Source organism: Gobius niger (genome assembly GCF_951799975.1).
Source record: "Gobius niger genome assembly, chromosome: 13".
NCBI lineage: Eukaryota > Metazoa > Chordata > Actinopteri > Gobiiformes > Gobiidae > Gobius > Gobius niger.
This window is the reverse complement of record NC_136864.1, coordinates 5,132,958-5,277,136: the sequence shown is the minus strand read 5'-3', so window position 1 is coordinate 5,277,136 and position 144,179 is coordinate 5,132,958. Positions and strand designations below refer to the sequence as shown.

The 144,179-nt window shown below is 41.1% G+C and overlaps 8 protein-coding genes across 8 annotated transcripts; 7 read left to right on the top strand and 1 right to left on the bottom strand.

Annotated features, from left to right (window-relative positions):
• Nucleotides 1-25,405: 25,405 nt before the first annotated feature.
• LOC306973107 (CD209 antigen-like protein A) lies at nt 25,406-26,416 on the top strand (the record flags this gene model as incomplete). The annotated part of the gene is made up of 3 exons (XM_079569928.1): nt 25,406-25,755; nt 26,178-26,266; nt 26,342-26,416. The coding sequence occupies exons 1-3, from the start codon at nt 25,515-25,517 to the stop codon at nt 26,414-26,416; spliced, it is 405 nt and encodes a 134-aa protein (XP_079426054.1). The 5' UTR covers nt 25,406-25,514.
• A 2,748-nt stretch (nt 26,417-29,164) lies between these two features.
• Nucleotides 29,165-43,783, top strand: LOC306973059 (uncharacterized protein). The gene is made up of 2 exons (XM_079569869.1): nt 29,165-29,598; nt 43,020-43,783. Exons 1-2 carry the CDS (start codon nt 29,193-29,195, stop codon nt 43,604-43,606), a joined length of 993 nt encoding a protein of 330 aa, XP_079425995.1. The 5' UTR covers nt 29,165-29,192; the 3' UTR covers nt 43,607-43,783.
• A 14,159-nt stretch (nt 43,784-57,942) lies between these two features.
• LOC306972616 (uncharacterized protein) lies at nt 57,943-60,881 on the top strand. The gene is made up of 2 exons (XM_079569281.1): nt 57,943-58,356; nt 60,303-60,881. The coding sequence occupies exons 1-2, from the start codon at nt 58,026-58,028 to the stop codon at nt 60,878-60,880; spliced, it is 909 nt and encodes a 302-aa protein (XP_079425407.1). The 5' UTR covers nt 57,943-58,025; the 3' UTR covers nt 60,881.
• A 3,709-nt stretch (nt 60,882-64,590) lies between these two features.
• LOC306973068 (uncharacterized protein) lies at nt 64,591-67,441 on the top strand. Its single transcript, XM_079569880.1, has 2 exons — nt 64,591-64,960; nt 66,654-67,441. Exons 1-2 carry the CDS (start codon nt 64,627-64,629, stop codon nt 67,217-67,219), a joined length of 900 nt encoding a protein of 299 aa, XP_079426006.1. The 5' UTR covers nt 64,591-64,626; the 3' UTR covers nt 67,220-67,441.
• A 2,710-nt stretch (nt 67,442-70,151) lies between these two features.
• Nucleotides 70,152-73,169, top strand: LOC306973063 (uncharacterized protein). Its single transcript, XM_079569875.1, has 2 exons — nt 70,152-70,536; nt 72,484-73,169. The coding sequence occupies exons 1-2, from the start codon at nt 70,224-70,226 to the stop codon at nt 73,086-73,088; spliced, it is 918 nt and encodes a 305-aa protein (XP_079426001.1). The 5' UTR covers nt 70,152-70,223; the 3' UTR covers nt 73,089-73,169.
• Nucleotides 73,170-75,627: 2,458 nt separating this feature from the next.
• LOC306972978 (uncharacterized protein) lies at nt 75,628-93,107 on the top strand. The gene is made up of 4 exons (XM_079569752.1): nt 75,628-76,092; nt 85,208-85,693; nt 88,243-88,875; nt 92,497-93,107. The coding sequence occupies exons 1-4, from the start codon at nt 75,855-75,857 to the stop codon at nt 93,030-93,032; spliced, it is 1,893 nt and encodes a 630-aa protein (XP_079425878.1). The 5' UTR covers nt 75,628-75,854; the 3' UTR covers nt 93,033-93,107.
• Nucleotides 93,108-99,598: 6,491 nt separating this feature from the next.
• LOC306973190 (uncharacterized protein) lies at nt 99,599-105,232 on the top strand. Its single transcript, XM_079570047.1, has 4 exons — nt 99,599-99,952; nt 102,147-102,211; nt 102,348-102,444; nt 104,171-105,232. Exons 1-4 carry the CDS (start codon nt 99,745-99,747, stop codon nt 105,100-105,102), a joined length of 1,302 nt encoding a protein of 433 aa, XP_079426173.1. The 5' UTR covers nt 99,599-99,744; the 3' UTR covers nt 105,103-105,232.
• Nucleotides 105,233-113,846: 8,614 nt separating this feature from the next.
• Nucleotides 113,847-128,446, bottom strand: LOC306972769 (purine nucleoside phosphorylase-like; the record flags this gene model as incomplete). Its single annotated transcript, XM_079569475.1, has 6 exons — nt 128,310-128,446; nt 125,987-126,156; nt 123,398-123,501; nt 121,372-121,547; nt 116,090-116,280; nt 113,847-114,067 (listed from the first exon to the last, which is right to left on the bottom strand). The coding sequence occupies exons 1-6, from the start codon at nt 128,327-128,329 to the stop codon at nt 113,847-113,849; spliced, it is 882 nt and encodes a 293-aa protein (XP_079425601.1). The 5' UTR covers nt 128,330-128,446.
• Nucleotides 128,447-144,179: the final 15,733 nt, after the last annotated feature.

Here is a 144,179-nt window from a genome sequence, read left to right as displayed (position 1 = left end):
TTATTTTTGAGTAATCTGTAAAAACTCTGATGGCGGCCATTTTAGGGATAGGTTTGCATGAGTCCTCCTAGGAACGCCCCCACCTCCTGGAGACGCCTCCGAGCTTTCGTCACCAGCCGAGTGACCAACCACTGCTCCTCAGCAGAACCCCCTCCCCACTGATGCCACAGACAGCGTGTGGAGGGGGCGTGTCGGAAAGGGTCAGAGGTTCTTAAAGAGACAGAGGCCTATTTCAAGACAGTTCAAGGCAGTTATTCTAATTTACTGCAGTTACAGACCAACAGAAGGTTTGGTCATCATTGTAGTGTGCTATAGACGGGTGCTATGTGATTTTACACCCTGGTTTTTAACACACCTCACAAAATAGGGCAAACAATCAGAAATAACTAATAAAATAATCACAACCAATATTATGGCAAGGCAAAAGCAACTCAATGCACCATTGCAGTGGAAATGGGAATGAACATGATATTTTTGAGAATATGTACAGAAACATATAATGTGATAATAATAATAAGGCTGTTGATGATATTGTGAGGATAATAACAACGACAAAAACAATAATTGCTCGTATTATCATTGTTATAATGGTGGTGATGATGATAATAGTATCATAATAATGCGTAGTGTTGATTATGACAAATGTAACACTGAAATAATAAGTAAACAAATAAAATGGTAACCGGTGTGTATAAGTGTATTAATTGGTGTTATGTGAATGGGAAAGAAAAACAAATATTAGTAACTACATACATTTCTATTTTCGTTCTATGTCTTCTATACTTGTAAGTTGTCAGATTTTCATCTTGTTAAATGTAAAAACTTTTCATTATCAATGCTGCTAATCGTAAGGTTAATGCTGACATTTGTACTAATATAACTGTACTTAGGGCTGTGTGTTTGCCTCTGTATGGAAAAGGGAAAATATGAACTTGTCATTCTCTAATTACTGTTACGTTAACAGGCAGAGCTGTGCACGTCTCTGGGTAAGACAGTGTTTTGTTCCTGGATAATCTGAAACTGTATGAACATGAGATGCTGCTATTATTATGACCCTATTGGGGATCGTCTGTAGCGACACACATGCGTTTCAGTCATGTATATTTTCCGCGCTATGGAGCCTTTTTCGAAACATATATATAGTACTTTGTATACTCACTTGCATTATTCTGAAATGTATGAGTGTGAATCACCTTTGAATACGGGGTAGGCACTTTTGTGTTGACGTGACTGTGTAATGATGTGATGATGTAAATTAAGAATGTAATTTGCTCAGATGAAAAACTTCTACTTTTCTGTCCCGCACTTTGTATAATCTCATCTGAATTCTCTTAATTGCCACTTTGCATAGGGAAATACTGCTGTGTCTCGACAGTATGTATCTATAGCGCTCATCAGAAGACTGAGGACAAGCTGCAGACGTCAGGTATCCACACAACTTCTCTTTTTTTGTGCGTCGCATCTGAACTGGACAATTTAGCAGGTCTGCGTGCTGAAAATGGGCCGTGCTCTCCTTCTCCTGCTTTTTCTGGGTAAGATATTTTGATATCTGTGGTGTAACAATGTGAATCATACAAGTGCATTAAATTAGATTCAGTTTGTTAGTGACCAAGCAGTGAGGCCATGAGTCAAAGGCATTAAATCTGCAAAAAGGTATTAAAATCAGTAAGAAAAAAATTAAAAGGAAAATGTGAAAAGACGACAACAGCTGACATAGAACAACAGCGGGATTACAGATGTGTAGGTGCATAAAGTGATATAACGTGACAGCAGCTGATCTAAGTGTGGACACACCAGTGCAATAGAGCAGTTTACATCCATGAGTCTGCAACTAAGCTATTGGGTCTTGTTCTTGTTCATGAGTCTGATGGTGGAGGGGAAAAAACTGTTCAAGTGGTGGGATCTATGAGTCTGGATGGACCGTAGCCTCCTGCCTGAGGAGAACGGAGTGAATAGTCCGTGTCCAGGGTGAGAAGGGTCAGCTGTGATCCGACCCACACGCCTCTGTGGCTTAGAAAGAAGGGGTCGACTGAGGCGTGGTGCGCTGTGGCTGATTGCAATGAGCGCATGTTGCTTCTTCCCCTTTTCTCTGCTCATCTTTACATTAACCTGGCACATTTTCAGGCTCTCACAGGACATACGACAAACTTGATTCCATTGTGAGTTCAACATTGGCCGCGTCCTGAGTACAGAGCTGAGCAGAGAGCTGACTCTGGTATTGAAGACCACAGCGCGGGGCAGAAATGTGATCAAAGCACCAGCATGTGCGCCCCCACATTCCCGATCACCCCTAAGGGCACCATTTGCAATGGGTGTCTGTCCAGCCCCAAATCAACCTACTTACTGCGCCAGGTATGAAGCTGAAGATTATACGGAGCACACCTTGTCAGTGCGAACGTTATTTAGGCTGGGCCTTTAGGCTTAAACTTTTAAAATACAGCATGGTTGAAAACCTAGCCTCGCGTTGTCACATGGGTGTGGATGTTGTGGAGACGGTCGTAGGAGAGTCTGCAGGTTTAACAAAGCAGCCAGCTTTTATACCACAGAGAGCGGTTTACAACAAAGCATTCTTACCAGGACACTAAAATAGATGTCTTTAAACAGATGTCGTAAATACAACTGTAACAACAATTGAACAACTGCAATCTAACTTTATTGCATGGTCAGCAGGAAGGCCATCTTAGGTCAACAGGAGGTCACAGGAGAACGCAGAGAAACAACTGTTATCTCACTTTAAGCTAAGAACATATTATATTATTTAGAAAACTGAAAACAAGAAGACACATGGGTCACAGCATTTTTTTTTTTTAGAAAGAAATAAACTCTTTGGAGCCAGGCTTTAAAGCAGTGTTTGGGAGGTGCAAAGACTCCAATGGAGTCGTCCCTGGCCATCAGGGTGTGGCATTGCAGCAATGACTGCTCAGGTAACATGTTCTAAATGCTAGTACTGTCTGTGCATGATAGTGTTTTTAAATTTCCAGAGCAGGTCTCCGGTCTGAACTACCCTCTCCGAGAATACTACTACATTGACATCGGCACACCGTGGTACGACGCTCGAGAATACTGCAGAGAAAACTATGACGACCTGGCCATCTTCGACGACACGGAGGACTTTCAGCTCCTGTCCAAACCCACAGGCTTCAGCAGCGTCTACGCCTGGATCGGCCTGCAGGATGAACCCGCGCACTGGAAACCAAACATGGGAAACAGCACCAACTCCTGGGTTTGGTCGGCCACGGGGAAACCAAGTCGAACCGGATACCAGAACTTCAACACTCCAAGTAACCCGGATAACTACGCTGCAAAAGAATTGTGTGTCGTAATGAGTGCTGATGGAAAATGGCGAGATATTATGTGTTCGGATGAAATGCCCTTTGTCTGCTTCACTGGTGAGTAAAAGTAGCTGATATGAGATTAGACAATTATGACAATCCCAGACAACATACCTAGATTATTGTCCCCATAGGACTGTTTGTTCTCTGCATTGACCCATCCTTCATGTTGCCGGGGTTAAATCTGTTGCAATGGGCAACTTCAGTGCGTGTGCACCCGGGAACTTATCCCCAGATGAGTTTATGAGTTTGTTAGTACTGCCCTTTCTGTGTGGAGCCTCTTCTCACCGTGTCTGCGTGGCCTCCTCTTTCGCTATAAACATCGAACCATCACTCACAAAGGCCACGTCCCTGGAAATTCTTGCTTTGAGGCGCGAGAGGATAGAAAGGATATAACACAAACTACTGAGATTGTCAAACTCACTTTCCAATGTTTCAGGCAATGGATCCGAAGTCTCCTACACGAGCGTCTCCAGCGCCAAGTCATGGCCTGATGCCGTCGCGTACTGTCGGGCTCACCACACAGACCTGGCGATGATCGAGGACGAAGCTACAAACACCCAAGTCTTTAACATGAAACTGGCAGGAGAAAGCATATGGATTGGACTGAGCAGGAAGCCATGGCACTGGGTCGATGGATCCCCACTCACCTTTAACAGCTGGCAGGGAGGAGCCCCAAACAACAATGGCCTCCAGTACTGTGTGGCAGAGGACAACGATCACAAGTGGATGGCGGCGAGATGTTTCAACCCAAACCCTTTCATCTGCCACGAAGGTAAATGGTCACGTTTATGATCTAATTTTGAGCTGCGCCTGTCAACGGATTCCATTTGAGATCTTTTGTTGGGTTTGTTTTTTCACAGTCACGTGAGTGAGGGGAAAAATGGGGCTTATCAATCATGATCCTGCAGGTAAATCGTTCCCTGATCAGCGGCCATGCAAGGATAGTCCACTTCAATCCACGACAACTGAAGAGAGAATCAAGTTTTATTTAAAGATTTAAAACAAACACTGCTTTTCGGCATCTCGGAAAGACATTTAAAATGGATCTTGAAGTCTTACTAACTCTGGCCACAAGATACTGTCCCGTGACCCCGACTCAATCACCCCAGTTTTTCCCTCACTTCCAGATGGTCGGATGATCGATACCACAGTGTTCATATACAGATATCAAATGGCTACTTTTTAAGTATCGATACCGGGTAAACCGCATCAATGCTGATTTGGATATTATGTAAAAAGAAGGTGCATCAGAAATTATAAACATTAAAGGACAATTTAGGTTTATTTTTCTGTGGAAAACGCTCCACAGCAGCAGAGGATTGACCTGACCCGTCCATATCATTCCAGTCTACGTTCTGTTTGTCATTAAAGTATTCATTTAAAACTTTGTTTAATGTGTTTAATTTCACATTGACATTGACAGAGGAGCGCTCTGTGCAAATCTTCAACTTCTCACCTGGTGCAGGACAGGGGCTGGACAGACAAACAGGGCAAACAGGGGTCCATCTCCAGTCTATTCCTTCTACAGATCGTACCAAACCAAAATATTTTCCACGACTGTGGGTGTGGGCGGGTGTGAGAGGCGCGTGAGCCTGCACTCATCGATAGATTTTCTCTCGGGACATGCGTTTCATGGGTTTCGGATCAAATTCCTTGAAGAGCAAGTCTTCTTTTATTCATTTGCTGAAACACATTTTCCTTTTTTAAACAGTGAAGTTGCTGGTCAACAGGGCCAAAGTGAGCTTTCTCAGCAGCGTAAACCTGGCTGATCCGGACGTCCAAACCCAGATCCTGCAGCAGGTAAAGTCCTCCTGCCCTTCACAATAAAAGTGTTTTTCTGTGACAGACTGATTATCATTCCTTTCTTATTTTGTAGCTGGAGGCAGAGCTCAGAGCTCGCGGGTTCGTCTCCAAACTGAGCTTCAGCATCAAACCCCAGACGCTGAAATAAGGAATCAGCAAATCATCATCAAACAGGCCTCTCATCGAGAAATGAGACGACTATACTTTTGTATATCGTGCTGCAATGACTAGTTTATTAAATAGCCAAGTTTTGTTGCTTTGTTTCCTGTAGGTAGAGCCATAACTATTGGTGTACAGCGCGAGTGAATTATTAATGTAAAGAAAAAACTAGCCACAGTTTTCCAGAAACAAGAAACGGTGCAGAGCGTCAGTCCCAGGACAAAATGGTGTCATGGAAAAGTTAAACTCATTGTTTAAACTCCTGAACAGACTCCGGCTTGTTAATCTGTTTTTTATTCAAATACTTATTAGAAACACATAATTCAACTTTATATGTTTTTTTTTTCTAAATTTTTAACGAATTTTTCCACACCCACTGTTAACCATAAAATCACTTAAACTTAAGTTTAATTTTGACTTTAAAGACTAAATCAGACTAAGACGAGACAAAGCTGTAAAGTAGTCACAGTCTAGAGCATAGGTGTCAAACTCTGGCCCGCAATGTAATTATATTTTGCCCGCGAGGCTATACCAAATGACTACTCGAGCTGGCCCAGCGGTATTATACAGCGCATTCATTCATCGCTAATACTACAAATCCCATAATGCCTTGCAGTTGTTTTAGCGCATCAATCAGGACAGGTCCCAGAAACGCCCTCTCCTCTGTGACAGTAGTTATAGCGATCTCAAGCTACAACTGTCACTGTGGAACCCCTTCCCAAAAATGGCGAAAAGAAAGGCAGACAACAGAGCTTTCTGGACAGGTGGGAGACAGAATATCTGTTTACATATGTAAAAGACAACCTCAGCTCAAAGCCTGAGCCCAGACATTGATGAACTATCATCCAAGAAGAGATGCCAGGTGTCTGGCTTGGGCACATCAGATTAGATCAGTGTGTAGCAAACTGAGCAATAATTAACATTTTCTGCACTTTTTCTTGCTACTCCAAGACATGGGCTTGAATGGTTGATTGTTTTATTATTGTTATTGTTATTTTTTTTAATATTATTATTTATTATTATTTAAATTTTATTTAATAAATGAATGTCATTTATGTTTTTTTTAAATTTGAAATTTGATTTTGCATATCTGGACTATTAAGTTATATTTTGTATAGTAATAAGTGTTGCTTGTTCCATATTCAATGTTAAAGCAAATCTTGTTTGGGTCCATATTAAACGGTTCATTTGTTCAATGCTGGCCTGCGACTTTGTTCAAGTTTTACATTTTGGCCCACTGTGTATTTGAGTTTGACACCCCTGGTCTAGAGGGAAGTGCTGTTGTATCCTAGCACAGAGGCTTTTGGTGTGTTTTGTAACACTTAATGCGATTAAAGAGTTGTAATTGTACCACCAGTGAAACATGTACCAGTTTCAAACCAATGTTCAACTCTAATAAAATCTATTGTGTGAATATAGATGACTTGCTCAGGTGTGTGCTTTATAGGCCTGTGTCCAGTCTAAATCCCTTCAGGATTTGATTCAGAAACTCTGTAAAGCTAGATATGGCTTCACACTGATTGTAAAATGATGTTTCCATAGAAATTAAGAATTCAAAATGAAATAGTCTAACTTTTGATCAGTGAGAAGTCCTGAAGGTGGTGCAGTGCAGGCTGTATCTTGTTGTTATATGTATTTTTGTGTTCATGTTTGTGAAACTGAATGAAAAGGCGCAAGTAACTTCATAACTTCAAATGCACTTCTTACTAGCAGCCAACACAGGTTTTAATCAGACTTAATTATGACAAAGACATGTTTTTTACTTTAAGTTACTTAAATTATTGATAAATATGTATTTCCCTATTATTTTCAGATATTTTTATTAAAAATAGATCACTTTGGACATCTGTCCAAGGCACATATTTAGACAGTTCCATAAACAGTAACAGAGAGCAGGTAAACAATGGAGAGGAAGAGCTGTACTGCGTCCGAAACGAGCAGATTGGTAAGAGCTCTTACGCCAAACCGGATGTGCGTCAGCGTCCGCCATGACAAGATGCTTCCGAATTGGGCTGCCAGTACTGGAGGCCAGAGTTGTTTGGGGCTCCTCCCTGCCAGCTGTTAAAGGTGAGTGGGGATCCATCGACCCAGTGCCAGGCCTTCCTGCTCAGTCCAATCCATGTGTTTTTTCCAGCGGGTCTTGCGTTCATGACTTTGGTGTTTGTAGCTTCGTCCTCGATCATCACCAGGTCTGTGTGTTGTGCCCAACAGTACGTGACGGCCAGTGATGTACCTGAACGCGTTCATTGAACGAAAGTTCATGAACGCGTTCATATTTTGGGCGAACGTGAACTGAACGCACAGTGTTACTGCCTGATGAACGACACCATGAACGCGTTCATTCTGGTGTCCGTGAACGGCATTTCCCGTTCGTTTTACGTTCGTTCAATATGGTGCCAGATTTCTTATATCTGTGATTTAAGACTGCGGATCAGTGAATATAGTTATAAAACCCCGCCGCGCCGTCAGAGTTGACCGCGCTCGCTCCGCTCTGCCCCCGCGCCAATGGCCCGACTGTGTCCAGTTCTGTGGCGCTGAACTCTGCTGTTTATGGCTCTGGCACAGGCCCTGGCACACCGGTAAGCTGCGGGTCCGCACGGTGCCCGCAGCAGCCACAGTGTGAGGTTGCGAAGCGAGTTTCCGTTGTGTAACGTCTGTGGCTCCAAACTCCTCTGCTCCGCGGTGCCACTCATTTACATAAAGACACAATGTGGAGTTTTTAAACTACAAATTAGCTCCTAAAACAATCTTATTTACATGCAAGATTGCACATGCAGTTCAATTGAATATTTCTAGCTTCATTTTCCACTAAGAATTTACCAAATAAACATAAAAAAAATGAAAAAAAAAAAAATATGATTAGCAAAGATATCCAAAATCCACTCTGAAAACAGTGACAGGCTGACATGAAAGAGTTTGCATAACACTAAGTGAGGAGGCCATAATATTTTTGACTCGTGGCTGAAGTCAACTTTCTCCAGCTCTACCAAGGTTGGCAAAAATACATCTCAAAATACTTCAGATTGTTGCTTTAAGATATGGAATTTAAAAATATTTCCCTGAGAGGAGAAATATACTTCTCACCTTTTTCACCCCTGATCTGTTTTCATGCCTGAACAATTAGCTCACAGCAAAAAAAATAACTACTGTATGAACTAGTTCATTTTTGGAACAATGAACGAACTATTAACTATAAACAATTATGAATTAGTTCATTTTGAAATTTGTGAACTGAACTTTGAACTAGTTCAGGTTGAAAATGAACTTTCCCAACACTGGTGACGGCATCAGACCATGACTTGGAGCTGGTGACGTACATGATGTAGGAGACTTCTGATCCAATTTCTGAAACAATGGAAAGTGAGCGTGTTTACACGTTGGAGTATCCCATATGGTCTTATGTCTTCTTCTCATGCAGCCAGACTGCGCCTTGCTGACGCTCTCGCCTCAAAGCAAGAAACCCCTGGGACGGTGACCTTTTTGAGTGATGTTTGGATGTTTTTAGCGATGGTTGAAGCCCCGCAGATGAGATGCTGCTATTATTATGACCCCATTGGGGATCGTCTGCAGCTACACACATGGGTTTCAGTCACGTATATTTTCCGTGCTATGGAGCCTTTTTCTATTGAAATATATTTATAGTACTTTGTATATTCACTTGCATTATTCTGAAATGTATGAGAGTGAATCACTTTGAATACGGAGTAGGCACTTTTGAGTTGACGCGACTGTGTAATGATGTGATGATGTAAATTAAGAATGTCCTGCACTTTGTACAATCTGATCTGAATTCTCTTAATTTCCACTTTGCATAGGGAAATACTGCTGTGTCTCGACAGTATATATATCTATAGTGCTCATCAGAAGACTGAGGACAAGCTGCAGACGTCAGGTATCCACACAACTTCTCTTTTTGTGTGTCGCTTCTACACTGGACAATGTGATATTGTTGTCAGTGCCTCACTGGAACATATTGTAATGTTTTAGCAGGTCTGCGTGCTGAAAATGGGCCGCGCTCTCCTTCTCCTGCTTTTTCTGGGTAAGATATTTTGATATTTGTGGTGTAACAATGTGAATCATACAAGTGCATTATAATAGATCGACTGATTCAGTTTGTTTGGGATCAAGCAGTGAGGCCACGAGTCAAAGGCATTAAATCTGCAAACAATATTTTATTGGCCACAAATATGAATTGATAAAAGAGGTCGAATTAAAGCTGGATTATTTATTTATGTATTTATTTATGCGTGGCTTAGAAAGAAGGGGTTGACTGAGGCGTGGTGAGCTGCAGCTGACTGCAATGACCTCATGTTGCTTCTTCTCCTTTTCTCTGCTCATCTTTACATTAAAGGGATATTTCAGGATTTTTGACATAGGGCGTCAATTCCTAGTTATCCAGAGTGTCGCACAGAGCACCTGAGGCAAATCACTTGTAACACCAGACTAACCATAGAAATGTCTGTGTCGATAGAGTAATTTTAACCATTTTGCATTTAAAATACCTTATATTTGAGCAGCATCAACTTCGTGGTTGTATAATCTACACAGCGGCGGAGTGATCTGCTAGAAAATAGTCCCTCAAAATGCGATCATTCATGTCATGCAAGGTCAGTTATATTCCAAAAATGATTCTATCGACACAGACATTTATATGGTTAGTCTGGCGTTATAAGTGATTTTCCTCAGGTGCTCTGTGGAGCGGGTCACACTGTTTTTAATGCAGGCTAGCTGATACCATAGAAATGCACTAGCCTAGCGCCACAAAACTTTTCAAACATAAGAACTGCATGAATTACAAAAAAAAATATCTCCAGGTACCAGCAACACTCTGGATAACTAGGAAATGACGCCCTATGTCAAAAATCCTGAAATATCCCTTTTAAACTCGCACATTTTCAAGCTCTCACAGGACATATGCATCTACAGTAATGTTGAACTCACAGCGGAATAAAGTCATAAGATTGGGCCTTTAGGCTTAAACTTTTTAAATCTACGCATGATACCAAGGCCAGTGTTGTCACATGGGTCACAGCATTTTTTCAAAGAAATAAACTCTTTGGAGCCAGGCTTTAAAGCAGTGTTTGATGGTGTTTTTATATTTCCAGAGCAGGTCTTCGGTCTGATCTACCCTCCCAGAGAATACTACTACATTGACATCGGCAAGTCGTGGTCCGACGCTCGAGAATACTGCAGAGAAAACTACGACGACCTGGCCATCTTCGACGACGCGGAGGACTTTCAGCTCCTGTCCAAACCCACAGGCTTCAGCAGCGACTACGCCTGGATCGGCCTGCAGGATGAACCCGCTCACTGGAGACTAAACATGGGAAACAGCACCAACTCCTGGGTTTGGTCGGCCACGGGGAAACCGAGTCGAACCGGATACCAGAACTTCAACACTCCAGATGAGCCAAATAACCTCGATGCAAAAGAACTGTGTGTCATAATGAATTCTGAAGGAAAATGGCGAGACATTATGTGCTCTGAAGGAAAACCCTTTATCTGCTTCACTGGTGAGTAAATGTTGCTGATATAAAATGATAATAGATAGATAATATGATAATATGACAATCCCAGACAATTTATGTAGATTATTGTCCCCATTGAGCTGTTTGTTCTCTGCATTGACCCATCCTTCAATGTTGCGGGAGTTAATCCGTCAGGGGCAATGGGCAACTTCAGTGCCTGTGTAAAGGGAACTCATGTCCAGATTATGAGTTTGCTGGAGGTTAATGGGGAAACCAGAGCCCTTGGTCAGCAATTAGTTAGTGCTGTCCTTTCAGTGTGGAGTTTGCCTCTTCTCACCATGTCTGCGTGGCATGAGTTCGAGACAAGATGCAACAAAAAGACTAATTACTAATTACTTATTGTCGAACTCACTTTCCTTTGTTTCAGGCATTGGATCAGGAGTCTCCTACACGTACGTCTCCAGCGCCAAGTCATGGCCTGATGCCGTCGCGTACTGTCGGGCTCACCACACAGACCTGGCGATGATCGAGGACGAAGCTACAAACACCCAAGTCTTTAACGTGAAACTGGCAGGAAAAAGCAGTTGGATTGGACTGAGCAGGAAGCCGTGGCACTGGGTCGATGGATCCCCACTCACCTTTAACAGCTGGCAGGGAGGAGCCCCAAACAACTATGGCCTCCAGTACTGTGTGGCAGAGGACAACGATCACAAGTGGATGGCGGCGAGATGTTTCAACCCAAACCCTTTCATCTGCCACAAAGGTAAATGATCGCGTTGATGATCTAGTTTTGAGCCGCTCCTTTCAGCCATTCCATTTCAGATCTTTTATGGCTTTGTTTTACACAGTTGTATGAGTGAGCGGAAAAATGGGGCGTAGTCGACGTACAGTCAGTCAGGGACACGTGATGGTGAATCATGATCCTGCAGATAAATATCCTATCGTTCCCTGATCAGCGGCCATGCAAGGATAGTCCACTTCAATCCACAACAACTGAAGAGAGAAATGAGCTTTATTTAAATATGTAAAACAAAGACATTGCTTGTCGGCACCATTATCATCACGGAGACATTTAAAATGGATCTTGAAGTCTTACTAACTCTGGCCACAAGATACTGTCCCGTGACCCCGACTCAATCACCCCAGTTTTTCCGTCACTTCCAGATGGTCGGATGATCGATACCACAGTGTTCATATCAGATATCAAATGGCTACTTTTTAAGTATCGATACCGGGTAAAACGCATCGATGCTGATTTGGATATTATGTAAAAAGAAGGTGCATCAGAAATTATAAACATAAAAGGACAATTTAGGTTTATTTTTCTGCGGAAAACGCTCCACAGCAGCAGAGGATTGACCTGACCCGTCCATATCATTCCAGTCTACGTTCTGTTTGTCATTAAAGTATTAATTTAAAACTTTGTTTAATGTGTTTAATGTCACATTGACATTGACAGAGGAGCGCTCTGTGCAAATCTTCAACTTCTCACCTGGTGCAGGACAGGGGCTGGACAGACAAACAGGGCAAACAGGGGTCCATCTCCAGTCTATTCCTTCTACAGATCGTACCAAACCAAAATATTTTCCACGACTGTGGGTGTGGGCGGGTGTGAGAGGCGCGTGAGCCTGCACTCATCGATAGATTTTCTCTCGGGACATGCGTTTCATGGGTTTCGGATCAAATTCCTTGAAGAGCAAGTCTTCTTTTATTCATTTGCTGAAACACATTTTCCTTTTTTAAACAGTGAAGTTGCTGGTCAACAGGGCCAAAGTGAGCTTTCTCAGCAGCGTAAACCTGGCTGATCCGGACGTCCAAACCCAGATCCTGCAGCAGGTAAAGTCCTCCTGCCCTTCACAATAAAAGTGTTTTTCTGTGACAGACTGATTAAGATTTCCGTCTTATTTTGTAGCTGGAGGCAGAGCTCAGAGCTCGCGGGTTCGTCTCCAAACTGAGCTTCAGCATCAAACCCCAGACGCTGAAACAAGGAATCAGCAAATCATCATCAAACAGGCCTCTCATCGAGAAATGAGACGACTATACTTTTGTATATCGTGCTGCAATGACTAGTTTATTAAATAGCCAAGTTTTGTTGCTTTGTTTCCTGTAGGTAGAGCCATAACTATTGGTGTACAGCGCGAGTGAATTATTAATGTAAAGAAAAAACTAGCCACAGTTTTCCAGAAACAAGAAACGGTGCAGAGCGTCAGTCCCAGGACAAAATGGTGTCATGGAAAAGTTAAACTCATTGTTTAAACTCCTGAACAGACTCCGGCTTGTTAATCTGTTTTTTATTCAAATACTTATTAGAAACACATAATTCAACTTTATATGTTTTTTTTTTCTAAATTTTTAATGAATTTTTCCACACCCACTGTTAACCATGAAATCACTTAAACTTAAGTTTAATTTTGACTTTAAAGACTAAATCAGACTAAGACGAGACAAAGCTGTAAAGTAGTCACAGTCTAGAGCATGGGTGTCAAACTCTGGCCCGCAATGTAATTATATTTTGCCCGCGAGGCTATACCAAATGACTACTCGAGCTGGCCCAGCGGTATTATACAGCGCATTCATTCATCGCTAATACTACAAATCCCATAATGCCTTGCAGTTGTTTTAGCGCATCAATCAGGACAGGTCCCAGAAACGCCCTCTCCTCTGTGACAGTAGTTATAGCGATCTCAAGCTACAACTGTCACTGTGGAACCCCTTCCCAAAAATGGCGAAAAGAAAGGCAGACAACAGAGCTTTCTGGACAGGTGGGAGACAGAATATCTGTTTACATATGTAAAAGACAACCTCAGCTCAAAGCCTGAGCCCAGACATTGATGAACTATCATCCAAGAAGAGATACCAGGTGTCTGGCTTGGGCACATCAGATTAGATCAGTGTGTAGCCAACTGAGCAATAATTAACATTTTCTGCACTTTTTCTTGCTACTCCAAGACATGGGCTTGAATGGTTGATTGTTTTATTATTGTTATTGTTATTTTTTTTAATATTATTATTTATTATTATTTAAATTTTATTTAATAAATGAATGTCATTTATGTTTTTTTTAAATTTGAAATTAGATTTTGCATATCTGGACTATTAAGTTATATTTTGTATAGTAATAAGTGTTGCTTGTTCCATATTCAATGTTAAAGCAAATCTTGTTTGGGTCCATATTAAACGGTTCATTTGTTCAATGCTGGCCTGCGACTTTGTTCAAGTTTTACATTTTGGCCCACTGTGTATTTGAGTTTGACACCCCTGGTCTAGAGGGAAGTGCTGTTGTATCCTAGCACAGAGGCTTTTGGTGTGTTTTGTAACACTTAATGCGATTAAAGAGTTGTAATTGTACCACCAGTGAAACATGTACCAGTTTCAAACCAATGTTCAACTCTAATAAAATCTATTGTGTGAATATAGATGACTTGCTCAGGTGTGTGCTTTATAGGCCTGTGTCCAGTCTAAATCCCTTCAGGATTTGATTCAGAAACTCTGTAAAGCTAGATATGGCTTCACACTGATTGTAAAATGATGTTTCCATAGAAATTAAGAATTCAAAATGAAATAGTCTAACTTTTGATCAGTGAGAAGTCCTGAAGGTGGTGCAGTGCAGGCTGTATCTTGTTGTTATATGTATTTTTGTGTTCATGTTTGTGAAACTGAATGAAAAGGCGCAAGTAACTTCATAACTTCAAATGCACTTCTTACTAGCAGCCAACACAGGTTTTAATCAGACTTAATTATGACAAAGACATGTTTTTTACTTTAAGTTACTTAAATTATTGATAAATATGTATTTCCCTATTATTTTCAGATATTTTTATTAAAAATAGATCACTTTGGACATCTGTCCAAGGCACATATTTAGACAGTTCCATAAACAGTAACAGAGAGCAGGTAAACAATGGAGAGGAAGAGCTGTACTGCGTCCGAAACGAGCAGATTGGTAAGAGCTCTTACGCCAAACCGGATGTGCGTCAGCGTCCGCCATGACAAGATGCTTCCGAATTGGGCTGCCAGTACTGGAGGCCAGAGTTGTTTGGGGCTCCTCCCTGCCAGCTGTTAAAGGTGAGTGGGGATCCATCGACCCAGTGCCAGGCCTTCCTGCTCAGTCCAATCCATGTGTTTTTTCCAGCGGGTCTTGCGTTCATGACTTTGGTGTTTGTAGCTTCGTCCTCGATCATCACCAGGTCTGTGTGTTGTGCCCAACAGTACGTGACGGCCAGTGATGTACCTGAACGCGTTCATTGAACGAAAGTTCATGAACGCGTTCATATTTTGGGCGAACGTGAACTGAACGCACAGTGTTACTGCCTGATGAACGACACCATGAACGCGTTCATTCTGGTGTCCGTGAACGGCATTTCCCGTTCGTTTTACGTTCGTTCAATATGGTGCCAGATTTCTTATATCTGTGATTTAAGACTGCGGATCAGTGAATATAGTTATAAAACCCCGCCGCGCCGTCAGAGTTGACCGCGCTCGCTCCGCTCTGCCCCCGCGCCAATGGCCCGACTGTGTCCAGTTCTGTGGCGCTGAACTCTGCTGTTTATGGCTCTGGCACAGGCCCTGGCACACCGGTAAGCTGCGGGTCCGCACGGTGCCCGCAGCAGCCACAGTGTGAGGTTGCGAAGCGAGTTTCCGTTGTGTAACGTCTGTGGCTCCAAACTCCTCTGCTCCGCGGTGCCACTCATTTACATAAAGACACAATGTGGAGTTTTTAAACTACAAATTAGCTCCTAAAACAATCTTATTTACATGCAAGATTGCACATGCAGTTCAATTGAATATTTCTAGCTTCATTTTCCACTAAGAATTTACCAAATAAACATAAAAAAAATGAAAAAAAAAAAAATATGATTAGCAAAGATATCCAAAATCCACTCTGAAAACAGTGACAGGCTGACATGAAAGAGTTTGCATAACACTAAGTGAGGAGGCCATAATATTTTTGACTCGTGGCTGAAGTCAACTTTCTCCAGCTCTACCAAGGTTGGCAAAAATACATCTCAAAATACTTCAGATTGTTGCTTTAAGATATGGAATTTAAAAATATTTCCCTGAGAGGGGAAATATACTTCTCACCTTTTTCACCCCTGATCTGTTTTCATGCCTGAACAATTAGCTCACAGCAAAAAAATAACTACTGTATGAACTAGTTCATTTTTGGAACAATGAACGAACTATTAACTATAAACAATTATGAATTAGTTCATTTTGAAATTTGTGAACTGAACTTTGAACTAGTTCAGGTTGAAAATGAACTTTCCCAACACTGGTGACGGCATCAGACCATGACTTGGAGCTGGTGACGTACATGATGTAGGAGACTTCTGATCCAATTTCTGAAACAATGGAAAGTGAGCGTGTTTACACGTTGGAGTATCCCATATGGTCTTATGTCTTCTTCTCATGCAGCCAGACTGCGCCTTGCTGACGCTCTCGCCTCAAAGCAAGAAACCCCTGGGACGGTGACCTTTTTGAGTGATGTTTGGATGTTTTTAGCGATAGTTGAAGCCCCGCAGATGAGATGCTGCTATTATTATGACCCCATTGGGGATCGTCTGCAGCTACACACATGGGTTTCAGTCACGTATATTTTCCGTGCTATGGAGCCTTTTTCTATTGAAATATATTTATAGTACTTTGTATATTCACTTGCATTATTCTGAAATGTATGAGAGTGAATCACTTTGAATACGGAGTAGGCACTTTTGAGTTGACGCGACTGTGTAATGATGTGATGATGTAAATTAAGAATGTCCTGCACTTTGTACAATCTGATCTGAATTCTCTTAATTTCCACTTTGCATAGGGAAATACTGCTGTGTCTCGACAGTATATATATCTATAGTGCTCATCAGAAGACTGAGGACAAGCTGCAGACGTCAGGTATCCACACAACTTCTCTTTTTGTGTGTCGCTTCTACACTGGACAATGTGGTATTGTTGTCAGTGCCTCACTGGAACATATTGTAATGTTTTAGCAGGTCTGCGTGCTGAAAATGGGCCGCGCTCTCCTTCTCCTGCTTTTTCTGGGTAAGATATTTTGATATTTGTGGTGTAACAATGTGAATCATACAAGTGCATTATAATAGATCGACTGATTCAGTTTGTTTGGGATCAAGCAGTGAGGCCACGAGTCAAAGGCATTAAATCTGCAAACAATATTTTATTGGCCACAAATATGAATTGATAAAAGAGGTCGAATTAAAGCTGGATTATTTATTTATGTATTTATTTATGCGTGGCTTAGAAAGAAGGGGTTGACTGAGGCGTGGTGAGCTGCAGCTGACTGCAATGACCTCATGTTGCTTCTTCTCCTTTTCTCTGCTCATCTTTACATTAAAGGGATATTTCAGGATTTTTGACATAGGGCGTCATTTCCTAGTTATCCAGAGTGTCGCACAGAGCACCTGAGGCAAATCACTTGTAACACCAGACTAACCATAGAAATGTCTGTGTCGATAGAGTAATTTTAACCATTTTGCATTTAAAATACCTTATATTTGAGCAGCATCAACTTCGTGGTTGTATAAGCTACACAGCGGCGGAGTGATCTGCTAGAAAATAGTCCCTCAAAATGCGATCATTCATGTCATGCAAGGTCAGTTATATTCCAAAAATGATTCTATCGACACAGACATTTATATGGTTAGTCTGGCGTTATAAGTGATTTTCCTCAGGTGCTCTGTGGAGCGGGTCACACTGTTTTTAATGCAGGCTAGCTGATACCATAGAAATGCACTATCATAGCGCCACAAAACTTTTCAAACATAAGAACTGCATGAATTACAAAAAAAAATATCTCCAGGTACCAGCAACACTCTGGATAACTAGGAAATGACGCCCTATGTCAAAAATCCTGAAATATCCCTTTTAAACTCGCACATTTTCAAGCTCTCACAGGACATATGCATCTACAGTAATGTTGAACTCACAGTGGAATAAAGTCATAAGATTGGGCCTTTAGGCTTAAACTTTTTAAATCTACACATGATACCAAGGCCAGTGTTGTCACATGGGTCGCAGCATTTTTTCAAAGAAATAAACTCTTTGGAGCCAGGCTTTAAAGCAGTGTTTGATGGTGTTTTTATATTTCCAGAGCAGGTCTCCGGTCTGATCTACCCTCCCAGAGAATACTACTACATTGACATCGGCAAGTCGTGGTCCGACGCTCGAGAATACTGCAGAGAAAATTACGACGACTTGGCCATCTTCGACGACGCGGAGGACTTTCAGCTCCTGTCCAAACCCACAGGCTTCAGCAGCGACTGCGCCTGGATCGGCCTGCAGGATGAACCCGCGCACTGGAAACCAAACATGGGAAACAGCACCAACTCCTGGGTTTGGTCGGCCACGGGGAAACCGAGTCGAACCGGATACCAGAACTTCAACACTCCAGATGAGCCAAATAACCTCGATGCAAAAGAACTGTGTGTCATAATGAATTCTGAAGGAAAATGGCGAGACATTATGTGCTCTGAAGGAAAACCCTTTGTCTGCTTCACTGGTGAGTAAAAGTTGCTGATATAAAATGATAATATGATAATATGACAATCCCAGACAATTTATGTAGATTATTGTCCCCATTAAGCTGTTTGTTCTCTGCATTGACCCATCCTTCAATGTTGCTGGAGTTAATCCGTCAGGGGCAATGGGCAACTTCAGTGCCTGTGTAAAGGGAACTCATGTCCAGATTATGAGTTTGCTGGAGGTTAATGGGAAAACCAGAGCCCTTGGTCAGCAGTTAGTTAGTGCTGTCCTTTCAGTGTGGAGTTTGCCTCTTCTCACCATGTCTGCGTGGCATGAGTGCATCTTGTCTCGACAAGATGCAACAAAAAGACTAATTACTTACTACTTATTGTCGAACTCACTTTCCTTTGTTTAAGGCATTGGATCAGAAGTCTCCTACACGTACGTCTCCAGCGCCAAGTCATGGCCTGATGCCGTCGCGTACTGTCGGGCTCACCACACAGACCTGGTGATGATCGAGGACGAAGCTACAAACACCCAAGTCATGAACGTAAAACCCTCTGGAGAAAGCATATGGATTGGACTGAGCAGGACGGCCTGGCACTGGGTCGATGGATCCCCACTCACCTTTAACAGCTGGCAGGGAGGAGCCCCAAACTACAATGGCGTCCGGTTTTGTGTGGCAGAGGACAACGATCACAAGTGGATGGCGGCTGGATGTCAAAACATAAACCCTTTCATCTGCCACAAAGGTAAATGTTCACGTTTATGATCCAATTTTGAGCCGCTTCTGTCAACGGATTCCATTTGAGATCTTTTATAGGGTTTGTTTTTTCACATGAGTGAGGGGAAAAATGGGGCTTATCAATCATGATCCTGCAGATAAATCGTTCCCTGATCCGCGGCCATGCAAGGATAGTCCACTTCAATCCACGAAAACTGAAGAGAGGATTAAGTTTTATTTGAATATTTAAAACAAACACTGCTTTTCGGCATCTCGGAAAGACATTTAAAATGGATCTTGAAGTCTTACTAACTCTGGCCACAAGATACTGTCCCGTGACCCCGACTCAATCACCCCAGTTTTTCCGTCACTTCCAGATGGTCGGATGATCGATACCACAGTGTTCATATCAGATATCAAATGGCTACTTTTTAAGTATCGATACCGGGTAAACCTCATCAATGCTGATTTGGATATTATGTAAAAAGAAGGTGCATCAGAAAATATAAACATAAAAGGACAATTTAGGTTTATTTTTCTGCGGAAAACGCTCCACAGCAGCAGAGGATTGACCTGACCCGTCCATATCATTCCAGTCTACGTTCTGTTTGTCATTAAAGTATTAATTTAAAACTTTGTTTAATGTGTTTAATGTCACATTGACATTGACAGAGGAGCGCTCTGTGCAAATCTTCAACTTCTCACCTGGTGCAGGACAGGGGCTGGACAGACAAACAGGGCAAACAGGGGTCCATCTCCAGTCTATTCCTTCTACAGATCGTACCAAACCAAAATATTTTCCACGACTGTGGGTGTGGGCGGGTGTGAGAGGCGCGTGAGCCTGCACTCATCGATAGATTTTCTCTCGGGACATGCGTTTCATGGGTTTCGGATCAAATTCCTTGAAGAGCAAGTCTTCTTTTATTCATTTGCTGAAACACATTTTCCTTTTTTAAACAGTGAAGTTGCTGGTCAACAGGGCCAAAGTGAGCTTTCTCAGCAGCGTAAACCTGGCTGATCCGGACGTCCAAACCCAGATCCTGCAGCAGGTAAAGTCCTCCTGCCCTTCACAATAAAAGTGTTTTTCTGTGACAGACTGATTATCATTCCTTTCTTATTTTGTAGCTGGAGGCAGAGCTCAGAGCTCGCGGGTTTGTCTCCAAACTGAGCTTCAGCATCAAACCCCAGACGCTGAAACAAGGAATCAGCAAATCATCATCAAACAGGCCTCTCATCGAGAAATGAGATGACTATACTTTTGTATATCGTGCTGCAATGACTAGTTTATTAAATAGCCAAGTTTTGTTGCTTTGTTTCCTGTAGGTAGAGCCATAACTATTGGTGTACAGCGCGAGTGAATTATTAATGTAAAGAAAAAACTAGCCACAGTTTTCCAGAAACAAGCAACGGTGCAGAGCGTCAGTCCCAGGACAAAATGGTGTCATGGAAAAGTTAAACTCATTGTTTAAACTCCTGAACAGACTCCGGCTTGTTAATCTGTTTTTTATTCAAAGTTCAGTTCATACTTATTAGAAACACATAATTCAACTTTATATGTTTTTTTTTTCTAAATTTTTAATGAATTTTTCCACACCCACTGTTAACCATGAAATCACTTAAACTTAAGTTTAATTTTGACTTTAAAGACTAAATCAGACTAAGACGAGACAAAGCTGTAAAGTAGTCACAGTCTAGAGCATGGGTGTCAAACTCTGGCCCGCAATGTAATTATATTTTGCCCGCGAGGCTATACCAAATGACTACTCGAGCTGGCCCACCGGTATTATACAGCGCATTCATTCATCGCTAATACTACAAATCCCATAATGCCTTGCAGTTGTTTTAGCGCATCAATCAGGACAGGTCCCAGAAACGCCCTCTCCTCTGTGACAGTAGTTATAGCGATCTCAAGCTACAACTGTCACTGTGGAACCCCTTCCCAAAAATGGCGAAAAGAAAGGCAGACAACAGAGCTTTCTGGACAGGTGGGAGACAGAATATCTGTTTACATATGTAAAAGACAACCTCAGCTCAAAGCCTGAGCCCAGACATTGATGAACTATCATCCAAGAAGAGATGCCAGGTGTCTGGCTTGGGCACATCAGATTAGATCAGTGTGTAGCAAACTGAGCAATAATTAACATTTTCTGCACTTTTTCTTGCTACTCCAAGACATGGGCTTGAATGGTTGATTGATTTATTATTGTTATTTTTTTTTTTTATATATATTATTATTTATTATTATTTACATTTTATTTATTAAATGAATGTCATTTATGTTTTTTTTAAATTTGAAATTAGATTTTGCATATCTGGACTATTAAGTTATATTTTGTATAGTAATAAGTGTTGCTTGTTCCATATTCAATGTTAAAGCAAATCTTGTTTGGGTCCATATTAAACGGTTCATTTGTTCAATGCTGGCCTGCGACTTTGTTCAAGTTTTACATTTTGGCCCACTGTGTATTTGAGTTTGACACCCCTGGTCTAGAGGGAAGTGCTGTTGTATCCTAGCACAGAGGCTTTTGGTGTGTTTTGTAACACTTAATGCGATTAAAGAGTTGTAATTGTACCACCAGTGAAACATGTACCAGTTTCAAACCAATGTTCAACTCTAATAAAATCTATTGTGTGAATATAGATGACTTGCTCAGGTGTGTGCTTTATAGGCCTGTATCCAGTCTAAATCCCTTCAGGATTTGATTCAGAAACTCTGTAAATCTAGAGATGGCTTCACACTGATTGTAAAATGATGTTTCCATAGAAATTAAGAATTCAAAATGAAATAGTCTAACTTTTGATCAGTGAGAAGTCCTGAAGGTGGTGCAGTGCAGGCTGTATCTTGTTGTTATATGTATTTTTGTGTTCATGTTTGTGAAACTGAATGAAAAGGCGCAAGTAACTTCATAACTTCAAATGCACTTCTTGCTAGCAGCCAACACAGGTTTTAATCAGACTTAATTATGACAAAGACATGTTTTTTACTTTAAGTTACATAAATTATTGATAAATATGTATTTCCCTATTATTTTCGGATATTTTTATTACAAATAGATCACTTTGGACATCTGTCCAAGGCACATATTCAGACAGTTCCATAGAGAGTGACAGAGAGCAGGTAAACAATGGAGAGGACGAGCTGTACTGCATCCGAAACGAGCAGATTGGTAAGAGCTCTTACGCCAAACCGGATGTGCGTCTGCGTCCGCCATGACAAGATGCTTCCGAGTTGGGCTGTCAGTTAGGAAGTAGTTAGGAAAAGGAGCCTCGATGCTAACTAGCATAGCCACTTTAGCATAGGGACCTCTGATGCTAACTAACCAGTGATTAGGAGCTATGTGCCATCCCACAAGCCACTGCGCCAAACCCCCCACCCCCTCGGCCCCATCCTGGAGTGATTCATGCGCAACCACTGTTGATTGACAGGAGCACATTTAATAATAAAAATAATAATAATTAAAAATTAAGATTCTGCACAAGCCAAACTTTAGAAAAGTGACAAAATCCATGTTGTCGTCCCAACAGCTCAGTCACATGTCAGTGTTAAAGAGGAAACTCAATAAATGGATTAAATGCTTTTGTTTTCATTTCGTAGAAACTTAAGCCACATGGATCATTTGCTACTGTAGCTTTACTACAGCTGTTGAAATAAAAAAAACACTAAATGTATGGCTCATTTGGATTTATTTTTCTCCTTAAATGTCTTTGTTTGGACACTATGTTGTTGTTGGACACTGTGCAGTAGGGGGCGACATGCACTTTTGTTTGGCCTCAGTCCACCAATAACTTTAAAGAAAAAGAAAAACAGCTGTTGGGGATGTCACTTCCCTTTCCCCTGGGTAAGGACAGTCGAATTGGACAAATGCTGAGAGATCTAACAGTCGACCCCATGAAAGGTTAAGGATTAGTTGCTTGTGTTAGTGCTTAGAGGCTATGATTTGATGGTTTCAGACACAGTCGGAGTAGCTTCCAAAGGGGAGGCTTGAACCAGAAACCTGTTATTGTTTACTTCCGCAATTTTCGCCGGATGTTTTGGTGAATGGTCGGCGACAGCTGATGCATACAGGCCTCTAACCCTTATGGACATTGTTTTTGCTGATTATTTAATTTTTTTAATTTAAATAAAATGTTTATCAAATATGAAAATGTAAAATGCCTACCACGGAGCGAGATAGGGGAAGCCACGCAGATACGGTGAGAACAGGGAAACTCCATACAGATTCAATCAGATACAATTCATCAATGGGGCTGTGTGTTTTGGTCTGAAGTAATGGATTCATTGAACAAGCCAAAACAATTACCTGAGTTAACACTCTTATTAAACATCATTATATCAGATCAAATCTTTGCCGGATCCTCCTAAATATTTCCTGGATCCTTTACCCTGAAAAACTGAAAGGTGGGGAATGCAAATGCAAATTAAGCACTGCGCATATGTATGGGAAGGGAAAATATGAACTTGTCATTCTCTAATTACTGTTACGTTAACAGGCAGATGCACGCTCTGGCTGTGCACGTCTCTGGGTAAAACAGTGTTTTGTTCCTGGATAATCTGAAACTGTATGAACATGAGATGCTGCTATTATTATGACGCCATTGGGGATCGTCTGCAGCTACACACATGCGTTTCAGTCATGTATATTTTCAGTGCTATGGAGCCTTTTTCTATCGAAATATATATATAGTACTTTGGATATTCACTTATATACATCCATCCATCCATTTTCTTCCGCTTTATCCGGGGCCGGGTCGCGGGGGCAGCAGTCTCAGCAGAGATGCCCAGACTTCCCGATCCACACACACCTCCTCCAGCTGTTCTGGGGGGACCCCGAGGCGACACCAGGCCAGCTCGGAGACATAGTCCCACCACCGTGTCCTGGGTCTTCCACGAGGCCTTGTCCCACTAGGACATGCCTGGAACACCTCCCGCGGGAGGCGACCAGGAGGCATCCGGAACAGATGCCCGAGCCACCTCAGCTGGCTCCTTTTGACGTGAAGGAGCAGTGACTCTACTCCGAGCTCCTCCCGGGTAACTGAGCTCCTCACCCGATCTCGAAGGGTGCGCCCAGCCACCCTGCGGAGGAAACTCATTTCGGCCGCTTGCTTTTCTGTCCTGCACTTTGTATAATCTGATCTGAATTCTCTTAATTTCCACTTTGCATAGGGAAATACTGCCGTGCTTCAACAGTGTTTATCTAGAGCGCTCATCAGAATACTGAGGACAAACTGCAGACGTCAGGTATCCACAAAACTTCTCCCTTTTTGTGTCACTTCTAAACTGGACAATGTGATATTGTTGTCAGTGCCTCACTGGAACATATTGTAATATTTTAGCAGGTCTGCGTGCTGAAAATGGGCCGTGCTCTCCTTCTCCTGCTTTTTCTGGGTAAGATATTTTGATATTTGTGGTGTAACAATGTGAATCATACAAGTGCATTAAATTAGATTCAGTTTGTTAGTGACCAAGCAGTGAAGCCATGAGTCAAAGGCATTAAATCTGCAAAAAATATTTTATTGGCCACTAATATGAATTGATAAAAGAGGTCGAACTAAAGCTGGATTATTTATTTATGTATTTATTTATGCGTGGTTTAGAAAGAAGGGGTCGACTGAGGCGTTTTTACAAAAAATAAACTCTTTGGAGCCAGGCTTTAAAGCAGTGTTTGATGTTGTTTTAAATTTCCAGAGCAGGTCTCCGGTCTGATCTACCCTCTCCGAGAATACTACTACATTGACATCGGCACGCCGTGGTACGACGCTCGAGAATACTGCAGAGAAAACTACGACGACCTGGCCATCTTCGACGACGCGGAGGACTTTCAGCTCCTGTCCAAACCCGCAGGCTTCAGCAGCAACTACGCCTGGATTGGCCTGCAGGACGAACCCGCGCACTGGAGACCAAACATGGGAAACAGCACCAACTCCTGGGTTTGGTCGGCCACGGGGAAACCGAGTCAAACCGGATACCAGAACTTCAAAACTCCAGATGAGCCAAATAACTACGCTGCAAAAGAACTGTGTGTCATAATGAGTTATGATGGAAAATGGCGAGATATTATGTGTTCGGATGGAATGCCCTTTGTCTGCTTCACTGGTGAGTAAAAGTTGCTGATATAAAATGATAGTAGACAATATGACAATCCCAGACAATTTACGTAGATTATTGTCCCCATTAAGCTGTTTGTTCTCTGCATTGACCCATCCTTCAATGTTGCTGGAGTTAATCCGTCAGGGGCAATGGGCAACTTCAGTGCCTGTGTAAAGGGAACTCATGTCCAGATTATGAGTTTGCTGGAGGTTCATGGGGAAACCAGAGCCCTTGGTCAGCAGTTAGTTAGTGCTGTCCTTTCAGTGTGGAGTTTGCCTCTTCTCACCATGTCTGCGTGGCACGAGTTCGAGACAAGATGCAACAAAAAGTAACTACTGAGATTGTCGAACTCACTTTCCTTTGTTTCAGGCAATGGATCAGAAGTCTCCTACACGAATGTCTCCAGCGCCAAGTCATGGCCTGATGCCGTCGCGTACTGTCGGGCTCACCACACAGACCTGGCGATGATCGAGGACGAAGCAACAAACACCCAAGTCTTTAACATGAAACTGGCAGGAAAAAGCAGTTGGATTGGACTGAACAGGAAGCCGTGGCACTGGGTCGATGGATCCCCACTCACCTTTAACAGCTGGCAGGGAGGAGCCCCAAACAACTATGGCCTCCAGTACTGTGTGGCAGAGGACAACGATCACAAGTGGATGGCGGCTGGATGTTTCAACCCAAACCCTTTCATCTGCCACGAAGGTAAATGATCGCGTTGATGATCTAGCTTTGAGCCGCTCCTTTCAGTCATTCCATTTCGGATCTTTTATGGCTTTGTTTTACACAGTTGTATGAGTGAGCGGAAAAATGGGGCTTAGTCGACGTACAGTCAGTCAGGGACACGTGATGGTGAATCATGATCCTGCAGATAAACATCTTATCGTTCCCTGATCAGCGGCCATGCAAGGATAGTCCACTTCAATCCACGACAACTGAAGAGAGAAATGAGCTTTATTTAAATATTTAAAACAAAGACATTGCTTGTCGGCACCAGTATCATCACGGAAAGACTTTTAAAACAGAAGTCTGACTTACTTGGGCCTCAAAATGCTATCTCGTGCCCCCAACTTAATCAGCCCAGTTTATTCTTTTATCAATTTGCTGTTCTACATTTTTTTTAACAGTGAACTTGCTGGTCAACAAAGTCGAAGTGAACTTTCTCAGCAGCGCAAACCTGGCTGATCCGGACATCCAAACCCAGATCCTGCAGCAGGTAAACTCATCCTGCCCTTCACAATAAAGGTTTTTTCTGTGACAGACTGATTAAGATTTCCGTCTTATTTTGTAGCTGGAGGCAGAGCTCAGAGGTCGCGGGTTCGTCTCCAAACTGAGCTTCAGCATCAAACCCCAGACGCAGAAATAAGGAATCAGCAAATCATCATCAAACAGGCTTCTCATCGAGGGAGACTTTTACTTTTGTATATTGCGCTGCAGTGATTAGTTCATTAAATAGCCAAGTGTTGTTGCTTTGTTTGGTATACAGTGCGAGTGAATAGGCCCTATGCAAACAAATGACACGTGACTTCCGAGTGGATCCTCTGCGTTTGCGTATCCTGTCTCCATTATTTCCCTATGAGGAAATAATGGAGACAGGATAATTTAAAAAAAAGCTCAAAATTACATGGCAGACGCGTGCATAGCCTATTATTAATGTAAAGGAAAAAAAATCCACAGTTTTCCAGATACAAGAAACGGTGCAGAGCATCATTTCCAGGACAAAAACGGCATCATCTAAAACTCTAAAACTCATTGTTTAAACGACCTGAACAAACTCCGGCTTGTAAATATACTTATGCTCTACTTTTATTCAAATACTTATTAGAGACACATTACAAGATAACAGATTAAAATGTATAATATATATATATATATATTTGTATGAATTTGCAACACCTACTGTTACCTGTGAAATCACTTTTATTTACACTTAAAGGGGCTGGAAGCAAGTTCGCCATTTTATACTCACTACTGCCACCTCAGGCCATACGTGTAACTGCACCTTCTATATTAAGCTCGTGCATGATGGCAATTGGCTTGTTGCACCGTATGGCTATGCTAGTTCCTCTGACCTGAAGGTGTGAGCGCCAGTACTTCCTGTCTATATTCTTTTCCTGGAATAATAATATAAATAAAAAAATATACATAAAAAGGCACTATTTCAAATTGTGTAATGCATTAACCCCTTAACTCCCACCTGAACCGAGCACATTTTCTCCAGTTTGGCTTTACCCCAATCCAAAAGCTTCTGGAAAAAAGGTGTGAAAAAGCAACAAATCTGAGACGAAAACAATGACGGAAATGTGACAGAAAAGTGACGAAAAATTGATGAAAAAGAGGCAAAAATGTGACAAAAATGCGATAAAACATTGACGAAAAAAAGGACAAAAATGTGATACAAATTTGACCAAAAAACTTACAAAAACATTTACAGAAAAGGACAACATTTTGACAAAAAAAATTACAAAAATGTGATAAAAAATGGACAAAAAAATGACAAAAATGTGACTAAAAAAAGACAAAAATGTGATAAAAAATTGACGAAAAATAAAAAAAATGTGACAAAAAAATGACAAATTTACAAAAATGAGTTGAATATCCAACAAAAAAATGATGGGAAAAAAAATCTGAGGACGTGAGGAAAAAGATCCTCTCGGTTCAGGCGGGAGTTAAGAGGTTAAATTAGCCTTTAGCTTCAAGACAAACTCTCTGATCCTCACAAACATAAACGTCTCCTCTATAGAAATATTTCTACCAGGAACTCACTGGTCTGAGCTGATCTTAATGGACCCTCTAGTCATCCCATTAAGTATTACCCTCAGAGGGATTACGGAAAGGATTTATTAAGGTAAACAAGTTACGTAGTACTGCTTTAACAAACTAAATAAGATTAAGAAGAGATGAAGCCATTTTTATTGTTGAGATTTTGACTGGACATCAACAAAAGAGTAGAATTAAGTGTAATTATACAAATTATGTGCATATTTCTCACATTTTTTAATGTTAAACTATTTAGTGTGAGATGCACTTAATGTTACTTTTAATGTTAAGGTTTAATGGATTCAAAACAATCCACTGGTCAAAGATATTTAAGTGTCCATTTACAGACGGGACAGGTTCGCGATCATTGCAGAAAATTGCTCCAAATGAGCAGATTTACATATTTATACCTATTTGGTTGAAGAGGATATTGGGAAGAAAGTCAAAGTCATTGTTTGCAGAAGCTTGACCTCCACAAAATTAATTAAAAGTTGTATTTAACAATTTAACAAGTCTAGAGGGAAGCGCTGCTGTGCTGCATAGAGGCTTTTGGTGTGTTTTGTAAGACTTATTGCGATTTGTAATTGTGCCACCAGTGGAACATGTACCAGTGTCGAACCAGAGTTCAACTCTAATAAAATGTGTAGATGTGTAGATGACTTAAGGTGTGTGCTTAGGCCGTCTCGGCCCATGTCTCGTCTAAATCCTTTCATTTGTTTAAGTTTCCAATGTTCTTTGAACAGACTCAGACCCATGGCCAGGACAGGAGACACGTGGCTGTCGTTATACACCTGACACCAGAGACGCTGTAAAGTCTCGGATGTGTGACTTGTTTTGCAAGTAATTTCCAGGACTCATGACTCGATCATCAAACTGAGGACTCGGACTTGACTGTTATAGTTCTCAAATGTTTGGCATGACTAACCTCTGAATATAAGTCTTTATAAAGCTGTTTTACTGTAAATATAAATAAAATGCAATCGGAGTTCATAAGAGAATCCCGGCAGTGAACAAGTAAAGAAATAGGGGTTAAAGGTCTGAACCCTTGACCCTCCCGGAACCCTTTCAGAGCTTTTGATTTGTATTTTTTGTGCTCATTTGGTCATTTCTAAGGGCGGCCCATAATTAGATGTTCATTGGTATATTAAGTTTGCATTGGAATGCCGGAACTTTCAGGCACCCCACAACCTTCCTAAAAGCTTATCCAGCAGAGGGTGCACTATCACGGTGGATTCGCTTCACGGTATTTCTGTCTCGGCTCCGGGTCTGCAGCTTTCCCCTACTACTCCATTTTAGTTGCAAGGTTGCAGTGCGTTTTCACGTCAGCAGGTGGCAGCATCACGTAATGGTGTCGCTCTCGCCAGCGTTTATGACAGAAGCAGATGTTACCGGAAGTACACTTTTTTTGTTGTTTCTACCAAATTTATGGTGAACACAAGTCGCTCCTTTACCTCGGTGTCCACAGGATTATTAAACCCGAGAGCGGCATGTCTTTCCCGGGGTCGTTCCCCTCGCAGCTCGCCGCCATCATGGAGGCTCTGCTGAAGGCGGTCGTGGCCGAAGTGACCGCTTTGGTGGAGGACGGAGCCGTGGAGCTGAGGCTGGAGCTCCGGGACAGAGACCGACAGATCCTGGACAAGGAGCGGGAGATAGAGGAGAGGGACCGGGTGATAGAGGAGCTGCGAGCCGCTGTGGAGGAGCTCATGGCCCGGGAGGAGGCGGCCGTGAGCGCCGCAGAGGAGGAGGGGGAGGACAGACTCGGGGAGCGGGCCGACAGCGATCAGGGAGGTGAGAGATGTTTTTAATATTTTCATCCAAAAAAAAAAAAAAAAAAAAAAGAAAAGAAAAAAACGATTACAAGCACCACGTTGCCTTCGCCTTCTCATAATTTATTGATGACTGAATCCTAAACTAGACTTTTACCCTCAAACTGTTGCTGCGTGTACTTGCAGAACTTAAAGCCACACCGTGTAACATTTCACCAAATAAACAGGAGAAAAATACAAGTATTTATTTTATTAGTTATTTGTATTGTTGATAAATGCCTCAAAAAATGACCCCCTCAAAAATCCTTCTTCTTCTTCTTCTTCTTCTTCTTCTTCTTCTTCTTCTTCTTCTTCTTCTTCTTCTTCTTCTTCTTCTTCTTCTAGTGCATTTCTATGGTATCAGCTAGCCTGCATTAAAAACAGTCTGACCCGGTCCACAGAGCACCAGAGGCAAATCACTTATAACACCAGACTAACCATATAAATGTCTGTGTCGATAGAGTAATTTTTGGAATATAACTGACCTTGCATCACTTGAATGATCACATTTTGAGGGACTATTTTCTAGCAGATCACTCCGCCGCTGTGTAGCTTATACAACCACGACGCTGATGCTGCTCAAATATAAGGTATTCTAATGCAAAATGGTTAAAATTATTCTATCGACACAGACATTTATATGGTTAGTCTGGTGTTATAAGTGATTTGCCTCAGGTGCACTGTGGAGCGGGTCAGACTGTTTTTAATGCAGGCTAGCTGATACCATAGAAATGCGCTAGCCTTGCATTAGCCTAGTGCCACGAAACTCTTCAAATATATGAATTACCAAAAAAATATCTCCAGGTACCAGCGACACTCTGGATAACTAGGAAATGAGGCCCTATGTCAAAAATCCTGAAATATCCCTTTAATATAAGATGTTGGGAACATATTTCATGAATATGCCAATCGCGTATCGCCTTTGCACTGTATGTGTAGTTTGACATTATCTCACCTAACAGGAAATGTTAGATTTATAGATTTAAAAATAAACAAATTATGTCAGTTTCTTCATAGTGGAAACAAGATGGCTGCCGTAACTGAGCTGGCTGATAGCAGTGGGGGGGTCCGCCCCCTTCACTCTGAAATGAGTACGTGCTAGTGGCAGGCCGTGGTATTGCAGCCAGCAGCCCAAAAAGCCCTTTTTGTCATAGACACTCATGTAAAAGGAGCAGCCTGTAAAATGGTCCACAGGGCATCTGGAGTTTCAGACTGAGGCAAATATATTTCTTTAAAATTACTATTTTTAGGACATGGACTTTTTTTCTTCGTAAAAAAATTGTAAAGCATCAAAAATACATTTTTAAAAGTGTTCTAATGACGTGACGTCACCAGGGCCGTAGACGTGCGCGAGCGTGTGCGTGATGACTCATGAACGAGCGGAGTGCTCCCTCGTGTGATTTAGCGGCTTAAGTCTGAGCAAAACAAATGAACGGACTGGACTAAAAACAAGGATAAACGCGAAATAACGAACATCTCAAGTAAGTTTAGCCAAAAACTAAATACGAAATGTATGATGAATATAGCATGTGTTTATAGCATTGGATTATGGTTAATAAGAAACAACTAGTCTACATGTTATTAAACTCATTTCTGAAAATTAAATAATGGCACTAATAACCTGTAACTGTTTTATTAATTAAAAAAATACTAGCAGCATTTAATGTCAATTCAATTCAATTCATCTTTTTTTATTTGAGCATCTGAGCTCCACAAAGTTCTTCATAGGAACAGAGTTCAGCACAGTAATTCAGCAAAAGAGAGATACATGCATAGGTGAATAGCCAAATAGATAAATAGCCAAATAGATAAATAAATAACGTGGATATGATGCTCAAAAGGAGTAGGCAGAAGCTTCAGCTTGTTAGAGCCTACCCCCTTTCGTACTTAAGAAATAGATACATTCATTTACTATGCACAAAGAAGATATGACATAAAGTCATTTTATCATATTCCAGTGACTTTACCATCATCAATATTTATGTTACAACATTCTGCTGGTTCAAAGACAGGGAAAGAAAACTCAATAATTACAAATACCCATCACTGCCAAAAACAACGAGTCACCAATCTTAAGTTGAACATTTGTTCCTTGTTGTTTTTTGTTTTTAGTTAAGTACTTTTAGTGGACACAATATTATTGATTATATTAATTACGACCACATTATATGATTGATTAATAAATGTAATTTATTTGATATTTTATGCTATTATATCATTATTGGTTAATTTATTATCCTATTATTTTATTATTATTGTTGCTATTAATTCATAATCAGTCACTTCATTGTCACCATCTACAGCAGACTATGTGACAGTGAGCCCTATTCTGTGAGGTGCATTAAAAAGCAGAGTGTGGGTCAGCTGGGAGGGGGCAATGACCCCCAGTCAACCGGCCCAACCCTGCTGCCCTGAGTAGTGACTTTACAAGTGAACGTTAGTAATCTGTGCTGTATGATGCTTCACATAACGAGTTTAATGAGCCCATTGGGAGGAGGGGGGGCCCTTCTCTCCAACAGGTCCATGTCTCGCCTGCCCTGATCCTTTGTATAGTTGAGAAGCAGTGATGGTGACAACAAGCAGACACAATATTGAGTTACTTGAGGTTTGTCTTTGTTATACTTGGTTTAGTTATGACACATCAGAAAAAGTATTGGTGATAAACGATCGAAGTAGATGTAACAGCGATCTGCATTTGTACTTATAGCCAAATATAGCCATATATATCTATATAGCTTTGACTTCAGATTCACATATCTGATACAAAACAGAGATATGTGAGTAATACAAAACAAACAGTTATATACACTATGTACCTACATATACATCAGTGGATACAATCTCTCTTTTTTTTTTTTTTTCCTTTTCCTTTTTACTTTTTTTTACTTTTTTTTTATTTATTTTTTTTATTTTCCTCCTCTGCAAAACTAGTTTGTCAGTTACAGTACTACAACATAGATAGTTTACTGCAGTTGTTTCCATTTCCACACTCAAGGACATTCCTCCGTCCTGTACGCAGACAGTATGAGTTGTTTATACTTTGATTTGAATTGATAAACGGATGAGCATTGCTTGAGTTGGACTCCCAGTTTATTCCAGAGCCGGACACCAGACACAGACACACACATTCGTTTCCTCGTGGAACTAATAGTTGGTACTTTAAGTTGACAACATCCCCTCAAATTGTAACACTCATCTCTTTTTGTGAACAGTTTTTGAATATTTTGTGGTAATAAGTCCCGGTTGGCTTTATACACTAATTGTGCTGTATAAAAATCAACTAGATCCATGAGTTTGAGCATGTTACTTTGTAAGAACAATTTATTTGTGTGTTCGAGGTAACCAACTTTGTGAATAGTTCTGATTGCTCGTTTTTGGAGTATTACAAGGGGATGGAGTGAACTTTTGTAATTATTACCCCAAACCTCAATTCCATAAGTTAAATATGACAGTATAAGACTTGAATACAATATATACAGAGCCTTATGATTTAAAACATACTTAGCTTTGTTTATTATCGCAATATTTTTTGATATCTTTCTCTGTATGTGTCCAATGTGTGATCTCCAGCTCAGTTTGTTGTCTATAGTGATTCCCAAAAATTTGATTTCTGTTACTTTTTCTATTTTAGTACCATTTATAGTTATCCATAATTCAGGATTTTCCTTGTAATTGCCAAACATGATCATTTTTGTTTTGTTCAGGTTGAGTGATAATTTGTTTAGATCCAGCCATGTTTTAAGCTTAGCTAGTTCCTGATTTACATCTTGTATTAGTCTATTATAGTTATCGTTTGAATAAAATATGTTGGTATCATCAGCAAATAACACCATTTTTAATAACTCTGACACTTTAAATATATCGTTGATATATAAATTGAATAGCAAAGGTGCCAGAATAGACCCTTGAGGCAGTCCACAAACAATGCCCATACATTTTGATTCAGTGTCCCCCATCTTAACAAATTGTTGCCTCTCGTCTAAATAGCTTTTAATCCAGTTCCCAGCAACTCCCCGAATACCATATTTTTCTAATTTTTGTACCAAGATAGAATGATTGATAGTATCAAATGCTTTCTTAAGATCTATAAAGATTCCAACAGCATGTTTTTTGTTGTCTAAAGCACTGGTGATTTCTTCCACAGCATCAATAACGGCCATAGTGGTCGATCTTTTGGGTCTAAATCCGTATTGCCCTTCGTAAATTAGCTTGTGCTTCGTGATAAATTTATCCAACCTGCTGTTGAACATTTTCTCCAATATTTTTGAGAACTGCGGCAGAAGAGAGACTGGTCTGTAGTTTGTAAATATGTGTTTACTTCCGTTTTTAAATAGAGGTAACACTTTGGCTATTTTCATTTTATCTGGAAAAGTTCCAGTTTGGAATGAGACATTACATATGTGAGTAAAGGGTTTCAGAATATTGTCAATAATTCTTTTTATTAATCTCATATTTATGTCCAAACAGTCCATCGATGACTTATTTTTACATTTATTCACAATAGATTTGATTTCAGTCTCACTCACGTCTGAGAGGAAGATGGTTTGCGGGTTCCTTTCTATAACTGAATCCACCATTATGTTATTATTACATGCTGGGATTTGGGCCGCTAATTCGGGTCCCACATTTATAAAAAAATCGTTGAATTTATTGACAATATTCTTCATATCATAGTTTTCAGTATGGTCATCTATAAAGTAGTCCGGATATGAGTTAACTGTACAATTGTCTCTTAAAGGGTATCTAACCCCCCCTTCCAGAGGCTCAGCCTGAGAGTGTCAGATTTGAAAATCTCAACAGAAAAGGGGCGTTGCCTGGAGGACTAAGGGGCACGCGGGAGGGGTGAGGGGTGGGAGGGGTTTCGGGGTCTGATTGACAGGCCTGAGTCATTTGACTAATGATGCACTCGCAACGCTCCTCGTAAACAAAGTTCGAGCACAGCGAGCTAACTTATTTAGCAACATGGTGAGACAGCTCTACAGCTCTCTTTACACAGGACAGGCATCGTGGCAGACAGTGGCCTTGTACCCGAGACTGCTCTGAGGCGCGGGGTTATTTTATTAGTGATTCCGCTGTCATTTACAAAGCTAACGGCTTAGCATTGAGCTAGATCGATGTTAGCATCGCAGCTAAGGGACCAAACGTAACTGTCCTGGCTGCTTTCAGAATCTACCGATCTATTTTAGATGTAGACTTTCACTGTGGTCTGCATAAGCATTGCAGATGTATCTCAGTGTCACAAGCAGAGAATGTGTGAGGTATAGAGACTTGATTATATGTATTACAAAGCTTTATTTTATTTCTCTCACAGCAAAGTGCACAAAACATGTCACATAAAAAAAAAAATATTGTGCAAGAACACTGTCCTAGAAATAGTTTTCGGTTGGTCATTGAAGATAAAGCAGATAAATCATCCATGTTTATCTAAAGGCTTAACTAAGGGTCTGTAACATTAGGCTCTTGGGTCCACAAAGTCATTTCTATTATTACTACATTTAGTGAATTACAGGTTTAACCAATGTTACACACGCACTGAACTACCACTAAATGATGAGTAAAGGCTATAATAAAGTCTTTACATGTATGCTTATTTAGTTGAAATAGTAAAAATGATAGATCTTATTTTTTTAGTAAGTTTTCTTACTTAATTTTGTACTTCCTGGCTTTTACAACATTGCAATTACCCAATGCAATTTTTCTTTTGTTAATCTTACTACGACAATATCAATCAATCAATAATGATATATTTCCTTTGAGGATCAAGCTGCATGTGGTACCTAGATGTGTGCAATAAACAAATTGAACAAATACAATTTAAATTAATACTTGCCATACAATATCGAACTTGACTGTTTAATACTTAATTTATGGAATCAGAACTAGAACACACTGAACTGAATTTTTAAATGTGGCTCGATCATCCATCAAACTTTGATACGCCTTTTAGATTGATATAATTACAGTTTTGAGGGGAAAAGGCATTAAAAACATAGCAGTAAAGCTGAATTCTTGCATCCACAGTTGAGCTACAGGATGGCTTAAATTAACCAAGTAGCAGTAGCTCATGTACAGTATGCTGCATGCATGCATACATGCAGGTCTTCTCAATGCACGGGAGACAAAGTTGATTCTTATGGCTATACAGTTGTTGGGTTGCAGGTTAGTGTTCTAAAGGCCTATAATGTTATATAGAGGTACAATTATTTCATTTTTGAGGAAATGTTTGGTCTTGTATAAGAAAGATAATGGACCCAGTGACTGAAATTAGTGATCATTTTTGTAATTCATACATTTATTTTTTTGGCTGCAACTTGTGAAAGTGTAATGCAGTTAATATGAAAAACTGGCTCCTGCCTCCCCACTGGGGAGTGTGACATCACATTATAGAACCTGCAATCCAGCAATACCAACTAAAATAATTACACATGCACCATTAAGTTTTCAGCTTCTAGAGACAAAGTGGTGCTGGTTCTACCTCACCAAACCATCCTGTGAAATATCTGACAGAAACAGCTAAAGGCTTCATTTTGTTCTTGGATTGCTGATCAGTGTCTACAATTAAATCTTGCATGGAACATTGATTTCATCTACTATGTTGTCCAGTGGCATGTCAGCTTATAGAATTCTTCATATTGCAATGTTTACTCCCATCGTTCTATATGTGGTTGGCGACTGTCCTTGTCCAATGTGCCTCCATTTCCAGAAACATTCTTTCTTTGCCCGATAGAGAGGTCGTCTGAAAATGTGAATTGAAATGTTATAAAAAAAAAAAAACACACACTAAGACATGAATTACTTTAAAAGGGAAGTCTGTCATCAATATACTGATCAAATGCATCACCGTGTGATCCGATACATACAGTGGACATGAAGAATGGTTTGCATGCATTTTCTCCACCTCTTTCTCCACCTCTGACTCTGCATGGACAAGAAAAGTCTGTTACAACTCAGCATACATTTTTGCGTGCAAGATGTGTTAGCATCATTCTAATTTACATTTAAAATATAGTCCTCAATAAGGCAAAAAACTGTTTTCAATGAGAAGAAATATAAACCACTTGGGGAAATAGTAATATAAACAAAATGATAGGTGTCAACAAATGCATTTATTGGTCAACACTAAAAACGATTCTCCCACTTACTGGTGTAAAATACAATACTCCTATGCTACATTTGTTAGAATTTTAATGCGAGTTGAGCAATATTGTGATGTGTTCACCTACAGGTACTTATGACAGTTCAAATGAGTGGCCAGTCCTGTCTTGCACACACCTCAAGCTGGAAAATCCAGAAAACCACTCATACACGGGCTTTTTTCATCCACTGGACTTTGGTTCATGGTTAGCCACTGCTCTCAGGCAACACAGTCTGCATTCTGAAAAGATTTTGTTCCATACTGCCAGGCCAGTCTGAAAATATAATAATGCATATTCCACAGTCAATCCATAATCATCTGAGAATTCTAATGGTAACTGGTGCATTATTTCCCTGTAATCGCACAGTTCGTCTGAAAATCATCTTCTATATCACTCCACTGCAGCAATTTCCACAGTAATGATTAAAAATTAAGCTACTATTGTTGTGGAAGTCGCTTTAGATAAATCATCTGAAAAAACTGACTCTGCGTTGTGCAGTAAACCTGTGTAATACACAGCTTCTTGTTGTTTAATCCTTACTTATTCTACATTTGCTAAACTAGCACTATAGTCTAGCATTATAAACTAGCCATGTAATCTACGTAATATATTTGCCACACAAAATAATCAAGCCAAAACTTAACATGCTCACCTTATGTCCTCTTGAAAAATCTGGACCTGTGCCTGCTCACAGCCTCCTGCTTGTCTGGCCTCTCATACTGGGCACAGAGTGGTTCAGGCACAGGTACTTTGTCTGTGTGCTCCTGGTATGGGAGAGGATCCTCAACCACACTTTCAAACAGCAGGGCCATTAGTTGGTCAATGTAGACTGTAAACAAAGCACAAAACATTTGTCTTTGTAAAAGCATTGGTTGTGTTGTTTTTAATGTGACATACCTGAGGTAGCTCTGGTCTTCAAGGCTCGCACGGTGTAGTCGCCACGTTTGTACTTTGGGTACACTATCGCATACCGCAGTACACCTTCAAGTGTTGTAGCATGTGACCTTGTAGCATTTTCATTGTAGTGCAGGGCAGCAATTTGCAACCTACAACATTTTTAGGTACAGATTCACACAACATTTTTTTTTTTTAAATGTATGTATGTATTACCTTGCTAACATTCCTCTGAAGGAGAAGCCTGCACTTTTGGGGGAGAACCTAATTATCAGGCTGTGGAAGGCCTCAAGGGTTGACGTGTGGTACACCGGGCTGATTTTCTCCACATCCTTCACAAAGCGTGGAGCCAACACAATGTCACTGAGCCTCTCACATGCTGCTGTGCCTACAGAGTTAATTACCATGACATAATTGTAAAGCAATTTTTGTTTCGAATGACAATGCCAACCTTACATTTTTGAAATGTACATAAAATACAATGAGTAAAGGGCCAGTATTACTGATAACAAATGCAAAACTTACTTGGTTTGAGCCACACTCTTGACCCTTCCCCAACCAGAGGCCCGTGTAGGCACCGAGGGAACAGGGCATTGTCGTGCGTGTGCACATTCTGCATGTGGTTGGCCACAGACGTCCACTTAGCGACAGCCTCTTGTCCCGAGGAGGAAGTCGAAGCTGCCCAATAGAGGTGATTTACCACGCTTTTTCTCCACTGGCCAGCGTCCTGGGTGCTCTTTCTCTTTGCGAGCTCATCAATTTTTTCCCCAATTCCTAGAGTTTAAAATACATATTTACTAAATGCAGAATAACCATAATATTACACAGCATTCCCCAAATGCATACCCTTTCCCATGTGCCATGGGTCAAAGTAGTGCCTGATTTCCTTCTTTTCCTCCCTTAAAAACTTCTGAACGCCGGTGTGTCGGTCCGTCACAATGGCCTCCACATTGACACCCCTCTCTTCCAGCATGGTCAGACTCCGCACAAAGCCCTCCTTCTCCATGCGCACGCTGTTTCCAACCTCATTGCTCTAATAAGACAAAAAATAAATTAGGTGCTGAAATGCACAGAGTGATCCCAAATTACATATTGAAACATTCCTTGAATTCCATTACCTGGACTAGCTGGATGTCAATGACTTTGTTATTACTGAGATTCATCATCGTGTAACTGCCATATTTGGCCGAATGTCCTACACGAATGCAAGTTGTACGTTAGCTTACTTTTAATTAATACTTCTGATAAATGTTAATGAAATGTATTTACCAGGTGAATCTGCCTGCATGTCCCCACCCAGTGACACAGAGCCGCTTTCAAGAGCCTCCCTGATGAGGTCCTCCTGCTCCAGCTTCCACTGCCAGTTGACCGTAGGGATGAGGAGCTTTGCCTGATGCCTATAGAAGCACTGCTCTGACAGTCCCTGAATATTGAAAGCCCTCAAGAACTATAAAAGGAAAAAATAGGTTATCAACTGATAATAGATGGAAACAAAATCCAAACAAAATAATTTGTGCTGTACCTTTGAAATCTGACTAAACGATGAGCCGGTGAACAGCACAGCAGCACAGAGCTGTAGGTTTCCAGCTGGGATGTTGTTCACCATGGGCTGACTGGACCACTGACTGGAGAACTCACAGCGAGGACACTGTTGAGTGACCCGAAGCAGTGTGCCGATTGTGATGTGTCCACAGCACAGCGACCAGTGCAGACAGGACATCGCCTGAACAGCTCCAGCAGTTGGTCCTCGTGAACAATATATTTTTTGTCCTTGTGTGGAGGGACTTCAGCAGGAATGCTATATAAAATAAAGGATATTTCATCCCTCAAAAAACCAGGACGCTGTATATATTTTTTCTATTAAAAAGCTAGAATTCCTTTTTACCTTGAACAGTTCACAGTGCTGGCGCTGTCATCAATGTGGAAGCTGGGGTCAGACGCTGACACCTCACACCTTCTCCTTTTTAAAGGTGTAGAGGCTGCTCTGGGACTGTCAGGAAGAGGGATTTCCATCAGGTCCTCAGTACCACAACCGACGCTTGTGTAAGCGGTCCGGGCTTGAGTAGCTGTACAAAACACAAACAAAATAAACAAACACGTTAAAAATGGCTGTAATTATCATTTACACAAAACAGTGTTTTTAGAAATAAAATGACTGTATAAACAATAAAAAGAGATATCACCTTTGCTTCGCCTGCTCGGCTTCACATTGGCCTGGACACTTGCATGCCTTACAATGACTGGATCAGTCTGGCAGCCAAATTCTCTGGTCACTGGCTGAAAACGTAAAAATACATATTATTTTTTAAAATGTACACTACAGAAGAAGGGTAATGTGTTACATTTCCTTAGTGCATTTAATTGTTGTCTAATGCAGATTAGTGAACGTAAGCCAACATATGGATCCCAGCACCTGAGCACCCAATAACCATACGGTCCACCTGGAGTGGTCAGCCCTCTCGCCCCTCACTGACCACGATCACATATCACACGAGCGCGCGCGGAGCCACGGGCACCTGCCCGGTCAGTTTAGCCACACATTAGATGATAGCTATCCGTTAGCTTTATAGGTTAGCTTGTAGATGCTCTCACGTTTTGCGCAGCTGTTGTCAAATATGAAAGCTACTGTCATCGCGAAAATGTAGACTAGTTTGGTGCTCAGTCTCAAGCACAATTACGCGCGGTCTCAGCGTAACTTTGTTGTGCAGACTGATGCATTAGCCACTCCCGCTAGCTACAAAAGGCTATAAAAGTTCACATGTCATAATATACAGCGGTGTAACTGTCAGCTCACCGTCTCATGCGGTTCATAGCTCTCTGTTTGAGCGGGGTTAGAGAGTTGCCAGGCAGCTGATGGATGCAGACTGCTGTTTCTCTGCCCAAGTCAAGTGAACGAGTGCGGGGCGCACCGCTTGGAGCACACGCAGCCACAAGCCTCACCCAGTGCATAGTTTATTTACACGCCAGATCCCGCATTGTTTGAGACACTACTACAATCTATTTCAACGTGCACTATCGAAATTCTACTTACATGACATTAGTAGCAGTTTTAGGTTGTTGTTATTCTCACTCACCTCAGATTGGCGCCTGAAATCGTCCTGCTGGCGGGGCAGCAGTGTCGGTGGGCTCAGTCGTGGAAGAGCAAGGGTGGGGACTGCCTCATTCTTCAAACGAAGAACCTTACTGTAGCCCAGCTCAAACTCCAAGGAGTTGGCGAAGGAATCGCAAGTAAAATGTTGGTTGCAAACTCCAGCACGAGGCGGGAGTTCGCAGTTTTCCCCCAGGCCAATTGCGCGCAGCCACTGGCGCCTAATTTCTAAGTCCTGAGGAAAGTAATGTAAACCTACAGAACTATAACAACCTACAACACTACACTTTCTCCCCATCCTAACAAACAAGACTACAACACTACACCTAATATTACACAATACAGAACACTAAATACAGCTAACCTAGCTAATTCTTATGCTAAATGCTACTAATCTCTCACTAAGACTAAACTACAACTAAATCTAATAACTATCTAAACTACGACAAGCTAATAAATCTAACTAAAAGCTATGCTAATAAATCTAACTAAAAGCTATGCTAATAAATCTAACTAAAAGCTACGCTAATAAATCGCAAACCTGAAAATCGATATAAAGACACTCGCTCTTCCAAACTCCAACTCGCTACGGGGGCGTGGGCGGAGTGGGCTGCTTTTATACTCCACAGAAGAGAGGCCGCTGACGTCGGCGCCCTCCTGCTGACGTAAGCGCCCCGCTCAGAGCTAATCACGAAGGAAACCAACAGTAAAGCATGTAATGCACTCGATAAGGTGCAGATGGCGCCACACAGACGGTTTTGGACACAAAGACAGGATTTCAACAAATATGCACTAAATTGTTAAAATAGTGACAGATACATGTAGACAACACTATAAGATACCCATTTATACAACTTAGCTAGACAAAAAAGTTGATTTTGGGGTTAGTTGTTCTTTAACAATTTATTCAGTAAACTCCAGATTCCTTTAATATTACTTTTGTTTTCATTTAATTTGTTTTCGTAGTATAATTTTTTGCTGTTTCGTACAATGGTTGTCAGTTTGTTCTTGTATATTTTGTACCGTTCTTCAGATTCTTTTGTTCTTTGCCTCATAAATTTTCTATATAAATTATTTTTCTTTTTACATGCATTAAGTATTCCTTGTGTTAGCCATGGACACTTAGATGTTTTTTTCTCTCTTGTATATTGACGCGCAGGGCAGTGTTTGTTATATAATGAACAAAATGTACTTATGTACTTACACCATTATTTGTGTAAGTAGAATGAAACACAAAACAATGCATGATTTCTGCATCTGTCCTGGATCCAGTACAGTACAGTACAGTACAGATAAAAGCTATGTAAAAAACAATTTATCACATTTTACCAATGAAAATGTAATATAAAACACTTTTGCAGTGCTCATTCTTTGTATTTCAGCCAAACAATTCTTGTTGTGATGTTATACTAGCAAATACAGTGAAGTAACAACTCGATTTTTATCAATTCTATCACAATATCAAGACTTCCAGCACTTACGAAACTTCCCAGAAAAGTGACCGAGCGGAAGTTCATGAGCGCGGCTACGTATGTGCGAAGGGCCGCTAAGCGCCCGGTTGTTCAAAGAGCGGGCTAAACTAGCTTTTTAAGCCCCGCACTGACAAACTAACCCCCAAAGTCATCGTAGCATGGCAGCTTATTCGCCTGAAATGGCCTTAAAAAAACATTTTGTGTTTAAAGAACGATGATATTAAGAGATTTGACTTTTTGCGTAATGGCGTCCGCTCCGCTCTGAAGCTTCGTCGGCAGCCGTGCGCGCTCACGCTGCTTTCACCCACTTGGGCCGTAGGGAGCATAGATACAGGTGACGCGTCATACGGGTACTTTGGGCCGCAATGGCGGACGAAACTGGTTTCATGCGCCACTGAGCACCCCTATGTAAAGAGATAGGAGCTGGGACAGCATGCCTTATCCAGTTTATAATAGATCCATGGCTGATAGTCAGTATACCAGATTTTCTGAAATAATGTACACTGTATCTACACTATATCAACCTCATGAAGTGTGCAACATTCCATCTTCATCGGTTAATGCATAAATACATTACATTAAATTTAATCTGTGAATCGCGCTGAAATGGCTCATTTCCATCCATGTACTGTTGTCACATAAAATGAAATATCTTCAACATGAAATTTGATTTTCTCATGAAATTTGCACTGTTTGTGTAGTTTATAATTCAGAATCATGACATCCCTAATTGTGACCATTTGTTCTTTTTGGATTCACCCTCAGCACGTGCCTAAAAAAACCTGTATGTGCTACACATTTTTTGTCTTTTCAGATGATGAGGAAGGCACTCATTCCATCATCAAGCGTGAGCCGTCAGAAGATGAACCTCCTGAGCTACTGTGGCCTCCGCCTCTGCTCCCGGCTCCTTTGTCAGCTCCTGCGGCCACAAGTTCTGCCACAGCTACGACTTCAGCCGCCGGCGAGTACGAGGACGGGACGGACTCAAAAGACCAAACCACACAGAGTTTCCACGTGTACAATTCTCAGGCGACGTCACCAAACGGGGCGGAGGAGTTTTCACGTTTCGAGCCCGCGGAGCTGAACCTGGAGACTCTTCTCAACATGAAGCAGGAGCAGTTCTACTCCGCGGAGCAGCCCGGGTTTTCAATGGCGTCTCACGCGCCTCCGGACGGCGACCGCAACGGCTTCAACTGGACAAAGAAGCTGAATTACGGGGCGTACAGGTGCGATCAGTGCGGCAAGACTTTTACAGGGAAGAAGCGGCTCATGACCCACCAGACTGTTCACACCGGAGTGAAGCCGTACAGCTGCGAGAGATGCGGCACGAGGTTTTCCAGGACAGACAGCCTCGCGAGACATCGGAGGAAAGCGGACGCCTGTTGTCCAGGGAAGAGTTGAAGAGACGGCTGCTGTTGGTTCTCAAACTGTGGTACTTTGGCTTCTTCAGGTGGTCCGCGGCTTTCAGACTTTATTCATCTAATGTGAGATCATTTCATTGATGGTTTAGTGAGACATTTCTTGTACATGTTTTTATCTGGTTTGGACATGGTTTTAGAAAACTGACATCGATTTGAATACACAGTCTAAAAAGATCCAAACACCATTTGACTAATTTACAGGTCCTATACCTTTACCAGAACAACTTGCCTGTTAGTTCTTGAGCGAAAAAATAAAGAAGCTTTATAATTACGATGGATTTACCTATCCGATATTCAGTATCGTATCGGTATCCAGGCATTTTGAGAGTATTGGATCAGATTTAATGACTAGATCGGATCAGATGTTGATACAGACGGCATTGCGTCATAGAAGGGGGCGGGCTTCTCCCAGGGGGAAAATAGAATCTTCTGGGAAACAGTTTTTCACTCTTTTTAGCCATTTTCTGGTGAAATACTAACTTATTTATCACATATAAATATACTCTAGTCTAAATCAGGTCCATATGGATGTTTACTCGCAGCAGATTGTGCTGTAGAAGTGAAAAAACGGCAGTCGTAGCTAGTGCTAGCATGCGTTAGCATTAGCACAATGCTAACATTTAGCATCAAGTTAGCATTCTCCGGTATTTATGTATTTATGGGCTGTTGAACCAACTTGCTCCTCCCCATGTCTTTGTATCTTTATTTAGTAGAAACTATATTCATAATTCAGCATTTGTTAAAGTAATTTTTGAGCAATTAGAGAAAGTTTAGATTTTTCTCAAAATTGTTTTCCCCCTTAACTGTTTTCAAACATGACCATATGTGGGCAATTCCAGAGATGCCGTCTGTATCTATCTATATGCGTCTTGAACACTCAACGAGTACAATCAGCAGCCGCTAAAAACATAATAATGGCAGAGAAAAGTTAACAATGCCCTCTTCTGGAGGAGTTTGGCTTCCGCCTTTCCCCAACATTCAGAGTACCTCTGGGGGACAGCCACGTGACTAAAATAAGTCCGGGATGACATCACACAGCCTCTAGCTAAACACTTTACAATCTGCTTTTTGGAAACTCAGACTTTTAATCTGTTGAACATGAGATCGATAATAACAGTTAATAGGAAGAACTGTCTCCTGCCCCGCAATGGTTCCCAGCAATATATCATCAAATATCAGTCTTTCAGCTATTTCTAAATGATTATTTCCTTTTCCTTCAGTGCTCCAAAAATTCCTTTCAAAATCCCCTTAGGTCTGTATGAGCGCATGTTCATATAAAACTGGTCCTCGAGTTTTGGTCTTAAAATAAAAATAAATAAATCGCCCTCTACCATACAAACTTGCCTACCCCGTTTACGTCCCAACAGTTTTACTAGACTGATCATTTTGGCACTCAAATTGCACCCACTATGAAACTTAAAGGGATATTTCAGGATTTTTGACATGGGGCCTCATTTCCTAGTTTGCTGCGTTAGTGTTACTGATTTCTGGAGATAAAAAACAGTCTGACCCGCTCCACAGTGCACCTGAGGCAAATCACTTATAACACTAGACTAACCATATAAATGTGTCGATAAAATAATTTGGACCATGTTGCCAGTGTTGGGAAAGTTCATTTTTCAAAGTTCAGTTCACAAATTTCAAAATGAACTAGTTCATTCATAGTTCATAATTGTTTATAGTTCGTTCAAAGTTCCAAAAATGAACTAGTTCATAGTTTTTGTTTTTTTTTGTTTTGTTTTTTGCTGCAAGCTATTATTCAGGCATGAAAACGGATCAGGGGTGAAAAAGGCGAGAAGTATATTTTCCCTCTCGGGATTAAAGCAACAATCTGAAGTATTTTGAGATGCATTTTTGCCAACCTTGGTAGAGCTGGAGAAAGTTGACTTCAACCATGAGTCAAAAATATTATGGCCTCCTCACTTAGTGTTATGCAGCTCTTTCATGTCAGCCTGTCACTGTTTTATGAGTGGATTTTGGATATCTTTGCTAATCCTATTTTATATTTTATTATTTTTAAGTTTAATTGGTAAATTCTTAGTGGAAAATGAAGCTACAAATATTCAATTGCATTTGTGTTAATTTGGTATATAAATCATGTGAATAAGATTGTTTTAGCAGATAATTTGTAGTTAAAAAAAACTCTGCATTGTGGCTTTATGCAAATGAGTGGCACCGCGGAGCAGAGGAGTTTGGAGCCACAGACGTTATACAAGGGAAACTCGCTTCATAACCTCACACTGTGGCTGCTGCGGACCCGCAGGTTACCGGTGTGCCAGGGCCTGTGCCAGGGCCATACAGAGCCGGTTCTTCCTATACACAGACTACCCAAGGTGCGTAGGGCCCCCGCGGCTGCAAGGGCCCCGCATCTCAGTCAAACTACGGTGTTGTTTCACTGATTAATCAACGCGTTGTTACGGGACAGGCGCTCACTCACTCTCCGCCTACTTTGCCGCATATAACACCAAAACGGAGCAGTCTGCTGAAGTGAATGAGCAGGAGAGACCGACCGCCTTCCCCCTGTCACTCCCAACACGCGAGAGCTTCTCCGCTCGCGTCCCGCTCGGCTGTCTGTCTCCCGGTTCTCGCTTCGCCTCATGTGCGGCTCCTCCGCTGCTGCATCCCGTCCCCGTGTCCGGGCGCAGCTCTCATGTTTTCTCTGCGCGGACTCGGGGCATCGGCCACACACTCATTTAAACCCTCTTCTTGTTGTGTCAAGCGGAGAATCAGGACAGTAGTTTGATGGATAGACGAGTGTAAAGCCGTGTCCGTGGCCTTTTTTTCTCAAAGAGGAGTTGAATCCACACGGTTCTCACGAGCACAGTAACTTACAGTAACTCTGGTTCTCTGAATGTGCACCGTCTATAACGAGTTGGGCGACTCACAGGCTAATTCTCAGTGGTCAGACTGAAATAACTGTCAGGTGCAGGTTTCAGTTAGTTTTAAATCAGTGGTTCCCAAACTGTGGGCCAGGGCCAGAAGTGAGAGAATGGGCCATTTTCCATTTTAAAAAATGGGGGAAATAGACTAGTAGTCGTCCTAAATCCCTGTTGGACAATGGCTTAGTGGTTAGTGGTTCTGATTGATTGAATTGCGGTCATTATTTTCCACTTCTGCCCTGCTTTACTGTACAGTGGAACCTGTTTTTGACCGTAAATTGGTCCGCCCTTTGCCGAATAACCATGGGATGCATACTGTAGGGCCCCCATGTGGATTTTTGCTTAGGGCCCCAGAAGGGCCAGCACCGGCTCTGGTGTAATCTGCTAGAAAATAGTCCCTCAAAATGCCAAAAATGATCTATTGACACAGACATTTATATGGTTAGTTTGGTGTTATAAGTGATTTGCCTCAGGTGCTCTGTGGAGCGGGTCAGACTGTTTTCAATGCAGGCTAGCTGATACCATAGAAATGCGCTAGCCTAGCGCCACGTAACTCTTCAAATATAAGAACTGCATGAATTACAAAAAAAATATCTCCAGAAATCAGTAACACTAATGCAGCAAACTAGAAAATGAGGCCCTATGTCAATAATCCTGAAATATCCCTTTAAGAACTGCTTGACTAGAAGGGTGTGGCCAGGTATTTTGTGTACTTCTAAAAAAGGGCTGAATAATTTATATTTCTGTTCTTCAGACGTACTGTATCGAACTGGGGTGCTTGAATTTTCCCCTTTTGAAGTTTGATGCAGGTGGGTATGAAGTGTTAACTCGTTTCTAGCTCTCACAATCCCTCCCACACATGAAAAAGAAATTAACTTGGCTCTGAGACAATAATTTGGGCACCCCAGCTCGAGCTACAGCTTCTATCAATCATTTTTATCTTTTAAAAGCTTTAAACGCTGATCATTTTCTCATAAATGTATGTGTAATGAGCTGAGATGTGTCTTTTTAATGTAATGTAATGCTGTGGAGTGGGGAGCGACGTCGAAGTGTTTGCCCAAGGACACAGCGGAAGTATGTAAAGACGGAGTGAGTCATTTTTAACTCAAGTGTGTGTTTTTCTTCCACAGATTTGAAGTATTTGTATCTCACATTATTACAGTGTACTATAAAAATGTGGAAATGTCGTCGTTTTCTATACAGAACATCTGACGCTGCCTTCATGAGCTGCTGGAAACTAGAGTTTAACATGGACTCAACTTAAGCACATAAACAGCGCTGTGTTTCTTGTGAAAGTCTGTATGAGTAAATTGGACTGAATTCTGCCGTCTGATGGCATTTCAATTTTCACTTTGTTATAATTGGAGAAGATTTTATGTTACAAATGATAATAAAAGTGACATGCTTTAAGTATGGGGAATGTTTTGAAAGTCTTTTTTTGTTTACTTTTACCCGTCATTGTCTGATAAAGGTGCGAGCAGATTTCTAACAAAGCGGTGGCCATTTTGGTCCCCGATATCTATGATTTTCCCCTGATCATTATAAGGGCGGGGCAGGAAATGTCCTGTTTAGGGACTTGCTGTGGAGGGGTTTTAACACTTACAATCAATAGAAATAAGTGAAGTCAATCTTTGCTGAAATTTCATTAAGAAATGTTGAATATTTAATAAGTTATGGTCATTTCTGTTCTTCGGTCACACAGATCTCCATTCGTTTCAACTGAATGGGAGGGACAAAAGATAGATGCTGAGTTTGAACCGCTGTAACTTTATTGATACTGAACATATACACATGTTTTATTGTATATTAAAGGGGGTTTCAACCTCTTTACACTTTTGCTATCTATTTGCCTTTTTATTGCGTTTGAAAATTTTGTCCACAAAACTAATCAATGTAATGTTATTTCTTATTCAAAGGAATCCTAGATAAGCATTGATATTTGTAACGCCAATTTGTCTTCATTCAGGTCCAATGCTTTGAATTTCAAGTCTTTCTAGGCAGAGTCTCGTGCAGAGGACTTTTACTGATGTTACAGTTTGTTTGGTTCGTGCAGGTCACATGTCTCTGCAGCACAGTTATGTGAATCTGCAGCCTCATACACTTCCTTCAGTATTTAGGCTCCATCATTTAAAGTTAAAAAATTTTTAGAAATAAAAAAAAAACTTTTTGAGAGGAAACAATGTCAGGTTCAAGTCCAAGCCAAGTCTCAGTCTTAGTCCATTTTGCCACATCCTAAATTGTCAGATTTAGTGACTCCAATCTGGCTAAAGAGACTCCACACCTGATATACTAACTCAAAAGTCGCAGAACAATAGCCATTGTGATGTGAACTGAGTCCAGCAAATCAGCTGACTGTTTGGATTTACTGGCTTCATGTTCTCGGGTAAAGCTGATCCTTATGAGTGCGTTGTGTTCAAAGGCTTTAGTGTCGTAGCAAAGTCAAGCATTAAATAAAATCACGTCAGAAAGTCGTCTACAAACCACTGACCTACTTTATCTGCGCTGCTTGGTAAAACAGATAATGTTCAGCTTAACCCCCACTTTGCATTTTCTCCAGATCAGCTTTACCCAAATCTAAAAGCTTCTTGAAAAAAAAAAAAACGAGACAAAAAAAGGATGAAAACGCAACACAAATGCATCGTGTCGGCAGAAGAGGCCGTTACCACTGCTCTCTTGTGCTGAAAGGTCAGATTATCTCATATTGGGAACTCGGGCATCAACATTTTTTTCCAGTTATTACTGAGTTGCCGTTCATGTGCAATATTTTATTACTGGTACTTCCTACAGGCATTGGTGGAAAGTAACAAAGTAAACGGTACGGTCGCACAGCGGTTAGCGCCTCCGCTTCACAGCTAGAAGGTCCCGGGTTCGATTCCCACCAGGACGGGGCCTTTCTGTGTGGAGTTTGCATGTTCTCCCCGTGTCTGTGTAGGTTTCCTCCGGGTACTCCGGTTTCCCCTACCACTAAAAACATGTGCAATAGGTGAATCCTCCAGCCAGGTGATTCTGACCATCAGCCTGGCACCACATCATGGAGATGGGTCCCGGGCGCGGCACTGCCGTCAACCACTGCTCCTTACGGGCTGCCCCAGTGGCAGGATGGGAAGGATGGGTTAAATGCAGAGGACAAATTTCCCTGAGGGGACAATAAAGTATACAAACAAACAAACAAAAAGTACAGTAAAATGTACAAATTATAGGTACTTTTACTTTACTTAAGTACATTTTATGATGAATACTTTTTACTTTTACTTCACTACATTTTAGAGCCTGTATCTGTACTTTCTACTCCATACATTTTTTAAATTGGGTTACAAGTAGAAGTATTTTACTTTATAGTAACCTGGTTTAGTATTAGTTTAGACTTGGTTTAATGGTTTACTCCTTTAGACCTTGTTTAGATCTGGTTAAGACCTGGTTTAGACCGAGCTTAGTCTGGTTTTAGAACCGGTTTAGTTCCTGTTTTTGACCTGAGTTAGTCGTTTACTCTTTTAGACCTGGTTTGACCTTAAATACTTTTACTTTTTATTTATTGCATTGTACAATGTATACTTTTATACTTTTACTTAAGTAAACATTTTATCAGATACTTTTACTTCTCCTTAAGTACATTTTTGGTCCTGTATCTGTACTTAAGAATATTGAGTACTTCTTCCACCACTGCCTGTAGGTGGCAGTATCAGAAAATACCGCCGATAGTCTGACCAACGAAGAAGTCGTTTCCGGAAGTAAACAAAACAAAAGTGGATAACGGTGTGTGAAAAGGAAAGTGCTTTGATATTTTACCTCGGTGTTTGGAGGATTCGAGTGTCCGAGAGCGGCATGTCTTTCCCGGGGTCGTTCTCCTCGCAGCTCACGGCCATCATGGAGGCTCTGCTGAAGGCGGTCGTGGCCGAAGTGACCGCTTTGGTGGAGGACGGAGCCGTGGAGCTGAGGCTGGAGCTCCGGGACAGAGACCGACAGATCCTGGACAAGGAGCGGGAGGTAGAGGAGAGGGACCGGGAAATAGAGGAGAGGGACCGGGTGATAGAGGAGCTGCGAGACGCCGTGGAGGAGCTCATGGCCCGGGGAGACGCGGCCATGAGCCCCGTGGAGGAGGAGACGGACGGACCGGAGCAGACCGAGGGCAGTGAGCCGGAGCAAGAGCAGGAGTGGAGCAAAGGTGAGTCGGAGAGACTGCACTTGGAGCTTTAAAGGTGCACTAGGCAACTTTTTAGCTAAAATTAAAGAAGTTTATATTAATGTGTATTTGACCTTTCAGTGATCCTGTGGATGCTTGGGTGTTTAGCATAGCGATTTTACTTACCATCCCAATGGCCTGTTTGGGCTGTTTTCAGGTTGTGATTTAACCGTATCCATGGTTACATAATATACAATCCATTCAGAAATGAAATTGATCCTGAAGCATCATAGGAGGAGGATGGAAAGTAAAGGCGCTCGGACGTCGAAAGCACTAACATGAACTCTTTTCTTTAACATAAAAAGTTGCATAGTGCACCTTTAAAGCAGTCATTTTCATCATATGCCCACTGCTTACCCCCAGAATAAACGTTTTAAATTGCTATTTTTACTGACTTGGGTAGAAACAGGCCACAACAAACCTACTGGGAGCTAAAACTCAACAAGGTTATGGGGTTGATGCCTGCCTTATGCCCTCCTTTTGTAGGACTTGTATAAACAGAATCACGGGTTTTAATGTCTTTGTCAGTGAACACGTCCACACAATAGGAATATGAACACAGAGATGGGCTACAAAAAACGTCACTAAAAACCTTCCTGTCTGGTGTTGCGGATCCTTGTGCGTTCACGGCATTTTCGGCACGGTGCTGTGGTTAGCGCTCGTGCTTCACAGCTAGAAGGTCCCGGGTTCGATCCCCGGGACAGACAAAGCCTTTGTGTGTGGAGTTTGTAAGTTCTCCTCCTCTAACCACTAAAAACATGTACTATAGGTTAATCCTCCAGCCAGGTGATTCTGAGTACCAGCCTGGCTCCACATCTGGAGAATGGTCCCTGGGCACCGGCCTACGCTGGCTACCAACCGCTCCTACAGGTTGCCCAAACTGATTTCTCTAACACTTAAGGGAACAGGCCACCGTTTTCCCATACTGAGATATGTTCTTACCTGAGCTTAGACGATTTGATTCGTACCTGTCTGGTCTTTGTGCCCGTGGAAGAGCGTGGTCGCTTCCAACTTTTCCCCCCGTTTGGAGCTATTGGAACACATTGGGAGAGGCCAAACGCTAACAACATCTTTAGTTGTTGTGCGTGACTGAGCGCACGCAAAGACCAGACAGGTACGCATCAACTCGTCTAAGCTCAGGTAAGAACATATCTCAGTATGGAAAAAACGTTGGCCTGTTCCTTTAACTTAGGTAAGACACTTCACACATCTTGCCTGATTGTGTGGCTTGGCAGTCTCTCTTCTGTCTTCTGTTTATCTCATGGCCACCGAGTGTGGAGTGTAAAGCATATTCGAGTGTGAAAAGCGATATAATAATCAATAATGCATTGGGTTTATATATTGTTTTGTATTATTTTCACACAATACACAGGGCAGCTCAGGTAGAGACGTTTGTCCATCAACTCAAAGGTTGCCAGGTCAGACCTTTGTATTTGTATTCTTGGACTGGACTCTTCACACTACAAAAAGTGAATATCAAGCATTGGCTTAAATGACTTGAATTGAGGAAATGTATCTTGTTTTGAGCGGTTTTCACTCATTTAGACACTTTTCCTGATCGGACCAAGTTTACTTTGCTTGTTTGAGGACATTTCAGACCAGTTCTAGGGTAAATCTCGCTTGAAATAAGAAAATAAAATTGCCAATGAGATAAGACCAATTTTCTTACCCCATTGGCAAAGAAAATGACCTGAAATAAGGAGGAAATGTATCGAAACGAGTCGGAAACATCTCAGAACAAGTGAAATAATCTAGGACAAATGCCCAAGAACTTCTTAACTAGTCAAAACAACTAAAATTTTGATTATTATGCTCAAATTGAGATGTTTATACTGATCTAGTTAAATACATTTTGCAGTGCACTCTCTTTCCATATGTTAGTGTGTGAAATGATCAAACAAATGTGTGTTTTTTTTGCTCTTCTCTGCTGACTTTCATTAAATAACCTGATTGTGTCTTTTCAGATGAAGACGACACTAAACCAATTGTGAAGTCTGAGCCGACACAAGAGTTCACCGAAGCTTCTCCAGACCCACACGCGTCACTCTGGCCCCCGCCTCCCCTCTGCTCCACTAATGAAGACACTGCCGCGGCCTGTTCGTACGACGAGAGCCACACGTACAATTCTCAGGAGGCGACGGAGGAGTTTCCCCATTTAGGACACGCAGATCTGCCTTTGGACTCACTCCTGGACATGAGTCCGGAGCAGTTTTACTCAGTGCAGCAGCAGCAGCAGCAGCAGCACGGATTCTCTCTCATTCCAAACAGCAACAGGGGCACGAAGCAGAAGAGCTTGAACGCGAAGCAACGGAAACTCGCCGCGTTCAGGTGCGACCAGTGCGGGAAGGCTTTTACGGAGAAGAGGCGTCTCGTGACCCACCAGAGCGTCCACACCGGAGCCAAGCCGTACAGCTGCAGGAAGTGCGGCAAGAAGTTTTCCAGACGAGACAACTGCGTCAGGCACGAAAAGTCGGACGCGCGCTGCAGAGACAGTCCAGTCAAATTGAACGAAAGGAAGGGACTGATGCAGGAGCTTCATTTGGCATCTGCTGTCCCCAATTGTAGTAATTTTAACTGATGTTTAACACATGTGGTGTAAGCCGAAGGCCCATCTCGACTGCGCATGTGTGGGTCAATCAGGCTCCTAATTTCGGCTACCAAACAAAACCACTCCACCATTGAAATGTGTGAGCGAGTTCAGGTAGTGGAGCGCGAACACTGAAGCGTATTGAGCCATAAACGTGAATTATAAGACTTGGCATTAAGGCATTGGTTTAAAGTCTTAAGTGACATTTCTTGCAAATATTTATGTTGTCAATATCTTGAAAGCGAAGGAAAAGTCAGGACGGCGGCTCCGTAGGCAGGAGTGGCCCATAGTGGCCCATAGTGGCCCATAGTGGCCCATAGTGGCCCATAGTGGACCATAGTGGCCCATAGTGGCCCATTGTGGACCATAGTGGCCCATAGTGGCCCATAGTGGACCATAGTGGACCATAGTGGCCCATAGTGGCCCATAGTGGCCCATAGTGGCCCATAGTGGACCATAGTGGACCATAGTGGACCATAGTGGACCATAGTGGACCATAGTGGACCATAGCGGACAGGGGGACGACAGGACCTGGGATCAGCCTGACACAGAAGAGAAAGAGTTTCAAAACGTGTTGATGTTAAAGGGGCTAGATGCAAAGTTGGCCTTTTCTATTCACTACCTCAGGTCATACGTGTAACTGCAGCTTCCTCGTGCATGACGGCACTTCGGACCCGGTGTAACAGCTTTCTGAGTGACAGTGCAGGATTTTAGAGGCAGTTGTGGTGAACAGGTCTGAGCTCATTCTACACATTAGGACATGGTTGGACGATGTAGGGGGATGAAAATACATAATTTTAACATTTTTAAACTCGTATAGTCCCTTTAAATATAGAGGGTACATTTCCGTCTGAAATTGGCGATCGATTAGCTATGTTGTACCATCACAACACTCGTAAAAAATACAAATAAACTCAATTTAGATGGCCTAGCCTATATCTGTAAGTGGATCGTCACAATAATACAAAAAAAAATAGTTTACTGTCCACTTCCTTATACAAAAAAAAGAAAAAAAGAAGAGGATTGTACGTTTAATTCTCATTCAGTTTAAATGTCCTGAATGTCGGCGACTTGAGGCAACAGTTTCAGACCCTGCACTTTGTCCAACAGTCGCCTTCAAGGATCAGAAATGTTTTTCTCACATACTTTTTCCAACTATGTGAACAAGGACTGGTCGTCACTTTTGAAGCATCTCTACAAATGAACGGCTGCTCATTTCCTTCAGTTTCTGTCTGTCTCCGTACGCAGCCCTGGTTGTAAAAATAGACTTCATGCTAATATTGTAACAAGCTCCACGGCGACGACAGAAACACTTATATCATCAACTTTCCAGCGATTAAAATGGTCCAAATCAAAGCTTTCTTCTTTGCTTTACGCTAAGTATCATTATTGTTTGGTAGCCGAAATAAATTCCATTACCCATAATCCAACAGGCGACCCGAGATGGGCATGCGGCTTATTTGTATGACGCACTCTTTGCAGTATTCAAGGTATTTGTGGACACCTTTTATAGTTCATGTTTATATCCTTTTTCTTATCAAATGAAATATAAATTAATGTAAGATGTTGTTCGCACTGGCGCTGTCAGGGTCGACCTAAATGGTGCATTTAAGTCAGTGTGAATCAAAGAGCTGTTCAGGTGAAACAGGTGGTTTTGGAGCAGCTTCTGTCGCCTCTGGAGCAGGGCTGGGAACCGTGACTTGCTTTTCAACACTTGGTTTTCGAAACCAATACAATAACAATACTTTTCCCGATGCCTTTGCTTAAAGCAATCCTAAAGTAACTCATGCCTCGACTGCACCGGCCTCTATGGATTCCCTTCTTCCAACTTGCAGAAATTGCAATCCTCCACCTCCTCCTCATGCGCTCCTGAGATCTTCAACAGCTGCTAACTTCAAGGTTCTGCTCATAACACGGTCCCTCCAAACCTCACAGACCTCATGAAGGAATATTAAATCATGAACACTGCATTTAATGTTCATTTTAGGATGTTTGTTCAGTTGCCGTAATGTGTATTTCTCTCTCTATTTCTTATATCTTGGATGGGAGACCGTTTGGTAACACCAGGAAGCCTAGCGAATGTAATGCGTGAGTGAGTGGTTGGTGGTGGTCGGAGGGGCCGATGGCGCAGACTGGTTGCCTCGCTTCCGTCAGTCTACCCCAGGGCAGCTGTGGCTACAATAGTAACTTACCACCACCGAGTATGGAGTGAATGAAAAGTGCAATGTAAAGCGTCTTTGAGTGTCCAGAAAAGCGCTATATAAAACCAATGCATTATTATTATTATTGTACTATTCTCGAACATTTAAACAGGTTTTTTGAGACTTTGAGGAAGAAATTGAGGCAAGTTTAAACACTTTTGTATTTCACATTTGATAACGTATAGTATACAGGTGTATATAAAATGTTTCATATATTTGTATGTCTCTGTGTGTGCAGGTTAATGTGACACGTTACAAATAAAAAAATACTGATTTTATACTCCTTAAGATGATACTTAACATTTCTGACATTGAATTTGATGTATTAATGATTGAATGCAGCATATTTTAGTGAACTTAAGCCAAATATCAAAACACTGTATCCAAACTAACATCACAAAACCAGATTTTAAATTATGATTAGTTCTTATTGCATTTTACAGAACGGGGTCCCAGGTTGTTGGCTTAGTGATGTCGAAACGTTTGGGAACCTCTTAACTACAGAACAGATGACGCTCCAGAACCTTTGTGAACACAGAAGCTGCCACAGTATAGGGCGAACAATTTATTGTTTAATCTCAAAAAGACACACACTTTCAAATTGTATTGTCTACCTAGAGTGAGATATAAAAAAAAACCCTACACCATATTCCAAACCAGTGAAGAGCTAGACATTGTGCATTTGACAAAAGTAATATTAAAGTCACCCATTAACCTCTTAACCCCCACCTTCACTAAGCACTTTTTCTCCATTTTGGCTTTACTTAAATTTAAAAGCTTAAACAAATAAAACATCAGAATAACAACGAAAACAAGGATGAAAAAGCAACGAAAACGCAGCAGAAAAACAATGAAAATGCAACAAAAAGAGCGACAAAAATGTGACAAAAAGTGATGAAAACACGACAAAAAAGTGATGAAAACACGACAAAAGTGACGACAAAAAAATGACAAAGTGATGAAAAGTGACAAAAGAAGTGACGAAAACACGACAAAAAAGTGACAAAAAGTGATGAAAACACGACAAAAGTGGCGAAAACACGACAAAAGTGACGATAAAAAAATGACAAAGTGATGAAAAGTGACAAAAAAGTGACAAAAAGTGATGAAACATGACAAAAAAGTGACAAAAAGTGATGAAACATGACAAAAAAGTGACAAAAAGTGATGAAAACACGACAAAAAAGTGATGAAAAGTGATGAAGACGCGACAAAAATGTGATGAAAACACGACAAAAGTGACGACAAAAAAATGACAAGGTGATGAAAAGTGACAAAAGAAGTGACAAAAAGTGACGAAAACATGACAAAAAAGTGACAAAAAGTGATGAAAACACGACAAAAAAGTGATGAAAAGTGATGAAGACGCGACAAAAATGTGATGAAAACACGACAAAAGTGACGACAAAAAAATGACAAGGTGATGAAAAGTGACAAAAGAAGTGACAAAAAGTGACGAAAACATGACAAAAAAGTGACAAAAAGTGATGAAAACACGACAAAAGTGACGAAAACACGACAAAAGTGACGACAAAAAAGTGACAAAGTGATGAAAAGTGACAAAAAGTGATGAAAACACGACAAAAAAAGTGATGAAAACACGACAAAAAATTGACGAAAACACGACCAAAAAGTGACAAAAAAGTGACCAAAAAGTGATGAAAACACGACAAAGGTGACGAAAACATGACAAAAGTGATGACAAAAAAGTGACAGTGATGAAAAGTGACAAAAACACGACCAAAAAGTGAAAAAAAAGTGATGAAAACACAACAAAAAAGTGACCAAATAGTGATGAAAACGTGTCAAAAGTGACGAAAACACGACAAAAGTGACAGTGATGAAAAGTGACAATAGAAGTGACAAAAAGTGATGAAAACACGACAAAAAAGTGACAAAAAAGTGACCAAATAGTGATGAAAACACGACAAAGGTGACGAAAACATGACAAAAGTGATGACAAAAAAGTGACAGTGATGAAAAGTGACAAAAACACGACCAAAAAGTGACAAAAAAGTGACGAAAACACGACAAAAGTGACAGTGATGAAAAGTGACAATAGAAGTGACAAAAAGTGATGAAAACACAACAAAAAAAGTGACCAAATAGTGATGAAACACGACAAAAAAGCAATGAAAAAAAGTGATAAACACGACAAAAATGGATGAAAACACAACAAAAAAGTTACAAAAAAATTGACGAAAAAAAAATCATGACAAAAATGTGACAAAAATGCGGTGACAAAGTTGCGATCACTTTTGTAGGCCTATCTCTTTCAAATGAGGCGTTACACTGTTGCTCTCCAGTTGAGAAGCTTTTAGATTTGGGTAAAAGTCCTAATTCCTAAATGTAAAATGTTGGTGTCGCTGCTGCTGCTATTACTATGATGTTCCAACAGGCGGCAGTATCTTCACTTTGCGTCGTTCTTCGCCTGCCTTGCGTCACCGAAGAAGAAGTTTCCGGAAGTAAACAAAACAGGAGGTAAAAAAAAGAAAGTGATAAACGGAGCTCTTGATTCGTGTTTTGTGGGTTTTTGTGTGTCCGAGAGCGGCATGTCTTTCCCGGGGTCGTTCTCCTCGCAGCTCACGGCCATCATGGAGGCTCTGCTGAAGGCGGTCGTGGCCGAAGTGACCGCTTTGGTGGAGGACGGAGCCGTGGAGCTGAGGCTGGAGCTCCGGGACAGAGACCGACAGATCCTGGACAGGGAGCGGGAGGTGGAAGAGAGAGACCAGGAGATAGAGGAGAAGGACCGGGTGATAGAGGAGCTGCGAGCCGCGGTGGAGGAGCTCATGGCCCGGGAGGAGGCGGCCGTGAGGTCCGGGGATGAGGAGAAGGACAGACGGGAGCAGACAGAGAGCTGTGAGCAGCAAGAGTGGAGCAAAGGTGAGAGACACAAATAAAAGAATAATTGGCTCATACGTGACCTGGTACAAGCCCTACAATCCCACTAAAGTCCTCTTCTTCAAACCTGCCCATGGAGAAGACCCTAAACATCTCAACTGAGGGTTGTGCTCATACTCAGGGAGGTTCTAGTATTGATCTGAAGTTTGTTTGGCTGTTCACTTCCCAAAAGTGTTTATTTTGACAACATTTCTATTCAGTTTTAGTCTTAGTCTTTTGACAAAAATGTAATTTCATTTTAGTCGATTTTTAGTATAATAATGTTCAATTTTAGTTAGGGCTGCTCGATTATTAAATAATAATCACGATTATTTTAGTCATAATTAAAATCATGATTATTCAAACGATTATTTGTTGCCTTTAAAAAAAAGTATTTTTAAAATGTATTTATTTATTAATCAAAAAAAGCTATGCTGAATATTTTCTGTTTTCTGAACAGTCATAAAAGTACAAATGATTTCATGTATGCCTTGATTAAGGAGAGGTCTCTGTTTCAGACCTGCCCCCTGCTGGCCAGCCCTCACACCTGCACAAGTAAACTGAGCAGCGCGGCCTGATGACATCATCACACAGCGCAGTTTGTTTTTATGTCAGGCAGCATGCGAAGGGAAAATAATCCCAGCGGCATGAAATAATGCAAGTCTGCTTTGCAAAAAAAAAAAAAAAACATGAAAAAAAAAAAAAAAAATCTGATTATGCTAATTTTGTAATCGTTTAGTGTAATAATCGAAATTGTAATCGAATTCCGATTAATTGCACAGCCCTAATTTTAGTCTAGTCTTAGTCGACTTACATCATATATAATCAAGGTCCTCTGCTTCATCGAGCTTCTCCCACGTGAACAAAGCTTAGACCTGTTGCTTTGGCAGTGAATTTAAAGCGACACTGTGTAACATTTTGGACTACACTGTTGCCATTAGTGCAAAACATGCTCCTAATGACCAGCTCGACACAGAAAAATACTATCACTGCAGGGAATAATAAAAGAATGGATTTGGATGAGGATCTAACCTATTTTAATCTCCAATCCTACTGACTTTAGTCACATCTCCATGGAGACGAGCTGGAGACGCACCCACTCCCGGTAAAGTTACAGTCATGTGTGAGGAGAGCAGAGCCGCTCACAGCAAAGGCACATGTTTGTTTGTACATTTATGAAATGATCTACCAAAAAATAAATGCTAGTATTTCGATTTTATTTAAAAGTAAAATTCTACGCGGTGTGGCTTTAAATGATATGAGGCTCTTTCAACTTGTCTTTGGACGTTTGGATGATTTCAGTCTCTTCTTTTCAATTTTATTCAGTCATATTTTAGTCGACAAAAATATGGATAACTAGGAAATGACGTCAAAAATCCTGAAATATCCCTAATTGTCTTGGAGAGTAAATACTACACAGAAAAGGTGATGGGAGAGCGGGATATACGAGCGATCGCGATCGCGATCGTCACATCCGTTGGCCGTGGTAGGCATTTTACATTTTCATATTTGATAAACATTTTATTAAAATCCTATAATCAGCAAAAACAATGTCCATAAACAGGGCATTGCTTCTCTTGCGCTGTAACAGATCTATCATTTTATAAAACCGAGTTAGAGGCCTGGATGCATCAGCTGCCTACCAAACATCCGGCGAAAATTGCGGAAGTAAACAATAACAGCGATCGCTCGTATTGTACACATCTAATTATTAAATGGAAATATTTTTTTTCACTCAAACCTTTAAAGTGACGTTAGCCCACAGTTAGCGTTGCTCGCTAGCATGTTAGCTTCTTCTTCGTGATTCCATTAGTGTGTATTGGTTGCTCCGGTCCGGTGGCAGTGAAGTTGCAAACATGGGTTTCTGGCCAGAGACACCAGGGTGAGATGAAAGATTTATTAAGGTACACACGTTACTTAGTACTGCTTTAATGCCTTTGTCTTTTCAGATGAAGAGGACACTAAGCTGGTAGTGAAGTCTGAGCCGGCAGAAGAGTTCGCTTCGGGTTCGACAGACTCACATGTGTCTGTGTGGCCTCCACCTCCCCTCACTTCTACTGCTACTAGTACTTCTACTACTACAGATACTGCTCACACCTCTGCGGCCTGTTCTTTTGACACAAAACATGAAGCGTCGCAAAGTTGCTCTCAATATTCTCAGGACTCTCACATGGATCAAGCAGATCATCCAGTGGACACTTTTCTAAACTGGAACCAGGAGCAGTTTTACCCAACACAACAACAGGGATTGTCTCTCATTCCGGATTTATCTCAACTACAAAACAGTTCCTGTAATAAGAACACGAAGAAGAGGAGTTTGAGTCTGAGGAGGCAGGACTACGGCAGATTTAGGTGCAATCAGTGCGGGAAGACTTTTACGGCGAAGTGCAGATTGATAACCCACCAGAGCGTTCACACTGGAGTCAAGCCGTACAGCTGTGAGAAATGTGGCAAGTGGTTTTCGAGAACGGACAGCCTCACGAGACATCAGAAGAAAGCAGGAGCATGTTGTCCAGGACGGAGTTAAGAGACTGTGCTGCGTTTTCTTGGAACAGTGGGAGTTTCAAACTGTGGGACTTGGCTTTCACATCTGCGATTTTAGACTTCATTCATTTTAATAAGAAGTGACTGTGTTTATGTTTTGATAATACAACAATGTTTAGGTTTAGATACAATTTAGTGAAATTAAGATCTATTAAAGGTCCAGTTTAGTCCTGACATGATCTTGATCGAGGCCTGGTAATACACGAAGAGCGCTCAGTGTTTCTTGTGAAAGTCAAGCGATCCCTGAACAATACCAGTATAACATTAAAATAAGGTTTTTATTACTGGCTTAAAAAAATAAAAGTATGAATAGGTTGCGTTCACGATTTAGAATGTGATGATGTCATAATGTCAGATGGAGGGCAGGGCCAATAGATACAGACGGCATCTCTGGAATCGCACGTAGAGTTGAAAACAGTAAAGGGGGAAAACAATTTGGAGAAAAATCTAAACTTTCTCTAATTATTCAAAAACTACTTTAACAAATGCTGAAATATGAATGTAGTTTTCTACTAAATGAAAATACAAAGACATGGAAGGGAGCAAAGTGGTTCAATAGCCCGTGAATATTTAACCTCTTAACTCCCGCCTGAACCGAGAGGATCTTTTTCCTCATGTGATCAGATTTTTTTTCCATCATACTTTTGTTGGGTATTCAACTCATTTTTGTAACTTTTTTGTAATTTTTTTTGTCATTTTTTATCACATTTTTGTCATTTTTTTGTCACATTTTTGTAATTTTTTTGTCAAATTTTTATAAAATTTTTGTCATTTTTTTTGTCATTTTTTTGTCATTTTTTTGTCGATTTCTTGTGATATTTTTGCCACTTTTTCAGACATTTTTTATCACTTTTTTGTCAATGTTTTCTCACTTGTTTGTCACATTTCCATCATTGTTTTGGTCTCAGTTTTGTTGCTATTTTCACAGCTTTTTTCCAGAAGCTTTTGGACTGGGGTAAAGCCAAACTGGAGAAAAAGTGCTCGGTTCAGGTGGGAGTTAAAGGGTTAAATAACGGAGAATGCTTACTTGATGCTTCATGTTAGCATTGGGCTAATGCTAACGGTTACCTAGCTACAACTGCCGTTTTTTCACTTATACTGAACAATCTGCTGTGAGAAACCCGATTTACACTTGACTCTATTTATGTGTGATAAATAAGTTCATATTCCACCAGAAAATGGCTGAAAAGAGTGAAAAATTGTGTTTCTCTAAAGATTCTATTGTCCCCCTCGGCGACGCCCCCTTCTATGACGAGATGCCGACTGTATCTACACAACTCTATGGGAGAAATACAGTTTTTGTAAGAAATCTCCAAAACGAAAATTGACAAATGTTTTTTTCCTCAACAGTATTTTTGCTTTCACAAACCTGTGATATTATTTCTTTCTATTGGGGACAACATCACGCTCATGTTTTCGCATATTGCCACCACTTTGTAAGGTTTTTCGGAGAAAATAATTGGACATTAGTTCATATGGCATCCGCACAGTAAAGTGAAGATATTACTGTGCAGATTTCGAACTACTCCTGGTATTATTACGCCTTACAATATAGTTCCCCTTTCTATCCGCTTAGAAAATCCACACTGTTTAATTTTGTGTAATCATCCTTTTGTAGTGTAACACTTCATGTAACCATATTTAAATAGGGAAAACGTGGAAGAGCTTGGTAGCTTCTATCTTGACCTGTTTTGGAGCTATAGAGGAGAAATGCTAACGCCGTCTGTGCTGTGTTTACGTGACTGAAGGCACGGGTGAAGACAAGACAGGTACTAAAGCTTCCTCATCCATCACTCCTCCGCCTCTCTTCTCCTCGGCTCTGCTCGTCGTTGTCAACTGGTTGTCCTGAGTCTCATCCTCTACCACCACCAGTGTCCAGACTCCGGGAGAAGATTGTGTCTAACCTTCATCATCGCCGTGTATTTCATATCGTTGATTCAATCTTTCACCAGGGTCTGAGCCCCAATTACGATTCACGTCCAATGGAACTTTCCTTACGCCATTCTGCTTCTGTGAGCCTTTTCAGGTTGAATTAATATTATTGGTCTGTTTTCTAGTTCTAGACGACAAATATTTTAGTTCAGGTATCTCTATCGAAAGAGTACCCAGTCCTATCTCTAACACTACTTTATGAAATTACCGATCGATTACAGCGCAAGGGAAGCAATGCTCGGTTTGTGAACATGGTTTTTGCCAATCATTGAACTAGTATTGTTTATTTCCTACCACAGCTCCTGGATGTGACTGACCACTCGTATTAAGTAAAAGTAACATATTGGAAGTATACATTGTATATTATTGGAAAAGATGAGTGAAATATGAAAATAAAATTGTCATATGGGGAATCTTTGTCTATATTTGTTTAATGGTTTTCGTTTGGTGGACAAATATTACTGTCTAGAGCAGGGGTGCCCAAACTTTTTGTCTTCGAAGGCCAAAATGAAAAAGTGCCTGTGAGTCGCGGGCCAAACACAGCGATGTCAAGCACGAAAAACACATATAACTGCAAATTATAAAGTTACTTTATTTTATTTACTTTTAATTTTTTCGATGGTCAACATTTGCATTTGATTCTATCTATGCAAATAACATGCTATATCAAAACGAATGGTAACTATGGCAAAAGTAGCAATTTAGTGCAAAAACAAAACACCTATATCTACAGCACCTACAGTAACTTTACCTCATTCGTTCACTCAAAGAAAATGCCACATTAGACTATTTTGATATGTCTGTTCAGCATCAATTCTTTTATGAGTCAATTTTTAACATATTCTGATGTTGACGTCAACAACCTTTGCAATAAAAGTTGGAAAACTGTGAAAGTTGATGCTACAACGCTCTGTAATTGATAAATACGAAGACACCACAACAGCGATTTCTTAACCTTGCGAAAGGAGTGAAACAGCGCCCCCAATTTGACGCTCGTGGTCAAAAAGTGTACTGCGCCCATATTTACCATTGAGAATGAATGGAAGATAGTATCAACCAACGCAGCGCAAAAGTAGGTCACTCTGGGGCCAACAGAATTGTGTCGGCGGGCTAAATTTGGCCCGCGGGCCCGACTTTTGGCACCCCTGGTCTAGAGACTTACATTTGTCATTTTCACATTCTTGAACATGAGTTTAAAAGAAATATCCATATCCAATATCTATAATTCATAATAACCTCTTAATCGAGGGCATTTTCTCCAGTTCAGCTTAACCCAAATCCATAAGCTCACAGTCTGTAGGCCAGAGTAATGCCTCACTTGAAAGCTAAGACCTTCAAAAGTCATCTAACTGGATCTTTTCCCTTGCACTGAGATTTTTCTGTTGGGTTTTGATCACATTTTTGCCACTCTTTCATTGCTTTTTGTCACTTTTAAAAAAAAATAACATTTTTGTCACTCTGTTGTATTTTCGTTCTAGTTTCCGTCTCATTTTCGATGCTATTTTGGCGTTTTTTTTCAAGAAGCTTTTAGATTTGGGTAAAGCCGAACTGAAGAAAATGTGCTCGGTTGTGGATTGATCCGACTTGATGATCAGTGGCCTTTGCTGCTGCTGTTATTACCAGAACCTCCTACAGGTGGCAGCATCACAAAATGGTACCATTCTCGCGAGCGTTTGTGTGACCAACGAAGAAGTCGTTTCCGGAAGTAAACAAAACAAGGGTAGATAACGGTGTCGAAAAGAGGAACGTTGATATTTCTACTTCGGTGTTTGGAGGGTTCTTGTATCCGAGAGCGGCATGTCTTTCCCGGGGTCGTTCTCCTCGCAGCTCTCGGCCCTCATGGAGGGTCTGCTGAAGGCGGTCGTGGCCGAAGTGACCGCTTTGGTGGAGGACGGAGCCGTGGAGCTGAGGCTGGAGCTCCGGGACAGAGACCAACAGATCCTGGACAAGGAGCGGGAGATAGAGGAGAGGGACCGGGTGATAGAGGAGCTGCGGGCCGCTGTGGAGGAGCTCATGGCCCGGGGGGAGGTGGCCGTGAGCCCCGCAGAAGAGGAGGCGGAGGTGGAGGAGGAGGAGGAGGAGGACGAGGACAGACCGGAGGAGCAGACCGACAGCTGTTTGTGGAACAAAGGTGAGAGACACGTTTTCTTTTTCCTCATTTGATTATAGTAAGTCGTACTAGTGTTGTCCCGATCCGATAACTCGGTTCAAAGTAGTTGCTGATACCGAGCACCAGTTCTATACCACAGCACGTGATTAAAAACAATAATAAAGCGGGTAAAATTATTAAATGAATCATCAATGCATATTAAACAAAGTCTGTGCACTGTGACTTATGCTGCCCGATTCTAAAAACAACAACAACAACAACAACAACCCAATTTGGTATCAGATAGGTTTGAATTTAGGCTGACCCAAAGTGTCCTTCGATCCTTTTTCTTTGGCCCGCGGGCTTCTTGTTGAGGTGGCACACATCATCAGTGATGGTCCTTTGTTGTACTGTGGGAAAAAGTGCGGTTGGTAGAGCAGGTCAGAAGGTCTGGGGTTTGAATCCCAGCTCCTGAAAATGCACACTTTCGTTGTGTCCTTGGGCAAGACACTTCAGCCACCTTGCCTCCAGTGTCTGCGTACATTGGTGAATGAATGAGAGTGTGAATGGGTGACTAGTTCCTTGCTGTAAAGCGCTTTAGGCCTAGTGATGGTAGAAAAGTGCTAAATAAGTTGAGACCATTTACCATTTAAAGCAATACTAAGTAACTTGTTTACCTTAATAAATCCTTTCCGTAGTCCCTCTGGGGGTAATACAAGTGTTAATGGGATGACTGGAGGGTCTTTCATCTCCCCCAGGTGTCTCTGGCCAGAAAACTACAATTGCAACTTGACTGCCACCGGACCGGAGCAACCAATACACACTAATAGAAGCTAACAGAATAACGGGCAAAGCTTGCTGTGGGCTAGCGCCACTTACAGGAATAGGCCACCATTTTTACATCCTGTGGAGTATTTCCAAGTTTGAGTGAAAAAAAATATTTAAATTGTGTAACTAGATGTACAATATCCCTCTCTCCCTTCACCTTTTCTTTCAGCGTAGTGTTTACTCTTACGGACAAATAATAAGTTAAAATGCAACTTGCTACTACACCTGCAGTTGTGCTTATGGCCTCTAGGGGCAAGAGTTACTTAGTTCTGCTTTGAGTTTCCAAGGTGTAGGGCTCGTATTAAATCTCTGCTAAACACTCTCTGACATTTTTGCTATCAATTAGTGGCCCTTCACACTGCACACACTTCAATAGGCGGTCCTCAATGAAAAAAAGTTTACTCACCAATACCAGACACATCTCTGGTATCGGCATAAAATCCGATACTATTATCTGTATGGTAACAATCCTACATATACATATTTGTCCTGGTGTTGCCCACAGTGACGGTCTCTTCTCCAAACTTGCTCATGGAGAATGCCCAAAACATCCACACAACAACAAGTGTAGGCTGTGCCCGGTGGATCTGATATCACCAAGTAATTAAGAGTCCAGGGCCAATGTCAAAGTGTTTTGCCCAGGACCAATGTTAGGGTTAGGGTTAGGGTTAGGCTGATTGGGCTGTAACATTTGTCCTGGGCAAACAACTATGACATTGGCCCTGGACTCTTAATTACTTGGTGATATCAGATCGACCGCTGTGCTCATACTCAAAGAATATCTTTGTTTGTATTAACTTGAAGGATGACTGTGTTCACCCCTCATCATTTGGCTTGTGGAATTAATGCTGAGATATTAAAAGTGATTAGCGTAGTTTGTAGTGTTGATGTGTCTTTGTTTTTTCAGAGGAAGAAGACACGAAGCCAGTAGTGAAGTCTGAGCCGACAGAAGAGTTCGCTTCAGCTTCTACAGACTCGCATGCGTCTCTGTGGGCTCCACCTCACCTCTCGGCTACTGCAGATACCGCCGACACCGCTGCGGCTTGTTCTTTTGATGCAAAGCAAGGAACATCACAAAGTTGCTCTCAATATTCTGAAGACGATGAAGATTTTTCCCATGCGGATCAAGGGGATCTGCCTGTGGACACTTATCTAAACAGGGACCAGGAGCAGTTTTACTCAGCTCTACAACCTGGATTTTCTCTCATGCCCGATCTATCTCAACTCCAAAACATCGCCTTCAATAAGAACATGAAGAGAAAGAGTTTAAATGCGAAGAGGCGGAGCTATGGCACATTTCGGTGCGACCAGTGCGGCAAGACTTTTACAGCGAAGTGTCGATTGGTAACTCACCAGAGCGTCCACACCGGAGCCAAGCCGTACAGCTGCCGAAAGTGTGGCAAGAGGTTTTCGAGGAGAGACAACTGTATCAGGCACGAGAGGTCAGACCCGCGCTGCAAAGACGGTCCGTGAAGATGGAACAGGCAATTCCACAACCGTTTCCTGAAGGTGACACTGTTTGTCGCTTCTCCACTTAGGAAACCGCTTTATTCTTTTAGTATTTGAAGTATTGCAATGAGGAAACCTTTGTATTACACATTGCATACGGTTTTGAAAATGTATGTGAAAGTTGTGCTTGAGGTTATGTGGATTAGGATAAAATGTAAAAAATATGAATGAAAGATTTATTCTGTTCAAGATACTGTTTGTAAAAAGCCTTTTTTGGGGGTAATTTTGTGATTGATTTTAAAGGAACAGGCCACCGTTTTTCCATACTGAGATATGTTCTTACCTGATCTAAGACGAGTTGATGCGTACCTGTCTGGTCTTTGTGCGTGCTCTCAGTCACGCAAAACGACCAAAGATGTTCTTAGCATTTGGCGTCTCCCAATGTATTCCTATGGCTCCAAACGGGGTGAAGTTAGAAGCGACCAAGCTCTTCCATGAGCACAAAGACCAGACAGGTACGTATCAACTTGTCTAAGCTCTCAGTCAGTATATTGCTTTTATCTTCTGTTTTTTACAATGTTTTAGAAGAAACATCCAAAAGGACTTGTTGAACCCAATAATTAAAATGTGTGACAATTGTTTTTATTCCGCAGTAGTGACTTGTGTGTTTCCAGCTTTATATTACAAGTGCGGAAAAGTTCTGAAGATAGAAGAGAGACATCCCCAACTCTTTTAATCCAGTCCAGTCGACAATATTTGAAAATCTAATCTTTTTATTTGTATTTATACATCCCTAGCCTTGAGTTTTTTGATATGAAATCTGTTTGGTCCTTTCGATATTTTGCAAACCCGACAATTGTGTGATTTGTGTGTTGATTTGTATCTATTTATAAAGTATTTTTATCGATCATTAACGAGCAGAGAGTTGTTCTATTCAAGGGCAAGGGTTCCAAAACTGTGGGTCGGCTCCCTCAAGGGGCAATTTCATGTTTTGGAACATGTATCTTGAAATAATGTAATTTGTCATTTACAAATTTATGGCTTTGTGAATTTCAACTATTGTGTTTTTACCCTTGAAATTAGTACAGTACTGTAGAGGTCCCCAACTGTTCGCATCCATACATTGGAGTTGTAAAAGTCTGGGATCCCCTTGGGTATCATGTGTTGCTTCATACTTACTCATTAAAGGGACTATACAGAGTTTAAAAGTGTTAAAATGAAGTATTTTCCTCCCCCTACATGTTCCAGCCATGTCCTAATGTGTAGAATGAGCTCAGACCTGTTCACCACAACTGCCTCTAAAATCCTGCACTGTCAAAAAGTTGTTACTTCGGGTCCGAATTGCGGTCATGCACAAGCTTAATATAGAAGGCGCAGTTTCAAGTTTGACCTGAGGTGGCAGTAGTGAGTATAAAATGGCCAACTTGCATCTATCCCCTTTAACCTCTTAACTCCCACCTATCTAAAAGCTTCTTCAAAACAGAGGCAAAAAACGTGAAGAAGAAAATGAGAATGTAAACGCAACAAAAAAACGCTAAAACGTGACCAAAAAAAGCGACAAAAATGACAAAAACTCAACAAAAAAGTGACAAAAGAGCAGCAAAAAAGTGACAGAAATCGAGCAAAAAAAAGACAAAAATCGAGCAAAAAAAGACAAAAATCCAGATAAAAAAAGACCAAAAAAATGACAAAAATCCAGCAAAAAAGTAATAAAAAAGTGACAAAAACACAAAAGGGAAATAAAAAGTGACGACAATGGCAAAGAGGAGAGAATGGATTTGGTTTGGGCGGGTGGTAAGAGGTTAAGGCACGGCAAGTTTATTTGAAGAGCAAAATCCAAACACAGGGCCATTAAAAAGCAGAAAAAAATCTATCTACAAAACATTAAAATAAAAATGAATTAACCGCTTTACCCCCGCCTTAAAAATATTTTTTTTTATAAGTGTGCAGATCTGACCTTGTAGTGACCCAGTGACTGTATGAGTGGTCAGCGTGATGCCTTTACTTTCCATCACCGTGGTCTCGAGGACGCTTCAGGATCAATTGTTTGGAAGATTTTCACCGCTCACCAGACAAAAACCTACAAAACAGTTGATCCTGGAGGGTCGTAGAGGCCACAAATATCAACTTTTTGATATCTCCTTGTATAAAAGTTGCATAATGCACCTTTAACCAAGTGCACTCTCTCCAGTTCACCTTTACCAAATCTACAAAACTCATCTAAATGGGTGATTTTCCTTGCATGGTTGCCACATTGCTTTTTTAATGCGTTTTTGTCACTTGACACTTTTCTGTTTCTCTTTTGTGACTCTTTTTTTGTTGCATTTTTCCCACTTTTTCAAGATGCTTTTAGATTTGGGTAAAGCCAAATTGGACAAGTAGCAGTCCAGATAAATGAAGAACTGGGGGCGCAGTGTAATGTATGAAGGTTAATTTGTGTTTTTATTATCAAGTGTTTTTTATACACTGAATTTATGCAACGGAATTTTTTGCATCTGTATTTCACCACCAAAATTACACAGATTTTTTTTTTACACTGAATTTTTTTTCAGCAGCGAAAAAAATTACACAGATTTTTTTTTTCACTGACATTTTTTTTCAGCAGCGAAAAAAATGACACTGAATTTTTTTTTTCCACTAATTTTTTTTTTTCAGCAGCGAAAAAAATTACACTTATTTTTTTTTTTCACTGAATTTTTCTTTCAGCAGCGAAAAAAATTACAGTGATTTTTTTTAAATATGGTGGTGAAATACAGATGCAAAAAAATCAGTTACATAAATTCAGTGTATAAAAAACACTTTGAAAATAAAAACACAAATTAACCTTCATAGTAATGAATCTTATTATTTATGGGTAGTTGGTGCAGTATTACTCCTACAGGGGGCAGCATTGCAAAAAATGTCGCCGTTCTCCTTTCCATTGGCGACCGAACAAGTCATTCCCGGAAGTAAACAAAGGCAGTGAACCAAGTGGTGAAAGCTTCTCGCCTTTTACCGTGTTTGGAGGTTTCTTGTGTCCGAGAGCGGCATGTCTTTCCCGGGGTCGTTCTCCTCGCAGCTCACGGCCATCATGGAGGCTCTGCTGAAGGCGGCAGTGGCCGAAGTGACCGCTTTGGTGGAGGACGGAGCCGTGGAGCTGAGGCTGGAGCTCCGGGACAGAGACCGACAGATCCTGGACAAGGAGCGGGAGGTGGAGGAGAGAGACCGGGTGATAGAGGAGAGGGACCGGGTGATAGAGGAGCTGCGGGCCGCTGTGGAGGAGCTGGTGGCCCGGGGGGAGAAGGAGGAGAAGGACAGACAGGAGCAGACCCGGAACTGTGAGCTGCAGGAGTGGACAAAAGGTGAGAGAGCAAACCAAGAATCCTCCTCATATATTGTGTAATCAATGTCTGTGTGATTTTAATACACATAATGGTCCAAAGGTGTGTGAGAGAGACTGCAGCGTGGTTTTAATATGAAAACAGTGGATTTAAGTGGATTTAACTACCTGTTCTGATCTGTGTTTGCTGTAGTTTGTCAGGTCTAGGTTCAGCCGGCGACCTGAACGACCAGGTTATTTCATCAGTGGATTTCTTCTTCCCTGATGGCAAAGGCATATTCCAAGATAATGCTAGGATTTTTTTGGGCTCCAAAAGTGGTGCATGGAGCGTGAGACATCATTGACTGGCCACCCCAGAGCCCCATTGAGAATCTTTGGGATGTGCTGGACAAGGCTTTGCGCTGTGGTCGCACTCTCCCATCATCAATACAATAAAAAATTAATTCAACAGTAGATCTTTTGACGTTGCAGAGACTGCGTAAAGGTTAAGCAGACACGCACAAAAAACTGAGAAGTGTGCAGGATCCGGAAAATAGCTTGAATGCTCCCAATCATTTATTTTTTTTGCGCCCCACGAAAGTGACGTTTTGGCCTTTGAAAAAAAACATACATAATTGTTTACATTGTATATATGTATTATACATGTAAATGTTTGTATGTATTTCTACCTTTTGTCACCGTGGTTCTTGCCACTGCTTCAATAGGAGTTGGAACGTCTTACACAAACTGTGCCACATGACGATTTATTTCTGATGCTTTGCACAGCTTGTTTGCTTGTGTACTACTTGAACTGCACAAAGGTACCTTTGTTTTTGCTTTGAGAAAAAATGTTTTAATTATATTTCTCAGTTCTCGGTTTATTAGGGGCTCTACAAATACAGGTATTTCCCCTCCTGCTAAATATCAAGCATTGGCTTAAATGACTTGAATTGAGGAAATGTATGCTGTTTTTGTCTGTTTTTACTCATTTAGACACTTTTTCTGATCAGACCTTTACTTTGCTTGTTTGAGGACATTTCAGACCAGTTCTAGGGTAAATCTTGCTTGAAATAAGAAAGTAAAATTGCCAATGAGATAAGACCAATTTTCTTACCCCATTGGCAAAGAAAATTACCTGAAATGAGGACGAAATGTATCGAAACGAGTCAGAAACATCTCAGAACAAGTGAAATAATCGAGGACAAATGCCAAACTAGTCAAAACAACTAAAATTTGGATTATTATGCTCAAATTTAGATGTTTATACTGATCTAGTTAAATACTTTTTGCAGTGTGTGCAGATCTTTTTGCCTTCTCAGCTTATTGAAAGACTGCCAAAGCGAATGTGTGATGTAATCAAAGCTCAAGGCGGTTCAACCAGATATTAAAGCATGTGATCTTTTTTTTTCATCGATCCATCCATTCTCTTCCACTTTTCCGTTTCTGGGTCGTGGAGCTGCCCGAATCACATTGCACCAGCCCCAATGGCTCCTCCTGCAGGTGGTGGGTCCACAGAACCACGGCCTCATGGTTCAAACCGGGCCTGTCTGTCTCTCATAAGGGGCTTCTGAACCGCTCTTTGTCTAACTCGTCACCTCAGACCTGTTTGCCCTGGGAGACCCTACCAGAGGCCCCGACAACTGAGCCCCCTGGATCATTCGGGCGCTCACCACTCCTCCACCACGTTAAGGTGGCGGTACGAGGGGTGGATCTTTTTTTTTGTGGCAGCTTATTTGAGACAGTTTCAGCGTCTTTTGGTCCTGTTTTATTTTTTTTCAAAGACTTGCTTGACGCCGTTTGAAACAAGGGTATTTGTTCAAATTTAACGCAACATACTGTGTTGAGTAAAGTATCACTAACATCATTATCACAATTGTTGAAGACAGGAACAGAATATCGCAATCCGTGCTCAGGAATAGGTGTAATCACAAGTGCTGGTTTGTATTGAGAGAACTTATTTCTTTTATTCATTCATATTTTTACCTTTCAGACGAGATGATGTTTCCACAGGAAGAGGAGGCAGAGCCCTTCGTTAAGCGTGAGCCGCCTGAAGACTTCTCTGCAGCCTCTGAAGACTTGCATGAGTCTCTATGGGCTCCACCACTGCTCCCGCCAACCCTGCCCACAGCGACCACAACCTCAGCTGCCTGCGAGTACGACGAGAGCTGGAGAGACGCCAAACACGAGACGCCGCAAAGTGACTCCCAGCATTCTCCCGAGACAGACGATTGCTACCATTCCGGACAAAACGTTCTCCCTTTGGACTCGCTTCTGAACATGAATCAGGATAAATTTTACTTGACACAACCTGGGTTCACCCTCACGCCTCGCCCGGGCGCGGAGGAGAGACGCTTCAGTGCGACGAGGCAGTTGAATTACGGCGGTTATCGGTGCGATCAGTGCGGTAAGACTTTCACGGTGAAGTGGCGGCTGACGACCCACCAGAGCGTCCACACGGGAGCGAAGCCGTACAGCTGCAGGAAGTGCGGGAAGAGGTTTTCAAGGAGGGACAACTGCGTCAGGCACGAGAAGTCGGACGCACGGTGCAAAGACGGGCCAGGAATGGGTTTACTACAAACGGCGGCGGTGGCTTAGTGGTCAGTGCTCACAGGCCTGAAGCTTGGCGGATCCATCTCTGCCCTGACGAGGCCAGGACTGAAACAGAGAGTAGCACGAGTCCGACAGGCAGAGGCAAAGAAACACTGGAGAAAAGGGTGTGTTTGTGTGGCTGTACAACTGCTGTCAACTATCATTTGGATCCAAAGAGAACTTGTTTTTTGCATTAAAAAAAACACAAAACAAAACATGTTTTTTTCTTCATCTTTTAAGAACAACAATACATGTTGCTTGTATGTGTACAGTGAATGTGACTTCTGGATTTGGGCTGTGCCAATGACTAAAATAGCAACAGAGAACTAAAATAGGTCGAGACACAGGACTGAATTAGTTTGAGACAGACCCATGACTGAAGCAAATCCAACCAGGACAACATCAACACGTTACCAGACTATCTTTCAGAGGCTCTAAAAAACAAAGTTCCTTATTTTGTTTACTTTATCGTCCCTGTAGGGAAATTTGTCCCCTGCATTTAACCCATCCTTCGATGCCGCTGGGGCAGTGGTTGACAGCAGTGCCCAGGGACCCACCTCTATGATGTGGAGTCAGGTTGGTGGTCAGAATCACCTGGCTCGATTATTGCACATGTTTTTAGTATGGGAAACTGGAGAACCCGGAAGAAACCTAAGCAATACATGGGGAGAACATGCAAACTCCACACAGAAAGGCCCCGTCCTGGTGGCAATCGAACTCGGGACCTTCTCGCTGTGAAGTGGAGGCGCTACCTTGCCTGCCCTTGTGACTGGAGGTGGTTGTAGATTGACATCGTCAGTCATCTTTTCGCCACTGTCAGTCAGTCCCAGGGCAGGTGTGGCTCGCATAACCAGAGAATCAACCTCTTACACCCCGCCTTAACCCGAGAGCATTTTCTCTAGTTCAGTTTTACCCAAATCTAAAAGCTTCTTGACTGGAGCTGGCAGCCTATAGGACAGAGTAACGCCTCATTTGAAAGCTAAAACTCTTTTGTTGCGTTGTAGCCGCATTTATGTCACATTCTTGAAGCAATTTTGTTGTATTTTTGTTTTGTTTTTTATGTTGTTTTGTTGCTTCCTCCATCGCTTTTTCCCCTTTGCTTTTTTGACGCTCTTTTTTCATGTTTTCGCTACATTTTCACTCTTTAATTGTGTTATTGTTGCTTTTCCAGCATGTTTCTGTTGCTCTTCTCTTGCTTCTTACTTTTTTGTTGCATTTTCATCCTGACAGGTGACAGGTGACAGGTATAAAAAAAGCCAAACAACCCACAGTATGGATTAAATTCTGGAGTCATTTATGGAATAGCAGAAACCTCACGATCATAACTGTAGTTTTTCTCTCTGGTGTCGGTGGGGTGTAGTTGTTAGATCTCTTCAGGAAGGGGAGACTTTTTGGGGGAAACTAAAACGGGACTAATCTCAGACGAAACCAGGATTATGGACTTGCAGCAGGGGAGGTGGGACACAATTACCCAACAGCAACAATTGGAAAACTGGAAGAGCGTGACGCAAGAGGTCTGCGGTGTCAGATTACTCAATCAAACCCTGGTACATGAATATTGTTTAAAATGATCTAGAATTACTTAAAAATCAAAAAAATCTATAAATCTTCTGCAAGAAATCTAATGATAAATCTACGCAGTTTGTTGTAGGCCTTGAGAGACAACAGGACTTTTTAACCTCTTACCTCCCGCCTGAACCGAGAGCATTTTCTCCAGTTCAGCTTTACCCAAATCCTGTAGGCCAGTGTAACACCTCATTTGAAAGATAAGATCTACAAAACTCATCTAAATGGATCTTTTTCCTCACGTCATCAGATTTTTTTCCCCATAATTTTTTGTAACTTTTTTGTAATTTTTTGTCAAATAGTACATTTTTTGTCACTTTTTGTCACATGTTCATCATTTTTTCATCATTATTTATATATAAAAAAAAAAGTCAATTTTTTGTGACATTTTTGTCACAAAAAATGTACATTTTTCGTCATTTTTGTGTCACTTTCTGTAATTTTTTTGTCCTTTTTGTCAATTTTTTTTGTCACATTTTTGTCCTTTTTTGTAATTTTTTGTCAATTTTTTGTCCGTTTTTTGTCTAGGTTTTCTCACTTTTTTGTCACATCTTCATCATTGTTTTCGTCTCAGTTCTGTTGCTATTTTCTCACCTTTTTTCCAGAAGCTTTTGGATTGGGGTAAAGCCAAACTAGAGAAAATGTGCTCGGTTCAGGTGGGAGTTAAGGGGTTAAAAAGATTTGCTGTGATAAAATGTCATTCTGCAAGTGACATTTAATATGCTTTTATCACACTCACTACTATGATTATGATATTATAAATTGTATCACATTCCATTATTATATGATTGTTATTTATTTTATTTAAACTATAGATTCATTATTATTTTTAATCAGGAAGAAAAAAATAACGTCCTTGTATTTTTTTTTCTTCTATTACTCAGCGCTTGTAACAAAATAAACAAAATAATGTCAAGAAATTTTCGTGCGCCATTTCTCCCAGTTTCGGTAATGACATCACTTCCGTAAAACGAGACGTCTCTTTTATTATTGTGCCGATTGTTGCCAATTAGCAGGCGCTAGCTCAGATCGACACGTCGTATCAGCGCAAAAAAAAACCTGGGTGTTTCCGAGCCAGACAGCGGCGAAATGTCTGCCTTTTAAACCGCCCCCGTGTCTCTGCTCCACGGCCGCACGCTGTGCAGACTTGTGCGTAAAAGTTCCTCCGTGCGCCCCGTGGCTTTGGATCCATCCGACCGAGGCGTGATGTTGAGCAGCGGGGCGATCCGTGCTCGCATCGCCGCTATCGTGGAGTCCCTTTGCCGAACGGCCGTCACCGAAATCACCAAAGTCGTGGAGGACGGCATGATGGTGCTGCGCCTGGAGACGGTGTACCGGGAGAGCGAGATCAAGCGGCTCAAAGGGGACATCGAGCGGCTGCATGTGGAGCTGAGAGCGGGGCAGGAGGCAGGGGCCACGCCGAGGAGGGACCACGGAGCGCGGGGTAAGTCGCGGGTGAGGGACGGTAGTGCTTGGAGCTGGTGGAGTGGTGGAGTGGTGGTCGTACTGATTTGTTGCATGCGTGCGTCCATGGGGCGTAAAAGTCGAGGACATTTTCACCAAATCACTGCCAAGTCACCGTATCGCTGTAGCCTACACGTTTTTGGGTTATCATCTTGATCACCAAATTGTTAGCCTCGCCTTATCAGAGCGTTGAAGCTTCCAGACGTGGTGTTTATTAGGCAACTTAAAGCCACACTACGGAACATCCCACGTCCTGTGTTGCCATGTCACGGCATTAACTACACTGACTTAACGCTCAACGCGTAAACAAACGTGCGCCGGGGTAAATGTTCTCCACAATGAGTGCCATTTTTGCAGTCGGATATCAAGATCATTTGGATGAGGACCTAATCCATTTGCAACATCTCCATGGAGACGACCTGGGGATGCCCCGCTCTCAGTAAAGGCGCATGATATTGACTCCTGTGATGAAATAAAAGCTTGTAATTTCAAAAAAATTTGGGGGGTGAAGTATTACAGAGAGTGGCATTAAAGCTTATCCTTTCATAATTCAACAGTTTGGTCAGTCACTGCACTAGTGGCCTAGAGGGGTGACCATATGTTCTCATTTGCATAATCCCCTAGGCCTGATCTCTCTCAAATGGTCTAGGGTTTAGGAATTAAGGGATATGTTGGGTCACATGTCTAGGCTGGCATTCTTTTGACTCAGTGAATGCTTCAGGGTTTAAGGCGAGACACTGCAGGTGAATAGGGAAAAAATGTATATTTACAGATATCAATTTAAAACTGTTGCTGTAGATCACTGGCATAAATGTGAGAAAGAAATACATTGCAAGTTTTCTGTCATTTTATCTTTTCATATAAGAACAATGTTTTATGCCTAAAAATGCCCCAAATTTCCCATCTTTTCGGCGACGAAATCTGAATAATGGATAGAGCCACATTCAAATTTATGGTTTAATTTTATCAATAAATGAGTTACCAAGACGTTTTCAGAGGGGATTTTGGATTTCTTGTTTAGTTTTAAAATAAGCTGTTTTTTAGTGGAAAATTTTGTTTTTGACATTCAAAACTCAATAAATGGGGCTTTAGGGATTAAATAATAAAAAATCCCTCTGAAAAAATCTCCCAAATATTGTTCAGTCCAAGGCTGGAAAATTTGAAGTCTTTAGGTCCGACTGACGTGGACATAGTGTCGCCACAATGACAGAAAAATGTGTTTTGAGAAAAAGGCCCTTGAAATTGTGTTCTCCCATATAAGTCTATGGGGGAACATTGAATCAGCGCAATATTTAAACATGTTATTGTGAAGATTAGGCATATTTTCTGTTTCCGGGTGAAAGCTTATATGTTCAGAGACCAATTTGGCCCAAAACCTGAAAACTGAAAAAATTGAGTTTTGCCTGTAGTGTCTCCCCTTAAAGTGGGGCTGTGCAAATGATCCCAGTCCAATCAAAATAAACACATGACTGAAAACACAAAAACAATGTTTCACTCATGGTCAGTGATGTTGTTAAGTCATTTATTGTGAAAAACAGTGTGTGAACTCATTTCAAATCACCATAACAAAATAAATTACCAAAGTGACCCTGTTGAAAAGTTTACACACCCCAGCTCCTAATACCTCGCGTTTCCCCTGTAAGCATCAATGACAGCTTGGAGTCTTTTGCAATAGTTGTGGAGAAGGTTCTGTATAATCTAGTGGTAAAGCGGCCCATTCTTCTTGTCTTGTATGAACATCGGCGATGTCGCGAATCGTTCAAACGCGATTCACGTTGATATTGAGTTCAGGAGACTGAGCCGGCCACTCCAGAACCTTCACTTTATTTTGCTGGAGCCAGTGGCAGGTCGACTTGGCCCTTGTGCTTTGGATCATTGTCTTGTTGGAACGCCCAAGTTTGTTTGTTTGTTTATTTCGACCCCATTAGCTACTGAATCATGCGCAGCTTTCGGGCTGATGAGTGCAAATTATCCTGCGTTTTTTTGATAAGCTGCTGCATTCACCCGGCCATCAAGTCTGACCAGGTCTCCAGTGCCTTTGTAACTCGCACATCCCCAACACATCAGTGCACCACCTCTATATTTCACAGTCGGAATGATGCACTTTTCATCATAGGCCACAGGCTTTTCATCATAGGCCTTTCATCATAGGCCTTTTATAATAGGTCATAGGCTTTTCATCATAGGCCTTGTTGACAACAAGGCCTATGATGAAAAGTGCCCTTTTTCGAGCCACTTTCGAGTTCGTGTCGTGCCATTTAGAATATGCCTCTGTTTATGTGCTGTTATGTGTTTGGAGGCATTTTCAATTATTTTCCAGAAACAGTTACACAGCACATTTTGTCGTGTTAATGCACTTTGTAATCTTAAAGGGATGTTTCAGGATTTTTTACATAGGGCCTCATTTCCTAGTTATCCAGAGTGTTGCTGATTTTTTGTAATTCATGCAGTTCTCATATTTGAAGAGTTTCGTGGCGCTAGGCTAGTGCAAGGCTAGCGCATTTCTATGGTATCAGTTAGCCTGCATTAAAAACAGTCTGACCCGCTCCACAGAGCACCTGAGGCAAATCACTTATAACACCAGACTAACCATATAAATGTCTGTGTCAATAGAATCATGTTTGGAATATAACTGACCTGCATCAAATGAATGATCACATGTTGAGGGACTATTTTCTAGCAGATCACTCCGCCGCTGCGTAGCTTATACACCCACGAAGCTGATGCTGCTCAAATATAAGTTATTTTAAATGCAAAATTGTTAAAATGACTCTATCAACACAGACGTTTATATGGTTAGTCTGGTGTTATAAGTGATTTGCCTCAGGTGCTCTGTGGAGCGGGTCAGACTGTTTTAATGCAGTGTAGCTGATACCATAGAAATGCGCTAGCCTTGCACTAGCCTAGCGCCACGAAACTCTTCAAACAGAAGAACTGCATAAATTACAAAAGAAATATCTCCAGAAATCAGCAACACTCTGGATAACTAGGAAATGAGGCCCTATGTCAAAAATCCTGAAACATCCCTTTAAAGAGGGGGTATTATGCTTTTTTCATAGCACCAGTCTATAGCACACTACAATGATGACGAAACCTTCTGTTGGTCTGTCAATGCAGTAAATTAGAATAACTGCCTTGTATAAAATTGCTCTTTCAAAATGGCCGTAGCAAATGGCTTGAAATAGGCCTCTGTCTCTTTAAGAACCTCTGACCTTTTCTGACACGCCCCCTCCACACACTGTCTGTGGCATCACAACACTCCGCTCGTTGTCTCCACAGTATTGAAACTACGATCGGTGCATTTTAATTTTTATTGTTGGAAAGGAGCTACTGTTTGTCACTTTGTGAACAATGGCCACACAGGATATTATTTGAAGACGAACCTTCCACACCGGACGCTTGGACGGGGCTCTTGCCTGAAAAATAACTGCTGTTTGGAGGCTATCTCTTTGCAACTGCCATGCCCTATGGATCTCTAACTATACCCCCATGGACGACACCAGGATCTGCAGGAGCCCATACGATTCAAAAGACGGACATTATCTGTGCAGGTGGACAATGGTTTTTCGAGGTTACCCGTTAGCTTGTTATAATCGACTACAGCTCATTGTTGATGAAAAGTCTGCAATAAACCACACATGTGTAAAGCCAGGCTCATTGTGTGATCATCGTAAAGGCTGCTTCAAGTAGTTGCTGCTTTATTGACGTTATTTGTGCATAATATGCTGCCTGTTTTCAATGAAGGTTGTGAAGGTGAAGGTTGTTAGCTTGTCGCGGCTAATAGTGCCTTAGCTCCGGGAGAAAACCACTCGGCTACGACTCACTGTAGATAAAATGTGAGCAATAAACTACAAAATCAACAAGCCTGGCTCCGTGTGTGATCATTGTTAAACGGTTCTTTATGTGTGTGGTGGTTTTATTGACTTTATGTGTGCATATTTCTCGTTTTCACGTGATGACTCGAGGTTTAGCTTAGCATTAGCTTTCTGCTGAGGCTCTGTGCATCATCAAGGCCCAGCGCAGAACCAGACACTGAAATAAGTGTTCTTGTCACCGGTTTTAATCCTGGGTGTTCCGGTAACAGAAACACTGATGTGTGTCTTTGTAAAAGTCTGCTGTGGCTCCGGTTCACAACACACGAAGCTAATCCTCCATGATGACTCTGTTTACATCTTAGGGCTAGACACTGCGGGGAGGGGGTTCTGCTGAGGGGCAGTGGTTGGTTACTCGGCTGGTGACGAAAGGTCGGAGGCTCCAGGATACCTGGAGGAATCAGGCGTTTTATCCCTAAAATGGCCGCCATCAGAGTTTTTACAGATTACTCGAAAATACGTGAATGTGCCAAGGCAACACTTCAGGCATGTGTTTATTGAGGGAATGACTTAATAACATGATGTAAAGCTTGAAAAAGTCGATTTTGCATAATACCCCCCCTTTAAAACATTAACAAATGTCAAATGGCTATTAGTTTATAAGGCCACTACTCACCCTGAACTCTCCATTTCTTACAGACAAAGCCCTAATATGTTACTAATTGAAATTATTAGTTCAACTTGCAATAAAATTATTTTGTGTTTCATCACAAATTGTCTGCAAATTCACTGCTTTACACTGTGACCATGTGCAGAAATGTTTAATGTTTTGTCTTTTTTTGTCTTGATGACCAAACTAATAAACCAAGAACACTGACGGACATTAAGTCGTCCATCGTCTTCTGTTACTGCTTTTAGGTCCTTTTTGTTTGTGTCAGCTCTCAGTCGTCCATGAGCCCCTCATTATGCCAGTGTGATTGGTCCTAGCCTTCTCCAGAGCTCGCCTACAGCCCTAACTTGCTCAGCAGCTCCACTTTAATGAGGGTCCTAAGCCTACACTGTCCCTGCAGATGTTCCCTCCGTTCATTAGTGTTTTCGCCCGGAGCTCCCGTCGCCTCCCGCGGTTGTGCCCTCTCGTTTCCCCGTCTCTCGCTCTGTGCCCGCAGGCTCGCTCTGCCCCCGCTTTCTCTCTCCCGTTCGGATTAACGACTCTGCCAGTCTTCAAGCCCTCAGGAACTCTACCCCAATTTTAAAGTTTCTTCTGCAAAACTATATCCTCATATGTTATAAACTTATTTTGCCGTAGAAGAATTCAAGCGTTGACTGTATCGATGTGACATAAACGGCTCATCGTCCCTGATGTTACTGATCACACGTCACAACAGACATTTGTGCAGCTCTTATAGTTCAGACTTTAGGACAGGGTTTTGTTGGGGCCAGTTTTTTTCCATGTCAAAAGACTAAATTCACAATCATGTAACACTCTCTGCAAATGCCACTGTTTTACTTTGGGCTGGGACAAAATATCGTTTTCCAATACTTTAAATACTCAGATTTTGTGCTTCCAATTACAATGTGCAGATTCCACAAAGTTTTGTTTCCTTGATTAATTTATCATGAAGCTATTTGGACAGTTACACAGCACATTTTTTTGTGTTAATGCACTTTGTAATCTTAACACATCAGCAAATGGCTATTGGTTTATAACTTTTGGGCACATGATTGTTTTCTATTTAAAAAACATTGTGTGAATACATCATACTTATCATAATGACTTACTGTATCGTGATACATATCGTATCGGCCGCGTGAGTAGCGTGACACGTATCTGATCGTTACAAAAGTGTATCGTCCCAGCCCTTTACATTAAATATGACTTGACAGGGAGTTTAGTTGTCTGTCTATCGTCAGACAAAATGTCACAAGTGATATTTAGTCTGGGGACCACCAATTAATTTTCCCGTAGGAAAGGTGTGGTTTACGATTGTCCAGAGCCGTTTATTGGGCGCCAAGAATGTCTATCATGTGTGTCTGCACGTGGCCACAGCCAATCGTATCAATTGTGTCTGATGACTAGGGCTGAAACAACTATTCGATTACTAAAATAGTTGTCAACTATTTCAGTAATCGATTAATCGTTTTCTAGTAAACACAGACTAAAATAGAGCAAAATAGACATGAAAATTATGTAATGTGGATGAAAACCTACTTTGTTTTTTAAGTTAGGGTCTGCAGTGTTTTGTACATTGTAAATTTCATAAATATCTGTCTTTGTCTCGTCCAATCAGAAAGCAGAATTAGCACAAATAGCCTCCCACAAACGTTTACTTTAAGTTTACTCCATCAACATGCCCTCAAGCGCCGCCACTTTAGCTCTATGTGATAAAAAAATTGAAAAAATACAATTTCCATGCACCTTTCACAGCCAAGCGATTAATCGATTAATCGTAAAAATAATCGGTAGAATAATTGATTACCGAAATAATCGCTAGTTGCAGCCCTACTGATGACGTACCTGCTGTTAATTTTCGAGCGAAACTCTCTAGAACACGGTCTAAAGCTCGATCCAAAGACGGTCATGTTGGATCCGTAAATATATATATTTATTTTTATCCGTAAACAAACTACAAGCTCCGTATGTCGAATAGTTCGTCATCGTCTTCTGGTCCCTCCTCCTTCTGTGATTGGTCCCAAATCCATGCAAAGATTTCGGCCATGGTCCCCAGGCAGCATGGGGATTCCCAGGGAAGGAGTTTAGGGCCCTGTCCAAGGAATTAAAAATACATTTTTTTAGCTGTATTTAAATCGATAGTTGAGTCAATTGTGTGTGATCATCAGGGCGATATGGCCTAAAATCTATACCATGATAGACGATATACAGTGGGGAAAAAAAGTATTTGGCCAAAATCCAATAGAAAGTCTATGGGAAGCTGACCAAATGTTTTCCCCACTGTAATTGACAATGGACAACTTATTTCAAAATCACAGCCTTACACCTATTGGGAAGATTAATCAAGTGATTTTTATTCTTTTTTGTTTTCTTTTTTACGGCATTCTATCTTCCTCGCAAATAAGATCAACTCAAGCAGTTTACATCCTTCATTTAATTTTACATTTCAAGCACATGTCCCCGTGTTCTACCGTCAGTGTTTATGCTGCTCTGAACGAGTTGAGCGCAGCATGAATTATATTGTGGCCATATCAAAAAATTATATCGCGATAACGATTTGCGATACAATACGGCCCACTCCAGTGATCATACTTTTCAAAATCATCTTGGGGGGTCAGAAATGTTCTCCTGGAGGGCCAGTCTTCACCTGCCTGTGCCTAAGTGGACGGGTCTACAACCTTTTTAATCCTGTTATTCCAGAAAAGACTATTCTTCATTGTTTTGTTTTTCTTTTAGAAAGACAGACACTTCCTGTGATCTTCCTCAGAAGCGTCACCTGGTGATCAAACTTCTGTCAAACTTGTGTCTTACTAAAAGAACAAAACAATAATAGTCTTAATCGAAGAAGACAGTATGAACCGTTTACAAAGACTAAATTCTTATCCGTAAAGAGCTTAAACTAATATGTTGAAAACGTACTTAATCAAACCAGGACTAAACGAGGTCAAAACAAGGATTGACTCCAGATTAGACCCAAGCCTGTCCAAACCATAGGACTAAACCAGGACTTTGCAGGGGCAGAGAGCTGCTTAAGAGTCACATGTGGCTCTAAATCCACTTTTAGCAAATGTCTTGGGGGAGGGTCGTTGTTAGGGCAGAGTCCTGGGAACTGGGTCGGCCCTAAGCTCCCACTGCCTCTTGTTTCATGGCTCTAGGTTTAGGGGGAAGGTTTGTCTGCGATCAGCGCGGGTGAAATATTGCTGGGTTGCAGGTTCTAGAATATGATGATGTCACCGGACCCAGCGGGTGCAGGAGCCAGTTTTTCCTATTAACAGCATTACACTTTCACAAGTGGTAGCTAAAAAGAAAATGCAGGGATTAGAAAAATGATCATTTATATCAGTCACTGGGTCCATGATCTGATCGGAAAAGAGGGCTAAACGATATTCAAGAAGAGAGAAAGATGGAAACGGACAATATGAAAAATAATAATAATAACAATGTTCTCTGAAGGGCTATGCACATTAATGATATTTATATTACTGTATACATCTATAAACATGTATATGTATACAATATGTGCTCATATATACATGCATGTGTATATACAGTGGGGAAAAAAAGTATTTGGTCAGTTTCACATAGACATTCTATTGGATTTTGGCCAAATACTTTTTTTCCCCACTGTATGAGCACATATACTATTTTATTTTTACTATATGTGCCTTCCGTATGACGTCACACCAACTAAGTGACTCCATCTTGACGGGATACATGCTAATGAACTCCAGATAAACTCACCAACGTTTCATTTAAAAGCTACATTTCAAAATCGCTGAAACTTGTTGCGCAGTTGGATGCAAATTAGTGGTGTCAGAATTTCTCATTTCTTTACTCTTTTAATGGGGTCCAATTGTACTTTTCAATCGGAAATCTCATCAAATGATTAGCCTATTGAAAACTGCTGTAGCATAGAAGGATTTACTGTCAATGTGAGATTTACTGTTCGTTAATCTGTGAAAGAGCGATCTATACAACAAGCTGGGTGTCCAATTCAGTGTGTTTTACAGTATTATTAACCTGCTGGTTTAGCAAAGTGTCAAGTAACCTTACCTTACCTTACCTTACTCATGATATGAGCAAAACATGACTCAAAATATCTGTATGCAGAAAGGCTTTTATTTGCTTTTAATGATTTTCCTGTGTATGAAGACGGAAAGTCTATCAAGAAACTATGTACTATGTAAATATCGCCAAACCCGAGTGAAGGCATGACCGAGAACTTCACGTCAGTAAATAACTCGTCCGGAAGCGTGTATGGGTCTGTAATATCCAACAATGACAGTTTGTTTGCACATCGAAGTGCCGCATTTCCTTGTACGTGAGTTGTAACAGACGTAGGTAAAAAAACGCTGCATAATTGTGCGGAATCGCGATCGTTTTCTGTTGCATTCGCCATTTTTGTTTCCCTTCAAAATGTTGCACGCCTGCATTTCTAGTCACGTGACTGGGAGACTATATAATAATATAGGCCTTTAGAATGCTGTGATGTCACCTACAACCCAGCAATAAGAACATATGAACCTCAAAGTGGAGGTCAGGCCATAAGCTTGACTCGTGTACCTTATGCAGAAATTCCATTCACTTTTCTTTCTGTTGTGTCTTTTTCACAGATAACCTGTCCCTCCACAGTAACGACAGAACCCTATATATCATTTCACCCATGGACAACAACAACAACAACAACAACTCGGCGTCGATGGTGCAAAGGAGAGAGCTACAAGACAGAAGCGAAGAACCTGCAAGGCAACACGAGCCGCCCAGAGACGCCATGTTCGAACGCGACGGCGACCAAACGACGCCGCAAAACAGCAGTTTAGGACAAGCCGATAACGCGGTGCCCCTGCTGACGAATTCCAACCTGGACATGGGCGCACATTTCGGATACAACCCGTACCAGAGCGTGTTCCGAGCCGAGCCGCGGAGGGAGAAGACGCTCAACATCTGTCCGTACTGCGGGAAGTGCTTCGAGCGGGCGGCCCACCTGGAGCGGCACAAGAGGATCCACACGGGGGAGAAGCCCTACCAGTGCGAGACGTGCGGCCGCTGCTTCAACCAGAACTGCAGCCTGAAGGAGCACCGCAAGCTGCACTTCCGGGGTACGGGAGGCGCTGCAGAGGCGCTTGGTGTTGTAACAGGGCGAAACGTGGTAGAATTTCTACTTCTTTGTGTAATACATGAGCACTTTGTGGTAATTATCTGTAGTTAGCAACAACTTGCAATGGAATTCACAGTAACACTTCAACAATGGCTGACTTAGAGCTATTCCAAACATACTATAAAGGACAATTATTAACCCCTTAACTCCCACCTGAACCGAGCACATTTTCTCCAGTTTGGCTTTACCCCAGTCCAAAAGCTTCTGGAAAAAAGGTGTGAAAATAGCGACAAAACTGAGACGAAAACAATTCTGAAAATGTGACAAAAAAGTGAGAAAAGTTTGACAAAAAATTTATGAAAAAGTGGCAAAAACGTCACAAAAATGACAAAAGAAATGACAAAAAAAGTGACAAAAAAATTACAAAAATGTGATAAAAAATTGACCAAAAAATAGACGAAAAAATGACCAAAAAATGACAAAAATGTGATCGAAAATTGACAAAAAGTTGACAAAAAAAATTATAAAAATGTGACAAAAAATGACAAAAAAAATGAGTTACAAAAATGAGTTGAATACCCAACAAAAAAAATGAGTTACAAAAATGAGTTGAATACCCAACAAAAAAAATGCTGGAAAAAAAATCTGATGACGTGAGGAAAAAGATCCTTTCAATTCAGGCGGGAGTTAAGAGGTTAATATGTGATTAGTGGTGGAAACCTTACGATACGATATGATACGATACAACCCGACACTGCTATAAACAATATATCACTGTTTTTTTGTGTGTATTTTTTAAAGCAGTACTAAGTAACTTGTTTACCTTAATAAATCCTTTCTATAGTCCCTCTTGGAGTAATACAAGTGTTAATGGCATGATTGGGGGGTCTTTCATCTCCCCCTGGCGTCTCTGGCCAGAAAGCCACAATTGCAGCTTTCCTGCTTACGGGTCAGAGCAACCAATGCACACTAATGCAATTACGAAGAAGAAGCTAAACTGCTAACGGAAAAGTATTTGCAGCCAAGTTTTAGTGAAAAAAATGATCTCCATTGTGTAACTGGATGCTCCATATTTATTATGATTTACATTTGTTTTTATCATGTGCCTTGTTTCCTTTTTCGGGGAAGCCACACAATTAACATGTTAGTTGTGGCCCAAACTCATTCCTAACTTTCCTAACATATTTGCAACATCCTAGAAAACTCGCCTGCAAGTTCATAAAATTGTTCCAAATGCTTCATAATTAGAGGCACAGGTCGAAATTCACCTGCGGGTCGTGGGCCGCATATAATAGAGAACATTTTTCCCAATGAATAATATTAAGCTGTGATTTGGTCAAAGCCCCATTAACCATCATCAATAACAATGTCTTACACTTGTATTGCACTTTACAACCCCTACAGTACTACAGTAGTCATTATTCATTCACTCCACACTTGGTGGTGTTAAACTGTTATTGAAGCTACATCCGCCCTGGGGCAGACTATCCATTTACCACGTGGCTATATAATGTCAGTGCCCTCTGCTGGACACGTGTGGAACTCTTTCCTTTTTTAAATTTAATGCCCCCTAGTGGCTAAAATGAGCATTCTGGTTCTTAACCTCTTAACTCCCGCCTGAACCGAGAGGATCTTTTTCCTCACGTCATCAGATTTTTTTCCCATCATTTTTTTGTTGGGGATTCAACTCATTTTTGGAACTTTTTTGTCATTTTTTTGTGTGTCATTTTTTGGTCCATTTTTTGTAATTTTTTTTTTCCAAATTTTTATCACATTTTTGTCATTTTTTCATCCTTTTTTTTAATCACATTTTTGTCACATTTTTGTCATATTTTTAGTCATTTTTTTGTCAAATTTTTATCACATTTTTGTTATTTTTTTGTCACATGTCAGTCATTTTTTTCGTCAATTCTTTATCAATTTTTTGACATTTTTTGGTCACATTTTTGTCAAATTTTTGTAATTTTTTTGTCACATTTTGTCACATTTTTTCCGTCAATTTTTTAGCAAATTTTTGTCATTATTTGCTACATTTTTGTCATTTTTTTCGTCCATTTTTTGTCAATTCATTGTGACATTTTTGTGACATTTTTGCCACTTTTTCATCAATTTTTCGTCACTTTTTTGTCAATGTTTTCTCACTTTTTTTTCACATTTCCATCATTGTTTTCGTCTCAGTTTTGTTGCTATTTTCACAGCTTTTTTCCAGAAGCTTTTGGACTGGGGTAAAGCCAAACTGGAGAAAATGTGCTCGGTTCAGGTGGGAGTTAAGGGGTTAACTCCGCACAGGAATGGGCTAGAGACTTACCTTTTTTTTTTTTTTTTTTTTTTTTACATACTCTGGAATTTATGCTCTACAGGGCATGGGCCGGATGTTTAGTAGTGACCAAGAAAATACTGTTTAGAGTTTTGCCATGCTTTATCTAACGCTGCTCTTTCGTGCTTTGCTGTTGCAACTTTGCAGTTTCTCCACTTTGTGACGAATGACTATGTTCTTATCTTATCTCAAAATGTCCTCCAAATCTTAAAGCTGCATCTTTGTTCCCACAGACGCCCAGCTCGCGCTCCAAAAAGCATCTGATGAGAGTCCAACCTCGAGCAACAAGGATTCCAAAGATGCCATCCCAAACCTTCACCTCAACCCCGACCCCAACCTGAGCCTCAACCCCGTCCACAACGACGCCCTGAGCCCGGAGGAGGACGCCGCTCCCGGCACGGGGCGGCCCGAGAGCGAAGACCCCTCCGTTCCAGCCGTGCGAATCAAATCCGAACCCGTAGAGCCGAGCATCGAGCCGCCGCAGATCCAACCGATAACGATCCACCACGAGCAGGAAGACGGCAACGACCTGAGCGACAGGATCGAGCCCCTGATGTCCTTCCCCATTCTGAACCCGATCTCGCCGCCCCCGCTGAACAACTGCGGCGCCGTTCAGCCGTACTACATGAAGGACGGGCAGCTGCTGGACATGCAGAAGAGGGCGGCCAGACCCAAGAGGATGTACCCCTGCCAGTACTGCCCCAAAGTGTTCGGGAGGAGCGAGCATTTGGAGAGGCACGTCCGGATCCACACCGGGGAGAAGCCGTTCGGGTGCTACATCTGCGGGAGGTGCTTCAGCCAGAAGAGCAGCCTGAAGGGGCACATGAGGACGCACGGCAACGACAGGATCATGGACATGAGTTTAGGTAAAGGGGATGCAGTCTTTCTCTAGGCCTCCTGCAGCTCTCCCACCTAACACTTTCTTCAATTTACTCATCATGAAGTAATTGTGGCAAAATTAAGGCTATATATGATGTGGCTCAACTAATTAACCTCTTAACCCCACCTGAATTGAGCAGATTTCCTCCAGTTTGGCCTTACCCAAATCTAGACGCTTCTTGAGGAAACCGTCAAGATAGCGACAAAAACGAGGATGAAAATGCAACCAAAAAGCAGCAAAAGAGCGACGAAAATGGGCCAGAAAAGCAACAATAATGCAATCGAAAACCGACAAAAAATACGACTAAAGAGTGATGAAACAAGTGACGAAAATGTGACGAAAACACGACGAAAAAAAATGACGAAAATGTGACAAAAACGGGACAAAAACATGTCAAAAACACGACAAAAAAGTGACAAAAACGTCATTTCCTAGTTGTGTTGTTCAATTCTGGAGATTTAAAAAATAAAAAAAATAATTCATGCAGTCCTTTTATTTGAACAGTTTGGTGGTGCTAGGCTAGTGCTAGGCTGGTGCATGTCTATGGTAACTAGTAGCCTGCATTAAAAACCTCTTCTAAATCATGGGGTCGTCCTCCAAACGTTGCCATATCTGATTTGTAGAAAGCTCCTTTGTGAATTCCACGTGTAGTAACGCCGGCCGCAGGTAAACAAACTACTGTAGATCCGGTAACCGAGCAGATCACTCCGCCGCTGCGTAGCTACAACCAGGAAGTCAAATATAAGTTATTTTACATGCAAAATGGTTGTATTTCAAACATTATTCAGTCAACACAGACATTTATATGGGTAGTCTGGTGTTATAAGTGATTTGCCTCAGGTGCACTGTGCTTGGGTCAGACTGTTTTTAATGCAGGCTAGTAGTTACTCTCTCTTCAAATATAAGGACTGCATGAAGATCAAAAATATATGCATCTCCAGAAATCAGCAACACTCTGGATAACTAGGAAATGAGGCCCTATGTCAAAAATCCTGAAATATCCCTTTAAGGTAAAGTCGGACCGCAGAAAATGCACTTGGTTAAGAGGATAAACAGGAGCTTATCAGGCACAGGGTGGATCTGATATTACAAAGTAATTAAGAATCCAGGACAAATGTCAAAGTTGTTTTGAGGACCAGGACCAATGTTGGGGTTAAGGTTAGGTTGGCTGTAACGTTTGTCCTGGGAAAACAGCTTCACATTGGCCCTGGAGTCTTAATAATGGAATAATGTCTGATATGTTAAAAATGAAAATTATGTTCAATTGATTAACCTCTTAACTCCCGCCTGAACCGAGAGGATCTTTTTCCTCACGTCATCAGATTTTTTTCCCATAATTTTTTTGTTGGGTATTCAACTCATTTTTGTAACTTTTTTGTCATTTTTTGGTCAATTTTTTTATCACATTTTTGTCATTTTTTTGTCAAATTTTTATCACATTTTTGTCATTTTTTGGTCAAATTTTTGTCAATTTTTTATCACATTTTTGTTATTTTTTGGTCAAATTTTTGTCAAAATGTTTATCACATTTTTGTCATTTTTTTCATCAATTTTGTCACATTTTTATCACATTTTTGTCATTTTTTGGTCAAATTTTTGTCAATTTATCACATTTTTGTTATTTTTTGGTCAAATTTTTGTCAAATTTTTTATCACATTTTTGTCATTTTTTTCATCAATTTTGTCACATTTTTATCATTTTTTTGTCATTTTATTGGTCAAATTTTTGTCCTTTTTTCTACAATTTTTTGTCAATTTCTTGTGACATTTTTGCCACTTTTTCATCAATTTTTCGTCACTTTTTTGTCAGTGTTTTCTCACGTTTTTGTCACATTTCCATCATTGTTTTCGTCTCAGTTTTGTTGCTATTTTCACAGCTTTTTTCCAGAAGCTTTTGGACTGGGGTAAAGCCAAACTGGAGAAAATGTGATCGGTTCAGGTGGGAGTTAAGGGGTTAAACAGTAACATGTTATAGTTTGAGTACATATCCAATACAAACCAATATTTATCATTCCTATGTAAGTATTCATTTTACTTTGTTTTTTCCCAACATTGTTTGTGAATAGCTCCTCTCTATATCAATTGAAATGGGAAATGGAACCGGATTTGGTAACTACTGCAATTATCAAATTAAGTGGCAAAAACGGGGGGAAAAATGATTACGAAACTAGACGCTCTAATGCACCTTATGTGTGATTTTGGTGGCTCTGTGATGAACAGAAGGGAAATTTCATATTATTGTGTTTCTTTTCTCTTTTTGTCCGAGGGGGCTTGGTGTTGCGTAGTGAACAGCTGTAAACCCGACACTTCTCTCTCGCTCTGGAGCACGTTTGACAAAGCAGAGCGGCTTCACATGGAAACAGTTTAGATTTTAACATTTCTCTGAGTTTTTAAATGGTTTAAATCGGTCCAAGGACGACTGAGAAACATCCTGTTCGAGTCTTCGATCCGAGAACCAGGCTGTTTAAATGCACACGAGATAAAAAGAGATCGATAACAGTCCGTCCAGAGAGGAGGGAGGAGGAGGAGAGAGGAGGAGGAGAGGAGAGAGGAGGAGGAGAGAGAGGAGGAGAGAGGAGGAGAGAGGAGGAGGTGGAGAGGAGAGAAGAGGAGGAGAGAGGAGGAGAGGAGGAGCTCCTGCTCCTGAGTGAGGAGGAGCAGGAGAGAGGAGAGAAGAGGAGGAGATGAGTAGGAGAGAGGAGTAGGAGAGAGGAGGAGTAGGAGAGAGGAGGAGGAGGAGAGAGGAGGAGAGAGGAGGAGAGAGGGAGAGAGGTGGAGGAGAAGAGAGGAGGAGGAGGAGAGAGGGGAGGAGAGAAGAGGAGTGAGGAGGAGGAGAGAAGGGGAGGAGGAGTGAGGAGTTAACCAGAAAGGAGAGTGTTGCATAAAACCCCCGTTTTCTCCGTCTAGAAAAAAAATCAGTGATTTTGATCAAAACTAGCCTATCTTTAGCTTAGATTTCTCAGGAACCGAGGCACGTAGAATTAAACTGTTTCCACCTACGGAGAGCTTAGATTCTCACCTTTCAAACGAGCCACAGCATGTGTCCATAGCAATGGCCGCTGGCTGCCCTGCTTTTTGACCACAAACGTGGGGGCCGCTAGGCCCCCATTGAAAAGCATTGGACTTTAGACACGTTAAAAACTACTTTAAAGCCTGGTTTCAATTGTTTCAACGCTAGACTAGGCTAGATATTCCTCCTGAGATAACGCTGGGTTAATAACAATATATGAAACCAGGCTGGTTTTCGTAATATGAATTTTTGAAGTCTCTTACTTAATGAGGCTCGGACTGTTGGCATTGGAGCAGCGCGAGCTACACGTCACGCAAGGGCCGAGTCTACGGTGAAAATCCCGCCCGTATGTCCTTTTTAGGAACATGCTTCGTCAGAGCTGGGGAGGGGGAGCCTGTAAATCCGCCATGAATTGCCCCACGGCCGTGGTCAATCTGGTAAACGGGGAGGAGTGAGCATAAGACGTCCATTTTTTTTTACAGTCTATGGTCCATAGCTATAACATAGAATACACTGTGTGGGGCTACAAATATCATGAACAATGGTTTGGATTGTTGGCACTCACTGTGTTAACTACATGATTTATTTTCTGCGCAGGTGACAACAGCTCGCTCCTGGATCCCCCTCCCTTGAACCTACCGTCCGGAAATCCCAGTTTCATCAACATGTTCGACCCGATGCACAGTCAGAACAGCCAGGACGGCGGCGGCTGGCAGCACATGGCGTCGGTGAAGCTCGAGCCGAAAGAGGAGCCGCTGGACTCCGAGTACACGTCCGGGGAAACGAGCCAAGACCCGGCGTGGAGCTCCGCGGTTTTAGACGACCGGGACCGGGACCCAGACAGAGCGGAGGAAATGGAGTACGACCACGCGGAAATCAACATCGAAATCATACCCAACAATCACGGCGCGGCGTTGGTAAAGTCCGAAGCCGCTCTGGCGGAACCCGGGAAGGCGAACGGAGACGCTTTCGAGTTCAGCGACGCGATGTTGCGAGAAAACGCCGCCTGCGACGACGGAGAAAAGGGCACGAACTCCTACATTTGTTCGGTCTGTGGAGAAAACTATGACGACTTTAATTTATTTCAGAAGCACCAGTGTTTGGAACAGCCGCAACAGGCGGGTGGGATGTGACGGGAGGACACGAAACTGCCACTTTACATGCAGATATTGTGATAATGATTAGGTATTTTGTACGTATTTACACTTTGAACAAGATGCTTTCGGCAAATGTTTACTATTTGTCTGTCAGAAACAAAGCTTGAGAGTTTAGTGGGATTTTTCAGGATTTTTGACATAGGGCCTCATTTCCTCGTTATCCAGAGTGTTGCTGATTTCTGGAGATATTTTTTTTTGTAATTAATGTACTTTTTATATTTGAAGAGTTTTGTGGCGCTAGGCTAGTGCAAGGCTAGTGCATTTCTATGGTATCAGCTAGCCTGCATTAAAAACAGTCTGACCCGCTCCACAGAGCACCTGAGTCAAATCACTTATAACACCAGACTAACCAATATAAATGTCTGTGTCCATAGAATATTTTTTTAAATATAACTGACCTTGCATCACATGAATGATCGCATTTTCAGGGACTATTTTCTAGCAGATCACTCCGCCGCTGCGTAGCTTATACAACCACGAAGCTGATGCTGCTCAAATATAAGTTATTTTAAATGCAAAATGGTTAAAATTACTCTATCGACGCAGACGTTTATATGGTTAGTCTGGTGTTATCAGTGATTTGCCTGAGGTGCACTGTGGAGCGGCTCAGACTGTTTTTAATCCAGGCTAGCTGATACCATAGACATGTGCTAGCCTAGCGCCACGAAACTCTTCAAATATAAGAACTGCATGAGTTAAAAAAAAATTATATCTCCAGAAATAAACAACACTCTGGATAACTAGGAAATGAGGCCCTATGTCAAAAATCCTGAAATATCCCTTTAATTGTTTCAGAAAAGGTCAGTAACAAGCCAAAATACAAAAGACCTTTGTATTATTTTGTCCCGTTTTATTTCAAGACTGAGCAAAAGTTGTAGTTGAAAAGATCCAGCAATGAAGCATATATTTACACTGCCTACAAAAGTTCGGGGGTCACTAAAAATGTCCTTCTTCTTGAAAGAAATGCACTGTGTTTTTCAATGACTGTTACAGCTGGAAACTGGTGGATTTTAGAGGAATAATTACTAAAGGTGAACAGAGGCGCATTTCCAGGAACCATCATCAGTGTTCGAATGGTACATTGTGTTAGCTAATCATGTTAAAGGCTAATTGTTGATGGGAAAACCCTGGTGCAATTGTGTTCGCACAGCTGAAAAAGAGAATATAAACCCGGCCTTCCTTTAAGCTAGTTCTGGAGAATCGGCATTTGTGAGTTTGATTATACGGACAAAGGGAACTTTCTTCTGAAACTGTTTTTTTCTTATAGGAACCGATAACGTAATAACAGGCTGATAATTTTGTCCGGGTTCATAATGTAATAAACCGATTACGTAATACGATTTACCAGCCGATAATGTAATAGTTATTAAAGCAATACTAACTTGTTTACCTCAATAAATCCTTTCTGTAGTCCCTCTGGGGGTAATACAAGTGCTAATGGGATGATTGGAGGGTCTTTCATCTCCCCCTGTGTCTCTGGCCAGAAAACCACAATTGCAATTTGACAATACACCAGTGTTAATTTCGTCGACTAAAATATTTAGTCTGAATTTTAGTCAAAGTGATGTTTTTGACGACTAAAATTGGACTAAAACTAAAAAAAATGTTTTTAATGAGACTAAAACTATGACTAAAATGTCCAGATATTGAAGTCGACTAAAATAAGACTAAATGAAAAGGAGAGAATAAAATCATCCAAACTTCTATTGATGGCCTCATATCATTTAAATTCACTGCCAAAGGAACAGCTCTGAGTTTTGTTCATGTGGGAGAAGCTCCATGAAGCAGAGGACGTTGATAATATATGATTATAATAAATATTACTAATGTAAAGTCGACTAAATTTACTTGCAATTTTCGTCGACTAAAGCTAGATTTTTTTTTGTGACTAAATCTGCACTAAAATTGAACTGCATTTTCGTCAAAAGACTAAGATTAAAACTAAATTAAAATATGTTGTCAAAATTAACACTGCAACACACACTAATAGAATCACGAAGAAGAAGCTAACAGGCTAACGGGCAAAGCTAACTGCGGGCTAGCGCCACTTAAACAGTATTTACAGCCAAGTTTGAGTGAAAACAAATATTTCCATTGTGTATTTGGATGTACAATATCCCTCTCTCCCTTTGTCTTTTCTGTCAGCGTAGTATTTGCTCTCACGGACAATTAGAAAGTAAAAAAATCGCAACTTGCTACGACACCTGCAGTTGCGCTTATGGCCTCCAGGGGCAACAGTTACTCACTACTGCTTATTGGCTGGTTATTACATTATAGAAAATGATGATGAAGAGGAAAATTGTTCATAAATGTAGCCTATTTAATTCAGCAAATAATACAATAACACATCTACCTGGCTTTGTGTTCCAAAACTAACGCATTGTTTTTGTGCAGTTTCTTTAAAATGCTAGATCACCTGTTTTGTGTGTTTTTCATCAACTTGTGTATTATTAGTATTTTCAAATTTTATATTTTTATTTGTTTTACCTAAAGTGAAGTTGAAGTAATATAACATTATTGGCTGAATTTATTACAATTCTTAACGGTTTCTATCTTTTTTTTAATAATAATTATTGCATTATAAGCCATGTAATCGGCTTACTACATTTTGAAACTGGCCAAATTGATTATTGGCTGTTTTTACGTTATCAGTTCCTCGTACAGTTCTTGTTTTGAGAAATGAAGTTATCGTATTGTCCGTGTGACCCCAGACGGCACAGCTGAAAACGATGAGATGCTGGACTTGGTTCCCCTTTGTTAAACTGTGACTATTGAAGTTTGTATTTTTTGATTCGACTGAGATCATTCTGGTTTTGAAAGTGTCTTTTACACATTCATTGTCCTGTGTAGCATGTGCAACTTTTTACCTTCATATTCCGCTGTACTATTTGATTGTGAATGGACTTCCATGACAAGTGTGTTGAAAAGTTCTTTGCAAATGAATGTGGTTTCTATTACAACTCCATGCCGGCGTCTGCCCTGTGTTTTCGTCTTGTCTTTTTGTAGCGGTTGCCAGTGGAGGAAGGTGTTCCACAGTAGTTCCCTTAACTGTCACCAACCCCCCCATGCCTGCGGGCGTCTCTGTGCCCTGTGAGACTTCCTCTGGGGCTTCCCAAGTCGCTTAACTTGGGACTTGTTCCAAAAATAGACCCATCCACTTTCTCTTCTTTCCTCTTGATTTTTTTAGATGAATTTGTTAGTTATACATATTGTTTCTTTCTTGAACAAGAATTGATTTCCATTTTAGTCAAGATTTTGTCATGTAATCTTTTTAGTTTTGGATTAATTTAACCTCTTAACTCCCACCTGAACCGAGAGGATCTTTTTCCTCACGTCATCATTTTTTTCCCATCATTTTTTTGTTGGATATTCAACTCATTTTTGTAACTTTTTTGTCATTTTTTCATCATTTTTTTATATCACATTTTTGTCACATTTTTGTCTTTTTTTTTTGGTAATTTTTTTTGGTAATTTTTTGGTCAAATTTTTTATCACATTTTTGTCATTTTTTGGTCAATTTTTGTCAATTTCTTGTGACATTTTTGTGACATTTTTGCCTCTTTTTCATCAATTTTTCATCACTTTTTTGTCAATGTTTTCTCACTTTTTTCCTCACATTTCCATCGTTGTTTTCGTCTCAGTTTTGTTGCTATTTTCACAGCTTTTTTCCGGAAGCTTTTGGATTGGGGTAAAGCCAAACTGGAGAAAATGTGCTCGGTTCAGGTGGGACTTAAGGGGTTAAAGGAATAGGCCAGCTTTTGTACATATCGAGATATATTCTTACCTGAGCTTAGACGAGTTGATGTGTACCTGTCTGGTCTTTGTGCGTGCGCTCAGTCACGCAAATGTTGTTAGCATTTAGCCGCTCCCAGCAAAGGTACAGCTCCAAACTGGGGTGGGTTAAGGCCCATTTCGACAGCACCAGTTCGGTCCACAAGTTTGTGTTTCGAGTGTCTTTAGGGTAAAGTGGTCTGGGTCGTTATGGGAGGGGCCAAGGTCATTCATATTCATGTGACAGGCAACAACCACAGCCTGATATCACTGAGCTTTAGTCCTGCATCAAAACACCTTTGTATCTGCTACATGTGGCCATTCGGAGGGTCAGAGAGCTCTAGTGTTTGAACAGTTTTCAAGCACCAGAGGAACAGTTACTGAGGAAACATAAAAATTACAAAAATGGCCAAAATGAAAACCTATTCTTTTTAGTTCGACTGTGAATTCAAAAATAAAAGGGGGATGTATGAGGCCTCGCTCCTCTCATTTGGGCAATAAGAAACAATGTATGGGAAAACTGTGCAAATCAAACTTGAACAGTTGAGCAGTAGATTACTGACATAAATATGAGGGAAAATATATAATTTAATTGAATGATTTCACATCAAAATCAGGCATAGGCTGTGAGTAGAGATTTTCTGTGAACCAGTCATGATAGAGCCTTGTGAAGAGAAAGAAACTTTGAATATGCAAGCTGACTATTGGCCTGACCAATCAGAGTGGTGATAAGCCCCCCTCCCCGCTCCAGACCCCATGGCTGAAGTGGTCTGGGACTGGATCGGTTTGGACCCCCCTTTTGGAGCGGAGCGGTTCACTTTTGGCAGTGGAAACACCTTCAAACCGCTCCGGTGCGTTCCAGTCTGGTCCTGTTGAAATGGGGCTTTTGAAGTTACCTTCAATCAAGGATAAAGCGTCTTTTGGGCTTTCTGGTAAGGTTTTTTCTGGATGAAAATATGTGTAACCATGGAGACTGTTCCAGTGAAACCCCAAAACAATTGGTCCTGGAGCGTCCGAGAGTCGCCATGCCAACCACCCATACAGCCGGGTCACTGAAAGGTCAAATACACAATAATGTAAACTTTTTTTCTGCATAAAAGTTGCATAATGCACCTTAAACCTCTTAACTCCCGCCTGAACCAAGAGGATCTTTTTCCTCACGTCATCAGATTTTTTTTCCATCATTTGTTTGGTTGGGTATTCAACTCATTTTTGTAACTTTTTTGTCATTTTTTTGTCATTTTTTATCACATTTTTGTATTTTTTTAGTCAAATTTTGTCACATTTTTGTCATTTTTTTGTGAATTTTTTGTCAATTTCTTGTGACATTTTTTCCACTTTTTCATAAATTTTTCGTCACTTTTATGTCAATGTTTTCTCACTTTTTTGTCACATTTTCATCATTGTTTTCGTCTCAGTTCTGTTGCTATTTTCACAGCTTTTTTCCAGAAGCTTTTGGACTGGGGTAAAGCCAAACTGGAGAAAATGTGCTCGGTTCAGGTGGGAGTTAAGGGGTAATATTGGCTGTTCACAATGTAAAAATAAGCAGTAAGCTTATTCACCTTATTCTGCCCCGCCTACTTTTGCCTCTTTTCATCATGGATCAGCCCTTCCATTGTATTGACACTTCTGGTAGAGCACGAAGCCCGGTCATTACCTCTTAACCCCAGCCTTAAAGGAACAGGACACCATTTTTTGAGATCTGTTCTTGCCTGAGCTTAGACAAGTTGATGCGTACCTGTCTGGTCTTTGTGTGTGCCCTCAGTCACGCAAAACGACCAAATATGTTGTTGACATTTGGCCTCTCCCAATGTATTCCAATAGCTCCAAACGGGGGTGAAGTTAGAAGCTACCCAGCTCTTCCACGAGCACAAAGACCAGACAGGTACGTATGAACTCGTCTAAGCTCAGGTAAGAACATATCTCAGTATGGAAAAACTGTGGCCTGTTCCTTTAACCTCTTAACTCCCGCCTGAACCGAGAGGATCTTTTTCCTCACCTCAACTCATTTTTGTCACATTTTTGTCCTTTTTTTGTCCTTTTTTCGTAATTTTTTCCTGAAATTTTTGTCATTTTTTTGTCACATTTTGTCACATTTTTGTCATTTTTTGTCACGTTTTTGTCATTTTTTTGTCGGTTTTTTTTGTCACATTTTGTCACATTTTTGTCATTTTTTTGTCACATTTTGTCACATTTTTGTCATTTTTTTGTCACATTTTTGTCACTTTTTTGTCACTTTTTTGCCAACGTTTTCTCACTTTTTTGTCACATTTCCATCATTGTTTTTGTCTCAGTTTTGTTGCTATTTTCACAGCTTTCTTCCAGAAGCTTTTGGACCCCATGGGGTAAAGCCAAACTGGAGAAAATGTGCTCGGTTCAGGTGGCAGTTAAGGGGTTAACTAAGTGCATGTTCTCCATTTGAGCATTACAGTGCACCGCCTCATTTGGAAGCTAAGCTCCTTCCTGATTGTCACGGTTTTGTCCTTTTTGTTTCAAAATGTGACAGAAACGCGTTGACGACACGACAAAAAAAAGTTACAATCACTTTTGTAAACCTTAGCTTTCAAATTATTGCTTTTTAGATTTGGGTAAAGGTTAACATTTTATTTCTCTCTCAAAAAAAAGTGAAACTCTTGACCCCTAATTTATTGACAGTAAACCTCATAATAGCATATATGTATATTTAGTTTTTATTTATTTCATTTACTGTCGCGCACTTTTCTGCTGCGCCTCTGTTCCATGCGTTACGGTAACCCGCACGCGGAAGAAAAACCAGAGACGGATCTCGCCACGAAAACACGGGGATGTGAATTTCTGCTTCTGCCTCGTCTGTTTTTCGCTCATTCGCCCCTAAATTGGCCCCAAAAAGCACCACTACATGTCTTTACTCTCGTCACATCAACTCTAACCGCGAACCATGGCGACGTGCGCGCCCTTCCAGAGCCAGTTATCGTCCATTTTGGAGGTGATGGTGCGATCTGCGGTGGGGGAGATCTCCAAACTGGTGGATGAAAAATGCGCTTTTCTGCACCTGGAAATCTCTCGGAAGCAAAGCGAGAACGAGCTGCTCAAGAGGAAACTGCAGGCGATGGAGAGCAAGAACGCGCAGCTGCAACAAGACTTTGGTGAGATGGAAATACTGCGTGTGATTTTACCCATAACAATAACAGTGTTAGACAAGTGTGCGTTTGGCTTTGTTTACATTAGCGTCATGTCGTGGTTTAAATGAATAAGCGTGACAGTAATGGCATAATGATCATCAGTGTTGGGGAATAACTAAATGTGTATTCTCATTTTGAGTAATTGTATTCTGGTAAAGTTACTCTTTCATTTGACAGTATTTAGAACATCAGGGGAATACATCCCAGTGCTCAATCTTTACATTTTAGCTCCATGTTAAACAACATTATTGAGAAGGAACTTTTAATGTTGAGCTGTTTTTCCTCCTAAAACAACATAAAGATTTAAAACGCCTTATGCCGCAGTTCATACAAACACTGCACATGTGTCACTAGGGCGGCTCGATTATTGAAAAAATAATAATCACGATTATTTTTGTCATAATTGAAATCACGATTATTCAAACGATTATTTGTTACCTTTAAAAAAATCCATCAAAAAAGTGACAAAAATCCATCAAAAAAATGACAAAAATCCATCAAAAAAGTGACAAAAATCCATCAAAAAAAACATCAAAAAACATCAAAAAAATGACAAAAATCCATCAAAAAATGACAAAAAAAACAAAAAAAATGACAAAAATCCATTAAAAAATGACAAAAAAACATCAAAAAAATGACAAGAATCCATCAAAAAAAGACAAAAATCCAGCAAAAAAGTGACGAAAATCCATCAAAAAAACCATCAAAAACCATCAAAAAAAAGACAAAAATCCAGCAAAAACGTGACAAAAATCCAGCAAAAAAGTGACAAAAATCCAGCAAAAAAGTGACAAAAATCCCAAAATTAAAAATAAAAAAAAACGAATTTGAAAAAAAATTTGAAAAAAAAATGTGAAAAAAAAAAATTATAATCGATTTTTTGCGATTATGCTAATTTTGTAATCGTTTATTGTTGTAATCGAAATCGTAATCGAATTTCGATTAATTGCACAGCCCTATGTGTCACGTGATGCTGTATCTCAGGGGTGTCCAAACTTTTTTCATGCGGGGCCGCATATTGAAGTGTACACGGGGTGAAGGGCCGTAGATCAGTAGTTAGTGCCGCAAAACCTTCGACTAGCAGAGGTTTAAATTGTGCCCACACCTCTATTTAAGCTTAAAACCTTCATGCCAGCTCTGTCTCACAATAAGATGTTAGTTGTTAGGTTAGAATTGTATAGAATTATTACATTTCAAATAAAAAGGTCCATCTCTGGTGATGTGTACCGACACAGCAAGAGGCCGAGGGCCACCATAAATTGGTCTGAGGGCCGCATTTGGCCCCCGGGCCGCACTTTGGACACCCCTGCTGTATCTGCTGCTCCATTTGCCAAGAGAGTTTTTGAGTTCCTAATTAATGGTAAGTGAGTTTATAACAGGTGTTCCAACAATTGTGATCTTCATACCCCATATTATACATCAGGGGTCGGCAGGTTTGCGTCGTGGAGGGCCAGTTTTCATCATGGCCAAAACACCCAAGGGCCGAACCTCAACATCGCAGCCCATCAAAGCAAAGAACAATTTTCTGCAAATGCCAATGTTTTCATCAGTGGTTCTGAAGTGGCAGGGCTTTGGTCCTCGGCTTATCATTCGAGGACCCAAATAAAACTGTAATTTGTCATATATTGTATAGAATATTGTATTTTCCACACATTATAAATTAAATCTCTTATTATTATCATTATTATTATTATTATTATTATTATTATTATTATTAAACAAGATCACTCAAATTTCAAAGCGGGACTGAATTTGAACCAGGTTTCACTGTCACTTCACTGTAAAAAATGCCCACTAGCCTGACATTGTATGACTGTTTAAAAGGCTTTAAAACCAGTGTTTTTTGGATCAATGTCTTCTTTTACCATATACTAAAGGACAAAACAAATTTTATCCCAATAACAGAAAATGAAAAAAAACAAGGATAGCTCCTTAAAGTATTCTAAAAGTATTCAAAGTATTCAGATTACTTACTTGTGATTAGACAAAGTAACGGAATACGTACAAAACATTTCAAGGTAAAGTATTCAGTATTTAGTAACTAATAACAACTTCAAAGTATTCTCCCCAACACTGATGATCATAGTAGATACATTTTCCCCACATTATGGAGCAGTTTGATGTTAAATTTGGTCTAAACTCGGTATTGAAATTGCAGAAAAATACCTGGAGCGCGACATTGCTTTGGAAACCAGCTGCACCCCCGTGACTGGAAACTTAAAGGTCAGTTGTGTTTAGTTCACTCACCGGTAATAACCCTGGCAACGTCAATATGAAAATGTTAGTGCTGTCATTAGAAAGAACACGGCCCTCTGACTCTAAAGAAAGTGTGTAACTAATATTGTTTTTCCTTGTCTAGTTTCCACATCTTCATGACAACAGTTCAGCTGCGTTCACCATAAAGGAGGAGAGTCCAGAGGAGCCTCTTTGGATCAGCGAACCTGCTCAAAACTCAGGTGAGGTCTGCTGTAAGTCTGTAATCCTACTCGAGCTTGATGAGTCCAGTTTAATGACGTTCTTGATTAGGATACTCAATACATTTTTATTCTTTATGTTAAAATATAGTCTTGGCTTCCACAAAGTGCTATATTAGTTACTCAAGCAGGTTCAAAGCGTAAGTTGTAGGTTTTCTTTTGTAAAGTACTGACCACCAAAAAAAACCATAAAGATCACCACCACCTTCTAATATTTTGCTTTGATTACGTCATGTATTTGCCGTTTCATTGCTTCAAAAAGCTTCTAGAAAGTCAAGAGTTTCATTGTTGAATTAAGTTTTTATCCAGATCTTGTATTGATGATGGGAAAGTGCGACCACTGTGCAAAGCCTCCTCCGGCACGTCCCAAAGGTTCCCAATGGGGTTAAGATCTGGAGTCTGTGGAGGCCGATCCATGTGTGAAAAAAATTATGTCATCCTCCCTGAACCAGGATTTGTGCGGGGCATTAAAAACATGAAAAGTCATTGAATGAATGATGCCAAAATCAAGTCATAAAAAAAAAACATTAAATTGGATTTAAACTGGCGTTCAATCAATGGCATTCCTCAACTATTTTTTTTACATTTGTCAAAAACTATGGTCTAAAACAAATTCAGCTGCAGTTCTGACTGAAATATTACTCATTCATTTCCTTTAAAGTCAGCCGTCATGTCCAATTTGGTTTTGAATATCAAAATTTCAACTTTATTCCTCCTTTTGATCAAATGTTTACATTCAATCAAATGTGAACATTGGCCTATTTCAATATTTCAAAATCTTGAAATAGTATTAATTTAAAGAAATTGTTTTTAAGTAGACTTTAAAACCCTGCTTCCACAATGTGAGCCCAATGAATTCTGGCATTGTCATCTTGGAATTTGCCCGTGCCATCAGGGAGGAAGAAATCCACTGATGGAATAACCTGGACATTCAGGATGTGTTGTTGAACTTAGACCTGAAAAAACTGCAGCAACCCCAGATCAGGGCCAGATATCAGTAAAATAGGCCCTGGAGCAAACGTTTTTTCAGGGCCCCCCATACACTGTCTGTTGGATTTCGGTCTCTCTCTACGATGAAAAGATAAATGAATGATTTTTTTATTTTTATTTGAACCTGCAGAAGTAACTTCTTAAACACAGTACTAATGAAAAAAATTGTGAACCCCCCCCCCAAAAGAAAGAAAAAAAAACAGTTAAACATAATAACCCCAATTTGAGCTGCATGGCCCTGGCGGAAGAACCGTTGCTACTGCCAGACTGGTGGGGGGACATGTTTAAAAGGGGGGTCTGGGGGTCCTCCCACAGAGATCTTTTTTATCTTTATGGTGCAATTTGGTCTCATGCATTTTAACAGACCAATAGGTACATATTTTCTCCCAGTGTCAACTCAATGAAAATGGCTCAGACCTGGTTTAGACCTGGTTTAGTCTTGGGTAAAAAGCCTTACATGTGAGGGAGAGAAAGAGAGAACTTTTTCTCTTTATGCCCAGGGGCCCTTCAACCTGCTGGGCCCCTGTAAGCCCCTGCATAAATCCGGCCTTGCCCCAGATCAGAACAGTTGGATAAATCAAGGTGAATTAGCTGGAGAGACATGGTGACCAACATATGTTAATTCCATTACGAAGATACTGAGAAGTTTAGCTGCATTTTACCAAAGTTAATCTTACTGACACAAACTAATGAAACAATATTTTTCTTAACCACACAGGTTCTTCTACTATGCCGTTTTCAAGCGCTTCTTCCTCTGAGGGGCAGCCCTTTGAGAAGAACTGTCATCTTGAACGAAGTGACTTGAACCCGCAGAAAAACATGGACTTCAGTCACACTTACAACCCTCCTCACCAAAACATGGGCCAAAACTTCACCATCAAAACCGAGAAAGACGAGAACCAGTCGGGTTTTAACCAGGACAGTTGTCAACACGGCACCGGGAAACCACAAGCTGGCACTAACAACGGGGATTTTTGTTTGGACGAACGCGACAGCCAGCTCTGGTCTTCTATAATAGACGGGAACGAGATCGAAGCGGGTTTTCCGGACTTCTCTTGCGTTGTGGACGAATATTCGAGTACTTTTCCAGAACAGTCCGAAGCTGTGGCTAAATCTGGCAACGTCCAATCGCTTTGTAACGGAGTTTATGGCAACGATTATCCAAAAGAAGCTTCGCAATCTGCCAATTTTCAAGCGACTTTTCCCAATACACATTTACAGGAAAGGGAAGGCATGGATGAGAACCAGGATAGTGTCGTTTTCTCACCGGGCGGTTACAGTCCTCCAAACAAGACGGCCCCGGCAACGCGCGGTTATGGCTGCATGCAGTGCGGCAAGACTTTCGGCCGATTGCACCAGTTCAAGCTCCACCAGCAGAGCCACAGGAGGAAGAGGGCGTTCTGGTGCGCGGTGTGCGGTAAGAGCTTCCAGTGCTCGTCCCATCTGCGGATCCACCATCGGACGCACACGGGGGAGAAGCCGTACGGGTGCTCGGTGTGCGGGAAGAGGTTCACGCAGCAGAGCAGTCTCAGGGTGCACCAGCGGACGCACAGCGGGGAGAGACCTTTCAGCTGTTCGCAGTGCGGGAAAACGTTTATTTTAATGCATCACCTGAAGAGGCACAAGATAATTCACACGTACAATGAGTAGGGTCGAAGGCGCTGGAACTGGAATATGCACTGCCTGACCACAAAAATGTCAGCACAAAAAGGTCACACACTCTATTATTTTATTGTAGTGTACAACTCTCTACAGCCCTACAACACCCACACGACCTACAACCCCCATAACTCCCAACAACCCCCATAACTCCTGACAACCCCTCCAACCACTCATAGCTCCTCCAACCACTCATAACTCCCTCCAACCCCCCATGACTCCTTCCAACCCCCTTAACTCCCTACAACCCCCATAACCCCCGACTACCCCTCCACCCTTATAACTCCCTCCAACCCTTCATAACTCCCTCCAACCACTCATAATTCTCGAACCCTCATAACTCCCTCCATCGCCTCCAACCCCATAACTCCCTCCAACCTCATAACTCCCTCCAACCCCATAACTCCCTCCAACCTCATAACTCCCTCCAACCTCATAACTCCCTCCAACCTCATAACTCCCTCCAACCCCCATAACTCCCTCCAACCCTTATAACTCCCTCCAACATAACTCCCTCCAACCCTCATAACTCCCTCCAACCCTCATAACTCCCTCCAACCCTTATAACTCCCTCCAACATAACTCCCTCCAACCCTCATAACTCCCTCCAACCCCCATAACTCCCTCCAACCCTCATAACTCCCTCCAACCACTCATAACTCCCTCCAACCCCTCATAACTCCATCCAACCCCTCATAACTTCCCTCCAACCTCATAACTCCCTCCAACCCCATAACTCCCTCCAACCTTATAACTCCCTCCAACCACTCATAACTCCCTCCAACCCCTCATAACTCCATCCAACCCCCATAACTCCCTCCAACCACTCATAACTCCCTCCAACCCCATAACTCCCTCCAGCCCCATAACTCCCTCCAACCCCATAACTCCCTCCAACCCCCCATAACTCCCTCCAACCACTCATAACTCCCTCCAACCCCTCATAACTCCCTCCAACCCCTCATAACTCCATCCAACCCCTCATAACTCCATCCAACCCCTCATAACTCCCTCCAACCTCATAACTCCCTCCAACCCCCAGAACTCCCTCCAACCCCCATAACTCCCTACAACTCCCTACAACCCCCAGAACTCCCTCCAACCCCCAGAACTCCCTACAACCTCTCACAACTCCCTACAACCCCTCATAACACCATCCAACCCTCATAACACCATCCAACCCTCATAACACCATCCAACCCCTCATAACTCCCTCCAACCCCCCATAACTCCCTACAACCCCTCATAACACCCTCCAACCCCTCATAACTCCCTCCAACCCCATAACTCCCTCCAACCTCATAACTCCCTCCAACCTCATAACTCCCTCCAACCTCATAACTCCCTCCAACCCCCATAACTCCCTCCAACCCCCATAACTCCCTCCAACCCTCATAACTCCCTACAACCCCTCATGACTCCCTCCAACCCCTCATAACACCATCCAACCCCTCATAACACCATCCAACCCCTCATAACTCCCTCCAACCCCCCATAACTCCCTCCAACCCCCCATAACTCCCTCCAACCACTCATGACTCCCTCCAACCCCATAACTCCCTCCAACCCTCATAACTCCCTCCAACCCCATAACTCCCTCCAACCCCTCATGACTCCCTCCAACCCCCATAACTCCCTTCAACCACTCATAACTTCCTCCAACCCTTATAACTCCCTCCAACCCCATAACTCCCTACAACTTTTTACAACCCCTACCCCCACACCCCTACAACCCCTTAACTCCCTATAACTCCCCACACCCCCATAACTCCCTACACCCGCATAACTGCCTACTACCCATAACTCCATACAACCCCCGCAATCTTCCAAAACTCCCTACAGCTCCCTATACCCTACCCCCCTACAACCCCCATAACTCCCTACAGCTTTGAGTACAGCATTCTTTCAATTATCTTCTTCAAACTATCTAGGTTTGCATCATTTTCTTCAATTCAATTTCAATTTCTTGTATTGTTGATGGGAGAGTGTGACCACTGCGGAAAGCCTTCTCCTGCACATCCCAAAGATTCTCCGGATCTGGACTCACGCTCCCTGAACCACTCTTTCACAACGTGAGCTCAATGAATCCTGGCATCGTCATCTTGGAATATCCCCTTGACATCAGGGAAGAAGGAATCTACTGATGGCGTAACCTGGTCATTCAGGATGTTCAGGTCAGCTGATCTCATTCTGGGGGCTCATATTAAACCCATGTGGACACTTATTTTTAGTCAGGCAGTGTAATTAGCGACGGGAGTTGAGCTGATCTAAAAATTTGATCTGCGAGGCCTGATCTGTCGCTCTCTATTTATTATGTAAAGTGAAAAAACATCCACGGAGATTTGATTTCTCTTGTGCATTCTTCATGTATTGTCTCGTTTCTCTTGTACCTCATTTTGTTTGACCATTTTCAAAGCTAGTATTGTTAGAAATGAGTTTAGACCTCAACTTATGCACTCCTAACCTTCCTGATTCTTTTTGGGGAAAAGTTCATGAGCATGTTTCACCCCTTTCAGAGGCAGAGTAATGTTTACAAAGCACAAACTTCCACCAGGCTAATTATTTGTTTGTCTTCCGGGTTTTTACAATCGCTAAACGTACAGTGTTTACTTTGTAGGAGTGTCTTTTGTCACAAACTAACATTGTTACGTCGAGGTCGATTGGATGAAAAAGTTCCCCAAATAATAAAAGTCTTAAGGCTTTTGTTCACGTCTTCCTTTTCATGAAATGTTACTGTCTGTATTCATTTTCCTGTTTTCTATTTATACATAATCTGTGTTTTTGTTCCAGGCGAAAAGCAACCATTGTGTATTTATAACAGACTCTTCTTTTGCATCTTTGTATTAAACCATTAAATTATTAAATCGATGCTGTTTTCAGTGTTTGAAGTAATTACGTCTGAGCAAAGTATAATTCACAAAAAGTTACATTGAAATGATTTTCTTCCTAGAAAGATCCACATGTTTAACGATGACATGGACTTACCAGCAGAGGGAGGTGTTGAGCATCTATTTCCTGTAAACTGGCCGCTTGAATTCCCTGTACTTCCTTTTTTCTTGTTTGACCGATGTTTTTACAATGTTTACAGGATGTGCAGTGGTTTAACAGGTCATTTCTCATTTGAAAGCTAAGAATATTCTAGCTGAGAATAAGATTACAATTGTTATCAGTATCAAATCACCTCTTGATTTGAGCATGTTTATCTTGTATTTGGGAACACAAATCAGGGTTTCTGCAGGATGGGGCATTATATCTAAATTACTTGGAAAAAAAATCCATCCATCCATTCATCTTCTTTATCCGGGGCCGGGTTGCGGGGGCAGCAGTCTCAGCAGAGATGCCCAGACTTCCCGATCGACACACACCTCCTCAAGCTGTGCTGGGGGGACCCCCGAGGCGACACCAGGCCAGCTCGGAGACATAGTCCCACCAGCGTGTCCTGGGCCTTCAATGAGGCCTTGTCCCAATAGGACATGCCTGGGACACCTCCCACGGGAGGCGACCAGGAGGCATCCGGAACAGATGCCCGAGCCACCTCAGCTGCTCCGTTCGACGTGAAGGAGCAGCGACTCTACTCCGAGCTCCTCCCAGGTAACTGAGCTCCTCACCCGATCTCGAAGGGTGCGCCCAGCCACCCTGCGAAGGAAGCTCATTTCGGCCGCTTGTACTGGAAAATAAGTAATGTATAAATTCATACATTAATGTTTAATGTTTAAATTCATTGAAAATACAAAAACTGTGGTGTTAAACACATTCATTGCAGTATTGTCTGAAATTGTACTTTTGTCCTATTAGAGTCTGAATATCAATCCTTATTTCGCCTCATTCCTCTGTTTGATGGAATGTTTGCACATCTTAAAGGAACAGGCCACCATGTTTACATACTGAGATATGTTCTTGCCTGAGCTTAGACGAGTTGATGTGTACCTGTCTGGTCTTTGTGCGTGCCCTCAGTCATGCAAAATGACCAAAGATGTTGTCAGCATTTGGCCTCTCCCAGTATATTCCTATAGCTCCAAAACAGGGTGAAGTTAGAAGCAACCACGCTCTTCCACGCGCACAAAGACCAGACAGGTACGTATCAACTCGTCTAAGCTCAGGTAAGAACATATCACAGTATGGGAAAACGGTGGCCTGTTCCTTTAAAAAATAAGCTCATGAAATATTCCGTTTGTTATACTGAAAAAGTAGTATTTAAGGATTAAAAAGGCATTAACAACCATTGACTTGTGAGGACTTGTGTAAACCCTGCAAATATTTACACCCCACACACTCCTTGAAGTAACATGAAATGATTGTCTAGCTTTGGAACACACCTGTGCCAAAAATAAACATTTCTCTTGGTTCTTTTTTAATCAGTCCTTGGGGATTCCTGTCTGCTCGTTAAAACCTCGTCCCGCTCTTCTCTCTCTTTAAGGCGGTGTTTCTTTCATGCGCCTGGCCCAGGACTGCACACTGTACAGACTGTAGCGAGGGGCTCGTAAAAACTTCTCATGACCTGATTTGGCCTTGGCTGTCCCTGACGTCACGGAAAGTCTGCAGCAGAAAGAACCGGCAGGAAAGGAAAAGGCGGGGGGGCTGGAGGAGTGGGAAAGTAGAAAGGTATGACGGGGGACTGCAAAGTAATTTAGACTTTTCTCTAAAGGTATGATATTAATGACAAGAGACGGGGACTTGACTGATCTTGCTAAATTTGTCAAACCACTGTCAAAATGTTCATATTGTCAACAGACTTTTCCACTTCCCCGGGATGTCTGTTAAACAATACAACACTCTGTAGTATTGTTATCAGAAACCTGAGGCCTTCTTCTTTATCCAGCCAGGAAAGGTCCCTCTTTTGTACAATAGGTGAATCCTGCAGCCAGGTGATTCTGACCACCCACCTGGCTCCACATCTGGAAATGGTCCCACTGCTCCTTACGGGTCGTCCCAGAGGCGTTGAAGGGTGAGTCAAATGTAGAGTACAAATTTCACTGCACAGTAACTGACAAATAAAAGGAGTCTGGGGTTAGGGTTATGATTGAGGTTATGAACGGCAAATGTGATGCTAGTTGTGTTCCACTCACACAGATCTTTCGAAACTAGAAGGTCTTGGCTTTCAAATGAGGCATCACACTGACATAGGCTGTAAGCTCTCCTGTCAATACGCTTTGAGATGACCCTATAATGGCAGGTAACAGGTTAACCCTTTAAAACTAGGGTTGTCAAAGTTAAAGCTTTGCCCCCGATTGATCAGGGGGAAAAATTATTAGTCCATTAATGTTAAATTAATGGAAAATTAATCGCATCATGTGTTTTGACCAAAGTCGCTCCTGTATCTGAGCCACATATGATCCGAAAGCCAGGCCCCTTTTCACATGATGAGCTACTTTTATGTAACAAAAGCGGCAGAGAGCTGCTTCTGCATCAAAGAGGCTTGTTTAAAGGGACTATACAGAGTTTAAAAATGTTAAAATTAAGTATTTTCCTCCCCCTTCATGTTCCAGCCATGTCCTAATGTGTAGAATGAGCTCAGAACTGCCTCTAAAATCCTGCACTGTCACTCAGAAAGGTGTTCATTCGGGTCCGAAGCGCCGTCATGCACGAGCTTAATATAGAAGCTGCAGTTACATGTAAGTCCTGAGGTGGCAGTAGTGAGTATAAAATGACCAACATGCATCTAGTCCCTTTAATGATGCTATTTCAACGGAAATGACTTTCACTTTGTCCTTAAAGTGGCTCGATGCAAGTTCGGCATTTTATGCTCACTACTGCCACCTCAGGACTTACATGTAACTGCACCTTCTTTATTGCAGGATTTCAGAGGCAGTTGTGGTGAACAGGTCTGAGCTCTTTCTACACATTAGGACATGGCTGGAACATATTGGGGGAGGAAAATACATAATTTTAACATTTTTTAACTCTGTATAGTCCCTTTAAACTCTACTTTATGAACCTAAAAGTTTGCAGATTCTGTTCAAGATGTTCAGCACCAAAGAATATGTTTCTAAAATCTGATAATCAAACAGATGTGGAAATGTTGAAAGCCTTGGGTGAGCGAGATCCCCGTCATAAGCTGTTGGGCTTTTCCCATAGAATAAAGAAACTGAACGTTTGATCCATGCAATGTGAGCAAATGCTTTCAATGTGTTTTATGTTGGCGTAGTATTAATAATGAATATAATTATAAGACAAAAATAAATCGTGATTAATCAGATCAAGTGCCACTAATACAAAGAAAACAAATAGCTTGTGGTTCTTGCTGGGATTTAGTGAAACATACTGTGATGAAATGCTTTGTTAAAATATTGCAATGATGTCGTTTTTGAAGACAGTTCCTGATTGTTTTGCTTTCTCACGTTGTGCAGCAGTATTTGCAGTGGAGCAGAGAGAAGTGGAGGTGATGCAGCTGTGAGGAGGGAACGTCGTGTTGATATCAGGGCTTCAGCTCCGCAGGTGTGTTTGGACGGGCTCAGGTTCGGTTATCGGGGCCGTAATGGTTTTGGCACGAGAGGAAAACATGACGCGATAAGAACAGAGCGCTGGCAAATATTTGTTCAATGTTATTTTCCACCTCTGACTGTGGGAAACGGCGCTCGCCTTTTAAGGTCTCGACTGCTTCTGGACACCTCAGCGTCAAAATGTCCTTCCCTGTATTCAGAGGCGGGTAGTACTTTTGAAAATATGAGTTATTTAGATGGAATATATCAGTTGTAAGTCATAATTATAATTTTATTTCAGTGAAGAAGCAATTTTAATGAAGAAATGTTGGGGTTTTATTGTGAAAAAGAAGTTCATATTTGTGTGTATTTGACCTTGTAGTGACCCGGCGGCTGTATGAGACCTTTACTTTCCATCACGGTGGCCCCTAGAACTCTCCAGGATCCATTGTTTTGTAGGTTTTCTGTTGAGAGGGTCGGTCCACAGTGAAAACCTTCCAAACAATGATCCTGGAGCGTCCTAGAAAACGCTCTAAAGGCGCCATGCTGACCACTCATACTCACTACGAGGTCAAATACGCACGAATATCAACTTTTTTCCCACCTAAAAAGTTGCATAATGCACCTTTAATGACATAGATGGAGGTAAAGTCCCACAGCAGTTTGGCTCAGTCATTTCCCATTGACTTAACATTGTCGGCATGGCAACAGTTTCAAATTGTTTGCCTCTATCTATGCCACTTCCTGTCAGTGTCCAATACGGAAGTGGACAGCTTTGAATAAAATGCCAAAACCCAATGATATTTAAGATTTTGATAAAGATTTAACCTAGCTGTCTTTAGTTTGACCATTTTTGTGACGTTTATTAATGCAGGCTGAGAAGATTACGTCACAAAAAATGGTCAAACTAAAGACAGCTAGGTTAAATCTTTATCAAAATCTTAAATATCATTGTGTTTTGGTGTTTTATTCAAAGCTGTCCTTGTATTTGAAGAGTTTTAGTGGTGCTAGGCTAGTGCTAGGCTAGTACTAGACTAGTGCTAGTCTAGTGCTAGACTAGTGCTAGGCTAGTGCTGGGCTAGTGCTAGGCTAGCGCATGTCTATGGTAACTAGTAGCCTGCATTAACAACAGTCTGACCCAAGCACAGTGCACCTGAGGCAAATATAACACCAGACTACCTATATAAACAAAAACATTACAATTTTGTATTTAAAATAACTTATGTTTGACTTCCTGGTTGTAAGCTACGCAGCGGCGGAGTGATCTGCTAGATGCTACCGGATCTACAGTCGTTTGTTCACTGTATTAAACATGTGGAATTCACAAAGGAGCTTTCTACAAATCAGATATGGCAACATTTGGAACACGACCCCATGATTTTGAAGAGGTTTTTAATGCAGCTACTAGTTATCATAGACATGCACTAGCCTAGCATCACTAAACTCTTCAAATCAACAATGCTCTGGCTAACTGGGAAATGAGGCCCTATGTCAAAAATCCTGAAATATCTCTTTATGTTACTTTTTGGAGTTTTTTATTACTTCTACTTGAGTAAAATTAAGCAATGTTACTCTTACTTGAGTAAATATGTTGGCTTTACACACCTCTGACTTTATTCAGTAAATTCAATTCAATAAATCAATGATGTGTGTACTGTGGAATACAAAAATATATAAAAAAGCAAATCTTAACCCACAATTAACGATTATCCTGAAAATGTTCCTCAGGAGCATTGATTCCACTCATTCATAGTTTCAAGTAGCTTTAATTTCGCAGCGAAAGGTCCATTTATAAAACATACACCACTTTGTACTCAGTAACATTAGTCATCGTCAGTAAGAATCACAACTTTGCAGCTTTTTGTTGGAGAAATGTCACTTTTTGGTCCAGTTCCCGTGCAGAATCTCACAACAGTAAAACAAAAAGTACTTTAAATATATCGAGTTAAATACAAAAAACAACATGTGCAAAATTTAAAAGTCTAAAAATGCCTCTTTAGTGCTACTTCAAGCCGGTTGGTCCATTTTAATGTCCCTTTTAAGTTACAATACAAAAAAAATCAGCTGTAACAGAAACTAAAACCTTACATAACAATATCAGGTATTATTTTTAAGTTATTAATTTAAGAAATAAAATATGTAAACAGTACAGAGTTAAAAATCTACAAATGAAGCGGGATCGGGATTAAAGACAGTCGGACGTAAGATGAAAAGTTTGTCAAGTAGAAGAGGAAAACGTGGAGTGCGTTTCTATGGCGATTTTGCGTTTCAAAGCAGTGCATTTTGTATTCTGTATATTCTGCCTGTCCCGTGTCCTCAGCAGCAGTGGTTGTGGTACTGCTCGATGCGTCCCACCAAAGTGGACACCAGCTTCTCCAGCTGCACGGCGCGCTGCCTCCCGGTCTCCAGCACCTCCTCGTGGTTCGCCCGCTCCTCCGAGTCGTAATCCATCACGGACTTGTTACTGATGAGCGAGAGCGCGAAGCAGCGCATCCCGGCGTGACGCGCCACGATCACCTCGTGCACCGTGCTCATGCCTGAGGACAGAGGGGGGGTCGGTATGAGGAGCTATGGCAGGGCTTTAACCATTTAGATGGCACCCAAGTATGTGTGGACATGCTGCACATCATTTACCATTTCAAATAGTGTGTTTTACAGTATTAGGGCCCAGTAAGTAATAATGCACAAATTACACATGAGATCCCCACTCTATTTACGAAACCGATACTTCAACAATACTTCACTTTTGATTCTAATATAATAATAATAATAATGGACATATATTCCATAAAAGACTATTTCCTGTAACCTCTTACCACCCGCCTAAACTGAATGCATTCTCTCCTCTGTGGCTATAGGCCAGTCGAGCGTCTCATTTGAAAGCTAAGACTCACAAAACTGATATTTTTCCTCACGCTGATGCCGTCCCTTTTTTTTTCCACTTTTCTCAATCTCTTTTTTTGTTACTTTTTTGTCTCTTTTTTTCTTAGCTTTTTGTTACTTTTATGTCACTTTTAGGTCATTTTTTTCCCTTCAGTTTTTGGTCACTTTTATGTCAGTTTTGGTCACTTTTTGGTCAGTTTTTTGTCAGTTTTTTGTCACTTTTATGTCAGTTTTTGGTCACTTTAATGCCAGTTTTAGGGCAGTTTTTGTCAAGTTTTTCGTCAGTTTTATGTCAGTTTTTGTCAGTGTTTGTCAGTTTTTTGTCAGTTTTATGTCACTTTAATGCCAGTTTTATGGCAGTTTTTGTCACTTTTTGGTCAGTTTTATGTCACTTTAATGCCAGTTTTATGGCAGTTTTATGGCAGTTTTTGTCAGTTTTTGGTCACTTTTAAGTCAGTTTTTGGTCACTTTTATGTCGGTTTTTGGTCAGTTTTTGGTCATTTTTTTTGTCAGTTTTTGGTCACTTTAATGCCAGTTTTAGGGCAGTTTTTGTCAAGTTTTTCGTCAGTTTTATGTCAGTTTTTGTCAGTGTTTGTCAGTTTTTTGTCAGTTTTATGTCACTTTAATGCCAGTTTTATGGCAGTTTTTGTCAAGTTTTTCGTCAGTTTTATGTCAGTTTTTGTCAGTGTTTGTCAGTTTTTTGTCAGTTTTATGTCACTTTAATGCCAGTTTTATGGCAGTTTTTGTCACTTTTTGGTCAGTTTTATGTCACTTTAATGCCAGTTTTATGGCAGTTTTTGTCAGTTTTTGGTCACTTTTAAGTCAGTTTTTGGTCACTTTTATGTCGGTTTTTGGTCAGTTTTTGGTCATTTTTTTTGTCAGTTTTTGGTCACTTTAATGCCAGTTTTAGGGCAGTTTTTGTCAAGTTTTTCGTCAGTTTTATGTCAGTTTTTGTCAGTGTTTGTCAGTTTTTTGTCAGTTTTATGTCACTTTAATGCCAGTTTTATGGCAGTTTTTGTCACTTTTTGGTCAGTTTTATGTCAGTTTTTGTCAGTTTTATGTCTGTTTTATGTCAGTTTTATGTCACTTTTTAGAATTTTTTTTACATTTTACATCCTCGTTATGTTATTTTTGTCGCTATTTTGACGTTTTTTTTCCCCCCAAGAAGCTCTTACATTCGGGTTAAGCCAAACAAGGAAAATGTGATCCGTTCAGGTGGGAGTTAAGGGAGTTTTATTTGAGCTGGAACAACCATGCCATTTTCTTTAGTGCCGTCTCTGGACCAACAGGCATCATAACGTGGTCTCTAAAGTCATTTAAAAAAATAAAAATAAATTATAGCTGTACCTTTCGATTCCAGTAGTATCTAAACCTTTTTTTTCTGAAACCGTACTGGCATCATTTAACAGTATTAGCCGGATGAACATAATCTTAAAAAAAAGTTTATTTGAATCAAGCAGCAAAAAGGTTTTTCCGTATGAAAAGTAAGATAGAACCATACTGTACATAAAGACCTCATGAAAGTCCCAGTTTTTTTTGGAGGTTTATTACGATGATGACAAATATTTGTACTGTATATACATGTATATAATATGAATGTTATAGAGATATATATAGAGAATGTAATTAGGTGTTAGTTATTTGCGTGTTTTATTGTGTTAAAAGTCCGTTCTCACCGACGGCGTCCGCTCCCAGGAGGTGCAGCATGCGGCACTCTGCGATGGTTTCGAAGGACGGCCCCCCGAGCACACAGTACACGCCCTCCTTCAGGAAGTCGCTGAAGCCCAGCTCCGCCCCCACCGCCAGGGCCTGCCGCCGCAGCTCGCGGTCGTACGCGTCGGACATGCACGGGAATCGAACCCCAAACCTGCAACACACAAGAGTCAAGACACGTTTACAGGTGAACTCAAAGGGGCAGCAAACACTTCACCGAGGCGGAAACTTTGAGTGTTTCCTTTTCTAGACACTTCCTTTAAAGCAAGAAATGGTTCGCTCTCTTATTCCTTCTGCAGAGTGTGGAGGTCCAGTGTTTCGCTCAATGACACAACAGCAGTAAGTTGTGCTTGCATTTTTGAGTGGGAGATTCAAATAATGGTGTGTCCAGGGGGGTTACACATATATATGTATGTATTAATAGTAATGTACACAAATATTGGTAGGATTTCAAATGATAAAAGGGATATTTCAGAATTTTTGACATAGGGCCTCATTTCCTAGTTATCCAGAGTGTTGCTGATTTCTGGAGATATTTTTTCTTTTTTTTTAATTAGTCCTTATATTTGAAGAGTTTAGTGGTGCTAGGCTAGTGCTAGGCTGGCGCATGTCTATGGTAGCTAGTAGCCTGCATTAAAAACAGTCTGACCCGCTCCACAGAGCACCTGAGGCAAATCACTTATAACACCAGACTAACCATATAAATGTCTGTGTCGATAGAGTAATTTTAACCATTTTGCATTTAAAATAACTTATATTTGAGCAGCAGCAGCTTCGTGTTAGTATAAGCTACGCAGCGGCGGAGCGATCTGCTAGAAAATAGTCCCTCAAAATGCGATCATTCATGTGACAAATTATTCTATCGACACAGACATTTATATGGTTAGTCAGGTGCACTGTGGAGCGGGTCACACTGTTTTTAATACAGGCTAGCTGATACCATAGAAATGCGCTAGCCTTGCACTAGCCTAGCGCCACGAAACTCTTCAAATATAAGAACTGCATGAATAGCAAAAGAAATATCTCCAGAAATCAGCAACACTCTGGATAACTAGGAAAATGAGGCCCTATGTCAAAAATCCTGAAATATCCCTTTAATAACATTTGAATGTCTTTTAAAGCCTGCCAAGAAACACTGCCTCAAATGTAATTCCTCAGCCATGCCCCTGTTCGAAAACTAAATGGCATCAGTCTCCTGGCAAATCTACTTTTACTGATCTTTTAGCCAAATGGAGTTGGTTGATTTTTATTTCAATCTTCTGTCAAAGTGTTTTATACAGTATGAGGAAGTGTTTTCTTTTTTTCTTTTCAGCATAATTTGGACGCTAGGATCTTGACGATATGTTGAACCTCGTCTCCAGGGATCGGGTCGCTAAGAAACAGGGACCTGATCCCTGTTTCTAAGGGATCAGGTCCACATATTTGTCAATCCTGTGGTTTAAAATCCCTTTCACTGAGAACAAAAGCACCTTTTTGACATTGAAAGATGATACTGTATGTCAGGGGTCGGCATGTTTTCTTGTCGGAGGGACGATTTTCTTTATTGTAAATACACCGAGGGCCGAAGCCGCTGATTATTAGCCCAAAGTAAAGCACAACACTGCAAAAATGACCATCTTAAATGAGATAAATGACTTAAAATTGCTTGAATTAAAGTTCTATGTTGAATTTGAGTCGGTTTGAACTAATCCAAGATACAAATGCTATAGGAACAACGGAACAAGAATAAAACCCACTTGAAATCAGACATAATTGTTTATCACTTGAAATGACACAAAATTGTCTAAATTAAGAGAATAACTACTACTAAAGTTTTATCTCGTCTAAAACCAGAACAAATCTACTCAAAGCTTAGATTTAAACTGTTAATTCAAGTAGATTTATGTCATTTCTTCCTTAAAACGATTATTCTTTTTCCAGTGCACTTCAAAGGCCAGTGTTGTACATAATATATGACCTCATTGGGTGTATTGACAGTATTTCTACCTTTTTTTCTCCCATTTAACTCTAATAATGTTAAAAATACTATCTGATTAGTAATAATGTTCCTCAAAATCATCTTCAGGGCCAGAGGTGCTGTGCTGGAGGGTCGGATTTGGCCCCCGGGCCTGACGTTACCTACCCCTGCTGTATGTAATTCAACAGAGATATGAACAATAAACTCTACTCTCATGGACTTCTTGCTCTCTCCACCTCAGTAATAAATTATAGTCTCTTTGTCTCACTATAAAGTCACGAGAATGGATCCACCGTCGACCTTGAGGTGAAACGCTGAATGAATGTCTTTGTACCAACTCGGCTCCTGCCAAAAACCTGCCACTTCGCAAAGTGTGATCCTCCGCTTCACTGTTCCGGGTTTTGGCCATTGGTGTTAACTATTAACCCCTTAACTCCCACCTGAACCGAGCACATTTTCTCCAGTTTGGCTTTACCCCAGTCCAAAAGGTTCTGGAAAAAAGCTGTGAAAATAGCAACAAAACTGAGACGAAAACAATGATGGAAATGTGACAAAAAAGTGAGAAAACATTGACAAAAAAGTGACGAAAAATTGATGAAAAAGTGGCAAAAATGTCACAAGAAATTGACGAAAAATTGACGAAAAATGGCAAAAATGTGACAAAAAAATGACAAAAAATTGATTAAAAAATTGACGAAAAAATGACAAAAATGTGACAAAAAATGACAAAAATGTGACAAAATGTTGCAAAAAAAATACAAAAATATGATAAAATTTGATAAAAAATTGATAAAAATCTGACAAAAAATGACAAAAATCTGACAAAAAATGACCAAAAAAATGACTAAAATGTGATAAAAAAAACGACAAAAATCTGACAAAAAATGACCAAAAATGTGATAAAAAAATCAACAAAAAATTACAAAAAAAAAAAAGACAAAAAAGTTACAAAAATGATTTGACTACCCAACAAAAAAAGTGATGAAAAAAAAAATTTGATGACGTGAGGAAAAAGATCCTCTCGGTTCAGGCGGGAGTTAAGAGGTTAATCAATCCTGCGGGTAGTGGGATATTTTCTCAGCTTAAAAGCACGCACGACCGCTCAAGCTGCAAAAACAATGGGAACTTCGATTAAACTTTTATTTTCTGTTTAAAGGTAATTTTTCTTGGACCATAACATTCACAGCTTTGTCGTCCTTTGTATCAGTGATATTAGAAGATCTGAAGGTTGAGTTTGCCTTCACTTCAAGTCGAGAAAGTTAAGTTTATCTTCCATGTTTACCTAAAGGCTTGTAACACTTATTATGCACTTCCTGATTCACGGACTGCAGATAAAGCTCTCATTTCTCCGCTCTGTGCTGCACTGACTGCGTTGGGACGGAGCTTTGTGAGGCCTGGGTGGAGCCGACACTAAACAATAGTCTATTGTGGCTGAATGGACTTGAGTTACAGACGAACCAGGTCAGCTGAGGCCGGAGAACATTCCTCGTTGGAAAGCTTTATCACCTTTTTGAGTGACAGTGCAGGATTTTAGAGGCCGTTGTGGTGAATACTGTAGGTCTGAGCTCATTCTACACCTTAGGACATGGCTGGAACAAGCAGGGGGAGGAACATTTTGAACATTTTTAAACTGCGTATTGTCCCTTTAAGGCAGGGGTCTCCAACCTTGTTTGCCAGGCGAGCGACTTTTACACAACACAACGTGCAAAATGCAACTTTGGGAGAGTTTTCGCAGAAGAATTACTTGCCAAGATGGTATTTGAAAGAAAGTGACTTGAATTTAGTCCTTGTGCTTTACTATATTGAACCAACTGTTCACTGATTGTGTTCAGCAAGTTCAAAACAAACTTTTTATCAAGCGTGTAGAGATGTAGAAAGTCTACCTGAAGGCGTTTGGCGAGCTTCTGGTTGGAGATACCTGCTTTAAAGGGACTATACAGAGTTTAAAAATGTTCAAATTAAATATTTTCCTCCCCCTACATGTTCCAGACTTTAAAACAGCTCTGCTTGTCTACAAGTCTTTTCATGGTTTAGCACCAAAGTACATCTCTGACATGTTACAGCCGTATGAACCATCTCGGGCCCTGAGAACCTCAGGGAGGGGCCTCCTGGTGGTTCCCAGAGTCAATAATAAACACGGTGAGGCTGCGTTTCAGTTTCATGCAGCTAAAATCTGGAACAGTCTTCACGAGGATGTGAGACAGGCCTCAACTCTGACAATGTTCAAATCCAGGCTGAAAACAGTTCTTTTTACTGATGCATATGACTGAAAGTATTTTATCTGCACTCTCGCCTTTAACTGTAATTGATTAATTTTATGTTGATGTTTTTATTGATTCTATTTGTTTTCTTGTATTTATGCAACTGTGAAGCACTTTGAATTGCCTTGTGTATGAATTGTGCTCTACAAATAAACTTGCCTTGCCTTGCCTTGCCAGCCATGTCCTAAGGTGTAGAATGAGCCCAGACTGATTCACCACAACTGCCTCTAAAATCCTGCACTGTCACTTTTGGGTCCAAAGTGCCGTCATGCACGAGCTTAATATAGAAGCTGCAGTTACACGTATGACCTGAGGTGGCAGTAGTGAGTATAAAATGGTGAACTTACATCTAGCCCATTTAAGGTCTATCAAGTGCTTCTATACAACTTTTTAAACTATTTATGGGGACTTTCATGAATGTTGAATGAGTCACACTATCCCTTGTTAGCAGAGGGCGCTCACTGAAACTACTTGGCACAGGTTGACCTTCCCAACCTGCACTGAGCACGTTTTTCCTCCAGTTTGGTATTTCCCAGAACTCTCCTTGTCACATTATGTTAATTGTAAATTGTAAATTGTGTATGTGCTGCCTGCCTGGGGACTACAGATGGAAACTAGCATCCCCGCTATAATCTGGCATATTTACAGTGCTCATGTGCAACTGTTCATCAATATGCATTGTCCCTATCAAATAAATAAAAAACAATTAAAGGGCCAAAAAAGCATTAAAAAAACACCAAAGAAGGGTCTAAAAAGGCGTTAGTCTGGCCTATAGGCTGTGAACTCCAGTCAAGAAGCTTTAAGATTTGGGTAAAGCCAAACTAGGGAAAATGTGCTTGGTTATGGCGGGGGTTAAGAGGTTAAAAAAGAGCAAACGTTCCGTATGGTCCTAATAACTTAACTTAGTTTCATATTAGCATGATTCTGTTTGTGATGAAAAAACTATTATCTATTAAAAACTATTGTTATCACTAATATCTGGACTTGTTCTTGCAGTTCTGACGTGAGGCGAGTCTCTGGGACCGACCTGTCCTCGTTGGGTCCACACAGAGGGTTTGCTCCAGCGAAGCCCGGCATGTTGATGTGGTCTTTGATGATCATCACGTCTCCCACTTTGAAGTCCTGGTTCAGACCTCCGGCCGCGTTGGTCATGATCATGGTCTGCACGCCCATCAGCTTGAACACGCGCATCGGCAGAGTGATCTGTGCAGGTGAGGAACAAATATAAGAAAAATCCATACAACTTTTGGGGCAGAGGTGGGAAGAGTAGCATGTTCGGTCAAATTTTCTAAGGGAGAACCCCCTCCCCTGCACCCTCAAGTTGAAACTCTAAAATCGCCTCTGAAGAGTAGCCAAAAATATTTACTCAAGTATAATTTTACTCAAATAGAAGTAAAAATTAGTGGCCCAACAAATTACTCAAGTACGAGTAAAAAAGAGGAGAGGCAGAGTGCTCGCTGGATCCTCGTACTAGGATAGTAAATGCAAAAAATATCAAATAAACTTCCAAATTAGATGCTCTTCAAGCAAACTATAAAGCCAAAGAGGATCGGCTGAGGCACTAGACTTTATTTACAGCATTGCCGACGCGTTTCGACTCAATGAGTCTTTGTTCATCTGATGTACTGGAGGAAGTTTTACGTGAACAATGAGTAACAGTTTGATTGTAAAAGTCTGAATCAAGAGTAAAAGTCTCATCGTTTATTTCACTACTGACAAAAATGATGAGAAACAAAACATGAAACAACGTGAAACTGAATGTGTGAAAATATCATAAAATCAAAAGACAAAATATAAAATAAATCTATTTCACGTGTCAAAATTAAGATTTGTGCAGATACTTAATATTAACCTCTTAACTCCCACCTGAACGGATTCCATTATCTGCAGTTTGGCTTTACTCTAATCAAAAAGATTCTTGGGGAAAAAGCACCAGAAATGTGACAAAAACTCAACCAAAGAGTGACAAAAATGCGACAAAAATGCGACAAAAATGCGACAAAAATGCGACAAAAATGCGACAAAAATGTGACAAAAATGTGACAAAAATTCAACAAAAATGTGACAAAAATTCAACAAAAATGCAAAAAAAATGTGACAAAAATGCAACAAAAATGTGACAAAAATTCAACAAAAATGCAACAAAAATTTAACAAAAATGCAACAAAAATGCAACAAAAATGCAACAAAAATGTGACAAAAATGCAACAAAAATGCAACAAAAATGCGACAAAAATGTGACAAAAATGTGACAAAAATGTGACAAAAATGTGACAAAAATGTGACAAAAATGCAACAAAAATGTGACAAAAATTCAACAAAAATGTGACAAAAATGTGACAAAAATGCAACAAAAATGTGACAAAAATTCAACAAAAATGTGACAAAAATGTGACAAAAATGTGACAAAAATGTGACAAAAATGTGACAAAAATGTGACAAAAAAAACAAACATACAAAAGGTGACACAACACAGCAACAACGCGAGGAAAAAGGTCAGTTTTGTGGGTCTTAGCTTTCAAATGAGGTGCAACACAGCCAAAAGAGGACAGAATGCATTTGGTTTAGGCGGGTGGTAAGAGGTTAATACTACTCAAGTAAAAGTAAAAAGACTGCATGAAAAAGCTACTGGCAAATGAACACTTACTTCACAAAGGGTTAGGGTTCTTAAGTACATGAACTGCGTACTACCCGCCCTTGTTAACTTGGCTTTCAGGCAGCTGAACTCTCCCTCTCCCTCCCTCTGCTGCATATGTATTTCATGTTGCTCTGTTAACTTTTGTTTTGTGCAATGAATCAAGAGAAACTAAATTCCCATTCTCTGCATTCACATGTGGAAATGAATTGAAAGCAAAGGAAAGACATTGATTCCATTGGCATGAAATCTTCTCTAATGACCAATACCATAACAGAACAGCGCCCCCTACTTGTGGATTGAGGCTGATCCATTATAACAGTGTCTGGCCCAACTCTTGCATAACAGAATCCCAACACAGCCCCAAAAGCTGACTGTGTTCAGTTAATAAAGCGTTTTTTCTTGTTGAACTCTTTACCTTCTGAATGGCGTATCCCTCGTAGAGATGGAAGCGTCCCTGCATGCACACGCACGGCTTTCCTTTGAGCATCCCGAAGACCAGGCGTCCCGCGTGACCGTGCACTGGAAACACACACAAACACACGACGAGTGAGTTCAGAGACCGGAGTGAGAGACACAGGCGCCGTTTGTGTGACCGGGGGGAATGTGAGAGCGGCTGCAAAAATCTACACAGTCGCCAAGGACTTCATTCAGAGTAAAGTTTTGATACAAAGCTGTTCTTTCAGGCCTAGATCGACTTATTTCAAAGTAGAACATCTCGGGTTTAGATGAGGTCCTGGCAACTTTTGGAAATCTAAACGTGTGAAGCCTGAAAACGTCTTTGTGATCATGGCTTATCCTTTTAGTGTGAACATTATTCATCGTCAGTCCTCATTTTTCCAGTTGACATGAGCACAGGGCGGCTGAGAACGGCCTCCACCTGACACATAGGCACTGATTTATCTTTTTCCCACTGATGCCCGGTCAAAACAACCAACCCAATGAAAAAAAATCCATTGGTGTCGGACTGCATTGTAGGCACAGAGAGCAGGAAAGAGACATGGCTCTCGTGATTTACTAGTTATATCTATTAACTAATTTCGTGATCAGGGCAAATTCACCTGCCCGACAATTTGGGTTTGGAGGCTGGGGGCGTATTGCACTTTCTACATTTCCTTATAATTGATTTAACAACTGAAGACAACCAGGGTGAAATAGGCTGTTGCTAGACAGAATGGTAACTCTTTGTGTTACGCTACCATTGATACATGGTGCCTGCCAATGGCAACGCAATGGGGGATTTCCATCAGAATTGTTTGTACCTAGGACCCAGAATTTGGTGCTACACCCCTGCCCATGCTTAAAGGAACAGGCCACCATTTCCAATACTGAGATATGTTCTTACCTGAGCTTAGACAAGTCGATATCAATCAATCAATCAATCAAATTTTATTTGTATAGCGCCCAACAACAACCAGAAGGTGCCCAGAGCGCTTTCCAGGATAAAAACAAGAATCACAGTAGACAACAATAAATACAAAAACACATAAAAACAGCAGTCGAGTCGGTGGCTAAGTATCGAAAGCTTTTCTGAAAAGATGTGTCTTCAACTGTGATTTAAAAACACTCAGCTCTGTGATGTTTCGAAGCTGTACCGGAAGTGCGTTCCACAGCAAATGACCGGCCTCCAAACGTTTTGTATTTGAACTTGGGGAACGAGGGAGGTGTGTTCAGAGGAGCGCAGAGTTCTTGCTGGTTCGTAGACCGTTACTAATTCGGCGAGGTAGGCCGGGGCCAGACCATTGATGGCCTTGAACACAAACATCAGGACCTTAAACTCCACCCTAAACGCCATCGGGAGCCAGTGGAGAGAGCGGAGGACTGGGCTGATGTGTGAGCGTCTGGAGGTGTTGGAGAGGAGACGAGCTGCTGCGTTTTGTACCAGTTGAAGTCGATTGAGGAGTGATTGGTTAAGTCCAGTGTAGACGGCGTTACAGTAGTCTATCCTCGAGCTGATGATGGCATGGATGGCCTTTTCAAGGTCAGCTTGGGACAAGAAAGACTTTATCTTACTGAGGAGCCTTAACTGGTAAAAGCTCGCTTTCACAACTGCACCTATCTGCTTGTCAAAGATCATACCGCTGTCAAAAATAACACCCGGATGGCGGGAGCAAACTGAGGTGTAGGAGGACCAAAACTGGGGGAACTGTGAGGTGAGTCCGGGGTGAACAGGATGTACTCAGTCTTTCCTTCATTCAGGTGAAGGAAATTCTGATACACACCTGTCTGGTCTTTGTGCCCCTGGAAGAGCTTGGTCACTTCTAACTTCACCCCCATTTGGAGCCATAGGAATATGCTGGGAGAGGCCAAATGCTAACAACATCTTTGGTCTTTTTGCGTGACTGAGCGCACATATGAAGACCAGACAGTTACGCATCAACTCGTCTAAGCTCAGGTAAGAACATATCTCAGTATGGAAAAATGGTGGCCTGTTCCTTTAAACCTTTGCTTCACGACAAGTGGATAACTACAAAGCTGCACTCGGGGACTTGGGGTGGGCTGTATCGTATCGCATATTGTTATCACGATATCGTTTTTTGATAACGTTGTTATGTTATATATTGCTGCGGACACAATGTCATTTGTGTTGCGCTCAGCTCCATCAGCGCAGCATTAACACTGACTGTGCTGGACGCTGGGGCAGGTGCAGTAGATCATATTTGTTAGTACGGTGCTAAAAAAGAAAGACATGTATTTGCATTAATCTTCCCTGACGGCGTAATGAGGCTGAAATTTTGAAGTTTTTGTCCGTTGTCAATTATATCGTTATCGTGATAGAGATTTTAGGCCATTTTGGACTGTCCTCCCGGGGACCTATTTACACATCTAGACCTAGATTCATGGTCAAGAGTACTTATCTGAAGTATTTTCCATTTTACCAGTCCTGTAACACGTACAAACTAATTATTTCGTTAACCGCAGTCTTTATGGGCTGCTGAATGTAAACACAACCATAATAAACATTTACAGTCCCGCTCAGCCGAGTGCATTGGGACAGTTTACAAACCTGTGCTTTTGGGGAAGTTGGGGATGTCGGCGTATTTGAAGATCTCAGGGTCCTTGATCATTTCGGCCAGACCCCCCAGACCCGACCCGCAGACGATCCCCACCACGGGCCGGACCTGGGTCTGCGCCATCAGCCAGTCCGCGGTCGTCCGGCACAACTCATAACTCACACTGGAGACGAGAGAGAGAGGGAGCGAGGGTTAGGGTTAGACAATAGACAAGATACGTTGGATAAAAGTACAGTATTTGAGCCTGTCCTTTGTCCCGCCTCATTATCCAGCTTGACTAGTCTCAACTTAATCTCTCTGGCTTTGTTGTGTTCCCCATTCATCCGTTTCAGCGCATGTGTCATGTGTGAGTGAATGAATGGAGAGTTGGAGGTGTGGTTTCCCGTTTTGGCGGAAATGTCGCCACAATAAACGCGCGGCACTTCCTGCTGCGTTCGCTGTCGCCTGGGAGAGAGGAGCCCTGCTATAACATGAGTCAGTCGCAGGTGAGCGGATGCACACGGACATGACACATTCCACCGCCTTGTGTAACGTGGGGTTTTACGAATGTTCATCACTACAGCGACGACAATCTGCTCCATTTGGCAACACTGAGTAAAGAAATACCACTGAGGCAAATTCCTATTTACGGTGAACAGCTTTGATGTTTAAAAGGCTTGAAATATACCAAGAAATGTCTTTGAGTTTTGTGTTAAACTTGTGGTATCCCCAAGTTAAAAATTCACAGCACAAGGCAATAAGTACTAAAGCTCAGAGGTGGGTGTAGTAGTAGGTGTCCGTTCTATTTCCTCTCAATTTAAATGGAACCTCAAATTGAGTCACAAATCTAAGAACAACATTGCAGACATAGTGACTCAATTTTCTGTTGCGATGCTATGACATCACACACATAACCCCTCTGAAACATTCCTTTAAAACTCAAGTAGGTGTAAAAAAGTAGAGACCATAGTAGTGCTGTGCCTCTTGCTGTATTTGATCTGGCTTATTATTGAAAGTCATCATTTAGCGCCATCATAAACACAGCGTAAATCTGAGAAAATAGATGGTTTTGATAAAGAACCAAGATCACCAAGGACTTGGAAGCTTTAAAAATCTCAATATTCTGCCAACAGCGCTTGCCACAGGAGTGGGGAGAATGACTTCCATTATGATGCTCGGATTTGGTGTGGATGGATGAATACAGACGTTGCCAAAATGAGAGGGTAATTTGTGAATTCTCATCCAAAAAACACCATACAGCTAGAATATCGGCTGTTAACCCCATCCGAAAGAGGGGCATCAGCACATACTATGCCTTTGTACCACTACCAGCCTCTATATTCAACCACTGGCAACGCAAACAAACCTTAAGTCCCAAACAACAGCCTTTAGTTCAGATGCTGAGGGCGCGCTTTAAATCCCCCATCCCCTGGTCCTACGTGCTCCGTGTCACAGCCACGCGGAGATTTACCACGTGGAGTTCCTATCAGACCGCCCCCCCAAAAGTCACTCCATCCCCATCCATTCAAACCGAGACCACACACACGCACACACACACACATACAGGTCAGTGGGTTTCCAGAAATGACGTCAGGACGCAGGACTTGTTCTGTTGCCAAACGGGGGACTTTCCTCCGCGCGCCGACTCACAGCTTCACGCCATAAAGTCCCCAGTTATTTCATCTGTATTTTCCAGTTAAGTGCATTGAGTCATTTTAAAAGTCTTATTACGCGTAATGACCTTGATTGTAAACTAATTACCTACAGTTTGTGCGCATTACGGAAGCAAAGACGCGCATCATGGATGGACACGAGAAAGAGCAAAAACATAAATGCTAAAACACAACTTTCTTCTAGGATTAGAGCATCCATAGCTGCGTAAAAGCACAAGTGTACGCCCATTGGTGCGTCGCTAAGGCAGAACGCAACATTATATAGGCTTTAGCGGTGTTTCCCACAAACGCGTCAATACGTCCAAACGCGTCATTGTATCTTTTGACACCAAAGCGATAACAATTGAACATTCAACAATAAAGCCATATTTTCGACAAGGATACGAATGTGTCGCTCCTGTACCGTAGTACCGCGCGCTTTCTGCATGGCACTGCCTTTACGCACGGAAATGTACAGCCTTTTAAAACAATCGATCGTCTTTTGCGGAATCGTTTTGATACGACCTTGATTGACGACATGGAATACTGGCTTAAAGGGGAAGATAAAAAGCAAAAGATGTTTTTAACGCAGACACGAGTGATTACATATTCACTAAAGATGCGTCGCTATGTACGAATTGTGGCGTTTATTCTGAACCAAACCGCGCGTAAAAGCGGCACTCACCCGTCCAGGTAGTCTGCCATGTCGTGTTGTAGCGTAACAGCGCAGTCAGGTACGGGATACAGGATGCGCCTCTGGGTTTTCCTGGATGGCGAAGAGGTTTTTTGACGCGGTCGCTCTGCCGGTGCCACATCCCACGCTGCGTCACCGGGCTCGCGCGCTCCCATTGGCCCGTGCGCGGGGGTCGGTTTAGCGCGCGGTGCCTGTGATGCGCTCGGTGTCATGGCAACGCGGGTTTGCGTTCAATGGCGCTCCGGAAAAGGCAGAGATGGATTCGTAGAAGGGTTAAGTGTCCGAGTCTAGCTTACGAAATGGGTAAAAAAAAGAAACAAAGAACGCGGTGTAACGATGAGCAAGCACGGAAAAGTGCGCGTAACTTGACTTGTATAGACCGTTCCAGGAGACGCTATTGTACATGTTTTAATGACGAATCCATTATACCTGGAGATACACAGTGCGAATTTTCCGAGCGGTCCCCAAAGCATTTCAGGCTCTTCATTCATGAGCCGGGGCAGCCCCACGTGGTCGTGTTGCTGCGCGTGCTGATGCAATACTCCCGCACGAAGGCAGAGGAAGCGCTCTGACAAGGGCAGCATGTGGTGATGATTCATGAGTCTGTTATTAAAGTTTATTGAGGAAATTGAAAGGATGTTGTTTTTTTTATAGTCACAGCCGATATTCGGTCAAGTACCTACAAGGCATTCAAGGACAACATATAAAGCCTGTAGAGACGCCTATTTTCCCAGTCCTCTCTTTCATTTTAGGCTGATGCAGATGGGTGCCTGATTCCCTGTATGTCTTTTGAAATATATCTAGTAAAAGTAAAAGTACTACCACGTGTAGGCAAACAGCAACCTTCCACTCTCTTGGTACAGCTGTGTTTTTTCTCTTTTTCTGCGAACTGCATTTGTAGTTTCTGTGCTCCAGACAGGATGCTTTTGTACATCTTTGCTGTGTTTTTGTGGGGTTCTGTGGATTTTTATTTTTTTTTATTTTTTTTTTACTGCAGAGAGGTCCATAATGGTCCTGAAGAAAACAGCTTTTGAAAAGTAAATACACAGCTAGCTAATGAGCTAAAGACATTTGAAATCTACACATTTCTTTCTTTCTCACACTCAAGAGGCACCGAGAGCCCCCACACCTGCAGCACAGTGGAGGTGTTACAAGAGGAGCTACAGGAAACAAATCAGTGTTAATTTCGTCGACTAAAATATTTAGTCTTAATCTTAGTCAAAGTGATATTTTTGCCGACTAAAATTGGACTAAAACTAAATTAAAAGTTTCTCATGAAACTAAAACTATGACTAAAATGTCTAGATATTTTAGTCGACTAAAATAAGACTCAATAAAAATGAAAGGGAGAGACTAAAATCATCCAAACTTCTATTGACAGTCTGAAAGAGCCTCATATCATGTAAATTCTCTGCCAAAGGAGCAGCTCTGAGCTTTGTTCATGTGGAGCAGCTCCATGAAGCAGAGCAACAAGATTAAATATGATTATAATGAATATTATAAATGCAAAATCGACTAAATTAGTCTTAAATTTAGTCGACCAAATTTACTTGCAATTTTAGTCGACTAAAACTAGACTAAAATTGAAGATATTTTTTTGACTAAAACTAGACTAAAATCGAATTACATTTTCGTCAAAAGACTAAGACTAAAACTAAATTAAAATATGTTGTCAAAATTAACACTGAAACAAATAAGGGACTAATGAGGAGAAGATGGTGAAAGACTGTTGTTGGATGGAGGGAGCTGCAGGAGGAGGAAAGACTAGAGGAGCTGACTAGTGCAGGACACCACGCTCTGAAACAGGGACAAACCCAGGAGGCGGAGCATCGTTTCAGAGGATTTCCTATAACATACCTGGACTAAATCATGGTCCAGGTATGTTTTAAAATCATGTGCAAGTGTAAACCATGTCTCTATAGAAGCAAACCTAACTTTCTTGACAGTGGCTAGATGCAAGTTGGCCATTTTATACTCACTACTGCCACCTCAGGTCATACGTGTAACGGCACCTTCTATATTAACCTCTTAACTACCGCCTGAACCGAGAGGATCTTTTTCCTCACGTCATCAGATTTTTTTTTCGCCATCATTTTTTTGTTGGGCATTCAACTCATTTTTGTAACTTTTTTGTCATTTTTTGGTCAAATTTTTATCAAATTTTTGTCATTTTTTTGTCATTTTTTGTCATTTTTTTGTCATTTTTTTGTCAAATTTTTATCACATTTTTGTCATTTTTTGGTCATTTTTTGTCATATTTTTGTCATTTTTTTGTCTAATTTTTATCACATTTTTATCACATTTTTGTCATTTTTTGTCACATTTTTTGTCATTTTTTTTGTCACTTTTGTCATTTTTTGGTGACATTTTTGTGACATTTTCGCCACTTTTTCATCAATTTTTCATCATGTTTTCTCACTTTTTTGTAATTGTAAATTGTAATAATTTTTTTCGTCTCAGTTTTGTTGCTATTTTCACAGCTTTTTTCCAGAAGCTTTTGGACTGGGGTAAAGGTTCAGGTGGGAGTTAAGGGGTTAAGCTTGTGCATGTTTTCAGTGACAGTGCAGGATTATAGAGGCAGTTGTGGTGAACAGGTCTGAGCTCATTCTACACATTAGGACATGGCTGGAACATGTAGGGGGAGGAAAATACATAGTTTTAACATTTTTAAACTCTGTACAGTCCCTTTAAGCATAAATGAAAATATACTTTGAGGCTAGTTGAAATTTGTTAAGTCTAAAAATATAGGTGACTCTGAAGAAGCCCAAGTTGTACGTGTTTTCCCTTTATTTATCCAACCAAACCACAAAATAACCAAAATACTATAGATGCACCTTCCCCAGTGTCAATGAACACACAGTAGAATATTAGTTAAAAAGACGGAGGGATGTTTGGACTCACGCGTTCCCTGAGGTACATTTTTGTGTTGACACTCTATTACAATGCTGAGCCTGTTTGATTGAGCTCACAGCGGCTCGGTTCTTTCTTATGTAACACGTTGTTGGTATTCTCTCTCCTTCACAGTCCGACTCTGCAAACCGCTCAGGGGGAAAAGGAGAGTCTGCATTTTCATTAAACTCAGAGGGAAGGTTTGGGACTATTTCCTGAATGGCTTTTCCTTCAAATGAAAGGGAGAGACTTTCCTGTTATAGTTAAATAAAAACAGGACTAAAATAAATGAATGTAAACTGTTCAGGTGTAGCTACCCAGTAAAGATGATGGATTAAGAACTCCTTTATGACTTAGAACTCACCCAAGCATTTGTTAGGACGTTGTTTTTATTCTGTCATTCAGCTGCACTCATTTGCATCAGATTAAGTCAGATGCCATTACATTAGAGGTGAGCAATATATTGTCTACAGATAATATTGAAATTCCTTTTTGGAAGATGTGCAAATGTGCAATATCGAGTCTATCCAGTGTCAAAAAAAAGGTGGGAAAATACTGAAAAAGAAGAGAGAGAAAATTTGAAAAAAAAAAAACATATATAGCAAAATGAAAATAATAATAATGTGGAAACGAAAGAGAAGAAATTGGAAAGTGTTTTTTTTTCCTGCTCTTTTGTGTCTGTTCAGGACAATGTGCGACAAAGTGATGTAACCTACGATGTTTTCCAACACATTTTTGCATTTTTCTGATGATTTGCAAAAATATCACTTCAACATCATTATCGAGAAAGATTAAAAAATTAATGCAATTTTTGTCAATATCGCTCAGCCTTATCTTACACCCATTCAAAACTTCCAGACAACAACTTTTCTTGAAATAAGCACCATGACTGTGAAGTGAATTTCCAGATGGGAAACGGGCTATTAAATTAGCCGTTGTAAATCAGAATTAATTTTATGTACATTTAAGGCGCAATGAGATCCTTTTATATTATTTATTTATATTTTATTTATTTACTATTTATATATTATAAGTGTAAAAACTTTCATAATTCAAAGATTTCTTTAACCCCTTAACTCCCACCTGAACCGAGCATATTTTCTCCAGTTTGGCTTTACCCCAGTCCAAAAGCCATCCATCCATCCATCCATCCATCCATCCATCCATTTTCTTCCGCTTTATCCGGGGCCGGGTCGCGGGGGCAGCAGTCTCAGCAGAGATGCCCAGACTTCCCGATCCACACACACCTCCTCCAGCTGTTCTGGGGGGACCCCGAGGCGACACCAGGCCAGCTCGGAGACATAGTCCCACCACCGTGTCCTGGGTCTTCCACGAGGCCTTGTCCCACTAGGACATGCCTGGAACACCTCCCGCGGGAGGCGACCAGGAGGCATCCGGAACAGATGCCCGAGCCACCTCAGCTGCTCCTTTCGACGGGAAGGAGCAGCGACTCTACTCCGAGCTCCTCCCGGGTAACTGAGCTCCTCACCCGATCTCGGAGGGTGCGCCCAGCCACCCTGCGAAGGAAACTCATTTCGGCCGCTTGTATTCGCGATCTTGTCCTTTCGGTCATTACCCAAATCTCATGACCATAGGTGAGGGTGGGAACGTAGATCGATCGGTAAATCGAGAGCTTTGCCCCGACTCAGCTCCCTCTTCACCACGACAGACCGATACAGCGACCGCATCACTGCTAACGCTGCACCGATCCGTCTGTCGATCTCACGCTCCATCCGTCCCTCACTCGTGAACAAGACCCCGAGATACTTGAACTCCTCCACTTGAGGTAAGGACTCCCCACCGACCCGGAGAGGGGAAACCACCTTTTTCCGGTGGAGAACCATGGCCCCGGATTTGGAGGTGCTGATCCTCATCCCGGCCGCTACACACTCGGCTGCAAACCGCCCCAGTGCAGCTGAAGGTCCTGGTTTGTTGAAGCCAACAGAACAACATCATCTGCAAACAGCAGAGATGAGACTCTGAGGCTCCCAAACCGGACACCCTCCGGCCCCTGACTGCGCCGAGAAATTCTGTCCATAAAAGTAATGAACAGAACCGGGTCCAAAAGCTTCTGGAAAAAAGCTGTGAAAAAAGCAACAAAACTGAGACGAAAACAATGATGGAAATGTGACAAAAAAGCGAGAAAACATTGACAAAAAAGTGACGAAAAATTGATGAAAAAGTGGCAAAAATGTCACAAGAAATTGACAAAAAATTGACGGAAAATGACAAAAATGTGACAAGAAAATGACAAAAATCTGAGAAAAAATCGACGAAAAAAATGACAAAAATGTGACAAAAAACGACAAAAATGTGACAAAATGTTACCAAAAAAATCTGATAAAAAATAGACAAAAAAATGACAAAAATGGACAAAAATGTGATAAAAAAAATGACGAAAAAATGACAAAAATGTGACAAAAATGTGATTAAAAAAATGACAAAAAATGACAAAAAAAGTTACAAAAATGAGTAACTACCCAACAAAAAAAGGTAGAAAATAAATCTGATAACGTGAGGAAAACGATCCTTTTGGTTCAGGAGGGAGTTAAGAGGTTAAATTAGTCAAATCAGGGGTGAATTCACACATTTGAAGGACACTCATTATTTCTAGTTTACGTTTTTCTGTGAGAGATGCTTTTAAGCCGTAACAACTGCTCATCACGAGAAGGTAAATGTTTTCGTCTCTGTTGGACGAGCAGCAGACAGAAGTACAGACGTTTATCGCTGATGTAAAGAGAACCTCACCTGCATAGCTCTGGGCCGGTTCAAACTGGTTTGTGAAGCCAATCATCATTCCATCTTCATGGCCGTCACATGTGCTGTATGTATATGGCTTTTCGAACCAAACTATGAGCTTTCAAAAACATCTTTCTGATAGAAGTAAACAAGTGTCCATTACAGAACTTTTACACACGTTTACTTCACTGGGTTAAATATCTGGGTTACTCTCTGATTTAACAGTGGGTGTAGTAGTTTTTACATGTCCATTTTTTTTAACTGTTTGTGTCACAGTTTAACAATGTAATCTTCTTCTGAATTTGCAGAAAAGAGAACAGGCTATTAGAGAAAGTCAAATATCTTGCCTTCCGGGGCCTTTCACTCCTGTCCTCTGCTGCCACCTGCTGTTGTAAAAGTGCTCTTCCCCCCTTAACCCCTTAACTCCCACCTGAACCGAGCACATTTTCTCCAAAGATCCTCTCGGTTCAGGCGGGAGTGAAGAGGTTAAACTCTTGCCCCTAAACCAAGCGCATTTTCTGCACATCGGCTTTACCCAAATCTAAAAGCTTCTCGACTGGAGAGCTGCAGTGTAACGCCTCATTTGAAAGCTAAGACCTACAAAAGTGACCATCACCCTTTTTTGACACTTTTTTTTTTTTGACACTTTTTGGTTGCGTTTGTTACTTTTTGTGGCACTTTTGTTGCTTTTTCATCGGATTTTATGATTGTTTTTTGTCATTTTATTTGCCATTCTTTTGTGACTTTTTTGTATTGTTTAGATTTGGATAAAGCCATACTGGAGAAAATACGCTCAGTTAAGGTTTAAAATGTACAACTTTAAATCTATACTCAGCATTCATCCATTCATTTCTATGTCTTACTTTAAAATACAAATGTGATCATTTAATCATACATGGACTTGAATTTTGGGTATAACTTTATATTGAGGTTGAATTAATAAACATGAGTAATCTGCTTTAGGTTAGGATTATGAATAGACATATTATTCATGGCCTATCAATAAATTAATGCTTATTCCCGCCTTAACCAAGCACATTTTCTCCAGTTTTCCAAGAAGATTTTTAGATTTGGATAAAGCCAAACTGGAGAAAATATGCTCGGTTCAGGTGGGGGTTAAGAGGTTAATTGACAAAGCTATAAATGCCATAAATTGTCAGCACTAAGCCTCCAACTGCCTGAAAGCAACACTTCTTAAAACTATGAGAGGCGAAGAAGACAAAATCACACAGAATTATGAGAGCCCAATTTCTAATGTTTTACAGCCATTTTTCGTGCACTTGGAGGCCCCCCAGTGGTTCACTTTGGGAAGCACTCTTATAACATGAGGGAAAGGGAGATCAGATTTTTTTTGTCTTGAGTTCACTGCTCATCAACAGAAAATCCCACAAGAGTCAGACTTGCATTAAATGAAACTCTTGAACCTTTGACTTGAAGTAGACCTCACTTCCTGTTTTCTATTAACCTTTTAACTCCCGCCTGAACCGAGAGGATCTTTTTCCTCACGTCATCAGATTTTTTTTTCATCATTTTTTTGTTGGGTATTCAACTCACTTTTTTGTCATTTTATTGTCATTTTTTGTCACATTTTTGTCATTTTTTCATCATTTTTTTTTATCACATTTTTGTAATTTTTTTGTCATATTTTTGTAAATTTTTGTCAGTTTTTGGTCACACTTTTGACATTTTTTGGTCACATTTCTGTGACATTTTTGCCACTTTTTCATAAATTTTTTGTCACATTTTTGTCATTTTTTGGACATTTTTTTGTAACTTTATTGTCATTTTTTTGTCACATTTTTGTCATTTTTTGTCATTTTTTGTCAATTTTTTATCACATTTTTGTCATTTTTTTGGTCAAATCTGGTCAATTTTTTGTCATTTTTTCGTCAATTTTTGTCAATTTCTGTCAATTTCTTATGACATTTTTGTGACATTTTTGTGACATTTTTGCCACTTTTTTGCCACTTTTTCATCAATTTTTCATCACTTTTTTGTCACATTTCCGTCATTGTTTTCGTCTCAGTTTTGTTGCTAGTTTTTTTCCAGAAGCTTTTGGACTGGGGTAAAGCCAAACTGGAGAAAATGTGCTCGGTTCAGGTGGGAGTTAAGGGGTTAACCGTCAAACACAACAAAACAATGTGCCCCATGTGCGTGGCTTGGGGTGGGTTTGTCACTATTGTTTTTAATAGAATTTTTTATGTTGAAGCCACACGGCGTAAGATTTCACCCAATAAACAAAATTGAAATACAAGCATTCATTTTATGATAGATATTTTCACCATTGAAAAATACCTCACACAAACATGTGCTTTTGCTCTGAGCAGCTCACCTCTGCTAAAACATGACTATAACTTTACCGGGAGTGGGTGTGTCTCCAGCTCGTTTCCATGGAGATGTCGACTAGTTAGTAGAATTGAGAGTTAAACAGGTTAGGTCCTCATCCAGGTCCATTCTGTCATTATCCACTGCAAAAAGAGCATTTTCTGTGTTGAGCTGGTTATTGAGAGCAGGTTTTGTGTTGGTGGTACAGTATAGTCCAAAATGTTACGCAGTGTGCCTTTAAAGATGCATTAGGCAACTTTTTATGTGGGAAGGATTATCTTATCTTATCTTATCTTATCTTATCTTATCTTATCTTATCTTATCTTATCTTATCTTATCTTATCTTATCTTATCTTATCTTATCTTATCTTATCTTATCTTATCTTATCTTATCTTATCTTATCTTATCTTAATAAAAAGTGCGTATTTGGCCTTGTAGTGACCAGGCGTCTGTATGAGTGGTCAGCATGGTGCCTTTACTTTACATCGCTCCAGGTTCTGTTGTTTTGTCGGTTTTCTGATGAGAGGCTCCGTCGACTGTGAAAACCTTCCAAACAATTGATCCTGGAGTGTCCAAGAGACCACTGTGAACGCCATGCGACCACTCATTCACCATTTTTACCCCGTGTGACAAATAACCCTTCAGTCCGTGTGACAAATAACCCAGAGTGAACAATGTAGGCGACATGTTAGCTCTAAAACGTCTCTGTCTTTCAGATCAGTGTCTTTCGTTTATAGCACTAACAATCTAAGAAAAATAACCCAGACTTTAAAGTTCGGGAAAAGGCAAAACAACAATTCCAATACCAAGAATACCAATACATATATGATATATCAATACCAGCATACAGCGCCCTCTAGTGTGACTATAAAAAGCAATTTGACAAATGACTGCTCCGTATGACAAATAGCCCCGTGTCTCGTACGGCTGACATGCTCGTTGACCTTGTGACGGTCACTGTAACCTCACACACTGTATGTGACTCAGCTGATGTGGCCACACAGGCACGTTTGACCTCAGCGTCTCAGCTTTATTGTCTAGTCTGTGCAAGTTTCAGTTTCCCATATTTTGTTTGTTTCTCTCTGCACTGACCAGTCTCTTACTTAACCTCTTATATGCATTCTGTCCTCTTTTGGCTGCGTGACACCTCATTTGAAAGCTAAGACCCACAAAACTGATCTTTTTCCTTGCATTGTTGCTGTGTTGTGTCACCTTTTGTATGTTTTTGTCACATTTTTGTTGAATTTTTGTCATTTTTTGTTGAGTTTTTGTCACATCTTTGTTGAATTTTTGTCATTTTTTGGTTGAGTTTTTGTCACATTTTTGTTGAATTTTTGTCATTTTTTGGTTGAGTTTTTGTCACATTTTTGTTGAATTTTTGTTGAATTTTGTTTACATTTTTGTTGAGTTTTTGTCACATTTTTGTTGAATTTTTGTCACATTTTTGTTGAATTTTTGTCACATCTTTGTTGAATTTTTGTCACATTTTTGTTGAATTTTTGTCACATCTTTGTTGAATTTTTGTCACATTTTTGTTGATTTTTTGTTGAATTTTGGTTGAGTTTTTGTCACATTTTTGTTGAATTTTTGTCACTTTTTGTTGAATTTTTGTCATTTTTTGGTTGCGTTTACATCCTTGTTTTCTTCTCATTTTTTGTGGCTGTTTTGGTGCTTTTTTCCCAAGAAGCTTTTCGACTAGGGTAAAGCCAAACTGGAGAAAATGGGATCCGTTCAGGTGGGAGTTAAGAGGTTAATGAACATACATGGGTCTCATGCATGTAAACAAGCCACACCGGGTTGTAGCATTGGGCTAATTTCCATCCGGCGTCCCCCATGCGCACTCTCAAACACACTCACATTCATCCTGGCCTATTGTACATGTTTTTTTTGGCAGGGGAAACCGGAGTACCCGGAGGAAACCTGCGCAGACACAGGGAGAACATGCAAACTCCACACAGAAAGGCCCCGTCCCTGGTGGGAATCGAGCCCTGGACCTTCTAGCTGTGAAGCACCAGCGCTAGGATGGTGAACTGACAAACATCTGACCGACCTGCTCTGACGCAGCAGAGCAGAGTTCACTGCTCCACCTACTGAGGAAAATATTTCAAAAACACATTTAAGGCAGCTTTCATTCCTTCAGAAATTATGAATCAACCTTCTTCCTGTTTAAAAGATAAGTTGCTCATTTCATTCTAATCTTTGTCATTTCTGAAGAAAACAAAGTTCAGAAAAGTGGCCCTGACTTCCCCTCGCTTTTCCCTCACCTCTCCTCGTCTCTCAGACAAAATAAATAATACATTTTGGAATAAGGTTTGAGCAAAAGCAAATGTGGAAAAAGTGAAGAGGACGCACTGTGTAGATGTATGAGCAGCAGCCTCGACCACATCGTCTGTGCGACACCCACATCTATACTTGTTTTATCTGATTTCATCTGATTGACACTCTTTCCACGTCGAAACCCGTGCGTTGCGTCACATTTCTTTCAAAGGGACAAACATGACTCAGTGAAAACGGCCGTTGCCAGAGCTGATTTTGTGCCCGCATTCGATTCAGCCCGAGGTTCACATGGAGCAGCTCAGTATTCAGCTCCGTCTGTGAGAGAGTTCTCCCCAAAACGAGACAAAACAACATCCCGAGAACACGGGGGCCCGAGGACCCGAGGACCCGAGGCCACTTCCTCCTTTGAGTTCAGTCATCCTCAGACATTAACGTGACAGGTCTGGTCATCGTCCAAACAAACAGCCTCTCATGTGACGGTCATCTATACTCACCACAATATTGGTTTATGTGGGTTGCCTCGCTTATTTTGGTTTATCATTATCACCAGAATCCATTTGCTTATTGTGCATTTTTTTTGTTGCACGTGGCCATTGCTTTTAGAAGTCGTCTAATAAATAATGAACCTTTGAATGACCCAGATAGATATTAGTTCCATTAGCACGGATATCAATCTAGGTGGCACTTAACCTTTTTTAACCTCTTACCTCTTACCTCTTACCTCTTACCCCCCACCTACAAAACTGATCTAAACTGATTTTTTTTCCTTGCGTTGTTGCCGTGCTGTCATCGGATTTTTGTCACTCTTTTGTTGCTTTTTTATGGCTCTTTTTATTGTGTTTTCAACCCATTCTTGTCACTCTTTCATATTTTTGTCACTTTTTTTTTGGTCATGTTTTTTTGTTGCATTGTTGTCATTTTTTCATATTTTTTTGTCACTTCTTGTGGCTTTTTATCTCATATTTGTCATTTTTGTTGTGTTTCCATCCTTCTTTTCCTTTCATTTTTGTCACGATTTTGCCACTTTTTTTCAAGAAGCTTTTAGATTTGGGTAAAGCCAAACTGTAGAAAATGTGTTCGGATCAGGTGGGCCTTAAGAAGTTAAAGAGAGAAAGGACAAACCTTTAGTGCTGTATTTCCTGATGATTGGATGATGAAACGCGCCTCTTTTCAGTACCAATTAAGAGCAAATTTATGTTGTGTATTTTGAAGTCTGTAGTAGCATCTGTTGTTTTTCAGTCGTTGCTGCATTAACGTTAAACCCATAGACAGTGAGAGAGTGAAAGACGTGTGTAGCATTTGCTGCTGAAGCTTAAACATCTGAAACTTTTTTGCTCCTCTTCAAATCATTATTGGACACAGGCGTGTCACTCTTACTTACACATGTTTCTCATAATATGCGGTACATTGTCCTACTTCTTATATACTTTTTTTGCTGTGCTGTATTGTAGCCACACACTCTCATTCATCCTGGCCTATTGTACATTGTACATGTTTTTAATGGAGGAAATCGGAGTACCTGGAGGAAACTCTGAAGGCTCCTTTTTTGGTGGCTTCTAGCTGTGAAGCACGAGCGCTTACTGCTACGCCTGCGTGCGGTGCCAGAGGCCATTACTAATCTATGGTTAACCTCTTACCACCCGCCTAAACCAAATGCATTCTGTCCTCTTTTGCTATTATATAGGCCTGGGTAACACCTCATTTGAAAGCCACAAAACTGATCTTTTTCCTCATATTGTTGCTGTGCTGAGTGAGTTTTTGTGACATTTTTGTTGAATTTTTGTTGAATTTTTGATGAATTTTTGATGATTTTTTGTTGAATTTTTGTTGAATCTTTGTTGAATTTTTGTTGAATTTTTGTCACATTTTTGTCACATTTTTGTTGAATTTTTGTCACATTTTTGTCACATTTTTGTTGATTTTTTGTCACATTTTTGTTGAATTTTTGTCACATTTTTGTTGAATTTTGTCACATTTTTGTTAAATTTTTGTTGCGTTTACATCCTTGTTTTCTTCTCATTTTTTGTGGCTGTTTTGGTGCTTTTTTCCTAAGAAGGTTTTTGATTAGGGTAAAGCCAAACTGGAGAAAATGGGATCCGTTCAGTTGGGAGTTAAGAGGTTAAACAGCTTGATTTGTGGGTAAATGTTACACCCACACATGCCCTGTAATACTTCCACGTGATTGGCTCAAACCACTGCTGGTTTGGATTCAAACAAATCATTCTAAGCAGCACAGAGACCCCTTTTCCACAGGCAGTCCCAACCCATCCCAGAGCATGGTTTACCCTAGGTGAGCGTCTACACTGCCCTGGCCAGGACAGGACAAATCCGACCTCAGTCCTGGTCAAAAATGGACTGAACTGATACTAACGTGACTTGAACAGACTGAGCCTCTGATTGGCCAGAGGATAGAGAACCTCCCTCACTAAAACACACTGGTCATATGAGATTTAGCATTATAATAAGGGGATTTTGCAGCTGGTAGCATTTAGCCACTGTTAGCACAACTTTAGTTAAAGTAACACTAGCACGTGGCTTCTACCTTCATTGCTCGTCTTTTAGCTGCTTCTTTCCTCTAGCATTTGCCTTGGCACCTTTGTATAATTCCATAAACCAAAAAGGCATTATTTGTCCACATTGTTCTCATCGCATTTTATAAAACACACTTTTCACAACCACTGCGGTCCTATAGCAATGGAAATACTCCACGTTTGAAACTGTCCCGTGTTGCGTATAGCAGGTAGAAGTGTACTACGTGGAAACAAGTGGATTCTTCTGTTTTTGTAAGTACTCTAAGAGCAGTACTGACAGCCCTATAGGATTTCTTCGATTACATCACCACTGACCGTCTCTCTCTGAATTCTAACACCTCCATTAGCTTTCTTTACATCTCCCCTTGTGAATCTGACCTCCACACTTCCACAAGAGCACCCCAAAACACCGCGCCCCTCCTCTCCCCGGGTCCTCCAACTCTTACCCCCACAGCCCGCCCCACCACCCCTCCACCTCTCGCCCGTATGCCCCTCACGGATGTCCCTTTGTGGGCCGGGACGCGGAGTACAGATGGGGCATGAATGGGGCTCTGTGGCGGCCTGAATGCTGGGTGCCGTTGGGGGGGGCGGCTGTTTTTGGACGGAGAAGCTGTGAACACGTGCCTGATTTATTAAAGACTCCACCAGATTCAACTCCTGACGCACCGGGGTCCAACTCAACAAAAACTCAGCAGAATCGTCCAGCGCCAACCTCAAAATAACCTGGAAATGTCCGGGCTCCTTTTGGAAACGAGAGACAATGGGAGACGGGGTTATGTAACTCATTGGGTGAATGTGACGAGTGGAGTGTCACGCTACTGACGTGATGAATGCATTAAGAGTCCATACACTGTTCATTTGCTTGAATTCAATGAGCGTTTTTGATAAAAGAAAATGTTTGTAGAGCAAAACATGAGTTGATTTATACTAGGTCAACAAAAAAGTCAATATTTCATTAAGCTTCTGCAATGTCAAAAGATGCAGTTTGTCCGGTTCACCATGTTTAGATTTCCACTATATATACACTATGTATTTTTGGAAACCTTATGGTAAAAGTAATGAGAAAAACAATGCTTCCATTTGCCATCGTCAGTTTGTAAAATTGTGCAATTATAACATTTTTCCATTCGAGTAAATGGTCATCGCTATGGTAACGCCATGAAACATATGACATGGGTTTCATTGACTTTTTTGACGGGAACGACCAAATGGAATTTTCTGCCAAATTTTATAAATTGCCCGCCAAACTACGATTTTTACCCCCCATGTTTTTTTTTGTTTTTTTTTACATATCAGAGCAAATTGAAACATTGTTTTTCTGACAAAAATGTAAAATTTTGATACACTCCAAAAAATCTGGCAAAATTACATAGTGAACTGCATTAAGTGTATTTTTTCCTCCAAGATCTCGTATCGATGATGGGAGAGTGCAACCACTGTGTAAAGCCTCCTCCAGCACATCCCAAAGACTCTCAATGGGGTTAAGATCTGGACTCTGTGGCGGACGATCCATCTCATGCTCCCTGAACCACTCATTCACAAATGTGAGCCCCATGAATCCCTTCATCTTGGAATATGCCCGTGCCATCAGGGGAGAGGAAATCCATCGATGGAATAACCTGGTCATAGTGTTTGGTGAACCTAGACCTGACCAACGGCTGCACCAAATTGTCCACAGAATCGAACATGTGCAGAGACGGGGGCAGCTCATTCCAAAGGCGAGGAGCGCCTTGAATGATTTGTCTCCACGGGTTTTAGAACAAGCGCGAGGGACCATCAACAAGTTCTGGGTGGAGGACCTCAGGATCCTGTTGGAAACATAAGGCTGGATCAGGCCCTTAATATATTCAGGTGCCTGAAGTTAGCAGGCTGTTACAATAGTCCAGGAGGATACAAAAGCATGAACAATCATCTCAAGCTCGTGACATAAAACCATGTGTCTGAGCTTAGAGATGTTGCGCAAATGTTATAGTTTCTGATCAGCTGTTTGGTATCCCGTTCTAGGGACATCCCTTCATCAAAAGTTACTCCAAGGTTCCTCAAACTTCTTTTTATGGAACCACTTAGGTCACCAAAGTGCTGAGTAAAAAGAGGCACAATACTATCCAGGGCAACAACTAGGGTTTCCGTTTTACTAGAGTTCGTTAAATCCAGGTGGACACTTTTTCTGTTGATCAGGCAGTTCATCCACAGAAAGAGTACCATATGACCGTGCCTTTTGAGAGGAGAAACAGGCCCAGGGACATGCTCAACAGAATGACTGTAGATGACCTGGTATCATTTTCAAGGTTAATTTAGTCAGACTAGCGATTAGCGAAATCTTTGACCTTTATATGTTTCAGCCGCCATCTGCAGGCCGCCCTTCTTTCTTCCAAGGCGTGGCCAGTCTGAAGGTCCTGACAGGTCCACCAGACCGGCCGTGGTGTCGGTGCTCTGCTTCCTATCAGGAAACGAAACACTGACCCCATCAATCGTGAGAAGGGAGCGTTTCTCCTGTCCCACACCTGAGACACAAGAGGTTACGCCCACTGTCGTCCTGAAAGGTAACTCAAGCTAAATGTATCACCGGGAAAAATGTGACTGTAAAGAGAGGAAGGAAGTCATCGGAACAAACATATGACTGGTCGTGCTGAAATCACTAATATGACACAATTTCCTCCAGGTTCTGCTTTGTCTTTCTTTTTCTGTTTTTCTTTGTAATGAAATATCAGAACAGCCCTCATGTTTAACGCTGCCTTCATGTGCTCTGGTAAAGATGATCCAGTTGTGCATCGTGTTCAAGGGCTTTTGTCTCGTAGCAAAGTAACAATCAGCTTTTAGACATAAAAACGTGTCATTTCTGCTCTCTGTTGTGTTGAAAGGTCAAAGGTTATCTCATCTTGGGAACTCAGGTGGAAAATTCCAGATGAGGTGGCGTTCATGTGTAATTTCCCACTTGGCAAGTGGAATTTACCATAATAACGACATCACATGAAGGCAGCATCAGGTCCACACGAACCAAGTATTTAGTTTTAAACTAAATGGAAGTCTTAAAGAGCTGCAATACTAAATCTATGTGGCAACAAAAAAAGACTACGTGTTATTATTATACATTTCTTA

Coding starts and splice junctions, on each gene's coding strand:
- LOC306973190 (XM_079570047.1), top strand. CDS start 99,745: ATGGCGACGTGCGCGCCCTTCCAGAGCCAGTTATCGTCCATTTTGGAG. Junction 99,953..102,146: donor GCAGCTGCAACAAGACTTTG/GTGAGATGGAAA, acceptor TTGAAATTGCAG/AAAAATACCTGGAGCGCGAC. Junction 102,212..102,347: donor CCGTGACTGGAAACTTAAAG/GTCAGTTGTGTT, acceptor TTCCTTGTCTAG/TTTCCACATCTTCATGACAA.
- LOC306973063 (XM_079569875.1), top strand. CDS start 70,224: ATGTCTTTCCCGGGGTCGTTCTCCTCGCAGCTCACGGCCATCATGGAG. Junction 70,537..72,483: donor GCTGCAGGAGTGGACAAAAG/GTGAGAGAGCAA, acceptor TTTACCTTTCAG/ACGAGATGATGTTTCCACAG.
- LOC306973068 (XM_079569880.1), top strand. CDS start 64,627: ATGTCTTTCCCGGGGTCGTTCTCCTCGCAGCTCTCGGCCCTCATGGAG. Junction 64,961..66,653: donor CAGCTGTTTGTGGAACAAAG/GTGAGAGACACG, acceptor TTGTTTTTTCAG/AGGAAGAAGACACGAAGCCA.
- LOC306972978 (XM_079569752.1), top strand. CDS start 75,855: ATGTTGAGCAGCGGGGCGATCCGTGCTCGCATCGCCGCTATCGTGGAG. Junction 85,694..88,242: donor CCGCAAGCTGCACTTCCGGG/GTACGGGAGGCG, acceptor TTGTTCCCACAG/ACGCCCAGCTCGCGCTCCAA. Junction 88,876..92,496: donor GATCATGGACATGAGTTTAG/GTAAAGGGGATG, acceptor TTTTCTGCGCAG/GTGACAACAGCTCGCTCCTG.
- LOC306972616 (XM_079569281.1), top strand. CDS start 58,026: ATGTCTTTCCCGGGGTCGTTCTCCTCGCAGCTCACGGCCATCATGGAG. Junction 58,357..60,302: donor GCAGCAAGAGTGGAGCAAAG/GTGAGAGACACA, acceptor TTGTCTTTTCAG/ATGAAGAGGACACTAAGCTG.
- LOC306973059 (XM_079569869.1), top strand. CDS start 29,193: ATGTTACCGGAAGTACACTTTTTTTGTTGTTTCTACCAAATTTATGGT. Junction 29,599..43,019: donor GGCCGACAGCGATCAGGGAG/GTGAGAGATGTT, acceptor TTGTCTTTTCAG/ATGATGAGGAAGGCACTCAT.